Genomic DNA, 140976 nt, shown 5'->3' on the forward strand with positions numbered 1-140976 from the left:
TGCTGTTGACAGGTGGAATGGTGACGGAGCCACACGGCGCTGGCGCGTGGTGATGGAGGAAGGGGTGAAGCTCCAGGCAGGGAAACTGCAGAGTCATGCCTCCCAGCCCGCACGCGCCGTGCGTAAAGCCGTGCAGCGCGCTGGGCTCCAGGTGCTGCTCCTTGAGTGGATTGAAGCGAAAGTGTTGCCGCTTGAAGCGCTTCCTCCGTCGCAGGAAACTCCCGTTCTCGAACATGTCGGAGGAGTTGGGATCGAGAGTCCAGTAATTGCCCTTTCCGGGGTTTCCAGGCTCTCTGGGCATCTTCACGAAGCAGTCATTAAGCGAGAGGTTGTGGCGGATCGAGTTCTGCCATGCTGGGAATTTTTCCCTGTAATAAACGAAGCGTTGGCTGATGAAGTCGCAGATCTCACTGAGAGTGAGACGCTTCTTTGGGCTCTGAAGAATCGCCATGGTTATCAGAGCGATGTAAGAGTATGGGGGTTTTACGGACGTGGGTCCTTTGCCCTTTGCGGGAGGATTGCAAGAAGGGCCGATGGAGGTCCCCGTGCTGCGCTCCTGCTCAGTCCGAGACTCATCCAGGGGCAGGAGCTGCTCCTCCCCGCTGTCTTTGACTCCTTCTCCAACCACGTCGATAACAGTATCCTCCATGATGTTATCCTCCAAATCTAATGTCATAGTCTGAATGGGAAGAGTAGATCACCTGGCAACAGGTGGGTGAGTGACAGCTCCTCTTTGAAAACAAACTTCACACGCCGGCCATGACCGTCCGAGGAAAAAAACGCGCAAACCCGCGCCAAGTCCCGTTTCTGAATACGGGACGGCAGCGCAGCCGCGCAGAGGTGCGATCCGAGCGCAAACGAGAGACGTGCGAGCGGCTGCGCGTAGAGCGGAAAAGTGCGCGCGCCCTCGGATATGTCCAGCATCATCTGCGATCACTCTCGTTTTCCTGTGAGTCTGGTGGATGTGATGTCACGAGGGAGAGGATCCCGACCAATGAAAGTGCGTCCCGTGCCAGCCATGCAGCCGGTGCACCCGCACCATTTGGGCACTGTTGAAAAAAACTGAAATTTCAACGAAAACATTCTTAAATGGCAGAAAATTTTACAACATTTTCCAAAACTTCCTTTGGCTTTTGTTATTAGTTCCAGCCAAAACACACACACACACACACAACAACAACTCACTGACTTCTTTTCATTAATTTCATAACATTCCTATAAACATTTTTGCAGGAAGTTTAACAAAAATATTGTTTCACGGAAATACTGATAAAATAACAAGTGAGAAAATAATCCTCGAACACTTTTCTAATTTAAGGCTGGGATTTACGCCGTAATCCTTTTCCAAATCAGCAGCAGCATTCACGCGCACATTCTCGTTTTCAGGCAGCAGCTGAAAGTCTAATGGCTGATTTGGGCCTGCTGTGAAAATAATAATTTGTTGCCCACACGAGGGCTTCACTGAACAAACGGAGTCTGAATGCCTGCGCGCCAGAGAATGATCAAAAATATGATTTGATCTTCGGGATTCGTCCATTCTTTTCTCTGCGTTTCATCCCAAACCCCGACAGATTTTCTTCCTCAATAAGTGCGCATCTGATGTCTGCGATGTAAATTCAGATTTTCTCCCGATTATACATGAAAGAGCAGCGTTGAGATGAGAGCGCTCTCCGGATTGTTAGAGGGCCTGCAGTTGTTTGTGTTTAATGATGGAGCTCTTTGTTGGGGATTCCCACATTTCCTGCCTCTAATAGTGTTGATGTCCCGCGGGGCAGAGGAGGTCTGGGTCCGGGCTGGGTGGGCTGTGCGGTACCAGCGCAAGGCTGCAGATGATTTCCCAAATTCACCACGCACGGCATCAGATTGGAAACAGGCCCGCGCGTGTTGCGTTGTGTGGTTCCAATAAGCCAGAGAGCAGGATCACTGAAAAGAAGACAGAGGTGTTGCGCGCTTACAGCTCCTGGATCCGTTTTTACGCAGCACCTGGATGCGTTTTTACGCACAGATGATGGACAACACCCACTGACCTGTCTCGGGGGGATGATCCATATTCGACTCTTTCATTTCTGAAACTATTTTATGACCTCTAAAAGCACAAAAAACCTAATGGGAGGAGGGGGGGTCTCTTTTCTTCTTTTTGAAATGAGCAAAAATGTGGAAACGTTCATGATCAACAAAGCTTCTTTGTCAGAAAAGACTCTTCTGCGCACATTTAAACAATAAAGTGGGCTATCTTACAAAAACAGCCTTTGTGATGATGTATTTTTTTCTGAATTGCACATCTAAAACCAGCAGCCACCAAGGACTTGGAATCATAACATCATTTGGCAGGAACTCCGGTGGTCTGGGAGATCTCTCTGGATCACAATGGATAAATGAAAGCCGCACGCTTCAGAGACATGGAAGCTGTTAAGAGCTCCTTTTATTGATCACAGACAAAAACCTAACTTCTCAAAAAAAAGAAAAGTAAAAGTAAAGGTCAAAAATGCAATAAACGTCGGGGAATTTTCTGTGGAAAAGTTGAAGTTGTTTTTCTCACAACACCCCATTTTCTCATCTTGATTGCCTCAGAATGTTGGCAGCGTTACTGTAACGCGTAATTTAAGGTGTCACAAATCATAACTGTGCGAAGCAGAGAGGCCACTCGTTACGCCAAGCCCACGTGTGAAACATACTGCAGCATTTAGATGCATGTGTAAATTTCACGAGCTGAACAGCTCATTAACACGATATTTATGTGATGGCAAACAGTCTCGACAGATGAATTTATGCGCAGCTCTCCTTTTGCCTTCTCATCCCAGTGTTTCCCCTCTGCACGGTCACCATGGTGATGTTTGGAGGACTTTGAGGAGGAACGGTGGCTCAATCTGACAGGCTGTCAATCACGGTACATTGCAATCCTGCGATGTGGCGACATCTTGTGGTGGAAAAGGGGATTGCGCGTTTAAGGGATGCGCCAAAAGGTGAACATTATTTTTTACTTGCATTACTTTAATTTTGTTATTTGGATTTGATTTATTCTGTCATAAAATGAAGCGTGGCATTGTTGGCACAATATTAGAGTCTATTTCTTACCTTTTTCTCATTCATTATTTTGTTTTTTGAAAAGTGAATTTAAAAAAAGGTGCAATTCATTCACACACATTTAATTTTGGGCCTACATGTTTTCTTTAGAACAATAAAGTTTGATCCTTACTGAACAACACATTTACTTTTTAGCCTAGCTTACTAGCTGATTGCCCAGATATCCCGTTTGCTTCATAAAACCGAGATTGTAACAGCAAAAGTAAGTTATGAGATATTAGATTTAAATTCTTAAAAAAACCTCCTGAAAATAAAGAAATTAAAGCCACAGGTGGCATTGTGTGGTCCACAGGTGCTAAATGCCCCTCACTCCCCCCTTCTGCCTCTGTCAGCCTGCAGCTGCTTTTAGAAGAAACTGCAAACGTTTATTTTTGGATTCCTGGGCAAAAGAGCTTTGTCATATTTATTTGTTCAGCTTGAGCCAATGAATCATGTATTACATTTTCACAATGTTCCAGTAGGAAAAGTGTGAGCAACAAGGAAACAGCACTTTTGGGAGCCAGCCACGCTAATGCCATTCAAAGATATACAAACGTATTGTTCCAACATTTTTTCCTAAGTAGCTTCCAAATTGTTAAAACTCAAAAGGAGTTAGGAAAAGCTAGAGGAAAATCCCTGGGAAGAGTTTGAATTTGTGAAAGGCAAATTCACAACAATAAAAATTACTTCAGCAGCTTCCTCCTTAGGTCAAAGGTCAACAAAACTTTGGTTGTTTGTCGACGTAACCTCCCCGTTTTGGTTTCCATACTCGATTTTGAAATATTTTTAAGAGCCCCATACGAGATTTTGTAAGAGTTTCCTCGATTGTGATGTCTTTTTTTCTGTGGGGGGCGGGGGGGGGGGGGGGGTATCTTCCCTAAATGTATTGTCCACGGTGAGTTTTTAAGAGGCAGGGGTCAAACTTTTGCTGAAAGGTGCAGTAAGAAAGAAGAATTGTGAAAACAAAGAAAGCCCAAATAAAGAAAGGTTAAAAAAAACAACATAATTTTGATTATTTGATTGTGCAGAACTTGCCTTGTTCTCGTCTTGACTTTCCACCCAGTTAGTTTCTGTACAAAAAGTTAATTTGTTGGATTGTGCAACATTTCTAAAACCTTGTGACTTTCACAAACATCTCAAATTATTGTCAAGTCCTTTGCTTTCGCTTCAATCGGCAATATCATTTTAAGAATTTTTCCAGGCAAAGCAAGTTAACTTTACGCTCCACGCAATAATATGACCTTCCAGTAGAGGGCGCTCGTACTCCAGCACTGCTTTCTTGATTTCAGCAGTAACTTTTTTTTTTCCATTTTGCACCAGTTCTAAAGAAAACGTGAAATCAACAACTACTTTGACATGGACCCTTTTAGGGTCCTGTGAGCGATTTCACATCACTCACATGAGGTGCAATTTCGTCCTGATGCTATCAAGATGGGGAAAAGACTGAAAACCAATGAACTTTTGTCCCTCATGGCAGCGTTTGCCCTCTCTGGGGAGCATTTTTATTCACTGACTCACAGGGCCACAGCGTTAGGCCAAGTTTGGACAGAACACCATACATAAAATCTCCAACGTTGTTTCATTGTGGCAGCAGTGAGTTTTTTCCTCTCTGCAAAGCTGTTTGTCCTCCGCTGCTGAAAGAGGAGGTCTGAGGATGGAAGGAATGCAGATGTTGTGTTTTAAAGCACAGCCTGTACCACACTGACCGACGGTCAGGAGGCAGGGGACTAGCCGGGGTGACTGATTATCTCTGATTTTGCGAGTAAAAGTCAAGGATGTTGGCTGTGTTTCTCCTGCAGTCTGGTTCGCTCACACACAACTGCCCTTAATAAGTCTGGCAACTTTTTTCAAACTTCCTGCTTTATCCCTCCCGCAACTTGTCTTGGCAATGCCAAACTTCCAAAGTATTCACTTTGGCCGTCACTCCTGTGAGAAAATGTCATAGTGTGTCGGACATAAAGAAGAAGAAAAAGAGGTTGTCGGTGCAAAAATTCAGACAAACAAGAAACAAAAGCTGAAAGAAAACACAGAAACACAGAATTACACTTCAGTATACATTTACTTAAGTAAGTAAATACTCTACTTAAGTACCGGTACTAGTTTTGAGTGTTTGTACTATGATTCTTCCGAATATATTTTGCAGCATAATATGAGATTGTTATACTGTGATACAGATATTTTAGGATTTCGGAAATGGTTTTTATGATTAAATTATCAATTTTTTGTGCTTTTTTTTGCTTTTATATTCAATTTTCCATGAATAAACAGCTATTTACTGTTTACAGTTCAGAGATGTGAAATAAATATATATAATGAATTAAAAAAATATTCATAGGAAATATTCTCACATCTTAAGTGCAGTAAAGATGTATTTGTGGAGTAAATATAATCATAAATATCTGTACTTTGAGTCAGGTGACGCAACACTGGAAATATAAAGTAGCTCACCAACTCATGTGCAGCCAGAACTACCTCTCATGAGGATTTCCAACTGTCAACAAACCCAGAGGTCAGCGGACCACCTGGTTCTGGTAACGCCGGAGAAGCATGAGATGGTTTGCTTTGACTGAAACCTGGCACGCCTGAGCTTCTCCATTTACGCTCAGGGCACAATTTGTCCAAACAGCTGCGCGAAATGAGGAATAAGATGTGCATGAAATCTCCTAAATCAGCTCTGGAGACGTTCACACGCCTCCTCATAGCTGTGAGGTCCTTTTTTTTTATTTTTAGCGGCCTTCTCTGAATACAGACATTTGTCAGCGTGGTTGTTGGGACTTGAAAGAACCACAATAAATTGTTGTCTGACATCTGAAGCAAGTGTTTCAATTACATGCACTGACCCCGCTGACCTGACAAGTAAAGAGGACCAACTGGTCCCTGGACAACTTGGGGGTCAGACCCCCAAGGGGTTTGGATGTATATTTAGAGGTCAAACTGCCACTCTGAGGGCACCTCAGACTGGGGCCCCTCATCATCAAACAAACGCACAAATATGTGCACTTATGCATGGAGACACAAAAAGTGAAGAATTTCAGTCATTTACTGCAGGAAAAATGATGCAACAAAGTTTCCTGTCACCTTCAGCTGCCACGGCAACCCATGTCAGGATCCGTTCTCATCGGACGAGCTCGGCCCTGACTGGTGCATTCCTTCCCGTCAGCAGCCCACTCGGTGGGTGTCTTTTTAGCCTCCATATGTCTCCCAGCCCCCTGACCTCCCTGCCATCCCTGGACAGCAACAGCTCAACCGATGTGACACCGGTGGGAATCCCGGAGAGGCTGGTGTTTGTTGGAAATGTGCACGCTCTGTTGGTTCGTTTTTTTTTCAACAGTCGATGTCTTGGGGGTGTATTTTTCATTGGAAGGAAGCTTTTGTCTCTGGGAGTGCGTAGGAGGTGCAGGATGATAGATTACAGGGTTCTATGTGTTAAGCTGATTTCACCTGGATGTGGCTTCGCCGTAAACTCACTCTTCAGGTGGAGCTACCCTCTGAGGCGGAGTCGCTGCTTGGCATCTTTATGACCGTCAAGTTCCTGACTCGCCCGAACTTTTCAGCATAACTCTTTAAATAATGTGAACTTTTACACCAAGTATCCTGAGCACCATCTGCCAGTAAATGACAGGATGTGAGATGATCTGTGAGAAGCACGGACAGTATGCTGACACACCGACTGCAGCTTCCTGTCCTGCTTCCCGAAGAAAGGAGGAATCCACGTCAGCCTCCTCCATGGACCTTAAAGACCCACAGCGATGAAAATTGTGGGTTTTGGTGTCTTTAACGTGTTCTTACGGCACTTTTATGAAGAAGATTAGGCTTTAAATTGCATTTCTGAGTTTGTCTTTTTTTTAAATTGCTGTGAATCAGGAGCAGATGAAAAAATGCTGTCGGAAACAGAGGTTTTTAGTGACGAACCACATGCGACTAGATCCATGTTCGTTTTCAGAAGCGTACATGCTCACATAGGTGCACAAATACAAACACACATTAATGATATTCCCTACTGTTTGAACAGGAGCACAAAAACCAGTAGGTGCATCCATCCGTCTTTCTGGCAGCGTAATCTTGGTGAGTAAGAGTGACAAAAGCCGTGCAGGCCCCGACAAGCACACAGCGTAGGCACGATGACTTTTATTTTTGTGTGTGTGGGAAAAATGCTGCACATGGATACTTTAAAAAGCAAAGACATGTTAGCTATAAAATCCCAAACACTTCCAGCACACAGATGATCCAAGGAAAACAGAAATCGGAGGAACAGTGTTTATCCTTTGGTTCTTAATGGTTTCTTACTTTCCAAACTGTGAAGCAACGGGAAGAAGTATTTTCAAATTCTCTGTTTTGATTAACTTTAGCAGTCAGTTTTCCCCATTGACTGTATGTGAGGCCAAAATCCCATAGACTGTAATAGAGAAATAAACAGCTTTACTCAGCCATTCTGTCTGTCAGAACAACCATTCTTGCTCTGATACCTTTTATTTTTTATGTTCTTGTTAATCTTAATTTATTTTCATGATAACTTTCTGTAGTTGAAGTTATTTAAGTCATAAACTGACCGATCAGATGCCTCAATAATAGTATGTGGTCTCACATCGAACGTTTCAAATGTCTGGTTAACAGATTCTGGTAGGGGTGTTGCCTCCCAAAAAGTTCATGCCTGATTGGTGAGAGTAGTTGCCATCGACATTTTGACAAAGATGGACTCAGACCATCGATAAATACTACTGGATTGGCCGTGATGTGACATAGGATGTGACACACACGCCATTTCTATGCATTGAGTCTTGCCCGTCTTGTCTAGTGAAGTAATGACGAGGTCCAAACAGGAACGCAAAAAATCACAAAAGGGGACGCAGTGTTTTGCAATAAACTGCAAAAAATTATGACAAGCAAATAATCCGATTGAGATAAAAATCAACTTTCACAGGTTAGTCATCACATAATAGGGAGAAATCAGGCTGAGAAGCATGAAGTGGGGGCTAAAGAGGGTGCTAGCCTGTCAGGTTGGTTCATCAATGTATATTTTAATGTTTGATTTTTAATGTAATGTTTTTACCTCAAAATTAGACAAACTTGCTCTTTTCAATACATGTTGGGGTTGTGGTGCAGGAATAAAATTCATTACTTTTACCTAAGGCTTTGTAGTTGACTGTGTATTATAAACATTTGTAGCCAGGCTACTACATTCTAATAACTAAGTAAAACCACTTTGCTGGGAATTTGTACACCAGTATAAAACTTATAAAACAGCAGTTAGTGGACTAGTTATTGGAATGCAGAACAACTTTCTCCAGCTGAACTCAAACAAGACCGAAGTTATTATTTTTGGCCCACAGAAACAAAGAGAAAGTGTCAGCAGCTACCTTCATTCTCTGTCTCATAAACCCTCAAATCAAGTCAGAAATCTAGGGGTAATCATGGACTCTGACCTGAACTTTAACAGCCATATCAAGTCAGTAACATCAGCGGCATTTTACCATCTGAAAAACATTCCCAAAATCAAAAACATAGTGTCAAAGCCAGACCTGGAGATACTTATTCATGCATTTGTCTCCAGTAGGTTAGACTACTGTAACGGCCTGCTCACCGGCCTCTCCAAGCGAGCTGTAAAACAGCTTCAGTACATCCAGAATGCTGCTGCTTGAGTCCTGACCAGAACCAGGAGGTATGATCACATTAGTCCTGTGCTCAGGTCTCTGCACTGGCTCCCTGTACCTCAAAGAATAGACTTCAAAGCAGCTCTGCTTGTGTACAAGTCTCTCCATGGCCACGCACCAAAGTGCATCTCTGACATGTTAGTGCCATATGAACCATCTCGTACTCTGAGGACCTCAGGGGCCGGCCTCCTGTTGATGCCCAGAGTCAGAACTAATCAAGGGGAATCAGCGTTTCAATATTCTGCAGCTAAAATCTGGAACAGCCTCCCTGAAGTCGTAAGACAGGCCTCTTCTGTGTTCATGTTCAAATCTAGACTTAATACATTTATATTGTATATGACTGAAAGGCCCTATCTGCACTTTTCTTACATTTCCTTCCTTTATTTTTAAATCAATTTTCAAAAATTTTCTTTTCTTTTAAAGTAATTTTTACGTAGATTATTTCTATGATGTATTGCGATTTTAATGCATTTTTCTGTTTTGTGAAGCACCTTGAATTACTTTGTGTACGAATTGTGCTATACAAATAAACTTGCCTTGCCTTGCCTTGGAAAATTTGCTAATTTATTTGTTTCCTTTGACTGAAGTGAGACAAATTTACTAATGTTTGTTATTGACAAATCACATAAAAATGTAATTTATAACAATATCCTTCACTCTCAAATGTTCTACAGATTCATTATCACCCAAGCCTACTATGAAAACCCCACAAGATGCAATATTTTCATAAACGTATGGGTTGTCTTTGACAAGTGTGCAATCATTGGAGCAAAAAAAAATGTTTTCAATGCTTATTTGTCTAGCATTTTATGAAGTTTTGCCATAGTTTGTCTTATAAATGTCAGTGTTTATTTTATTTTTATAGGTTGGACCGTAAAGAAATCTTCCAAAGAAGTGTTTTGTGAGACATGTAGAGGATGTCTACTGCTCCATCTCAACAATTTGCAGAGGCCCTCACTCTAGTAAACCTCAAAGATCTCCAGCGATCATCAGATTCAGTAACTGCTATCTTGCTGTCAGCAAAGCGTCACTTATGACGAACATCTTACTGCACATCTGCGCAGATACCTGCTGCAAAAACACAACCAACGCAAACCGAACACCAAGCAAATTATTTTCAGAGGACTATGAAAACGTCTGCTTAAATGTAATTTTTTAACGTAATTGAGAGATATTTGTCATGTTTGTGATACAAAAATAAAAAAAGGCAATGAAAGTTGTCGTTTCCAGTTATTTATTTTTATTATGGTAGATTTTTACAAGGTGTTGCTTACCTAATTTTATAGTTTGTGTGGAAGAGGGAGTTTTTTTTTTTTTTTAGAGTATTTGGAGATGTTTTTAATAGGAAAAGCGCTTTCTGACTTAACTTTTTCAAGTTTATCAGCCAATCATGTGATTGAGATTCCACAATCCCTCTCCTTTCGGGGTTTGGGAGACAAGCATTTACAAGCTCCGTTACATAGAAAAAATCACAGATATTTAAAAGCTGTTAATTTGACAGAAATGCAAAGACTAGGAGTTCTTGCAGTATTCACAGATTTTTCTTTAGACATAGTAAATATTTAAATATTCAACAAGATCAATAGTTTTTCAAACTTTAATTTGTGCTATGAATTGTTGAGAAATGAGGGAGCTAGCCTGATTTTTGTGGCTGATGCCTGCCTGTCCTAAACTGGATGAGCAGGGTTCTGTCGACTCAACTCATTGCAGTGGCGGTTTTACCTTTGGGCAATGTGGGCGCAGGGCGCAATCTCATAGGCAGAAGTGCCAAAAAAAAAAAATAAAAAAATTAAAAGGAAAACATTGCCAGGACACCCCCCCCCCCCCCTCTCCCGGAGTTTTTCTAGAGTAAAACCGCCCATTTCCTTGTAAAGAAAATTACATTTTTCACTGGGGTGCAGAACTCATGGAAGTTTTACTGTAGCATAATTAAAAATAAAAGTCAATACCAGAAATGCTTTTTCATTTTCAAAACAAAGCTGCATTTGTTGACTCATAATTAAAAAAAGAAACGCAATCCGTCAAACCGCTTTTTCTTTTTCTTCTTTAAACCTACTTATTCTGTCACTTCATTAAAATAAAAATGGTATTTGACATTTAATTTTTCAAAAAGTTCTCTGACGTCATCACCCCGCCTCCCCCCTGGAAGTGCTGATTGGAAATGAGTTATGCAACACTTTTCACAAGGTGGATGTGAGGGTGCCGTCCAATGTTTCGCCCAGGGCGTCGAACTAGTCACGACCGCCTCTGACACAATCCATAGGAATGGTGCCTGCGCATACATGTCACTGTTCATAGCAGCAAATTGGCAAAGGCCAATCCAGTAATATATATCAACAACTCAAACTCAACGGTTCCAACTATATCGTGAAAAAATGGTGACTGAATTAACATATTTTGGTTGAAGCCAGTGCGTGACATTACAGTGACTTGGTCCAATTCTCACATACAGTCAATAAACTCCGCTAAAGTCTTGTTCCACCAAGAAGCACATTGTATACTCAAATGATTATAATCTAAAATGAAAGTTCAGATCAGCAGTATTGCGTTCACAAACACCAACATATTCACTGGCTTCAGATAGACAAAAGCGATGCATGTGTCAAATTTTCAGAAGGATCACTCAATACTCCCTGTGGTTTTCCAATCTCTGTGTTTCTTATTTCTGTTTCTTCTCATCTTTAAAGAAATCTCTGCTTTAGTTTCCTTCAAGTCATTTGTTTCCTCCTGCTGATCATTTCTGACACTTTTCCTGTTTGCTGCCAAACGCAACTTTCAGCTCCAACCTCAAAGACCGACCAGAGATAGTCAAGTCTGAAAATGTTGTGACCTCTGGAGTTCTTCATTCCTTTGACACATTCAGATGACTGACATGAAGCCAACAACATGACCCCCCTCCCCCAATTTCTTTTTTTGGGTACAGTTTCACCGCCACATTCACTTCATCTTCTTTATCTTCAATTTAGTTTCTAAACATTTGTCGTGCTTTTTCTTTTAGCAGTTGCTTTCTTTCTTCAAACCTTATCTCACTTGAGACAGATGCACCAAACCATCAAGATGAAGATAAAACATGCAGATGAAAAGGAGCATTTTTACTGTTAATTTAAGTTATTAACAAAACAGTTTGAAGGAAGAAAATTGGAAACAAATGAAAACAAATTCCTTTTCCCTGTAGCTTTTTATTTCAGGTTTTGTAGTTTTTTGATCATTTTCCTTATTTATTTCTGTTTTTCTTTCCAATATCTAAACTCATCTAAAATGTCACAAACTTAGAGGTACTAATACATGTCTGACCAGCAATGCAGATCTTTTCAACCTAGTCAATTGCAGTGGAAGTTTCCATCCATCCTCTCTATCTGCTTCTTCCTAACTGGGGTTGTAGGAGCGTCTGGAATCCGTATCATGGCTGTCTTCCAGTGTAGATACAGAAGGACAGGTTCATGTCAGGGTCACCTGTCTGTCAGGGTCACTGACGGACCCCCAAACCCACTCTGAACCGACTAGAGGGGGCCATTAGAAATCTGCAATCTGGTGGTCTGGCTTGGCCTGGGGGGGTGGTCCCTTGCCTGTGCTGGGGGGGGTTGGCGGGGGGCCCTGCTCGGGGGGGGGGGGCCCAGCGGCGCCGGATGGGCTGCCCATCTGCACCCGGGGCTGGGATCGGCCCTTCCCTGGCTCTGGGACGGGACGGGACAACCCTCTCGGGGCCCCCGGTCGCTCTGGGTGTCACCCGCTTCGGCTGCGGGGTCTGGGGTGGGGTCTTGTGGGGGGCTTGTCGGCCCTGTCCTGTGGGGGGGCGTTCTGGGGGGGAGGGGGGGCCCATTATTGGTACGGGTCGGGGGGGCTAACGGGTCGGGGTCTCCGCTGAGGCAATCAGTGGTTGCCTCGGCCGGTTGGCCTCCTCGGTCCCGTCGAGGCCTGACCAGAGCTCCTCTAGGGCCGGCGTCTGGGGGTGGGGGCCTGGGCTTGCTCCGGGGGGGGGGGGGCGACGCTTTCTGGCTCCTCTCTCTCTGTGTGGGGTGGGTGGTGCCGGGCCTGGGGTGTCGGCGCCTCCGGGGGTGGGGCCCCTGGGCTGGGTGGCCCTGGCCCCTTTGCTGGGGGTGGGCTGGGGGACGGCTGTTTGACCACCGGGGGACAGTCTACCAGCTGTCCCCAACTTACCCCCTTCCTCATATAACCTCATATTAGGGTGAGGGGGTGGGGGGTCTAGCCTGCGATGAGCCTTGGGGGGGGGGGGGGCTACTTGGGAGTGGCCCCCCTCCTATGGTTGCCGTATGGAGTGGGCCCCCCCTCTTTCGGTTTTATTTGCACCTTAGACATGTAGGGTCCTTGGTAGGGGGGTGCTTGGACATCACTGCAAGCAAGCAGCAGATGTCCTCCTGGCACCCTACCCGCCAATTTTAACCGCACCTTAGACATTTAGGGCCCCTTGGTGTGGAGGGTGAGGGGACATCACTGTGAGTAATCAGGAGATGTCCCCTTAGTGCCCTACTCGCCAATTTTAACTGCACCCCCCTTAGCACACACACCCCTCCCCCTTCAATATATACATTCAAACATAAACACACACACATGCACACAAACACCCTCTCAAACACTCATACACGCACACACATTTTACAATGAAGGTGGGACCTGGGTCCATCTGTCCCCTACCCCTTTCCTGGTGGGGAATGCGGGCCCCTTGGCGATGGCGGCTGTGTCCCCTGGGTGCCGGCTCCCTGGGCCCGGCGGTGCTCTCTCCGCACGGTGGGGGGGTTCATATTACACCTGAGCCGGGGGTGTTCGTGTCCCTGGGGGGTGGGTCCTGGTCCTTGCCCCTGGGCGCTGGGCCCCGCCAAACTTCCAACATGGCCGAGCCTGGTCGGGCCATATTTATAACACCCCTTGTGGGCCGCCGTTTTTTTCCCCGGGGTTCCCCCCTCCTGGGCGGGGGCGGCGGGCCCCTGCCTTGTTCCTACCTGGACCAACCGTGGGCCGGGTGGGTGGCTGCCTGGAGTGCGGAGCGGGTCTCCCTTGGGGGGTCCTGGCTCGTACCTGGAGTAGGGGCGGGGGGATGCCCGGAACTCCTGGGTGGTGGTGGGGTGCTCGTCTGGGGCTGTGGGCGTCCTTCTCCGGTGGGGCCCTGCGTTGGGCTCTTCCGGCGCGGCGGGGGGGCTGCTTTCCTGGCTGGGCTGGGGCGGCGCTCTCTTTCCCTCCGCGCCTCCCTGCTCTCTGGCTCTGGGGGCCTCGCAGCGGTCCTGCTGGCCCTGGCCTGGGTGGCGGTCTTGGTCGCCCGGGGGGCGGTTGTTCCCTGCCTGTTCCCGTATGGCGTTGGGGGATTTCCGGCTGCCGCTGCTGCTGCGGCAGGGGTCTGGGTGTGGGGGTGGCTGGGCGCTCCTCCTCCTTCTTTTCACATTCCACCATCCATTTTAGAAGAACATAAACACTCACTTGAGCACAGGTGTTAGCTCACCTTTGCACTAATAGTTTGCATGATTGAATGAATGAAAGATTTCACACTAGTTGGTTTAAAGGCATAGGTATGCGTTCGTGAACACTATCTGTTTTGTGTACATGTTGACATGTGGACATTCTTGCAGCTAGCAGGTGTGTTGATAATATTTGAGTGTGTGTGAACAGGCCCCGCCCTTTTTGTACTACATTTGAACCGTACCGTAATGATAAACAACCAGTAAACCTGTCTGCTCTATGCTGCTTCATGGTCTTACCCCCCTTCCCCTCCTATTATCACCCTCCTACCCCCCCCTCTCTCTTCTTCCCCTCTCTCTTCTTCCCCTCTTTCCTTTTCCGTCCGGTCCAACACCAAAGATTTTCAAACATGATTGAAATTAATAAAGTTTGGCCTCAATTACAAAAGGGGTTTATTCAGACATACCTTTGGTTTGTCTGAAGATGAATAACCCCTCTTGTTAAAATAAAATATGTCCAACACAAGATGCCCTCAGCTCTCATCTGTTTGCCTAGCTGTTGGACAGGACAAGTTAAAAAAAAAAAAAGAAATCTGCAATTAACATCTGAATGATGTTTTTTGGACGATGGGCAGAAACTGGAGATTTCAGAGTTATCATGTGCAGAAGACAGTTGTGATGCTCCATTGTACCATAGTATGCGCACCCTACTAACGACTACAGTGTGGCGTAAGGGCACTGTACAACCATGGCCGGCCCTCCCTATACGCGAATTACGCAGCCGCGTAGGGCCCCCGTCACCACCAGGGCCCCGAAGTGGCGACAAAAATAATATAAAAAAGACCCAAATCTGGCAACCCATTTCATAGAACCTCCGTACCAACGTGCGCTCTGAATGTTGTGCAAAAGAAAGTTGCCTGCACTTTGATGATCCCCCCTGTCAGCACACCTGAACCAATCTGGCAACCCAAATAATGACGTTACACCACTCTTAGCAACGATTGGTCAACATATTTGCATCTGAGCCTGGCACAGTGTGCATGTACGAGAGGAGTTTGTATCAATAAAGTTGGGGAAAAGAAAAAAAACAAGCACATTTTGTCACGCTGATCAAAGCGACAACAAGAGAACTTCATGCCACAGAAAAAGACGAAGAACTTCAACACCAATCAAAAGGTAAGTTTGGAAGATGTTGGGGCCGTATTTTTTACATTATCCAGTCTTTCTGTGCAGCTGCGCAATTTTTACGTAAGATACTAATTGATCCGAGGTGAAGTTTCCACACATATATTAACGACCCCGTTTGTCGTAATTTCCAATGGAAAACTCGAAACTAATTCTGATTCAGTTTCTTCTTCTGCTCTCAAAAAGTATCAAAAATATTGGAGGTTGTGCAGCGTCCACATCCCAAGATGATCCTGACTTCACTGAAGATGTCATCTCAGGTAATTTTAAAAGCATGTAAAGTAATTAAAAAAATCAGTGTCTGCATAACCCCTTTTTCATAAACAGCAGCTCAAAAGTATGGTGCCCAAACTGTTCATAATTAAATTAATAAATATGATCTCATGCAAATACACAACCAATAAATCTCTTATTAATATATAAAAAGATCATGAAATTGTGAAAAACCTGTACACAGATTTTAAATGAGCCACTAAACTATTATTAGTATTCTGCTATAGATATTTTATTAACTTTATCATTGATAATTGTATAATAATAATTCTTGTTTTTTAGCTGCAGAAGAAACTGCTGTCACCACTTCTACTGTTGAAAGGGAAACATTTGACTGTTTTACTTTTCACTGTTTGCTTTTATTGAAGTTCTGTATCTTATGTTCCAGAGGCTCCAAGAGAGGCGTGTATGGAAGAGGAGCAGACTGGATCCAAAATTCCACCTACCGGTACCTCGAATCCAGTTGGTCCAGATGAATGACCAACCACAGTCTCTGATCCAGTAAGAATGGATTTGGTGCAGAGAGGTCCTTTTCAGACTGATAAAGACTCTGACTTTCCAAAATCCCCTCATTGAGCTGTTGTGTTCTTTATGTTGGATTGTTTTATCGTTATTTGATTTTCTATTAAGTTGCTGTTTTTAATAATTTGGAGTTTTGTGAATGTCATTTGTTGAGGACCTAATGTTACATTAAAAATATATATCTATTTATATATACATTTGTCATTCCTTTTTTTCTTTGCATTTAAAATTTGTTTGGCACCACTTAATGTGCATCCAACATGCAGCTAATATACTGTATTCAATTCTTCGGCAGCAAAAATAATTCAAAAATGTATTAATAGACAGATCTCATTTATATTACAACAACAGTTGCGTTTTTTTGGTGCTGCTGACCAGTTAGAGGGCCCACAAATTAAATTTCGCTTAGGGCCCCCAGAAGACCAGGGCCGGCCCTGTGTACAACATCAACACACGTAAATCACAAATGCGTTTGACTTACAATATGGTTACATATACTTCACGCTGGACTTACCACACACACAGCCATGGTACATTTCATTTCATGACATTTCTCGTGGTGTCCATAGAAGCCTCAAGGGGGCAAGAGACACCTGTGCTACCCTAAAGATGGGGTTGCACCTGTCTACAACCCCCCACCATTCCAGACAACCCAAAAACCTGCAGCAATTGGGTAGGGGTTGACCCGTATGGGTGCATGTGACCAAGGCATCAGTGTGACCTCAAATATTAAACTGTTTTTAGATGCTGCCATGTGTTTTAGCAACAATCAAGTTATAAATACAAAAGGGTTTGAGACTTGACTTCCGCTTTGGGTCAATGGGTCTTTAACAGAGATAGCACAGTTAAAGCGCGGTGACTTATATCAATTAAAAAACCTCAAAGTGAGACAAAATCTGAAGCCCAGCAGGGCAATTTCCCACATGTTGACTATGGCTCGTTTTTACAGTCATTGTGCCATTATAATAACAGCGACGTCTATTTTGCTGTCAGCCGCCTCACATTCACAGAAAAGGATCGAAACAATATAAGATTTAAAACAAGCTGACAATAAAGTATAATAACTGAAACAAATATATTATTATCAGTATCACATCAGCACATCTTTCTTAAGTACAAAACAAGACTTTTACTGAAATACTTCCATTAGTCACCCTAGAGTACCCAGTACACAAAGTACTACTCATAAATAGAAAACAAAGGGAAGTTTTTGTATACAAAATATTACAGATGGACATGTTTTTATAATATGGTGTTTACTTGAATACTTTTGAATAAAACTGCAAAAGAATCTAAAAAGAGAATTGAGAATGTGTCTAATATTCCACTAAAGCTTTTTTTCTGCTTTTCATGGTAACCTACATTTTTTTTAGATTTCTCTATGCAGTTGCAAAAGTTTTCAGATTGATGTTGATTTTCAGAAATTAAGTATCAAACATTTCAAACAAACGTGCATTCCTTGTGTTAATTTTAGACCAGATCATTTCTGATTGGTGGTTTGATGAATCAGAAACATTCTGATTGGCTCTGATGACGGTGAAGGTTGGAAAAAAAAATTATTGAGCAACAACACAAATATTATCAACCAGCCTCAAAAAATGAATGGATTTTTCCTTCATATTTAATCATGGCGGCATAGCGGAGTTAATCCTGGACTGGTTGCCGGTCTGTCTTAGGTTCTTTTTTAAGCCATAATTAATTGATGTTCAAACAGTTCATATCTAAAACTAACTTATAGCAAACATAATTCATTAAAAATGTCTCATTTTGATTCTGTCTATGTCTTAGCTTTAAATAAAGTAAAAGAAAAAGGTCTAATTTCCCTTTTTTACACCCTCATATCTCTAGCATAGGTTCCCAACACAATGAAGATAGTGTTTACTGTGAAGCACCATGAGCCTCCTGTGTTTTTTCTAAGATTCCCTGTAGGTAAATAAAGAAAATATGATACAAAGGTTAACAATGAGCTCAGGTCAGGACTGTAAGTTTCCCTTTAGGGTTTGTTTTTTTGAACTAATCAGCTTAAAAATGTAACTGGAAAATCACTAAAAGCACAAGCAACACTGTTCTGAATAAATCCTCACTTTGATTGCTGGTAGTTTTTCTCTATGAGGTGGCCATACGTATCTTACCAGGCTTTAGCCTCCTGGCCTTCCTGCTTTGGGCAGCCTGAGCCTGAGCTCAGTCACATGACCCCAAAATCCTTCATGCATTGCACCAGCTACACCAGATTTAAACCATTCCTGCTGAATTCCTTCTTTTGTTCCCTTGTCTAAAAGGAAAGGTCTGTTTTTAATCTGTCGAACCGCCTGACTTGAAGAAAAACGTAAAAAAATGGCAAAAACGACGGTTTTAAAAAAAGCTGTTTGAAGTTTTAATGACTACAAATTCCCTCTGTTCGTGCAGGTGTTCTTGACCTTCAGTAAATCATTGTAGTTTCAACATGTTAGCTTGTTAATTGATGGAGTTTCCTTCATGTCAAATCCTTTTGTTGTGTTTCAGGTTTTGTTTTGTCACATTTATTATAAATCTTTCTGTTTTTTAACCCTTGGGCTATCTTAGATGACCCCACCCTTGCATTGACGTGTTCTCCCTCCCTACCATAACACTGTCTAGTGGGTCTAGATAACCCAACTCCCAATGGTAAAGTGCATAGGATAGCACAAGGGTTAAAAGTCTTGTTAGAGTTCTTACTTTTATTCATAAAATTTTAGTCACAAAGTGTTCAGGTTCTGAGATGTTGGTTTCTTCCAGACTGTTTCTGGACTAAGGGACCCATAATAAGAGAAAGGCCAAACAACGCCAACAGGCCCAGGTCACCTTCTGCAGTTTGAAGGGCACCCCCTTGATGATACTGTTCCTGCTTAGCAGGTCTGAGGTGGTATGCATCGCAAACTCTGATCCCTAAGATTGTGGCTGAATCCAAAATAATTTCCTACCTCTATGGCTTCTCCCCTTTTACCCCTTTAAGCAGAGAGTTGCTGAAAAATTCAAATTTGGATGTTACTGCCACTTGATCTATAGCCGCCGGCCATCTACGTTAGTGCATTGCTGCCAGAGCTCATAAATTCATAAAATTGGTTTTATAAATTTACAAACTCCTGCCAAAACAAAAAGTCATTACTCACATTTAAATGTAAACTTCTGTGCTATAGAGCACACCCACGTGAAGAAATGAGCTTCTCCTACACGCCACAGAGCAACTTGGATCACCCTATAGGCGACAGGCCTAGTTGCAACGGCTTCCCCTTAAAAAACCAAGTCTGGACACCACTATAGCTCCAAATGCCCCTGCAATTGGAGCGACGGGGGGAGCCAGAGGGGCAGGGGATCAGTTTGGATTCGGCCTTCGTTTTGTTGATTTTAGTTAAGCTTTTCATATTGTGTATCATTGTTAATGTTTACTCTGTTAATTTGTTCGTTTTCATTACTAAATCTTTTATCTTTCACATCTTTTAATTACTCAATTTCTTTAAAAATGTGCACTTTTATAACTTTATCAGTTATTTCAAGCAAAATTTTGGCTAATTTATTCAACAGGGTTTCATTATAGTATTCCTATAACTCAGAACTAACAATTAACTAACAACTAACTAGCAATAACTCACAATGCAACAGATAACCTTTGAATTTTTTTTCTTTTTTGCACTTTCTTTTCTTCACATATTTTTACCTGAACTGCCTGTAAACAGCTTTTTAAATTATACAACCTTATTTTTTATATTTATGTTACATTTTTTGTTATTTATATTATTAGTATTCTTTTTTTCCCTCTTATTTTTACAATGCTGTCATTTACTACGGTAACGAACAAATCAATAAAGTAATTCTGATTCTGATTCTGAATCTATGTACGCGACTGGAAGGACCTGGTTCTCACGCACCGTTTTCAATGGTTTCTCAAAGCTTTAATGGCTTTTTTGACTCAGAATGAAGAAACACATTTAAATTGAAGAATGGTTTGGTTATCACCTCCTACGCTCTTCTCATCATAGGTTAAAATATCAAAGGTTGCCTGTTATTTTTCTAAAACACGTCTCTGTTCAAAGTGATTCAGATCACTGCTTTCAGTCAGTCCAAACATACAGTGCAAAGGCATTTTTAAATCATTATATGCATTAATTGTATGTAAAGAATAAAATAATTCCTCTTAAAATGCACTTTATAGTTATTGATTTGTTGAGTTTAAAATCAGATTGTTTAATTTTTTTATAATTTATAATCTATTTGTTACTAATGGTTTAAAGTCCCACTCTGATCATGTTTAGCTTTATTTTAAAAGTGTTTCCAGTGGTCTTTTAAGTATAATTATTCAGTTTTAAGTCAATATAAAAAAACTAGGACATCATTTTTGCTGAGTGCCAGGAGTTTATCAGAAATCCTTTTAGAGTTGTGGGCTACAGCGTAGGTGCGGAGTAAGCCCACCCCCACTTCTCATTATCCCTTTGTTTACACTCTCTCGCTATCTTACATCATTCCCGGTGCAACAAAAATGGCGAGCAACATTGGAGCTATCCATCAGGTCAGTTTTGGGCCAGATGCCAGCTCAGACAAGGAAAACACAAACGTACACGGATCAAGTCGTCTACAAGTTAACTTTCTTTAAATATGTCCGTCGTTATCCGAAAAATGTTAAAAACACCAAAAACACAATTTTCATCTGAGTGGGTCTTTAACCTCTCAACAGGTAGTTGCACGGCTCCAGTTAAGCAGAATTAGCTACTGTTGTAAAATAAACCAAAATAGCCACGCGTGTGGCTACCAAGCCCTAAGACATTTAAAAAGTCTGTAGTCAAATGGAGAAAATGTGAGGATTTTGCTCTATGATTCAGATGTTTGCCTAATCTGTGGTTCCATTCACTCTGCTTCTTGTTCTGTTCTCTCAGGTTTTTGTTAATTTGTTGAAACATCTGCTTTCAGTTGGTTCGATGCTCTTTCAAAGAGTCGAATTCTCACTTTTCTTTCAGGTTGTCAAATTTAAATTTTGTCTCTTCCATCCATCCATCATCAGAACCCGCTAGATCCTTCTTAAGGTCATGGGTTGCTGGAACCTATCCAAACTACTGTTGATTGAAGGCAGTCACCAGTCCATCATATGGGTTAGTACTTCTAGATAACCTGCTTTATTTTATTCATAAATACTGTAAATTACAATTGAAAATATTTTTTTTATCATTGCGAGGGATTACCTTGTTTCATCTTCCCTTTGACATTTCTGTCGACCTCTATTTAAGTCTAAGAGACAGATTTGAACACAAATTATTTAGATTTTTTACAGAATTTTTTTTGTTTGCAAATAAATAACTGAGTTTTCACTACGTATTTATCAATGACTGAATTATTTTAGATGTTTCTTCAAATATGAAATGGGGTTTCATGAATGAACAAACTCTACATTTATAGAGCGGTTGAAAGACTAAGCTTTAAGTTTTCCAAATTCCACTAAAGAACCAAAATATCCAACAGGTTTGGTCTACCGAGGAGTGCAACCAGCACAGCTGCAGCTTCAAAAAGCCAATTTTAAAGAAGATCAAAAAACAAGATGAACAAGTTATTAAAAGATTTTTGTGATCAGAAAAGGGACTCGTGGTGAGATTTCAGGGTCTACTCAGACCAGTTGGACTGTCCCGTCCCAACAGCACCAGAGGGGGCCTCACTGCTCACTGCCCTTGGTTCCTTTCACAATCTATTCCGACCATTGGTGCCCAGACCCACTGACATGCACACACCAGTACAGTCAGGAAGGCCTTTTTCTTCTTCAACGTGACCCACTATATGTCACGGTTTGACCTAATCACACCACCATCCTGTTTTTGGCTCTAGTGGTGCTGTGCCACACCATTATCCAGAAACGGCACCAAAGCAATCAAAGCTTCCTACTTGGAGGCCAGGTGGACGTTGGCATAGGTCAACTGGTGTGGTGGGCCCCTGTATTCGATTCTTGCCGATTGCCCAGCACACAACACATTCACTAGATGGCAAAATATGTAACAAAAACTGTGTTGTTTTTTTTAGAAGCACTGAAGCACAATCCGCTCAGCACCAACATTAAGACCCGATCCTCCAATAGCTCCTCTTTAGTTGGAGAGGCATTTTTGGATTTCCATACATCTCGCGTAAGTTTGTTTAGGTTTTCCTGCGTTCCCTGGGTATTTGCGTCATCTCAAGTCCTTGTACAAGCTTTTTTTATCCACATGTGTGAGTGAGGAGACTGTGATTAGAGGTTGACAGGCTCTCCAGGCTTTCTCACCCTGTTATTTCTCCCCCTGTGCTTCCCAAATGCAGGGTGGGTCCGTGACCTCCCTCCTACTCACAGCCACGAGTGAAGGAGGCACCCAAATAACACAACCTCCCTCTTAACTTCCCATAGAGAGGCAGTTGAACACACAGGCCTCCTTGGGGCTCCTGTAATACAAGGCAGGATGCCACATTTTTCCTAAAGTACATTTCACAGACTCCACAGACCTTCAGGCTGATCCTCCAGTTCCTGTCGGTGTCCTCCATCTGGACTCTCATGGAAACAATCAGCAGTTGGAGGCTTTAAAAGGTTGACTTTGGCGTTCAAAGCTGAAGCAGAAGAACAACAGAGGCAAAGGGGCCAAGGGGGACATAAGGGTGACATAAGCAGCATCCTTTCTAATTCTTACCCTCATTTTTTAAACATTCTGAGCTTTTCCAGGCTCTTTCTTCTAACACCCCCTTCTATGTCCCACTTCATCCAGAAGGATGCAGGACAAGTCTATTTAGTAAAATAAACAGCGTTAGTTCAAATGTTCAATTATGGCAGAGACTCCTCTTCATAGACCCACTGTGATGAAAATAGTATTGCTGGGGTTTTTAACATCTTCTTGTTGCATTTTTCTGATGATGGAGGATATATTTAATAAAAATTAATCCTATAATTGTATTTCAGAGTATTTCCTTATTCAAATTATTGTGAATCAGGAGCAGATGAAAAAATGCTGTTTGAGAAAGAGCATGTTTGTTATGAGGTAAAAATGCCTGCTCCACTCCATTCTGATGCATCCCCTTATAGACAAATAGATCCCTGAACGTCTTTGCTTTTCTTATCTGAGATGAAAAATTGTTCAAAACTGTACGTCAGGAGAGCTCCAATATTGCTCGCCGTTTTTGTTGCACCGCTAATGTTAGGTTGGGGTTGTTAGGGGCTGCAATCTAGCGGGAGATAGTGTCAACAGAGAGCTCTCAGCTGGGGGTTGGGGTTGGGGGAGGGGGTATGCCAACTGTACCGCCCACAGCTAGGAGGCGAATATCTGATGATCTCCTGGCGCTTTGCAGAAACAGTTTTTTTTTATTTGGGCTAAAAATTGCATCAGTCATAATTAAAAGACCACTGGGAATGCTTTGAAAATAGATCAAAAGATGATCGCAATGGGACTTTAAAGCAACTTACCAAAAATATCCATACTTGGAGACATGCTGTTGTTTTGACATTTGGATGTTATCGAGTTGGAGGAATTTGACAGTCAAGCACAATGACTGGCACTCATCTAAGGTCTGCTGTCTGCGCTTCTGTGTGGTTCCTCCCTACCCCATGTTAGGACATTTACATTCAAGAAGGTTTTGGAGGAATTTTTGTTTGAGTTGACTCAGTTTCAATCGATTTTTTTCTCTCACAACAATCTGCATTGGAAAAAAGTAAGCAACAACTATTCATATCTTCGTGGGAACCAGCCCAAACTTCAAACACTCAACCTTTAGTTGATTATTTACCCGAGGGGAGCTGACTCAACCCCCCACAGGCAACTCACCCCTCCTGCAGGTAGAGAACATTGTCATAGCAAACACTTGGGGTTTGACCTTCAGGCACAATGGCATCACATCAAGAAACCAACTCTACATGCTAACGGGTTTACTTCTGCTCATCGCATATTTACTCCTTTGTGGTTATGTGCAAATGCTGAATGGAAACTTTTCATGGCCCACAGAATCTTTAGCTCAACCCTGCAAACCATTATTTCACAGGCTCAAGTGAATTTATCTCCTTTCCTTTGTCTCAAATGCCTCAAAAGTAGTGTTTTTTTTTAACTTCATGAGTTGGGGGAGAGCAATTTAGAAATCGACTGAGTGACTCCTCCCCCTCGCGTTACAAACAGGAAGTACCTGCTGGCTCAAAGAAGCCAAAATCCCATTGTATTTGTCAGAATAACCATGCTTGCTCTTTTTTTAACATCTCCCTGCTAATCGTAATGTTTTTCATGATCTTTTTTCTTTAATGCAAGTTATTCAATTTATAAACTGGCCAATCAGATGCCTGAATAAAAGTAGGGGGTTTCTTCTGCCCCCACGTCCAAGATTCAAAAGATAGATAGATAGATTTCGTGTGGCCTGCTTTCAAGTGGTAGGGTTGCCTTCCAACAAGCTCACTCCTGACTGCCAAAAGGAGTTGCCATAGAAACGATAACTCAGATCGACTTGGACCAATCACTACTTAATGAAGTCCTCCAAAATGCCAGCATCTGTATTGGAAGAAATGGTGAGTAAATTGTTTATTTTGTTATTGGAGCAAGCCATTATATGGATGACATCATACTCACGGTCCCGTTCTCTTGTCATATTATTTTGGAAATATAGAGGAGTGTCATATTATTTTGAAAATTTAAAAATTTTGAAATTTCAAAAATTATTTGAATGACAGGTCCGGGACGGTCAGAGAGGTCTGCAACTGTCCATCATTTAGAGAAGAGTGTGAAACCAAATGAGACAATGAATCTAAATTTAGTGTGTGTGAAGAAAATTTTCAAAACACTTTTGGAAACAATTAATTAATCAATCTTTATTTATATAGCACTTTTCATACAAAAGATAACACAAATTGCTGAATGCCAATGAGATGGAGACACTTGCTGACATCAACCATCAGGAGAGGATTCAAGTTTTCTCCTGTATCATTTTAGGCAACACTATGATCAAATAAGCACTATGTATGTGCAATGTTCAATTTAAGAATGCAAAGTGTAAAATTGAAGTATTTCCTATTTGTGTTTTTATTTTTGAGCTCTTCTTTTTCATTCTGTAAAGCCTTTTGTGTCACTTTGGTATAAAAGTGCTTTATAAATAAAGGTTGGTTTGATTTGAAAGTGAAGCAAACTGAATAAAGGTGTGAAATGTTCAGACCATCCCTGCCCTGCAGAGCTGAGTCTGGTGGTTCCTGTTCTGAAAGCTTCCCCACAGTTTCCGCTCATGACGCCAAACATATTTGATATCAGTCTGACTGGACAACATTCATGTATTTTAACTTCAGACTGACGCAAAAAAATAGTTTTCTAAGTGTCCTGCAAACTCATTTTTCCAAATATCACTGAATAAAAAGGTCTTATGTAAAAAACACGATTTTATGTGCCACTAAAGCAAATATTTACCACAAATTTGCATCAGGAATGGCAATGGTCACACAGTCAGGCTTGCCTTGGACAGAGCTGTGTTCATATACTGGATGCTTTACACGTCTTACGAGTGCTGTCCAGCTAATTACAGTGAAGAGCAAGATGCCATCAGCTGATAAAGGACACCAGTCAGATGTCAATTTGTCTCAGAACTACAATCTATTCTTAAGATTCTGTTTATCATGGCCATCTCTCAAGAAATCACCCTTCTGCCTTCCCATCTGCCTTTCTGTCCGTGCAAAAGCTAGAAAGTACAGGAAGTCATCTGTCATGAGGAAGCTTTTATTGCATCTACAGTAAAATGAGTTTAAGTTTTGCTTGTGCATGCTCTCATTTGTTCTACATCTTCTTCCTTTCAGTTGTCAGCTTGTATCTGCTTGATGTCTGTTTTGCAGCCTCCTGCAGGACTGATTCTTTGACATGCCCCCCAGACAGCGAGGCAGAGCAGACGCACACATCAAACCCAGCAGCAGGCGATTGTATCAGACAGCTGTGGAGACTCTCACTGTGTTGAAACGCTAAAACGGCCCAATGATAATGTGACGGTGAAAATGTAAGATCTAACAAGTGATCAGTGCTTTGACTGTCGTTGCTGTGCTGCAGGTCCACTGTGAGGATGCTCAGCTGTGCTGATCAACAGACTACGAAAAACTGTTTTTTCATCAGCCCTAATATACATTTTAGATAGATCATGAAAAAGGAAGCCTTTTAGGTCAAATAAAGACCAGTTTCTGCCCCCCCAACTGGGCACTTTTGGCTCCCTACATAATGCCTTTAGATGAAGCGATGGAGAAATTCTCAGAGATGACGACTGCCAAGTAAAATTTCCTCTCAGGTTATTGACTTTGCCTGTTAAACAAAGCTGAACCCACAAAGTCATTAAAAAAAAACCTTATCTGATGTTTTTCCGCCTGATTGAAAAAAAATCAGAGGGTTCAAAGGCATCTCTGGTTACGTTGAAACTCACATCCGACGGTCAGGTCAAGCATTCCTGCCACAGCAGTTCCCAGACTTTCAGGCCCGACAAAGTTGTGAAACACGAGAGGACACACAGATGAATCTTATAAAAAAAAAACACCAAAAAGGAAATGCAAACGATTAAAAACGTTCAACTATCTCCTGCTCTAAAACAGTTCCACATATTTTTATTCCTTCTAGAGGTCAAACAATAAAAAAACTCAGTTTTGTGACTTGCAAACAATTGCAGCCCCCCCCCCCAGTGAACACAAAGTGAAACAGGAGAATCGAAACAGTGATGCTTTAGTGTGTAAATCTCGCCACTTTCAAGCGAAAACCACAGCGCAAGCTGGCAGGCCGTGCGCCTGCTTATACTGCGGCTAAAAGACGAGACGTCGATCTGTGTCAAACCCCACCTCGTGCAGCATGAGCCCCCACAGTTTCTGGAAACCTGCTCAGAAAAGAAAGCTGTTGTTGTTAACCTCAGCTTTATGGAGAAGACTGCAAATGGATGAGCTGCCACAAGCTCTGGAGGCCTGCCCACCCCCACCTCACTGACAGTTCTTACTAAGCTTTAAAGGTCTAATGTCATCAGGCTCCCCCCCACACGCAGCTCCCCACCACCTGCTGTCAAAACAACATCCTGGCAGCAATTCTGTTGTTTGGACAGAATCAGCAAGTTTTTTTGGTGCAAACATCAGAGATGATGCAGGAAGACAAAGATCTCGAGTCTGAGTCCACATAGACTAGCTGGCTATGTTGTTCAGGTGGCTGTCCACAGCTCAATTTCTGACTTTGTAAATCTTTTTTTCAACTATTTCTCAGGTTTAGTCATCTGGAAAACAGTCACCTTATGTGAACCACGATAGAAGGCAAAAGACGTGAAAGCTCACTGAGTTATCACATCGCCAATCCCAAATTCTGAGGACTATCCCCGGGTAGGATCCCTTTGAGCTCTCCATAATGACTTAATACAATCTAATACACATTAACTTGTCTCAAATAGCCAACATGCAAGTGGGATACACTTTTTATTTTTTTTGTCAAATAATTTCATTTTTTAAGTCATATTTATATTGTGAATTTATTTCCGATGACTTACTTCAAAACCATGGACCGTTGAGGATGAAGAAGAATTTATTAAAGGATGTCTGCTATAGAAATAAATCAACAAGTGGTTTACAATGTACAAAAAAAATGCAATAAAAATCAGTAAACCCAGTGCTAAACATCTGAAAAAACAGTGTTTGATTTTTGTAACATGTGAACGTTTGGCACTCTTTTGTTCTTGTGGTAATTTTTTCGTGACAATGAAAGAGGAACAGAAATAATACACTTTATTCTTTATTTCTCTTTTTCTTAAAGGGCCTATATCATGCCTTTCAGAGTAAATTACATCTGTATAAATAATAAAATATAACCTTTGGATGAAAATGTATTTATTTTTGTCTGTATTTTACCCACGAAAACAAACAACCTCCAAACTTTTGCAAAGATGGATGAGCATATTGTGGAGCCTTCCAAAAGCATTTGTGGGCGATCACTGCTAGCTCTGTGGAGACGGTTTGTGTGTGTGTTAGCCTGGGGTCGGTGCTGCCAGCGCAGACTCTTCCTGGCTGTTTTTCACTTTGTGATGTCACAATGTGAGAATCCCCCCTTTTTTGTGAATGGAGCATTTTGAATTGTCATAGTTGACTTAAAAGGTAAAAAAAAAGTTGATTTTGCATGACATAGGCCTTTCAATGATATGAAAATAAAGATTAAATTAATTAGTAAAGCCTTTGGTGCACTTTTGTTTCCCTCTCTTAAAACAATAAACAAACAAAAATACTGCAATCTACAACGATTTCTCAATTTAAACACATGCTGTGAAGTAACTATTGCTAGACTATAACTGGACAAAATAACCAACATTTCTTATTGTTCATATTTTTGGAATATTACATTTGTAACTGGGATCTTTCTGTGTGGAGGTTGCGTGTTCTAAGAAGGGTAGGGATGCACAATTTGGCTTAGTCTGTTTAATTTTAGCAATCAGCTATTGTATTTTATAAAATATGTTATATTTTGTACACTTACCTGTGCAAAGCCCGTTGAGATAACTGTGTTGTAAGGTTGAGCTATTTAAATAAAATAGAATAAAATTGAATAGAATTCTCTATGTGTCTTATTGGGTTTTTGTCCGGGCACTCTAGTTTTCTCCCACAGTCCAGTTAGTTGTCGATTCTAGCAAAGTGGTGACCTGTCCAGGTTGTACGCTGCCTTCACCTAACAGTAGCTTGGTTGGCTCCAACAGCCCTGTGAAGGGAACTGAGTGGCTTCTGAAAATGGATGGATTTTAAGTAGAAAAACGTTTTTTTCTCCTTCCTAGTTCAGTTCATCCCCTTCTTCAATGTTTATTTTTTCTTACACCCTTTATCATGATCAATTCTGCTTGGTGATAATTTCTGTCTTAATGACTGGTTGAAAAAGGAGAACATTTTTTAGGCAAAGCAACTTCCTGCGTTACAAAAGCATCGATATCAGCATTTAATGCAAAGTGTGACTGGTGTGCAACACGTTTGTGCCCAAGTAGTTGTCTGGCGGCACGAAACGTCTCGATTGTTCTTGTGTGCTAAACAGATCCAGCACTGGTGGTTTGGCAGAGTTTGCAGGGCACAATGAGGGAACGTCTGTTTTCGTGTGAGAAATAAAACCGATACCGGTGGGTATGTGAGCAATGTCTGTGCCAACAAGAGCAGAGAGGGTTAGTAATCATGCCTTACGGGCTGTCTGAGGACGAAGTTAGGTAAAAGGTGGCATGCACAAAATTCTAATATTGTAGACAGCCTGTAGAAAGAAATTGTTCATGGACATTTTTCTTTGGGCCTTGTTGCGAGAGACAGGTCATTTGTTTCACTCATGTATCACCTGTTCACCCTGTGGGTGCAGCATTGGGCCAGTGTATACACCTCACTAATGACTAGAGTGTGCCATAAGGGCACCGTACTTCTCAATACACATACCACACGCAGGTGAGGTGGGTGTAGGAGTCAAAAGGGAAATGTAAGACACAGCTGTGCTCCCTTGAAGATGCGGCCAAACTTGTCTATGACCCTTTATAGAGCCGGACAACCCAAAAATTTCCAGCACCCATCAGCCACTGTATAATGCATGTGACTAAGGCATAAAGAGTTACTGAGAAAAACCACACTTCTCCGACTTGTCAGACATCACACAAGGTCATAGCTGATTAAGTAGAAGACATCAGAGAAATGAAAGACTGCTCCCTTTTAGGGACATGGAAGGCTGCTTTGGCCTCAGTGAGCATTGTTTGTGGCCCACTGCCTCATGGCCCCCGCTTTATTAGAGGGAGGAGGGGAGCTGGAGGGCTGGATTGAGTTTATATCTACAGCACGGAGGTCAGCTTTCCTCTGGGACAATGTGAGGATATGAGTTCTTGATGACAAGTAATGATAAGGGACTGAGGGTGTGTTGGTGCGCGTGAGAAGCCAAGGGTAACGGGTACAAGGGCAACCCACTTCTCCTTACTTTTCTTCTTTGTTACGGAGTTTTGAGACAAAAATAAAAAAATAAATGTTATGATAATCAGCTGACAAAGTGTTGAGGTAATGCTACTGTTTTAGCTCACGCTGAACTAATATCCTGTGGAAAGTTTTTATTTTCTTTCGGATCAAAATCAAGTGTCTGTTGACGATTAAATTACACTTTAAATATTTCTTCCTGGTTGTTGACTTCAGGCTCCAGACACTCTGAATCTGTTTACACCATGTGACCTCAGCACTTGCCAAAACTTTGTGTCTTACTGCCTCGTTTTCCTGACAAATGCGCGGAAATGTGGAGGGCTCATCAACGGTCGGAGAATCCATGTGTTTCCTGAGCTGCTTTCAATAATGAGCAACCACACATCCTTCTGCAGGCATGTTATCTGCTCCCAGAGCACGCATCGAGACCTTGGACTGCCCCGTAAACAATGGGCTCAAGAATCCCTCTCTGTCCTCTGCAAGAAATCAAGTGCTAATTTAGATAAGCATATCTCTCTGTGTGGACACAAAAGGCAGGCCAGCGCTATCTTTGGGTGAGACAATGAAGGGCTGAATCTTGTTCAGGTGACAAAGCAGCCAACGCTGAGCAGGGATCAGGAATGTCAACTTTGTGCCAGTCGTCTTCACACAAGGCAAAATTATTCAGAACGATGCTTTCCATCCCAAAGGGGGATTTTTTCAGGATCAATCATATCAGCGCTGACATCGCCCACGTCATGAGACACCCACGCTTTTCCAGCCTCTCTCAAAAAAAAATACAACAAGTAAATAATGACTTCCTGTGATAACAAACCGCAAGATGTATCACTTCCTTGCAATTTTCCCCCCTCATCTGTCTTTCGGAAATTTAAAGAGAGAAATAAGGCTGAAATCCCAAATCAATCAGAGTTTCCGTTTGAAGCTTCAAACTGTGTCGAAGAGAAAAGAGAGGAGAGGAAGAGGGAAGGGTGTAATTTTTACACGCACTAGACCCTTTCGTGGTTGACCAGCCATTACTGTCTGAAGCTCTGGTAAAAATGGTGGCAGGGTAATAAATGTCTGGCCTTTTAGTAATGATGCACATCCAAGTTGAACAAAGGGGCACTAAAAAACATTTTCTTAGCAAGTTTGACATCAAATGTTTGGTTTATAAATATGCAAAGAGATCAATGTGAAATTAAACAAACACGAAAATATGAAAACCCCAGTTGTATATTCAACGTAAAGAAAAAGAGACGTCTGAAGCAAAGAGGAAGTTATTTATTATCTGTGTGATCAAACCAACGTGAGCTTTATTTTGTTTGCCATTGAGATTCTGACGCAGTAAAAAAAGCTCGGTTCATTTTCAGCCTGAGTGTGGGGTCAAACGTCCGGTAGGGATGTTACTTGTTGCTCAGGCTGAAAACACAATAACAGCGTGAAGAGAACACTGATGTAATGGGAAACTGAAACACACCCACCTGTAGAGCGAAAGTCGCAACGCCACGAGCCAGGAAAAAAACTCAATCCAGGAATTCTGCTGGATAACAGACACGAAGGCTCCTGCTAAAAAAAAAAAAAAGAGTTTGGACAAAGGAAAAAAAAAATTCTATCATTAGATTTATGAGAACAAGGACCATATTTTCATGCAAACCAGTATTCTGATCTTATCTCAAACTCATGAGAAGGGATTGTCATGTAACTGTGCTTGTTTGATTGTCTACAGCAGAAAAACAACAAGGTTTCAGAATGACACAGTGGGTGGGAGTATTTGAAACTTAAATAGATGCATGTAAACAATATATTTACATGCAAATCTTTTTGTTGTATGGCCATACATCAGCTGACAATTTGTTCAAAAAAACATCTCGCTCAGACATCTGGTTTTAGTCTAAATTTTGTGTCCTCCATTATCAGTTCGGCGATCTCCAGTAATTTAAGAGACCACACTCCCTTTGTGCAAGAAGTGATGCTACTTATAAGAAAAAATCACAGAAATTACAGAAAATTTGTAAATGTATGTCTTAGTACAATTGAAAGATATGTTAGCTTTAGCTATATTGATTAAAACATTGTTACAGTATGTTAACCTTTTGGTCCCTTGCTAAGCTGACAAAAAATACTTTTGTGTTTTAACTGGCATCAAACAGGAAGCCAAACTGTTTGTTGCTGCTGAGTCCAGTTTGTGGTCCATCTTGCTACCACAACATTTTATGCCACTTCACATATTTAAGAAAATAATACACTTTATGTGGTTGCTAATAATTTGAAACTATATTTGACAGCCAGAGTCTACTTTGAACCTAATTCCAGCTTTCAGGACTTAGATTTTACTTAGAAAGAGTTAGAAAAACAGAATTCATGGGCTTTTCTCTAAACTTACTGGAAACATATGGTTGCAACTGCACATTAAAATCATGTTTTTTCTGCTGTGGCTTGACATATGAAAGCAAAGCTACTCCCACTTTTTAAGATGTTTGAACAGAAGTTTGAAAGCATAGGAACATCCAGCATTATCAAATGTGAAGTCAGCGGCAAAGGTGATTCAGCAATAGACCTGTTATCGTGCAATCAAGACCGCGACCGTGATATAAATGACTCAGTGGAGCAGAGATCTTGAAGCTGTCTCCACAAATACTCCCATAACATGAAGAGCCAGAGGGACTACGCGGCTTTTATTTTGGTGATTAAAACAGCAACATGAGAATCTGTGACAAAGATTGTTGTACGAAATTTAGAAATACAACATGTGTTCAAAATAAAAATGTTTTTCAGGAGGCTTCCACACATAAAGGCTCATATTAGAACAGTAAGAACCACTGACTGTACATGAGAACTGGACTGAGTGACTCCTCCCCCCCAGCATTCCAAACAGGAAGTACCTGCTGGTTTCAAAAGCCAAAATCCCATAGACATCTATAGAGAAATAAACAGCTATTACTCTGTCGTTATATCAGTCAGAATAATCATTCTTGCTCTGCTTCCTTTAAGTTTAACATGTTCTTGCTAATCCTATTTTTTTCATGATATATTTTTTCTGTACGGCAAGTTAATCAAGTTATAAACTGGCCAATCAGATGCTTCAATAAACGTTCGTGGTCTTACATCAAGCGTTTGAGTAACGTCTGCAGCACGGGCAGCAAGACCCTACTACTGCCGTATTTCTCTCATTTCGAGAAATTCAGAGGAAGTGGGACACGTGTCTTCAACCACCTCTCCAACCTAGAAACCTCTTTTTAAATTTGAGGTAATAGTTTAAGATAGTTTAAGTAAGTTTTGTTGACTGTTTTTTGTGCAATACTTATGAAGACTTTGAAATTCCACTCTTTGCTGTCCTAGACAGGGCATCTTAATCCTCAAAATTAGTTTATAAAATGAACATTCAAATAAAATTAAGTAAATGAATAACGAATAAAAGTGGAAAATATGAATAAAAAATAGTTAAATGGGGTTACACAGTGGGACGGTGGTTAGGCGTCTTTGCCTCACAGTGATAAGGCCCTGGTTCAAATCTCAGCTGGGACCTTTCTGTGTGGAGTTTGCATGTTCTCACCGATTTTGTCTGGAGACTCCGGCTTCATACAGTTTTTTTTCTTCTTTCTTGTTTTTTCATGTATTTTATTTTTCAAGTTGGAAAAATGTATAAAGTAAAATGTTTTGTTAAAAAAAACATTGTTGCATAATGAGGAAATAAAACACTTGTCCTTAATTTGTTGTTTATTTATTTATTTATTCGTCCTCAAAAAGTATCGATAAGAGTATCGTTAAAATACCAGTTCAGTAAGCAGTATCAATAAGAGTAGTGGTACCGTTAAAACCTTAACGATACCCATCCCTAGTCCAGTGTGAACTCCTAATGCTGAAAGCGCGTCTGTAACCCTTGTGCTATCCTAGGCACTTTAACATTGGGAGTTGGGTCATCTAGACCCACTAGACAGTGCGCTGAACCTTTTTTCCTCAATGATTTGTGATCTTCACTGGTGTCCATGGATTATATGAAATCTTTCCAGCTTTAACCACCTTTGTCATGGTAGGGAGAACACGTCAAAGTAAGGGTGGGGTCATCTAAGATAGCACAAGGGTTAACCTGAAACACATGCCCAGTGTGTACGTGGTATTAAAGTCACAGTTCCATTCACCCATGCACACTTTCACAAACTGATGGGGGCTCCAGTGCCTAACACCTATGCCAACCTATAACCTCCAGGAACTGCTCAAGGACAGTTTGACACATGGGTGGGCAGGGAGAGAATGGAACTTGTCATCTTCTGATCAGAGGTTGATCGCTCTACCTCTGTACCACAGTCACCCCGTGTATATAAACCTAAAACAATCTTGAGTTGTTTGAGCCGTTAGCAGTAAAACTGAACCAAAACACAAAACGTCACACAACACAATATGCCATGCTTATCTTATCTTATCTCTTCAAAAACCCAAATACCGGACAGGGTAGCTTAAGGCCGTGCTGAACTATAGGCTTTGTCAAGGAGGAAGATTTTAGGTCTCAAAGAGGTCTCTGAAGGAGAAGAGGAACAAAAGGTATGTGCAAAGAGGAGTTCATAGATCCAACAGGTAAATCCAAAATCCTTAGTAGCAACTTGAGAAACTACAAAGCATAAAATATCTAATGACCCTGATCAGACTCAATAAAATCCAGGCGCTTCAAATGTCAACAAAACTGGGTATCAAAAGAAAACAATTTCGCATTACTTCCAAAGTTAGAGTCCAAATTTATCAATTTAAAAAGTTTATGGCATTTTAGTTGTACCATTTTTATAAATATTATCTAGCTTGAATTTTTATTTTTGCATTGACTGGCAGGTGGTGACCAATAGATGGAACTTAATACATGAATGCATTCAGACCAGCAAGTTGGATTTTTTCCTGAAAGTCCACTTGAATCAGAGTAGTAAACAGAAAGGAAAAGACCACAACTCAAGACAGAAGTGGAAATCTCTATGCAGTTGGAAAAAAGGGTAAACATTGTAAAAATGAGGATGTGTTACTGCGTGACAGTCAAAGGATTATCAGGATCAGAGGGTTTTCCTTTTTGCCCGTCTTGGTGATGCAACAACCCCTCCAAAGGAGCGGCGTTGTGTAATTTTTTTTTTCCAGGCAGACAAGTCTACAGCACGAAGTGCTGTGTGAAAAACGAGAGCAGAAGAATGTGTAAAATATGTTAGTGTTCTCCACCCATCTGACTACAAAGGTGACCGATGTCAATGTTGTCATCCAATCCCCAAATTTTAAACAGCAGAGGCCAGGAAGAAACCCTGCCAACATGGCTGAACCACTCCAGTCTCCCATGGATAATGTCGGAGATCATTGTTACAATTATTTTGTGTTTGGTGCTGACCAATTAATCCCAGCAAAAGATCTTTAAAGTTCCACTCTGATCATCTTTTGATAATTATTGTTTAAAGTGACAATATCAAGCTATAAGCCTGTCAGAGTAAACTATATCCACATACAGTATATGATAATATGTTATATTAGGCACACTATAGATAGATTTTTTAATTAAATAAGAGCTTTTTTGCTAGTTCATTTTCCTACCCGGAAGTAAGACGACTCGATCGCTGAGGCACCGCCTCTCACTCCTTCTGGGTGCCGCCCATTTTATGACATCAACTTAGAGCCACCCTCAGCAGCATGTGAACGTTTGCAAAGATGGATGAACATGTTGTGCATTTAAAAGGAAAACATTTTGCCCATCACCGCTAGCTCTGAGGAGAAAGTTTGTGTGCGTGTGTCAGCCAGGGGGATGGTGCTGGAAGCACAGACTCTCTTCCTGGAAGGGGCTGTTCCTCACTTTGTAACGTCACAATATGAGGACCCACTCATTTTCGTGGATTAGGATGGGCTGGTGCTCAGAGAGCAGGTTTTTAGAGGGCTGCTCACACATGCGTGAATGGATCAAAATACCACTTTGCGTTGTTTTTTTTTTTTATAAGGAATTACCATTGTAATACACTTAAAAGCTAAAAAAAAAAAACGTTGTGACATTAGTGAAATGTCCGTTCATCCATCACAGACTGAAGTCAGGTTACGCCCTTGACAAGTCACCCATCTACCACTGCAACAACTCCATTTACTCTTAAGGGACAATTTATAGTTATTTAGTAAAATATTTCATGACATATTAGCTAAAAATCACCTGATAAATCATTTAAATGATTGCAGCAAATCTTTTCATGAAGAATTATACCATTTTCTACCCCTCTAAAGAACAGCATTCCTTATTATCTATGCTTTTGGATAGTTTGCAGTTCAAGCTGTTCTTTCTCGTGCATCTCTGCATCACATATCCTTATGTTTAGACATTTTCTCAAAAGACTGCAAAGCTTTTCTTCCAAACAATGACTGTCCTGTCATACACAAATACTCAATCTTCTTAAAAAATCAAGAGAAAGCTAAAACTAACAAGGTTTCTTTGGCTCTTCATCAATTCAGATGGCAAAAATAAGCTACAAGCCAAAAGAAATGAAAAAAAGAAGCTGCTGTTTTAGCACTAACAATCTCAAATTGTAAATATGCTTTGTTTAGACTCATAAAAGCAACATCGGTTTCTGGATTGCTGTTATTTAGCCAATCAAGTTTATTTTCTGATGTCTGCAGCAAATGCAGCACAGCCCAAACATGGTGGGCATGAAGGAAACGCATGAAAACTGGAGAAAACAACAGGAAGCCTTGGCCTGATAGCGCTGCATGTTTGCTGACCTCTGTTCACGTGGATTCACAGCTCAGCAAAGAAGAGAGCTCTCAGGTTGTGGTCATTCTGACAAACTTTAGCCTTTGTATTTGCACTTCAACACATTGGACTCTTTGGAGGAAATTGCAATTGCCTAATTTCCCGCAACTTCTCTCATTTGTCTTTGCGACAAATGAGATGTCACGATTTTATCATTATGTGTATTGGTTAGGAGTGTGATCTCCTTTTTGCACTCAAACCCCAACACCTACTCCACCCAGAAGCATGCAGGACTTTGCTATCATGACTTCTAAACCACTGGTCTCCGCTGCACAACTTCCGAAATGTTCTGAGTGAAGGCTTGCTGCAGTTGGCTTTCTGTCTTCTTTAATATTAAATACAAAGCTGGCAGCAAAAGCCTTAAGCTGTGTGACAGTATTTTTTGATCCATCAGATAGTCCTGATTTATGGTTGAAGAAGTGGTCCAACCTGCATCTCAGCTGGGTACTCCAACTGCTCTTTGGCTTCATCAAGCAAGATTAAGAAGATTAGAAATTAAAGGGAAAGCAGCACACAAAGCCACAGTTCAGGTGTGCTCGGCATGCAAACGTTGCAATGTAAAATCTTCAGTCTTTATAAAACCCACTTCCTTTGCGTAATGGCTAGTGGTGGGAATCTTACTTTGAAAAGGTAATTATTTGTAGATACCAGTACTGTCAATGGGACATGAAAAACATAGGTCTGAAAAACCCATCATATTTTTGTCAAGTCAGTAAACTGGTTTTTCCTCACCTTTTCATGTCGCAGGTGTGCCCGCCTTCACACTTTTCACTGTGTACACATCCACTTATGACTCAGAGAATAGTAACTCAGTCTTTGTTCTTTTAAATAAATGAAACACTTTTTTTAACAAGTGAAACATTAGTTAGGCTGCAAGTGTGGGAAAGTCATCAACTCTTCACGGAGTGACTCAGACACTTTCTATTTTTTTAAGAACTACTGTGTGAGAAGCAAAACATGAGCAATATGCATCTTTTTGGCTTTGTGGATGGAGTCAATTCAGATTCAATCCCTTAGTCAAGTGTCTTTTTGGGAGGGGAATCTGTGTGTTTTACACTGAAGGTGTTTTGTTTGTTTGTTTGTTTGTTTGTAAAGGTCTTTGTTTTACTTTTATTTACTTTTCTCTGTGAACTAATTGTGCTCTAAAAATTGCTTTGTGACAAAAGTTTGATTTTATTTGATCAAGAAGAGAAATGCATTAGAATAGTGTTTTTGTTATTCTGGGGAGCCATAGACTAGACTCAAGCATGGTCAGAGGCAGAAACAGGATCAGTTGCAGAGACTTAAGTTAAGAAATGATGAATGATTTAATAATCTTTTTAGTTTAGCATTTTAAATTATGTATTAAAAACAAACATAAAAAGTTACAAAAGTCAATAATTATTTGATGAACTCTTTTTAAAATTTACCAAACTTGCAGCCATTTAGTTTTGTTTAAAAGATAACTAAATTGATGACAATTGCATTTGTCAAAGTATTAAGATCAACTTGCCTAAAACAATTTAAGCTAAAGTATAGTTTACAATAAACTGTTTTCATAAGTTTAAAACAAAGACAAAGGCACTGAAGGTCATTTGAAAAATATGAGTGAGTTTAACGGGTATGATCTTGAAGGAAATGGTCTCACCAGTTAGTCCGACATTTTTAGTATTATGAACTAACTCTTCCATACTACAATAGAAAATCTGTGCTTTGCATTTTACTTTGTGTGTTTCATTTCCTAATAATTCAATGTGGATGGACTCAAACTTAAATGTAAACTTGGTGAGAAAATCTTGGTTTATTTGGCCTAACAGTGTCGGTTAACAGCTCTGAGGTTCATCTAATGGCTGCAACTTACTAATGTGCAAAAACCTGTGACGCACAAGAGGTGACTCATTCTGTCAATCACAAAGCTGTTGCAGGTAGGAATTTGGACACAACCCACAATGCGTTGCGTTTAAACACATTGTCACTTGAAAAAGATGTATGTAATTTAGAAATCATCCAAGTTTTCATCATCAGAACACAGTGGATTCATAATAACCTTCGTAAAAAGCAGAGCCCCTAGCTGGGGCTGGGGAAGGAGAGAGGGAATTTGGACAGAGTCTAGCTTCTGACTAACAAAGTTTAGCAGGAGCCGGGCCTTCTGCCTTTGCTGGAGCATTCAGTGTGATCAAGGTACTCTCTGAGAAACTCACATTCATTCACCCCACCTGCTTATTCACTTTGGCACAAATAAGGGCATGGGTAATGTTTTTACACCCCTCTCCAAGAATTGTGGTTTTGCAAATCTTGTGTGTACCTGTCTGTGTGCAGAAATCAATGTGAGATCAATCTTTCATCATTAATGTATGAATATACCTAAAACCTGTACATAGCTGTGTGCAGACCAACTGTTGTTGTGTGTAGGTGAGAACTTTTATGACACTCTTATGTTATAACACTGTGTTATTTATCCCCCCCATCTCCTTCATCTCTAACATCCCACTCTCTCCCTCTCTTTTCTTTTTTCTGTGTGGTCCAACAAGGAATGCACATAAATATAATTATTATAAAAAAAACTTTAGCCTCAAAGACAAATGGAGTTTAATACAAATATACACTTTGTTGGTCTGAAGATCCATAGACCCCTATTGTGACAGTAAAATCTGTTCAACACAAGAGGCCTTCAGCTCTGATCTGCTAGTTCAGCTGTTTGGCAGGACAAGTAAAAAAAAAAGCTGGTCTGGGCTATCAACTTTTAAATGTGAAATGGGGATAATATAAATACACTTTGTCTTTTTAAATCACTAGTTTAATAGCTTTTTTGTCTTGCCACAGATTGCAATGTTAATTGCGAAGCAGCTCATTTCCTACCACGCAAACAGAAATTATGAGACGAAATTTTACAGTTTTCAAACAAGTGAAATGCGTGGTTAACAGTGTAATAGCTGGCTTGGGAATAAAACATGTGTGGGAGAATCCAGACAAAGGACCTGTATACTTGGATTTTCTGTCATGCTCAGTGTCCTGCCTTTTCCTCCCCCCCAAAAAAGAAACTCCATGTGCCATCCAGATATGCTTCTTTGTGATGTGGTGCAGAACATATAGATTCTAACAAAAACACACGGCAGCAGGGGCTCCAATGGACCAAAACCCACTGGAGACAGGATTGTTTCCAAAAACCACTGGTATTCTAACAGAACTGCAGCCCAGCTCATCATCGCTTTTCCTGCTTTGCTTCATCACTTCCCACAAAACTCCTCCAGAAAAGGCTTGAATTTAGACAAACAAGTCCTATTTGATCTCAAGGCATCATGGAACATTGTGGATCTGTTTATGGCGTTTATGAGCAGCATCTGCCCACAAACCGGTTAGAAAATCCAACAAAACGTGACTCACAGAACAGACGATGGGAAAGGGGAAAGGGGGATACTTGAATTGGAACAAGATGAGGATTTATTTGAAAAGAAAATCCCTAAACAAGAAGAATAATTCAGCCAAAAGTAACAGAAATAATGTTCTTAATTAAAGAGCCCTTCCTTGAACTGATACCATTCTCACTGGGCAGCATATTACATCATCAAACTGCCCAAATGATGGCAGCTTTGGACCATTTTGTCTCGGTGAAGGTTGGAAATGTCCCACGGGACACACATTTGTTGTGTCCCAGCCGACGTTTACAGTGACATACCTTGCATAACTTCACAGCTCAAGCCAGCATAGTCTTGGTGGGGGGCTCTTGTTTGCCATGTGCTGGCCCCCGTCACTGTTAAACTGCCCAGAGCCACAAAGCAATCCATGACTGAAAGCAGCTGGGGCCTCCCAAATGTTTTATATTTCTCCTGAAACCAAACATCAGCTGGGAGAGACGGCTCTAAAATCTGGGGGCTATTATCCGATTTTGAAGGTGAAAAGTAAAGAAGATATAGTTAGAGCTGTAGGAACTTAGTTACGGAGATTCTGAAATGTTTAGGCAAAACAGTGAAAAGCTGTTAGGAGGTGGTAAATCTGTCACTGCTCTGTAAATCTTTTGCTGCTAAGAAATGGAAGAAGAAGCTTTGCCTCAACCCCAACAAGGCCTGGTTTCCCCTTGTGTGCAGATGCATTGTGACTGTGTGGGTGTGCGACATGGTCCTGTGCAGATAAAAGTGATGCTTTATGCAGATAAAGTACCAGTCTGGTGGGGCGTCTGCAGATGACCTCAAAAGCACAAGCTTTCACTGTTTCCGGGTTTCGTTATGAGTGTTGCTGCAGGGGCGACTGTGTGAATACCCCAGGATTGAGAGCATGAGGAGCCGTGTGAGCCGGGCTGAGCTGCTTTAATAGCTTCCAGAGGCTGGATGCTTGTTAGCCAGGAATAACATATCAGCTTACAAAGTGCTGAGGAGTTCAGTTCCTGTGTCAGTGAGGTTATCGGTGCTGTGAGCGTGGACCCGTTGAGCTGGTTGGGCTGCAACAATACGTATCCACATATTTCACCCTCAGAAGGGGAGAGTCTAAGACACAGCAACAAAAAACAGACTCTGATCCGAAAAGAGACTAATGCTTCAAAAACCACCATCTTTTATACCAGAAGTGGATTAAAGAAATCCTTTAATCTATCCAATGTGCCTCCTGGCGGATCCGCTTTTCCCTTTTCTTATTTTATGTCACAACATCAGAGGGAATAACAATACTTTTGGTTTTAGTTAAGTACAGGATGAGTGAAGCATCCCAGCCTGGCCTCTGTGATGGTCTGAGTGAGCCCAACAGCCCGCCGGTCCCCCCCACCCCTCACCCCTGCATGGGCCCTCACCACATTTACCAAGCTGGATGGTAATAAAAGGTTTCAGCTCTGCTTTTTCTGGAACAGGAAAGCACAGATTATATTTACAAAGGGGGGGGGGGTGCACAGAGATGCAGACAGAGAGAGGAAGAACGGTTCTATATGGTATTCTCTGAATAACTGGCGTATAGAAATAGGAGTAATGTAAAAGGAATTAATGATAATTATGTCCCACCAGCAACAATGCAGAAGATTTAAAGCAATAATTTATCATGGATGGATATATTTGTTTGTTTTTATCACTCTAAATTATCTGCTTCCATGGATATTGGATTTCACTTTCTTACTACAAAACATAGTTTTCAGCTGAAACTCTTATTTAAAACAAAAACTTTGCATGCACACTGCAAAAACTGAATCTGAAGAGAGTAAAAAGAGAAAAAGAAGAGAACATTTTTCAATAGCAAAAAAATATTAAAACATGTCTTATTGACTAGAATTGTTTTCCTAAAGTATAAATTTTGGCATTCGCAGCTTTATTTCCTCATTTCAATAAAATCTGCCATTAGGGTTAGAATTATTGATTTATTTCTAATTTGTCTGTTTTTGCAGTGCAGATTTTAGTTTAAAATCAGCCAACTTCGGTGAATTTATCAACTTCCTTTTATTTTCTTTGCAGGAAATTCTTTTACAAAGGAAGTTTGCAGCTTTCTTTTCATTTGAAGTGAAGCTAGATGAAAACACTAAAAAAATGTGTGCCAGTGTAGGCAAAGAGTCCACAACAGGACACAATGGAGTGGTGTAATGAGGTATTTTCAGCCCTTGTGCTAAGTACTTTACAGCCACTTCTACATCAGTTACTGATCCAGTGAGTCTGCATTTATGCAGCCTGGCTTAACTCTGTGACAGCTAAAGATTAGATTGTCTTTTGCGTCATCTCTTCTTGTCAAGTTTTGTTTATCTGCAGATTTGCAGTTCTCAGAGCACCCCAGAGGAAATGTTTCAGAGCATTTTATTTGGAAAAGCATCAAATTTAAGTCGATTGAGGGTGATAGAATCCCAAGTTTCTCTTCTAAACCATAAAAGGTTGGATTTTCCCCACTACCCAGTTCCCTACTGAGAAGACAAAAGTAGTTTTACATGCCCACGCGGCCTCTGAGTGGAAGTGAGGCGAGCTCTTCTGAGAATCCGTGTGTGCCGGTTCAGCTCCTGACCACTTTCTGAACGAGTTAATTCTCATGACTCACCCTAACCACGCAGCTGGTCATCCCGCCCACTTACTCCTTTCTCCCCTCTGCCTCGATGTGGGAACGCTCTTTCTTCCACAATGTCCGCCAAGATGAACTCATCCCAAACCTTTGCTGCATGAACAGAAGAGGCTTTCATGAAAGTTCTCTCTAATGTGGAACAAAAATACATGAAACATGAGCGAGCCTGTCTGTGACCTTTAGACGGACTTCAGGGTTCGAGAAAAGGTTTGTAGTTTTATTGTTTTTGAACGTTTGATGCAGCTTTTAACACGTAGAATCTGGAGATGGAGTAACATCTTCATGCGGCAGCATGACAGTAGAGAAAAAAGTTAAAAATTAATAAGTTTACTCTTCTCCAAAAGAGAACAATGCCACTTCATCAAAAAATGACCCAGTAAATTCTTGAGTTTTATCAGAGAACGCAGGAGAGCAAGCGGGTGTAAAGGGTGAAAGGTTAAATGTCAATATGTCGGAATGTAGAAAGACAGAGGAAGAAAAGTCTGGAAAAAAAGGAACACTAAGTGAAACAAAGACACTTTGGTTTAGACAGAACAGAAAACAACAAATATATTAGGTTTTTTTTTTTAAAAACAGAAAAAACAGAGCAAATCCTTGTAGGATTGAACTGATTTGAGGCCAGTTAGTTCTTCTGTCTTAAAGTTGTCATGAATTAGCCAGAAAGTTGCTAGTACTGACCACAGATGTTCACAAGTCCCCTACTGCAAGTCCAAGTCAAAGGTCTTTGAATTTAACCACAAGTCAATCAAGTCTTAAAACACATTGGTGAAATGAATATCTTATTGTCATAAATTGTCAATAAACTAGGACAGGCAGTAGGTATTTTTACACTTTCAATGTAAAAGCTTTGTGAAGATTTTATTTTTAAACCGAACAGTCATAATAAAATATGAGAACAAATAAACGAACATTATTCCCAGGTCCTAAACCTTAATTATTAGGTCTCCTTATGTGAGACAATCCTTGAAGTCACAACTGCCCTAATGGGCGGATACAGGCTGTCTGCAGGTAAAAAAATGTTCCAACTTGTACAGGTGGCCTGCACAAACTATCAAGGTCATAGACTGCACACTCCAAATGTAAATGTGCATATACATTGTTTTGTTTAATTCAATTTTATTTGCATAGCCCAAAATCACAACAATGGTCGTCTCGATGGGCTTCGAAGTAAAACATGAACTCAAAAGGATCATGAATACAAAGAGTTCAATAGAAAAATACTAAAATGAACTAACAAACTGACTAAGCTATACTGGCATCCCTGACCTTAGACCCTCCTTCGCGGTAAGGAAAAGCTCCTAAAAAACCGGATTCCGGAAAAAACGAAGAAACCTCAGGGGTGTCCACATGAAGGAGGGATCCTCCCCCAGGACGGACAGGCGATTTACCAGAACTCTTAGAGAAAAATTAACTTATTTAACGCTACAACTACATATTTAAAGTTCAGCAGACGAGCTTCATCCAGCCGTGGTTGGGGGGACAGTCGGGGGCGCGAGTCGAGCCGGAGACATGAACCACAGCCAGGTGTAGGAGCAGGTAAAGGCGAACTGCGAGCGACAGGTTGTAAAAACATATAAAACACACAAGGGTAAAGTGGGGTTGAAGTTGAGATGCAACGATCGCACGGATTTTTCATTTATCTGACCCCCGAAATCCTACGCAAGAGGCATGTAAGTGGTGTTCACGTTATAAGTGTTGTTCTTTCCTGCAGCCTGACCGATAAAAATAAGGAAATTAGACAATAAGAGCGTAGTTTTTTTGGGATCCTGTGGGTGGTTTTCAATGAAATCCCTTGAAATGGCCCTAAAAGCCACAAGGGAAATGCAAGACACACCTGCGCTCCAGTTAACCTCTGAGACCCAGTATTTGAGTTAACTCTCAACACACATAGTCACAGGGTTCCATTTAGGCAGAATTACTGTAACTACTGTGGTAATGTAACCCAAAATGTGATGTCCACGCATGTGGACGCCAGATCTTAAGAGGTTCAGATGCAGCTGCTTTTTAATCTACAACCCTCCACAATCATAAACAGATCAACTCCCATATGGTGCATGTGACTAAGGATTTAAATTTGTCTCAAGTGCCAAGTCCCCATCTCTGGAAGAGCCACAAAAAAGTGTGATAGTGTTGTAATGCTAGGATAATCTTGCAGACTTGGGTTAGTTGAATGAGTAATGTAAACATCTTCGTTTAGTTTAATCAACTTTTATTTTTCACCAAATCAATCAGGTTGTTTGTTGGCCAAAATAATCATGGACCAAAAAAAAAACGTACAAAAAAAATAACTAGTCCTCCAGTACGTATGTACAGTACACACATTGCACAGCATTTACATTACTTATTTTCCTTGATCCATTGCAGCTCTTTGCAGGGCTAAATTATTTTTTGTCGTCACACAACAGATGAATGAGAGCAGACTTTATTCACAAGGGAATGGAGACTCTCATTTTCTGACACACCAAGGTTTGCTTATCTGGTCCAGGTGAGATTAGCACCTGCCAAAAAATCTGACAAACTCTGGTGCAGACGTTTCAAAAAATGGTTGGGATTTCTGTTTCCTGGCTGAAAAATGGGATTATGAGCTCACTTTTTGGAGTGTTCAACAAATGAAGAGTTGAGCTGTAGACATGTGTTTACCCGAGATCAATCATCTCTGACGTGACATGTTGGATTCTGCTCGTCAAATATGAGGACTAAAACTGGGAGGGACCAAAGTCTGATCTGCCCAACTTGACAGGTTCCAGAAAACATTGTACACTGTACAACTGACTTAGTGGCCTTGTCTAAGTGTCCACCCTGAGACTGGAAAGTTCAAATCCACAATCGAGACATAGCAAAGACTCTAAAAATGGGACCCAATACCTCCTTGATTGATTAACCAGTTGGATTGGAGGGTTAAACCACAAAATGGTTTCTGCGCAGCTGTTTCTGAAGCTCCCCCAGTGGAGAGAAGAAATTTCACTTACCCAGATGCGTGACAACTAATGAGACTTTAAGTTTAACTTAACTGCGGCAATACAATGAAGTTTGAAGCTCTGTTGGGTCCATCTATGGATCCACCAACCTGCCAATCAAAAATAAACCCACGCCGCCTATAAGTGTGCAAATTTGAGAGCTAACTAAAGTAAAACAGGTGACCCCCCCCCCCCTCCCCTAAATTCACAGAGATCCTGATAGTGCTTAAGAATTTAAAAGAATGTGAAAAAAGTGGGCCATGGACGTAGACCTGAGCCTCTCCTTTCCGGTGATTTCTTGCCCAGACATGACACACTGCAGAGAAACAGCCACATCTCCCAAGTCATAACATCCGATGAGCTTAATCCCACTTTCAAGGTCCGTCACAGATATAATCTGTGTCCTGTGGAGAAATTAGACAACTGATTTTGGTGCACTGTCATGAGCTCTGAATGGTTTTGTGTCATATCAATTTGAGAGCATTTCTTAAAAATTACATTACCATCAGAAAGAACTTTTTTTTTTACTCATCATTTCATGCAAGCAAATAAAAAAATGTTGTTGTTTTCTTTGCTTTATAGGCAAAAAAAATTATCAATTTCCCATCTTTTAACTTTTGTATGTAGTTAGGCTAACTCTCACTAGTTCCAGTTTCAGAAAGGGTGTAACAGGAGTGTAGCTGGTGTTTCACAGACCAAACAGTGGTACTAGAAATATAAGAATGAGTATTTAGTCACAGAAAGTTGGCATTGGGCAAATCAGCTGAGTGACAGCCACCTTTATGTGTGAAAATGCTCCTGATCTGTCATGCCTGATTGGAAAATAATTGTTGCAAAAAAAATAAAGCAAAGTGGAAAAGGAAACTTCAGAAATGCAACAGAAAACCCTTTGAATGAAGAAAATAAAACTAAGACATAGTTATCATTGACTAAATATGCACTTACCCTTGTGGCAAACAGAGACAAATGCTCATGCATTGAAGACTCACACTGGTCCTCTTTTTTCTATTTTTAAAAGCAAAGTGGTCTTTTTTATTATGATTATGCCGTTTTCAGGCAAAATAAAATAAAAAAAAGTTTGTTTTGTTGTACTTAATCAGAAATTCACCTCTGAGTTATGGGCGAGACCGTTGGCACAGAGCAACCCCACCCCCCTTTCCCCTCCCCATTGCTAATAGCTCGGAGCAGGGAGCTTAAGCCCGCCCAGAGTATTTTCTACGTCACAAACAAGCTCTTATTCATTTGCTCCTTCTTCACAACGATAATAAATAAATACTCAGAAATGCAATTGAATCGGTGAATTCAATGAGGGCCCAAGTCCAAGAAGTTTGTTTTTCCAGGAAATGATTTTAATTTCATAGCTTAAAGGGAGGCTACACCAAATGATCAATACTTTACCCAGATTTAGCACCAGTTCATAGCTTACAAATGCTATAACATGAAGCACCTCACGTTTGTAATTTCAGAGGACTAGCAAAGTAAAGTCTCTGGACTTGGGCCCTTCTTGAATTAAATAGGGGCGCTGCCATATTGGATAACTAGTGCTGCCATCTATGGGATAAAGCAAAACCCATGCAAGAGAGGCCCAAGTCCAGGAATTTGTCCCTACTTGCACTTATTGCATTTTAAATGCCATGCAATACATTACAACGGACTTGGGACTTTTTTACATATAATCATATAGCTTTTCCCTTGAAGACTACAAAAAATCTTCTTTTATTTTCAACAAAGACAGTCCAGCCGTTGCCAATATGCGCTCCTTAAGAAAACACAAACATTCTCCATATTTGGGCTAAACTTATTTAACTTTACATAAAAACATAGTGAGTTTAGAATGTAGCAAATATCTAAATGACAACGTCATTTTTTAACATTAAAGAATTGTGGGAATGCGTATTATCCAGAACCTCAACAAATACTTTAATGACACTGGATCCATGGGCCTCAAGAAGAAACTGGTCCTTGTTTGAATCAAAACAGCCCCCTCTGTCTTGGAAGGCTTTCCATGTTTTTCTGTGGGAATTTGTGCTCTTTCTGTGGAGCATTTATGAGGTCAGCCATCAGTGTTGCACGAGAAGGCTTTGCTCACAAAAATGTCTGCTGGGACCGAGGTCATGGCTCCGTGTCAAGTTCTTCCACACTGAGCTCGGCCACTTTTGAATTTGAATGTTGCTTTGTGCACTGCATGCTGGACTACAATAAGGCTATGGTTAAATTGTCTCTGTGAAGTTTCAAGTCCATCATTGTGGAGTCTTTGCTCAACTTTGAGTTTGCAGGAGAGAGCATCCCAGACGTTTAAGCTGCTGCCAAAGATGTTAGGAAAGGAGAAAATATAAAATTCTGATTCCTAACCAGCCAAAATGAGAAAAAATGATTGATGCAACCCAAAAAAGGGCCCGAGTGTACAACTTTTTTAAATCTTCAGTGTCTGCAAATCTCTGCAGAGCTAATGTTGTTAAATATTCCAGACATAAGTGAGGATTTCAATAAACACAGCTGCAAGTGAACTGAGACAATGTCATGAATCGGCACAAAAAGACTAAACAATCATTTATCTGCTAAATGGAAATTCTTCTGAGCTCAAATGGGCTAAAATACTGGCTTTAGGGTGGAAGTGGGTGCTTTAGATAGGAAATGAGGATGTTTATGTTCCTCCACAGACACAACTTTAAGTAAATATACTGTGTCTAATGAAAATGGTCACAAATGTACCTCTCTTCCTGGGTTCATTTGTGCCTGGAAATCCCAAATGATTGTAATTTTATCCATCAGTGCTTTTAGGCCTCTTACTCTGTAGATAAAGTGAAAGATGCATTTAATTTTACAAAATTCTTTAATGAATACCTGACTAAAACTGGTTCAGTAGAAATTATGTGTTCCCATCAGCCCAATCCATTCAAAAGCAACAAATTTGTAGAAAAGTGCTTCCACAAATTTTCAAACATTTATCTAAAAAAAAAAGTGTATTTGATAGAGTACCGGTAGTTGAATTTTTGAGTTGCAGATTTGAAAACAAAAAAAAGAATAGTTCAAGAACCTTTTCGGCAGGTTTATGGTATTTTTGAGTCGCCAAAACATTCTTCGGGATAAAGTTAAATTTTAAAAAATCGGCTCAGTTGAAAACAAAAATCCCGCTGCTAACATGAGCATTCAACATTGCACAACATGCTGTCAAAATTGACAATATTTTCATTGTGTGGATACTTGATCTACTATTTAGTTTTGCAAGTCAAAAATGTTTGGCCAAATCCCAAATACAGTGGTGGACAGAATTGTTGGTATCCCTCAGTTAGGGAAAGAAAGTCCACAATGCTCACTCAAATGACTTAAAACGTTCAAAAGTAACAATACATTAAAATTTATTGAAAAATAAATGATCAAAATCAGCCATTACTTTTGAGTTGTTGATTAACAGAATTATTTTTAAAAAAAACTAATGAAATAGGGCTGGACAAAAATAATGGTACCTCCATAAAAGACTGAGAACTAATTGCCCATGGGGTCATGATGAACTCAGGTATGTCCTTTAATTGACATCACAGCTGTTTTCAAACCCATAATCAGTCAGTCTGACTATTTAAAGGGAGACAAATAGTCACGTTGCTGTTTGGTGAAAAGGTGTGTACCACACTGAACATGGACAACAGAAAGCCAAGAAGAAAATTGTCCCAGGACATTGTAATCAAAATGATAGACAAACATCGTAAAGGCTATAAAACCATCTCCAAGCAGCTTGAAGTTCCTGTGACCACAGTGGCACATATTATTCAGAAGTTTAAGACCCACGGGACTGTAGCCAACCTCCCTGGACGTGGAAGGAAGAGGAACATTGATGATACATTAAGGAGACGGATAGTTGGAACTGTGTCCAAAGTGCCCAGAACAACCTCCAAAGACATTAAAGGTGAACTCCTAGATCAAGGTACATCAGTGTCAGATCCCACCATTCGTCGTTGTTTGAGCCAGAGTGGACTTCATGGGAGACGACCAAGGAGGACACCACTGTTGAAAGGAAATCATAAAAAAGCCAGACTGGAATTTGCAAAAATGCATGTTGACAAGCCACAAAGCTTCTGGGAAAATGTCCTTTGGACAGATGAGACCAAACTGGAGCTTTTTGGTAAAGAACATCAGCTCTATGTTCATAGACTCAAAAATGAAGCATCCAACCGAAAGAACACTGTCCCTACTGTGAAACATGGAGGAGGCTCAGTTCTGTTTTGGGGCTGCTTTGCTGCATCTGCCACAGGGTGTCTTGAAGTTGTGCAAGGTAAAATGAAATCTCCAGATTATCAAGGCATTTTGGATAGAAATGTGCTGCCTTGTGTCAGAAAGCTTGGTCTCAGTCGCAGGTCATGGGTCTTCCAACAGGACAACAATCCAAAACACACAGCCAAAAAACCCCAAGAATGGCTCAGAGAAAAGCGTTGGACTATTCTGAAGTGGCCTTCTCTGAGCCCAGATCTGAATCCCATTGAACATCAGTGGAAAGAGCTGAAACATGCCATTTGGAGAAGACACCCGTCAAACCTGAGACAACTGGAGTGGTTTGCTCATGAGGAGGGGGGGCAAAATACCTGTGGACCGGTGCAGAAGGCTCATTGACAAATACAGAAACCGTTAAATTGCAGTGATTACCTCAAAAGGTTGTGCAACAAAATATTAAGTTATGGGACCATCATTTTTGTCCAGCCCTATTTCATTAGTTGTTTTTTTTAATAATTATGTTAATCAACAACTCAAAAGTAAAGGCTGATTTTGATTATTTAATTTTCAATAAATTGTAATTTATTGTTACTTTTGAATGTTTCGAGTCATTTCAGTGAGCGTTGTGGACTTTCTTTCTATAAACTGAGGGCTACAAACAATTTTGTCCACCACTGTAAATGTTAAAAGTTCGATAAATCTGTTTAATCTACTTTGCTAGAAAAATTAAAATAAGTGGAAACCCATGACGGGAAGTCAGAATGTCAGCTGGATTCTTGCTGACTCACTGTCATCTCATGCAAAGGAGAAGTCCATTCATTTCTAATGGACACCTCAAAGGGCATTGTCCCACTTGTATAAGAAATAAACATTAAATCAATTATTGATACTTTGATCTTGTAGTTTTTGACGTTTAAATTGTTTTTCACCAGAAATGGACTATTTGATAAGCGGCGTGGTGTATTGTCATGGCAACGCCTGTCCCACAGCCAGAAGGGACAGGCGGGACAGGCTCCAGCAACCTCGGGACCCCCAAAGGGATAAAGCAGGTTAAGAAGATGGATGGATAGATGGATGGATGGATGGATGGAAAGTGGTATAAATGCTAAACCTCATGTTAAGTAATACAAAGCATCATTTCAGAGGTAAAGTTCACCTCTGACTTTACCTCTGAAACAATTATGTCTTGTCTTTGTCCAGTTGTTGAAGCAAAGTTTTGTTTTAGAGAAACAGTAGTTTCCTAGATCACTTTTATTGCAAGAAATATCCACCAATAACTCTGATCTTGACATGTTTATTCACAAACAAACAATTTATTTAATTAATTAATAATAAAAAAAAGATTTATAAACTTGCGTCCAAGTTTCTGTAGTTGCGGTCACCGAGTAGCATTTGGTCAGCATAATAATATTTGAATTGAACTCCCTTTTTAGGCGTCCATTGTCACTTTTTAATGGACACCCTGCAGCCAATCAGAATCGAGTATTCACCAGGACCATGGTATAAAATTTGTCAAAGGAATCAAATACTGTGTCATTTTTTGAGACATGGTTTCTGTAGAGCAGCAGGAGTTCATTAGACCTCTGACTTGTGGATGGGATTGTTGGCACAGGGCAACTCCACCCTCTCCTTCCCAATCTGTTTACACGCTCTCCCACTAGCTTACAGCCCCTCACACCCACAACCAAACATTCCAGGTGCCACTAAAATACAATACTGGATATATGTATCTGTACTGTTTTGATTCCAGCTCAGACGAGGAAAAAAAAGACGTACATGGATCTATTTGTCTGCAAATGGATTTATCAGAATGAAGCGGAGCGGGGAGCTGGGGGGCCACCCAGCGTATCTTCTACATCATAAATATACAATCAATTTTAAAAGGAATTCTTTTGTCAATGCCACAACGATTTGAATAAAGAAACACTCAGAAATGCAATTTTAAGTTTAGCTTTTTTACATATGTCCTCCATCATCAGTAAAATGCCAAATAAACATGTAAAAAGCACAACTTTCATTGGAGTGGGTCTTTTGAATGATCAGTAAAGGTCAGTATGCTGCCTTGCTCTGGCGAAATAAATGACACGTTTTACAAACCACACTGTGTGTAAATAACAGATGGAACAATGGGGCAGCAAATTTGAAGGATTGCCTGATACGGGGAAAAAACAGAAAAAGGAAATGGCTAATTTTCTCTTTCAGGCTTTGACCGAGGCATTTACAGCAGAAGTGCTGGTTTGAGGCCACTGCCCATCACAGCTGCACATAAAACTGTGAAATATGGCAATTGTTGCTATTTCGAGAATTCCCAGAATCCATGGCTGTATGGAAAGGGAAGGACAGTACACTGGACTTCATCTAGTTTCCATGTTTTCCTCAGTTTCCCGGACTTCTGCAAATCCCACTGAAACTGACCCACAGGGAGATAAGCATGACTCAGCATTTAGTGCTCAGACAGACGTGCACGTCCAGCAATTGAAACCGCTCCATTTCTCTGAAGCTGAGAATTTTAAAATAGGAATGAAACAGAAACTTTGTCACTCTTTTTCCATTGTGTTCATGGATGACGGTTCAGCTTGTGTGCTGTTTTACATGAGGTGAGACTTTATTTTAGAGGTGTGATTCTGCAGCGTATTCTTTGAGCTACCAAAGCCACACCACAGCAGAGGAGGGTGTCATGTAATATGCTCTCAAAAGACTCGAGAACCGAAAGTTAGCGAGGAAACGTGAAGATTTTATGTGTGCAACCTGTGAAGAGTGAATATGACCCAAATAATTTACTCTTTCTCAAAACATCTCATTAGTCATGGATGACAAACAAACAAGGAGGACATGACAGAAAACAGGCTTGACGGATTTCCTTCCTGAAAGCGTCACAGGAAAACTCTTCCTGAGCCAGGCACGCCAGACAGAACATGCAGAAAAAACAGAGAACAGGGTGGGTCACTCCCCACTGAAAGCTTGACTGCAGCCTGAGGGAGCAGCTCCCTGCTGGCAGGTGACAGAGCAGGGAGTCCTGCTGTCTGGGCTTTGTGTGGTAACTCCTCAGAGGAGGCCCACCGGGAGCTCGTCACAAGGCCACTGTGGGGGGTTAACCCCCACCCCGCAGGTTTCATTGGAACTTCTTCTAAACTGTAATCAGATGTGAGTTGGTGGAGGGGCCAGGAACTCAGAAAATTGGTCTCCCCAGTTGGGGAAGAAAGGAGATTGAAGTGACTTTGAACGTGACATGGTTGTTGGTGCCAGACGATCTGGTCTGACTATTTCAGAAACTGCTGATCTACTGGGATTTTCACCCACAACCATCTAGGGTCAACAGAGAATGGTCCAAAAGGTAGAATATATCCAGTGAGCGGCAGTTCTGATGATGCCTTGATGATAGAAGATTAGAAAAACATTGTCTGGTCTGATGAGTCTCCAGTGCTGCTTTATCCCTTTTGCTATCCTAGGCACTTTAACATATGGAGTTGGGTCATCTAGACCCCCCTAGACAGTGCTCTGAACCTTTTTTCTTCAATGATTTGTGATCTTCACTGGTGTCCATGGATTAAATGAAATCTTTCCACCTTTATCCACCTTTGTCATGGTAGGGAGAACACGTGAATGTATTCGCAAAGGACATTCGGTTATTCGGATGGTAGGATCAGAATTTGGTGTCAACAACATTAAAAGCATGGATCTATCCTGGCTTTTATCAACGGTTCCGGCTACCGGTGGAGGTGTGGGGGATATTTTCTTGGCACACTTTGACCTCCTTCTTCATCTTCTGATGGTTAATTCCAGCAGGATAAGGCACCATGTCATAAAGCGGGACCACTGATTGCTAAATACAGACAACCAATATTCAAATCTTTGTTTTCCTTCATTGGAAGTGCAATATCAACACTGGTACGACATGACTAACTGTTCTCCCTCTTCATTTTAACTGCCACAATACAGCGTCAGTATTTGCAGTTTTGTAGTTTTGGTTTTTTTTGTACAATTTCTATTTCAAGTGCCCTGTGTTTTATTATTTTTGTGTGCATTTGTATTTCTGAGGGGAGGAACCTTTGTTTTGCTGCATTCTGCTGTGTTACATAAAGTTTTTGTTAAAATGCTAAAAAGAAAGAAAGAAAGAAAAAATAAGAAAACTAACAATACTAAAGCTGTATCAAAGAATGTTCTTGCCCTCTTTTTTAGATGGATGCCGGCACCGAGTGATACACGTTTTCTTCTTCTTCATGTCATTTTTCTCACATCCATGTGTTTGGGTTGTGTTTTTATTTTTTTGTGTGTTGCTTTGCAGTCCAGTTTTTTCACCCAAGAGAGGGATACTTTTCACTGTCAGGAACTGGAGGTGTAGGACCCAAAATGCAGCATCCAAGGTGGTCAGGTCATACTTTACCACCTTTTTTTCTCTCTGTGGTTTTTGTCATGTTTCTGTTTTTTAATAAATGTTTCTGTTTCTGCCACCATGTCTGGTGTTTGGGTCTAATACCCCCATGTCCTGACAGTCTTTGTCAACTCTCAAACAGAATCAGCTATAATCTTTATATTGGTTAATGCCATGGCTTCCGTTAAAATTATTACAGAAAAAAATGGCTTCAATGTCAAAAAAGTAAAAAGATGGACCTCAGTTTGGATGAGTAATGATCCTGGCTTATTATTATAAATCTGTTTGTGGAGTAATCTTAGGAGTAAAATCTTTACAAAAGGTAACTTAAGTAAATGTAACTAAGTAAATCTTATTTCATTACAACGAATCTCTTCTAACTAAACCATATTTCCCTTCGAGACATTGATCAGCTTTTTATGATTTACACTTCTTCAAAAGTTTAAACTTTGAGTTGTTGTTTTTCTCCTTTATTCAAAAATCATTATTTTCACAATCCATCCATTTTTTTAAAACCCATTGAATCCCTTTGGGGTACGAGGTTGCTGGAGCCTGTCCCAGCTACTGTTGGGCAAAGGCGGGGTACACCCTGAACAGGTCGCCAGTCCATCTCAGGGCCACACAACCACACACACTCACATTAGGGATCATTTATAATCAATTACCCATGAAGCATGTTTTTGGAATATGTGGGGGGAATCAGAGTGTCTGCAGAAAACCCACACATGTACAAGGAAACCACACAAATGTCACACAGAAAGGTGGGATCTTGGGATGTTCTCACTGTGAGGTGAAAGTGCCAAGACTACACCACTGCCAGAACCAGGCTTTCATTCACACGAGGAAAATCCTGTTGACTCATTTTCAGTGGACAAATATTTTGATAAATAATTTACCTTCTACTTATTAAAACTATCTTGGATGCTCTTTCCAGCAAAACTAAAGACTGAAGTGGACCAAACCGACAAGGAAAATCAAGACGCTCCCATTTACTCCTCAATTCAGAACTGGAAAGAAGCTCTGTCCAGAAACACGAAGAAGAGAGGAGTCCACTGCTGCTGGTCTTCTAAACATCATCATGTTTCTCACAACAAAGTATTTTCTAATAAAGGCATTTCTTAACTTTGTTGTGATTTGCTCTTCCTCTGTGATCTGTTTTTTCCTCTACTTCCACTTTGGATCATCTGTCTGCATTCACATTGTAGTAAACCGCACCAGAGCTCACTTGTGAGTGAACCTTTGTTGTCAAGCAGACCATGGTTTGGTTGGTTGCCAAACAAAGCTGACTTTGCAGGGAATCAATTTTTGGTTTGCATCAAAACAGAACCAAATTTGTGTGAATGCTCTCTTTCAGTTCCTCTTCAACCTTTGCTGGTCATATTTTCAGCATTTATATCATAATTCATGTCACCAAGATGTACTAACAAACTAAGACCTGAACCACATTAGTTTGGACTCATAGTCACACATGCCAAACAAAGCAGAAGTGATCGAAGACACAAACTGGTGTGGACCAAACAGCCGTGAAAGCAAACTTCCACACACAGTTGTGGTGTACGACGGAGTATTAGGGCCACCAAAAAAAAAAAAAAATTTAGAGCCACCAAAAAAAAAAAAGTAAAATTACGAGATTTTATCTCGTAAATTTAGGAGATAAAAACTCGCAAATTTAGGAGAAAAAAACTCGTAATTTTAGGAGATTACAGTGGAAGTGAGCATGCAGAGCAGCAGGTGAACGCCGTGCAGCAGCAGAGAAGACCGAGTAAACTTTGTTGAACAGGTGAGCTGAATGTTTATTGATAAGGTTCCAAATGTCTGGAAGGTCATTTGTTTGATTTACGATTCATTAAAGTTTTATTTATTGATGGTTGGTTTGCAGGATCTCTGCAGCCCGATGAAGCCATCGGGTGTCCCTGCAGCTGTTCGCTTGAATCCTTTCTTCCTCCACCAAAGACCAGATCTCTACGTCTGTGTGACGCTTCCGTCACACAAAAGGAGGAGCACTTTTTTTTTGGCATTTTCAACGTTCCAAAGCTAATATAAAACACTATTTTCATTCCTCTTTATTGTTTTATGCTGAAACGGGACATTTCATCTGCAGGAGGGGGCGTTTGTAACACTGTTTACTTCCGCATTGGTGTTGGGATGACAGATTCATGACGTAATGAGACAAATGAACTTCAGGATATGTGAATGAAAAGGAGAATAAAGGCTGCAGCAATTGTCTACATCCAAACGTGTCTCTGAGCTCCTTATTTTACATATTAAACTCCGCTTTACTGACACTGAACCCCGGAAAGACGGCTACACGGAAAATAATCTGATTTTGAGTCGCCAAAAGGTTCAGAATCTCTTTGTTTTAAACCTATAATAATCCGGAAATGAAGCTTCACAAAAGGCTCCACATACTTCATCTTCAAGCTAGGCTCCAATAAACGGACAACTTCGGTGTTTTTTCCCTAATCTACGACTTTTTTCTCGTAAATTTATGAGATTTTAAGTCGTAAATTTATGAGATAAAAAGTCGTAAATTTACGAGTTTTTATCTCCTAAATTTACGAGATAAAATCTCGTAATTTTACTTTTTTTGGTGGCTCTAATTCTTTTTTTTTGGTGGCCCTAATACTCCGTCGTAGTGGTGGGGGGGAGCTGCTCCATATATATTTCTCTTTCAGCTTTTCCCATCAGGGGTTGCCACAGTGAACATGGTAAACTTGGTAATGTTTTACGCCGGATGCCCTTCCTGACGCAACCCTCTCAAAGCAACCGGGCTTGGGACCGGCACAGAAGTAGAGAAGGGAACAGGGAGCAGCCCAGATTTGAACCTGGGTTTCACGGACGGAAGGCGCCGCAAACCAGCACGAGCTAAACCGGCTCCCACAGGGGAGCTGCTCCATATATGATAAGAGGAAATGCTAAAAAAAAAAAAAAAAAAAACTACCAGGAGACAGTAAAAATGTAACTGCGGGTCCTTAGACTTTTGTGACAAATAGATGAAACCTATTTGTCATTAAAATTCACGGCAATGAGTAAGCTGCAGAACTATGTGTGCTGGCTCATTCTACAGTAAAGAATGACCTCATCTGTGTTTTTCTCAAGGATATCCCTCTCCTTTCGAGGTACAATGAACCTGCTTCCTGTTTAGAGAAGGCCAAGTCCTGTCCTGCGCCCAGCCGGCCCTCGCTTTACGCAATTTCCCTGCTTTGCTGCAGACGTCATGTTTATTTGTGAGTTGCCTGATGAAAAGAAAATTCATAAATCATTGTGGTTTATTGGAATTAGATTAGTAGAAATAGTCTGTAATGTGAGTGTTCTTTTGTCAAATGCCATGCAAAGGGGAAAACTGTCCAAAAAATCAAGTTAAAATATAAAACAGTCTTGTTTTTAATATCAAAAGCTTCTTTTTCACTTACATCAACAAAAGAATAGAGGAAACCCAAACTTATTAGCATGACCATAAAATTCATATAGAAACTGCAGAAAAGAAGCAGCCAGTTTAGTGAGAGGATGAAATACTTTCGTTTGAGCATCTTTTTTAAACACATATGAAAAACAGACACTTTTAGTCTATTGTAATGAAAAAATGAAGAAGTAGAAAACCAGGAAAGGAGAATTCTGTCAAAAAACATGTTTGGTGGTTTTTTCTGAATTTAGAGACATTAACATTCTGAGAACACAACAAAGCAACTTTCAAGTGGTAATTTTAGGAAGGGATAAACAAAAAAAAAGTTTTACTGACTCCACAGTAGAACATTTTTGGATGTTTTTTGTACTTTGAACGCTTAATTTTTTTCCTCCATATCTGTAAAAATAAGCCCTGTGCAATAATTACAGATCAAGTCCAATCTGATCCAGATGCTTGCTGTGACAGCAGAGCCTACTTTCTGCTTTCAAACGAAGTCTTGTTTGACACTGTTCACTTTCTCTCAGTACTCTGTGATTTTTTTTACTACCCATAAATAAGTGAGAGAGTTTTTATGATGGATGAGGTGCACAAAAAGTTGCTTTTTTTATTTTAGTGCAGCAGCAGCCTGACTCCAGATCAAATTCGGACATGAAAACATGTAACTTTCTACGTCTTCCATGAAAATGACGAACAGAAACATCTGCCAAGAACCGATTAAGTCAGAGGGATAAACACAACAACAGTGGGCTGGAGTGAGGGGGGAGGAGAAGGCACCAACAGCGCAGAACAGCCCCCTGCATGTTCAGCCCTGCCCATCCCGAGCTCACCTCACACTTGCGTGCAGCCGCGGTGCGCGCTGATCGCTCCTCTCCTCTTCAGTGTGGATCCCTGCACTTCTGTGGATTCTTTCCCGTGGATTTTCACTCAGGTATGTACAAACCTCGTATCTGTATTTTTTTTAACTTAACTTTAACGTCTTTAGTTTAAGTTTGATCTGCGTGGCGTGAATGTTTTGCGCTAAGGCAGGGAGGTTATTCTCATGTTTCTCTGCCAGAAGCATTGAACCACAGCGGCATTAAAAAAAAAAAACTAATAAAACATCAATGTAAAAACTTAAACACATTTTAAAATCAAATTTAGCCGGGGCCCTAATTATACTCTGATTGTGAAGGAAGTTTTGGTCACAAATCGTTTTGCGCAATTACGCACAGACGTCTGAGCTTTTGACACAACTTTCACAATTTTGATATATAAGACTGTCTTTAGATTTTACAATAAACAATAAAAATTAAAAAAGATTGTTCGCATTATCGATCTTCTCTTTATTTATTACACCCAATTTTCTAAAAATAAAATAAAATATCAATATAAATACATTTCTGTTTTTCTTAATTTTTTTGGACACAAAATGTTTTTGTTGTATCACAATGACTGTGGCTTGTATTTGCTAATAAGTATTAACCTCCTTCTCTTTTGTTTCTTGCAGCCTGTCCTTCACCTCCTCCTAGTGTCTGTACTAGGCAATAAAAATACAAAGATCTAGACAGGAAAATTCTGAAACCGCAGGAAATCCTTTCTGATTGAATCAAAAGGAAAGTGTTTTTCCTTCGGCTTCTGTGCCAGTCGAGACAGAGGAATGCCCAACCACAAGACTTTTTAAGCCTTCTGCCTGATTAACTGTGAACGTCAGGTGAAGGTGCCGACAGGAGTCTTCTTCGTGCTGCTCACCCTTCTTCAGCTCCATCTGCTGTGCCTCAATCTGCAGGAATGGTTTCCAGATTCAGCCAGTATCTCAGAAACGCCGTCATCAGCGAGCACTACAACTACACCGGCAAACTAAAGGAGGACAAGTACAAGGAGGGACTCAAACCTGAAGCCATCGCTTTCCTGCTGGTCTGCCTGCTCATTGTGGTAGAAAATGCCATCGTGCTTGTGGCCCTCTGGAAGAACAAGAAGTTCCATGTGCCCATGTACTACTTGCTGGGCAATTTGACTCTCTCTGACATGCTGGCAGGCCTGACCTACATGGCGAACATTATGACGTCTGGACACATCACCTTAAAAATGACCCCCATTCTATATTTCCTTCGAGAGGGTGGTGTGTTCATCACGTTGGCTGCGTCTGTGATCAGCCTGCTGGCCATCGCCATAGAGCGCCATGTCACCATGGTGAGGATGAAGCCGTACCAGGGGGACAAACAGGGCCGGATGTGCGCCCTCATTGTTGGCAGCTGGATGCTTTCTGTGTTCCTGGGCATCCTGCCTGTTCTGGGGTGGAACTGCATCGGGCGGCTGGAGCAGTGCTCCACCGTTCTTCCACTCTACGCCAAAAGCTACATCCTCTTTTGCATCACTGTCTTCAGCGCCATCCTCATGTCCATCATTGTGCTCTATGTTCGTATCTTCCGCATCGTCAAGTCTAACACCCAGCGCCTGGCCTCTGTCCCGCAGCGGAAAGGATTCTACAGGAGGTCGCAGAAGTATATGGCACTGCTGAAAACAGTCACCATCGTCCTGGGAGTCTTCATCGCCTGCTGGCTGCCCTTATTCATCCTCTTCCTGTTGGACTTTTCCTGTGCAGTTAAACTCTGCAAAATCCTCTTCAAGGCAGAATACTTCCTGGGAATCGCGTTGATCAACTCCCTGCTCAACCCCATCATCTACACTCTGACCAGCAAGGACATGAGGAAGGCCATCATCAGGCTACTCTGCCAGCCCTGCCTCATCACCGAAAACGGGCAGGTCCGAAAGATCGGGGTGCATTTCCTCGACTGCAGCACCACAAAGATGGAGGGCACCTCACACAGACTGGAAGGACTGGAGACCACAGTGTCCTCGGGTAACTTCACACACTCAGTCATCAAACCTATTTACCCCCAAATTTGCAGGACGTGACAAGCTGGGTCACCTTTGGACTACAAATATGCACTCCAGCTGAGAAACTGAACGTCATGGGACATGAGCAAAAGTTTGGTTTTGCACTTTGAAACAATCCAGATGATCGTCCTTCAAAGACAAATCAGTGTTTGGGACTGGTTGGGAGAAAATCTCATGAAGCATTCATTTGTTTAAACTGTCTTTTGGGAAAAATATCATTTTTAGAGTCTCAGACAAGACCAGTATTATGAAGAGAAAGAATGGTATTTTCCTTCTATAAAGAGGATTGAATGAAGACGTTAGTTTACATGTGCATGTGGGGATAACCCAGGCATTACATGGCCGACTGCTTCTGTAGCATAAACAGTATAATGACACGTTACAAAGAAGACAGATCCACGCCCAGATGTAATGTCTACCATGTGAGTTTCTGGACATCAGAGACCCACTGAAGGTGTCAGATCCTCTGCAGCTTTGGAGGTCCCACATGCAGCTTAGAATGATGAGCGCAGGCTTAAGTTTAGCTGAAAAGGGACCATCGTTAGCAACACTTTATAGAGCCGGGTCGCCTTTTATCCTGTGAAATAAAGTGTTTTCTTGTGAAAAAGCACAGAAGTGTCTCACAAAAAACACGAATGTGCCAGACATCACAGACCATCTCATTCATGTCGATGGTGTGGCCGCCTTTTATATATATATGTAATGTAAAAAAAAAATTAAATATTTTTACTTTGTTTCTTCTGTAAAGTTTTTACATAAGTTATAAAATTTTAAATGAGCACTGAATAAACATATCTGAATGTTTTTTACATTTGTCTCCCCTTTTTCTTGTCGAAACAGCTTCCTGTCTACAAGTTTTTCTTTGGTTTAAAGGTTTTTAGTTCAAAATAACTCAACGGTGTAGACAAAGACTTCGTTAGGAAAATGAAGTCTCTTCATCGGGCATTTGCAGCGTTGTTTGATCTAGCTGCAGCAAGACGATCAAAGGGAAGTTGAGTTAGAAGCAAGTGGCAAAATGCAAAACCACCTGCGAAAACCATTTGTGGGGAAGAAATCAACGAAGCAGCGGAACAGTTTTTCTGCTGACAGTAAGTCAGCCACAGAGATCCCCTGCTCGTGCCCGTTCTAAGCCTCACTGCAGCAGGAAGTCTGCTCTGAGTGACTTCTTTCCATATAGGTGTGTAGATTACTATTTTATATTCAGTAAATTGACAAATGCTCTTCAGGAAGCCGAACATTTTTGATAGTGGAATCAACTTTTACAGTTCCAATTTGTTGCCAAGTCAAAGGCCTGTTTGCTATTTTAAAGATCCCATGACATCTAGATTATTATAAATGACTCTGTTGTGACCCGGAGCCTCCATTACTGCACTGTATGCAGCAAGTTTGCTGAGAGAATGAGATCATCGTCCTCCCTTTCCACTTTACAGCCTGTTCAGTCAGGAACAATAAAAACAGATTGAAAGGATCCACTTCCTGTTTTTTGATCCAGCTACATTTAATTGTTTCTATTGACCCATTGTGATAGGATACTGTATATAAAATGATTGTTCTTTTATTATTTTAAGTCCTTCAGTTTAACTTGATATCTGAGTTTTAATTTACTTATATTTAACATCTTAACCATGTTGATGGACTTTTATTTTGGTAATTATTTGATATCTGCAGCTTGTAAAGAATGCGTTGAAAGTAAGTGGTCTCTGAATATATCCCTTTTTTGTAGAACACCGTTCATCCCTCCATGAACACAAGGTGCTTGGCATTAAAGACTTATGTAAATATAAATTGAAACTATGAGTGATAAAACAAAAAAAAGACGACTATAACATGGTAAGAAACGCTCTGGTTAAAAGGCTGAGAAAGCACTGATAATGAATGCACAAATCATAAACCATAAAAGCCATAAAATATACTGGTATTCAAGAAGCAGAATAATTTATCGAAATGTATTATTTAAAGGCTAAATTCCTTAACTTAAATGCTCAGATATTTTATTGTTAATGTCATGGTCCAGGAACTCCACTAATGATCAGAAACTGAAGAATTTTCAAAGTGAAGCAGCTTTTATTCTGAAATCATAATTTACGTGAATACAAAAAGATTGACCTAAATTTAAAAAACGCACAAAGCCTAAATAAAAGACTGGTTTTTGAAGTAGAAATAAAAACCTCTAATAAAAATTATAAACCTTTTCACTAATGTTCAAATATCAAACAATAACATTGTAGAAAATCAGGACATTTCAGGTTATTGTCTGTCAATCTGAGGGACTTTCCAACAATAATCGGTCATAACTCAGTTTTTAACATGAGTTGAATTATATGAATCTGTTCTCATTTAAAAACACTGAAGGTAAACAGCTTCAGTAACTGTTTTAAACATTTTATCAAGACTTGAAAATTTAAAAAAAAAAAAAACTTTCCAAAGAATGACTTCGATGGTCAAAGTGAAAATATGTTTTTATATCAGGGTTGGTTTAAGAGGTTTTAGGCTAAATGTTTTAAAATACATTAAAATGTTTGAGTCTAAATGCAATATTTCCATGAATGAAAGATTATATTCATACTGACAAAAACAAACAAAATGACTACATAATTGTTAAAAATGATGTAAGCCAACTTATGAACTCTGCCTTTGGTTACACTGGTTTGGAAAATAAACATTCAAATCAGCATTTAGTGAACAATAGTATGGCCTTTGTAAAGCTACAAAGGCTTTAGTAGCTTCAGTTACCCAAGAATTAAAAGATAAAAAGCTCCACAGTGACACCTAATGTCCACTTTGACAATTAAAGGGGGCTTCCATCAAATGAATGGGACAAAAAACATCTTCATGTTAAAATGTGTTCAAACTAATGTGACCAGTGCAGCCACCAAAAAATAAATAAATAAAACATAAACGTATAAATAATTCTTAATTCTTTATTCAACAGTTTAACATTTCCATAGTTGCCATCTTTACTCTGACCGTTTTTAAAAAAATAATACAGAGTTGCCCACACAGCAATGCTACTGAGCCCGTGTCCTGACATTAAGATATAAAAATATATCTTGTTCCCACAGATTAATATCTCATAATTATTGCGTTCGCACGAGTTAATCGTTTCGAGGGAACGGAATTGTATTTCATGCGAACGACATAATAACCTGTGGGAACAAGATATTAATCTGTGGGAACAAGATATATTTTTATATCTTAATGTCAGGACACGGGCTCAGTACAATGCAACTATGGACTAAGAACAAATTCAATGTGTGAAAAAAAGAAAAAGTTGGTAAAGAACACGCAGTGTCTCATAACATCTGCAGACCTGTCCCAGGCAGACCTGTCCCAGGCAGACCTGTCCCAGGCAGACCTGTCCCAGGCAGACCTGCCAGTTACACTAAGCATTGAAGTGTATAGATTTGATTATACAAACAGCTACATAGTTTCTGGGATGAATTAGAATGAATGACGGTAAAAATAAACCTGGAGTTTCTGCCATGTTTATACATCCACCCAAAGCATTTAATTTAAATTTAAAGCTCAAAATAAAAAGAACTCATCCTTAACTTCAGATATAACCTTTTTTACAACAATTACAAAGTAAAAGAGATACTTTTTTGTTGATGATTATTACAGAAAAATAAAAGTTTGATGCTTTATTGTGAACCTAATTATAACTACAAGTGAACCCGGTTTGCTTTGCCCAATTATAGTTCAAGTTATTTCTCAGAGAACGCTCCACTACAGTCATATCCAATTGGATTTAATTAACATAACTTTGACTCGTGCATTTTTTATAGATCAATTTTAAAATACATTACATTCTATCACTATAAAATCCTCTCAGGAAATAAAATTCAAGAAGTCAAAGTAAAATACGTTTTATTGTTAAAACAAATACGAACAAGAAGCTCATCCACAAACAATTAGAAACAAACGAGGTCGTTCTTCTGCTACCACTGCGAACTGACGAAGCCCCACAGCTGGTCACTGATGTCGATGCGCGAGCGCGTGGAGGTGTCGATGTGAATGGGCGTGGCCAGCTCGGCACCATAATGAACTGTGACAGAGAACCCACAGACGTCAGAATCAAAAGAATAAAGATATTTGAGAGATTTCAACAGCAGTGAGTAAACATTCCCAACTGACTGCAGCAAAGAGAGAACAACCTGTGGCTTAATGCCATTATTACCTAATATATATAGGTGAATTGTATGTTTTAAGATAAATCCTGGTGTTTATGGTCATTTTGATGCCTGTAATGCTGGTGGTAATAGGCGTACCTCCTTTTAAAATGTTGGGCTGAGTGTCGTACTCCCACTTGATCTTGGTTACCAGGTAGTACAGCTGAGCCACGTGTCTGGAAAACAGGAACATTAGAAACAGCTTTTATGTAAGGAATTCCCTGCTCCATGAACAAATACAGTTGTGAAAAATTAGCATTAGAATCAGGTCAAAGACAACAGAATAGAAAACTTTTTTAAACTGAGACACAAAAGATGTTCCTTCAGGTTATGTAGAAGCCCCAATGGTGAGAATTTCAATGCGTTCTTAATTTTTTGTTATTTTAAATCACCTTCTGTCTCTATTTTTATTTTCTTCGTACTTCTTTTTTGGTTTGCATAGCAGCTGCACCTCCATGGCTCTAAATATTACATGTTTGTTCCTATAAATGCATATTCAGTTTTTCCACAGTTGTGTTTTGGGGTCTAAAAGACAAACAGACAGACGCACAACAAAGCCCGTTAAATGCAGACTGGCTGTGTGACACTCACACTGCAGACGGGATGACCTCGGTCGTGTCTTCATCCACTTCATTCTGGAGAGTTTCCAGCTCGTTCTCGCTGCTTTTCAGACGCTCCAGCTCATTCTGCAGAAACCTGGAGGAACGTTAGGGGTTCTAATAGACGGGTGGATGTACAGCAGGAATTTAAAATAATCCTAACTTATCAGTGACGTAAAAAAATGAATGATTGAAGGATACTGTATTTCTGAATCGCTCGTCTGGCTCTTAGCCGTGAGCTGGCTCAGCTGCTCCTCCAGGCTCCTCAGCTCCTGGTCCCTGAGATGCTTCTCCTCCTCCATGTCCAGCAGCCTCTGACCGGCATCCTCCTCTATCTGAACAACATCTGGAGACAGGAGGAAGAAAAGTGACACGCTGCCATCTGAGAACACCAAACATCTGCATCATCCTTACCCTTCAAAATCTGCGTCACGATCCTTCTTGTTTCTGTGTGACGATCGAACAGAGCTTGGTGTTCCGCTTTCACCTGCCGCAGAGTCTCGGGCTGGCTGCTGTTGATGAAGGCGACCAGAGCCTCACCAGTCTCCTCCAGGTCCTGGAATTTGTGACCTTGTGCCATCCCAGGAAGCTACGAATCACACCGAGGATGAATGCTGTTCTGTGCAGCTTCTACAGCAGAGGAATAAGCTCAGCCTCTCCGGGAGGTTAAATAACTACCGAATTCCGCAAAAACAAGATGAAAAGAAGTTTCCCGTTTCTAAGCTGTTAAAAAAAAACATTTAACGAGGATGCTTCGTTTAAATTGACACAGTTAATGTTTACTTTACTCAACTTTTAGCTGTAGTAAACACACTTGACTTACTAGACTTAGACGTTAACTTTCTTTGTTTATCTCGAGCTAAAAAGAAAAGTTATTATTCCAATCGGTTATATTTATAAAAACAAAACTCACTAAGGATATTAACACTTCTGGTCAACCAAAATTCGGTGCTGATGATAAAAAAAACTGTGTATTTCTTAAATGAAAAACTGTAAAAACAAACCGCTTGTTTTTCTTCCGCGATTCAAATTCAGACCCCCAGTGCCGCGCGCCCGTTCTTCTCTTCTTCTATGGTGGTTTCATCAAAGCAGCGCCTACACCGCCCCCTGCCGTTCTAGAGGGAAATTGCAATGCAGGGCGCGCGCTGCAACAACTTAAGAGTAAAATTCGTACTACAAAAATAATAGCAAAAGTCACAGTTTTGAAATTGTCAGAGTTGAAAATGAAATTGGGAAAAGTTTGCCAACAAAATCTCAATGGGGCTTTGGGAAATTTTTATTTCAAAACTGTTCTCTGATCTCATTTAGTACCATGAATAATACTAAACAGTGTCTAAAATTGCAACTAAAAGTAAGGCAATGTGTCCTTGATGTATCTTTTTTGTTCTTGTTGCAACAATCCCTCCTGACTTACACTTTAAACCTGTTTATCATTGTTCCACATTTAGAATAACGTGGGTTTGTGGTGGACAGTGTGGGTAGCACATTCCCCAAACCTTCAGACACTCAGCTTCACTACTTCTCCACAATTGTATTTTTGAATTTGCTCGTTTCCGCCATTTAAGGTGGAAACAAAAAATCTTTTCAAAAGTACAACTATTACAGAGAAATATAGGAACAAAAAAATATTTTACTTTTCATGAAATTTAAATGTGGAAACATGGAAAACCTCAAGCGTAAATCAACCATACATGTGGCTTCATTTCCCCCAAATGTAGGTCAAAGCCGTCTGCCTATAGGGAAAGTTTGACCTGTTTGCTAAACTGTAGTGAAGACGGTAGACGTGTGAGGCCACACAGGGTCACAGATTCACACAAACACTGTTTTGATGTGGTTTCCTTTTTATATTCTTGAAAAACGTGGAAAAAAATAAAAATAAAATCACCCACATAAGGCAGGCGGGGGTTATTTTTAGCTGCATAGTGGTGTCAGAAAGTTTCCCGTGTTTCCAGAGGTAAAGACTAAATCGTTGTGGTTTGAACTCTGCAGATGTTTGCGTTTCCACAACAGGAAGAAGTGAAGGAAACAAACGTTTTTCTTGTTCCGTTTTATCAGAGGTATATGATCATTTTGTCTTTATGACACAACAGTTTCATTGAGTTAAAACTCCAAAGGGAAAAAACAGCAAAACAAAAACATGAAGCGGATGTTTCTAAAAGCTGGATGTGCGCAGACGTCTGAGTTCACTCTTTGTGTTTCTGCTTCAGTTTCTTCTCCTGGGTTTTCCGTCTCTGCCGGCCCAGCTGTCTGAAGTACAGTCTTTTGGGGTTCAGGCCGTAAGCCTTCAGCCGCTGCCGACTGAACTCCCGCCCGCCGATCCTCACCCCCACGCCTGCAGACAGGAGGCGGCGGCCTGAGCGCTTCTGCTTCTTCCCGGACCATTTTGGCCTGTCAGTTCTGTTTCTCGCTTGGGTCGGTTGATCCGCCTCCTCTTGTGCTTCCGTCTTTATCTTTTTCTTAGGTATGAGGATCTCCTCCTCCTCCTCCTCTGCGCCGTCCTCTTCCTGCTGAAGGCTCTCCAACGCCTCCTTAGCAGAGTCGTCTTCTGCATTTCCGTGTTCTGCGTTCATCAGGCGATCTCTTCGCTTCTTCCCCACCTTCGTCTTGGCGTCCTCCGCATCTTCATCTTGTCTAAAAATGGATTTGATACAAAAATAGAATAAATACAACAAGTGGGAAGGATTTTCACAAAAGTATAGCAAATTTGACTCACTCTGTATAAACTGAACTCAGGATTTCCTTCTTCTTTCTTTCATTTCCTGCTTTGATTTTATAATTTTTCAAGTCGCTCAATTCCTCCTTTTCCGACCTGAAGAAGAAAAGAAACTGTGGAAAAAGTTTTCGGACCAACAGAGTCAACAACTGAGATCCGCACCTGAACATGCAGGTCTTCTTCAGGGAGCACCAGCGGTTCAGCTCTTTGTCGTTTGCGCTTAAAATCTGCAAAAAGAAGAAGAAGCAGCAGCACTTTATTATTCATCAAAGTCCACTTCAAACCTGCAGCGGCTGCAGAACGGCTGCAGCTCAGAGAGAAGATTAAAGGGAGATCATTCCCTGGTCAGAGCTCTCCCCGGAGGGAAGCAATACCAGATCAGCCCTCACAGCTCATCATGGCAGCGACGTTGGACAAAAAACCCAAACCTTTATGGACAATTTCAGCACAGCTGGAACATCAGTGGTCCATGTTTTTTTTTTTTTTTAGAAACTACCTAATGGGATGCAGCTTTTCTTGATATGATAGGATGTCAGTAAACTAACTGTTTTTCAAAAATTGGTAAATAAGCAGAAAAAGTCTGGATTATATTGTCGGGTATGAATCTAGACACAAAGGGGGGCATAACAGACCCTTCCCTGTAAATGAAAATATCCATTTGTGTTGAATTTTGTCGAGTGAAATATAAAATAAGACAGAACTTTCCTCCAGCAAAGTTTCAATCACATTAAAGTCTTCTGGTGTTTCAACCACCGACTGTCTAAGAGAACCGGAGTGATGGCGTCCATAGAAATTGAAGTTCAGTCGCCATTTTTTTGTGATATAGACGCCGCCATGTGGGAGTCAGACAACATCAGTAAGCAGTGATTGGTCTGAGTCATTCCTTGTTTCTACGGCAACCACTCAGGAGTGAGCTTCTTGGAAATCCACACCACTACCACTTGAAAGCGGGCTCAGGAGAATCTGTCAATCACACGTTCGATGCACGATCACATGCTCTTCCTGAGCCATCTGATTGGCCAGTTTAGAACCTAAAAAACTTGCAAAAAAGAAATAAAATTAAAAAAAAGGGATTATTAAGAACGAGTTAAAAAAAATTGGATTTTGGCTTCAGCAGGTACTTCGTGTTTGGAATGGGGAGTTTCTTAAGTCAGTTTTCATATTCAGTCAATGATATTAGCCCTCTAGTGGTTGTTTGGTGAACTGACTTGGTTGACGTTTGGTGTGAATGTCGAGACGGACCAACATCGCGGTGCCAGAGAATCCTCTGTTATCACACATCAACAATAATCCTTTCAAAATAAAACTTAACGTTTTTTAACAGGAAGAACAGAAAATATATCAGAGAAATAAAAGCTGAAAAAAGGATTTTTCTAATTTTACCGAGTGATGTTTAGAGAAATGAGCCAATGATTTAGATTAAAAACTAAATCAAGCTACTGCTGCGTAATGTCAGTGACACAAATGTACGCTGCTAGCTGCTTTTTATGCTACTACAATTAAAATAATGAATTCTAAGATGTCACACCATCCTTTCATAGACTGTGCAGGACCAGAACCTCAGCAGAACCCTTCACGTGGAGCAGATGGAGCTGCGGTTCTCACCTCCTCTGTGGTCAGACCAAAGTCGTTGGGGACCACCTGTCTGTAGCGAAACCTGCAGGGAAGATCGTCGATGATGTCCTCGTAGTCCAGTTTGTAGTACTCATCCAGGTACTGCTCAAAGGTCTTCTCCTCTGCAGAAACACAAAGGTCAAAGCAGGAAGGACACGACGGCAGACTCCAGCAGGAGCCGTACTCACTGGGATCAAACACCGGCTTCTTCTGAGTCACCACATCTGCAAAGTGGGACTTCTTCCTCTTTTTGCCCATCAATGGCAGATCCTCCTTCTTCATCTTCTTCTTCCTCTCCTTCTTCTTAATCTTCTTGGATGCAGAGTGTTGGCTGGGGTCATAGTCTGCATCCATCTAGAGAGGTTTAGCACCACATCATGAACATGAAACACCACTGCCAACCCATCTCTGCATTCATGAGAACCGCTGACTCACAATGAAGTCTTCGTCATCACAGTGAGGTCCAGACGCCTCCCCGTTGTAGTCTTCCTCTGCATAGTCCTCTTCTTGGTCTTCTCCAGTCCAAGTGTCCCAATTCCAGCGATCTGAGGTAAAAACAAAACATGAATCCGATTTAGAATTGTTTTTTTTTTTTACGTGAGAAACAAAGATTTTCTTTAATCTGAATCACAAACTACAATAAATCAGACACAATTGACTGTAAAACAGCAGTAAAACTATGGAAAGACACACACAAGCACAGCAGGAACCTCTAATTCCAGCATGCTGATCTTGTATTGGTTTACCTTCCATTTCATCATCATCCTCAAACTGCGGCTTCTCTTCTTCCTCCTCGCCGTAGTATTCATCGCCAAAGAATTTCTGCAAATAGACTCTACAGTAACTGAAAGGCTAACAGAGGGATTGGGGTTCCAATCGACTCATCCGCTCACCTGCATGAGCCGATCGTGATGCTTCGGATCAAAGTCTCCCTCCAGGTCCTCCTGGCTGAAAGCCAGCTGCTCGTTTCCCGTCAGCTCCTGCAGCTGCTTCAGCTTCTCCATGATCTCGTTCCTCTTCAGGTTCTTCAGCTGCTTCAGCTGCTCGCGCTTCTGCTCCTTCTCCTGCAACCATCACCATCAGCCAGGAGGTTTGGTTTCAACTCTGGAAAAGACTCCCATCGACTCACTTCCAAACCTTTTGCTTCCTCTCTTTCACTTCCTCTCTCTTGCGCTTCCTGGAGTCGTCCTTGGAGCGCACGGACGTGGCGATGTTCCGAGGATAGGTCTTCACGCGTTCCGAGTCGGGCTCTTCGAAGCGGAAGTTGTAGCTTCTCTCAAAGTCTTCCTGGCGTTCCAGAAAAGACTCGCCCTCCTCCTCAGAGTCGTCCACGTCCTCCTGAACCACCTCATCGTAGGTCGGGATCCTGAAAGCATCCAAATTACATCATTTAAAAAAAAAGGTTCGGACATTTCTCCCAACAAAAACGAAACAGAGGAGCTCTTCTGTGGAACACACCGCTCTTCATCATCATCCTCTTCGTTCAGGTAGCCCTTGTTAAGCACATAGTCTCTGAGGAAGCGCTCCTTCTCCTCCAGCTGCGGGTTGTTCCAGTAGTCTCTTAAGTACTTCTGTCTCCACAGAAAAAGCACAAACATGAGCTGGATAGTCAGAGTCCTCCACGCGTTTCTTCATCCTGATCAAACTCACCATGTCCTTCACCTCCTCTCCCCCCTCCAGCTCTGCCTGGCCTTTCAGCCAATCCACAAAGTCCGCCTCCTCTTCATCCTGAAACAAACGCAGCTCGGTTTTGTTTCAGCCACAGGGAGACGTTCACAGACGGGGCTTCCCATCCGACCTTCTCCTCCTGCGTCTTCATCCTCCTTGTCAGCAGCGTCGACGTTCCTCCTTCCTCATCGTCATCCTCATCGTCGCTGTCCTCAACAAACTTGCGGAAGCTGCGTTCAGAGGTGGACTTCTGTCAATAAAGAGTGAGCAGGAGCGCTGGACGCCTGTAGAAGCTTTCAGCTCACCTGGCTTTCAGCTCCCGCTGCTCCTGGATGTAGCTGGGAGAAGCCGCTCTCTGCGAAGGAGGCGCAGAGAAATATTTATTTACCTCTTTACTCTCTTTAACTCCTGAATCCAAACACTTCAAGTCAAACCTGTCTTCTCTCTGCAGCTTCCTCTTCATCGCTGTCATCATCATCTTCGTATTTCCTGCCAAATGAAAACATTTTTTCTGAATGACCTGTATTCAATGCAAAACCTCACTTTTTTTCTTTAAAATCCTGCAGATAGAGATCCACAAACAGTCTGAAGCAAAGTTCTGGTTCTCAATCTTCTTCATCAAAGAAAAAAGGCAAATCAAGATGGATGTCTGATGTCACAGGAGCTGGCTGAAAACCCCCGCCGTGGCAGACTTTAACATCTGACGGATAAACCCACCTGGTTCATCATTCTCAGAACTGTGAACATAGTGAACATCACTGAAACTCTGTTAAGACGTTGCAGCAGCAGCTGTATCTGCCTCCTCCAGCTCTCACCACATACAGACAAGCATCCTAACCAGCTCTATGTGTGATGGTGAGGTGTGTGGTGGAGGAAATCATCTCCATCCATAACACCACTCCTCAAAGGTGTGCATTCAGAGCAGAACGCCATCAGGGATTCTTCACACCTCATCACAAAGCGCTAAACACACCGGCCAGTGGACCTCAGAGAGACTGCAGCAAATAATACAAAAACATGACCTTTCAGAAATTAAATAAAAAACAATTAAAACATTTGCAGTCTTTTCCAGAAACCAAAACCAACTAACAAAAAAAGAAATGAAATATTGATTTTGGTTTATGAAATGATGAAAAATTAATGCTTTTGTGTTGAGTGATTGGTTGATGTGATTTACACTTCAGGGCCACCGTAGAATTTGGACCCAACTATTGTCTTAGTGGTGGCTCAAAAGACTAAACTGATTTTTGCATCATTTTGTTGATTAACACACAAATCCCAAAACTAAATTCTTGGGATTTGTGATGCAGTGGTAGGGCGGAAGATTGCAGGTTCAATTCCCACCTTGCCTGTCCTTGGGCAAAACACTGAACCCCACCTTGCCTCTGGTGGAAGGTTGGCGCCAGTGTTCGCCAGCGGAGCCGCCACCAGTGTGTGAATGTGTGTGTGACTGTAAAGCGCTTTAGGCCTTCGAGGAAGGTAGAAAAGCGCTGTACAAGTATACGACATGTACCATTTACATTTAATATTGTGTATAGAAACATTATTTACGTTTCACTATTAAAATCCCAACACTGCAGAGTTGTGCGCAGTACTTCCTGTTTACAATCAGACTAAAGGTTTCTGTAGTGTTATTTTGATGAAAAGATGCTGTTTCTTGAACAGGACCTCACCCCTCCTTCTCCAGGATGACTGCCCGCTCATAGTCCTTGAGGAACATGGGTTTCACTGCAGCTTTCTTCGAGGTTGAAGGCTTCTCATCGCTGTGAGAAGTGTCTGAATAAAGAGGAACAAACGTTTCACGAAGGGGCAGAAAAGCCACGAGAAGCTAGCTGCTGCAAACATGTAAACAACCACCTTCAGAGTAGAACTTGGCGTCTTTCTCGTAGATCTTCGGGTCTTTTTTTTTCAGCAGCGACAGGATCCTGTAGAAGTCCCTCTCGACGGTGGGATCCAGCTCCTGCGGGACACAACTTTAGCTCAGTCAGTGCGTTTTAACTCAGCTAGTCTAGAAGACCTCATGTGCTAACCACTTCACTGTTGTCTGAGCTGGACCCCGAAGAGTCCGAGTCTCTCCCGTCGTTTTTGTCCCCAAATCTGTCCTTAACTGTAAAATACAAAACAAAAAGATGTCTTTCTTAAGCGGCAGCAGCCTGAAAAACAACTTTAAAGCTACTTTTCATCACTGGGTCGTTAGCATGTTAGCTAGCTCGTGGTAGACGCTTACGTTTCTGCAGCTCTTCTTTCTGTCGGTATTTGTCATATTTCTGAGCAAACTTTGTGTTAATTTTTAGTTCCCGTTTGCCTGACATTTTAAAAATGGAAAAAGGATAATTATTGAGAAAAATAAACAGACATTAGCGAATAGAAACCATGCCAGCTGCCAAAGGAAGCATGTGTGGGACCCTAATCACGTGGTTTCCGCTAAAGGAAGCAATTGCAGTAAATGTCCTACAGAGGGCGCACGAATCACAGAATTATTTTTATTTGACAGAGAAAAGCTCTTTTTATGATATTAATACCTTTAATTATTTCAATTAGTAGTTTTGTCTGATTTCATTTTTGATAGACTTAAAAAAATATTATAACCCAAGAAATTAATGTTAGATTCCCTGATGCAAAAATCACCACTTAAAGATGTGGGAAAAAAAATTAAAAATGGATAAAGTGTAGATTTACTTTTAATATGTTATGATTAATGTCTGTCAATAAAATGCGTTTATTTATAAGACAATAAAAACAAGCATGTTTACAATAAAAACAATAACTATTTTAAACTAAATGTTCAGTGGTTTCTTTAAAAAAAACAGTCAGTGTTGTGGTCGGTTTGTTGGAATTCACTGATCAAATGTCATTGATTCTCTACTTGGTCTGTGAGTAAAAATGTCAACAGCGTTCCATAAACTCGAACAAACACAGGTATCTGGTCAGTGCTGCATTTCTGCTGCATGTGGGAGGACCTGAGTGGGAGGGACTGTGCCAAATGTGAGACCACATGACGTCATAGCAGTTCAGGCTAAGTGTGGGCTGTTCTGGGATGTTTTTGGAAGTTTCTTCTGGCTCGGTTTCATTATGGACTGACAACAATAAATAATCTGTTGGAATCAAGCCCTTTTTACAATTATCAGCATCTCTTTCTGAGAGCAGAAAAACTCCCAGGACTTATCCAAAGCGCTCCTTTGTTTCTTATTCACAAGCAGCTGTTTAGAAATCAATACTTAAATGATATTTCTGTAGCTTCAAGAGAAAAAGATTACACCGATGTTTCAAGAAGTAGAAAAAATTAGTTGTTCTGTTAGACACTTTATACTTATGAAATTGAAAACATAGTGTTACGCCCCCTAGGGGTACCTAGGGGGGCATAACACAAAAAGTTAAGATTTGGCTGATAATTTAACATGAACTAAAACACCAAACAAATGTCAATATACAAAAATGACAAATTTATTTACAAATAAACAACCACCAACAACTACAAGTAAAGCAAAAAAGCTTCAGGGTGAACCAAGGCCAAAATAACAAACAAAACCCCACTTAACTGAAACATGTAATCTTACCTGTAAATGAAAGAAAAAGGGAACTCAATGACAAACACTAACCTCCCTAGACTAACAAAAACAGGAGAAAACATGTACTAAAGAAAATGGCAGTTCACCCCTACAGCTTCACTTCAACAAAATTATAAAGCAAAGGACTAAACAGAGTGGGCACAACACCATAAACTACACAGAAGAAATAATACAAAACACTAAAGTGCAACACACAACTAAACAGGTGGTGAAATCAAAACCAAACTGGAGAAGAGGGCCAAGCTGCAGTGGAGACTGTTGCAGCAAGGCTCCCTTCTCACAGGCTGGAGGTCCACATGGTGCTTTGAAGGCTGCCTCCACCAGCTCTGGTCCAATGGGAGGCCACGCCCTTTCCAGCACACCTGAAAATAATCAGACATACAAACCCAAAAAAATCCACAAAACCCACAGAATTCCCACTCTGGTTGAATTTAAATACACAAACCACAGTACAAAGAGAACCAAACAACACCAAATACAGCCACAGCCGTAACACAGTTATTAGTAATAACTGCTGCTCAGTGACAGTTGTTGCACAATCCCATCCTTCAGATCCTTTACCAGTTTAAACTAAATGGTAATGAACTCTCCCAGTAAGGAATACAAAGTGATTTCTCAATTTTTTTAATCTAAAATCTAGTACTAATAATTACATAGTTAACAGTTGGTCTATAATTTTTCTTTTTTCAACAAACAGCAGGTTTCCTTATTACTTTAGCAGTGATGAAAGTCAGGCAAGGAAAAAATCCCTGAACTTTTCTTTGAGCGATATGGCGGGCACAGAGCGAAATTTTGGAAAAATACGTGGTCTTAGATGCATTCTGGCAACTAGTTATTCACTTCTTTATCAAGAAACTAAGACTAATTGGAGCATCATGATTTGTCATTCAAACCCCTAGTTTGACTCTCCATTAAGGACTTGCTGGTCCTAAAAAAGAATTTGGAAAATTGCTCAAAGTAACACAATCCTACAATCTACGCTTTTCCTTAAAGCTGCAAAACATACAATTGCTAAAATATAGTAACATCAAAGCCCCAAATGGCAAAAAGAACACCAGTAACTATGATATTCTATGAAAATACCTCAGTTATTTATACATTATTTCTGCTTTAGAAATGACTGATGTACAACATCCACTTGCACTGTTTTCTCAAACTATAATTACATCAAAATATGGGATCTGCTTTAAACTATAATTCTATAACATAATACATCAATTCTTTAACACCAATACTAAGTAATCTGGGAAATATCAAAACAAACATACAAACTAAACTAAACATTGTAAACATTATTTTTTAAGGGAGTGCGGGTCCAAACCATCAAATACTTATAATTAATGTCAACTATACTGAACTAAATCATGGTAATTAGGAAATACAAATAAATTAGATAGAGAAATGTATTCAAAATAAAAACTGAAACTCAAAACTAAAATTGAAATTATTTCAAAATGTGGTTTTGAGATTATTTTACACAAAAAAGTATTTGACCTACACTACCTTAAAAATCTTTTTTTTCCAGCCAAGACCACTTCAATTTGTTTTTTATCGTCTTCTCACAACTGAGGTCGTGACCACGCTCAATAATGACGATGCCTGCCATTATTTTAACACAAATTTGATCGCAAACTCTTCAGATGTGTTTGTGAAAATTTAGCGTGGGTCCGCCAGTTTTGGTCTCTAGGGAAGCGAGTCACGCTGACCACGTGGTGCAGACAGAGCCAATCAGACCCGTCGACGCATCCGAAAGCAACTAAAACGTCCCGTCATTGGTCAATTAGGCCGGGAAGACGAGAGATGGCCACGACCATAGAGGAAGCGATCTGCGGAGAAATATAGAAAATAAAGCTAAAATTAGCTGATTTCAGACCATTTTTTAATCCGGAAAGCGATTTGTCCGTAGAGATCAGGTCTTTATTTCCCGGAAAGTACGTTCGGTTTGCTCAAAAACCCGGATTTCCGGGAATTCCCGGAAGACTTTCATCACTGTTTAACTTGATGTTCCAAATTCCATATTTTGTTTTAGTGACAAAACAAAAGATTTTTTTTAAACTGTAGAAATAAAGAGAATATAGCTCTTCCCTAAACAGACCATAGTATTGTAACTTGCACGTCTCTTCCCACTCGTGTTTTTCTGTGTTTTGTTACAAACTAATTAAAATACATGTACTTCTTTTTCAGCTTGAAAACTCTGGTGAGCAAACTGTTCCTCCCAAATTAGGCCGGTCTCCAACAAAAGGTTATATGAAGCTGGCTGTTTGTTTGCTGAGGATGGGGTGAGCAGTGATGTTTTATGGTTGTCTCTATAAGGCATCTGTATTCATATCAGGTCATGTCATGGTGAGCCAGAGGACGCATTACAGGAAAATCTGCATCCACTGAACAAACCACATCAGCGATGCTGCTTCAAAAGTACAAAGCAGTGACCACTACAGTAAAGGATGAGTGTTCTGGTCAGTTGAAAGCAAAGCCTAGAATAAAATAAAAGTTAACAATGAATCTAGAAAGGACATTAAATAAACTGGAGGAAAGACAACCTCATGATGACACGTATCTTCAGCTGCCCCACAAGTCAGGAAAATGGATGGAAAAGTATTTAATAGTCCGTCATGTCACTGTGTCCAACTGCATCGATCAAAAAAGTCCTTAGCAATTACATTAACAATTCTAAACGGATCAAAACTGTCGTAGCAGGGTGAGACATAGGTGACATGGGTAAGACACTTCTTGTTGTGGAAGATGGTCTGTTTCCATACTTGTACATGGGTCTAAATAATCATTTTTCTTCAAAATCCACCACGTTTAACATACTTTCGCATCTGTCATCCTTGCCAGCAAAGTATGAAAAAAATGACATCTGGATTTTTGTCTTTCAGAAATGAACCATTCACTGAATGTGTAGGCTCCCCAGGAGGACGAAGGCCCCCAGCAAGAGCGGCCACCACGCGGAGATTCGGGGGCCCTCGAGAGCAAGAGTGACCTTCACCATCCAGTAAGTAGACTTCACGCCTGACTTTCTTCTCATTGAATTTGGTTAACAAGATGATCTGGATTTTTAACGGTTGCTGTTAAATGTCATACTGTATTGTAATACTTAAGGGTTAATGGCCGACGAAGTGTGCGGTTATTACTTATTAACGCACGCCGTGGAAGCCTGAACCGTCCGACACAAAGCGGAATCCAACCGTCTCCCCCTCTTTGTGCTGTCATTAGCTGTAATCAGCCACACACCCGAGTAACCAGAAGTTACCTGCAGGAAGTGTTGGCCGCCATATTTGTAATCCTCAAATACATTATTTACCACATAAATGTAGTGCAAAACCAAATACAAAAAAAATCAAACTATTATAATGTGCTCACCTGGAAACATAATACTGGACCATTAATATTGGTGTCTAATTTGGAAGCATTTACTGTATGTCAACATTCAAATGTCAATCCTATTTTTGTGTGGCAATGCTGCATTATATTAAAAAAAGTAATGTTTATCATCTTTTTTAAAGTAATGTTATTTTAACTTTATTTGCCTTCTTTACTTATTGTTTTCTATAATCTTTACAAATATAATACATAACTATTTTGTATTAACTGATAACTTCATTGTCTACTTTGTTTAGACTGACTTACACAACGTTCAGACAGGAACCGCCAAACGTAAGGGTCTAGCAGTAGTCAGTCCTCTTCTGCTATTAAAATTGATGCCCGATTGCTTTTTTTTGTCTCTAGAATCCCATCCGTCCGGCTACAACAGCCACGGGGGTCAGAGGGCTGGTGATAACTTGTTTGGCGGGGGCTGCCATAGCATCAGCATTCATGTTTATCAAATGGTACCGGCAGGGGCCATAAAAATTGGTTGTAATGATTACTTTATTTTTTTTAAATTTCATTAAAAACGTTCATAAAATCTTGATACTGGACTTTTCACATTTCTCCGCTCTGATTTACCTTTTGATCCTTCCCGGGAAGGGAAGAACACCGGCCGAGAGCCGAGAGAGAGCCGGCAGATTTAAGGGTCTAGCAGTGGTCAGTCATCTTCTGTTATTAAAATTGATGCCTGATTCCTTTTATTTTGTCTCTAGGTTGGGATCCGCCCACCGAGGCTGGAAGATGTGATCTGTTGTCTTCTGCTTGGGGCGACATACGTAATTTTATGGCATTTTCTGCGCCACTCTTAAGCAATTTGTTTTTATTTATTTAATTTTTTGATGTTTCCATGTTTACATTTTTTTAATTTCTAACTTTTTATCAGCAATAAAATTCGTTCTCTTATTCATTGATACATTCTTCGTATCCGTTTTGTCCCTTTCGGGGTTACGGGCTGCCGGAGCCTATCCAACCACTTGTAGGCAAAGGCTAGGGACACCCTGGACGCTAGTCTGTCACAGAGCCACAATTACACAATCACACACATTAAATAACTATTTTGTATTAACTGATAACTTCATTGGCTTCTTTATTTAGAATAACCTATGAACGATTTCAAACCCCCGGGAGCCCAAGGACCCGCAGAAGACGGAAGACTTGCTCTGGCCTCTTTTGTTTGGGGCGGCTTACCTGCTATGGTGGCATTTGCTGCCCCCGTCTCATTAACGTTTACTGTTTAAATGCACTTGTTTTTTTATAGTTGATCACATGTTTATGCACTTTCGCAGCTTAATATTAATATGTATTTATTTTATACGAGTGTCATTTTTAATTATTTTAATGATTTTAATAATAGTTTTGATAATAATTTTATGAGTTTTCAGCAAGTTTCCCGTTTCTAAGCTGTTAAAAAAAAACATTTAACGAGGATGCTTCGTTTAAATTGACACAGTTAATGTTTACTTTACTCAACTTTTAGCTGTAGTAAACACACTTGACTTACTAGACTTAGACGTTAACTTTCTTTGTTTATCTCGAGCTAAAAAGAAAAGTTATTATTCCAATCGGTTATATTTATAAAAACAAAACTCACTAAGGATATTAACACTTCTGGTCAACCAAAATTCGGTGCTGATGATAAAAAAAACTGTGTATTTCTTAAATGAAAAACTGTAAAAACAAACCGCTTGTTTTTCTTCCGCGATTCAAATTCAGACCCCCAGTGCCGCGCGCCCGTTCTTCTCTTCTTCTATGGTGGTTTCATCAAAGCAGCGCCTACACCGCCCCCTGCCGTTCTAGAGGGAAATTGCAATGCAGGGCGCGCGCTGCAACAACTTAAGAGTAAAATTCGTACTACAAAAATAATAGCAAAAGTCACAGTTTTGAAATTGTCAGAGTTGAAAATGAAATTGGGAAAAGTTTGCCAACAAAATCTCAATGGGGCTTTGGGAAATTTTTATTTCAAAACTGTTCTCTGATCTCATTTAGTACCATGAATAATACTAAACAGTGTCTAAAATTGCAACTAAAAGTAAGGCAATGTGTCCTTGATGTATCTTTTTTGTTCTTGTTGCAACAATCCCTCCTGACTTACACTTTAAACCTGTTTATCATTGTTCCACATTTAGAATAACGTGGGTTTGTGGTGGACAGTGTGGGTAGCACATTCCCCAAACCTTCAGACACTCAGCTTCACTACTTCTCCACAATTGTATTTTTGAATTTGCTCGTTTCCGCCATTTAAGGTGGAAACAAAAAATCTTTTCAAAAGTACAACTATTACAGAGAAATATAGGAACAAAAAAATATTTTACTTTTCATGAAATTTAAATGTGGAAACATGGAAAACCTCAAGCGTAAATCAACCATACATGTGGCTTCATTTCCCCCAAATGTAGGTCAAAGCCGTCTGCCTATAGGGAAAGTTTGACCTGTTTGCTAAACTGTAGTGAAGACGGTAGACGTGTGAGGCCACACAGGGTCACAGATTCACACAAACACTGTTTTGATGTGGTTTCCTTTTTATATTCTTGAAAAACGTGGAAAAAAATAAAAATAAAATCACCCACATAAGGCAGGCGGGGGTTATTTTTAGCTGCATAGTGGTGTCAGAAAGTTTCCCGTGTTTCCAGAGGTAAAGACTAAATCGTTGTGGTTTGAACTCTGCAGATGTTTGCGTTTCCACAACAGGAAGAAGTGAAGGAAACAAACGTTTTTCTTGTTCCGTTTTATCAGAGGTATATGATCATTTTGTCTTTATGACACAACAGTTTCATTGAGTTAAAACTCCAAAGGGAAAAAACAGCAAAACAAAAACATGAAGCGGATGTTTCTAAAAGCTGGATGTGCGCAGACGTCTGAGTTCACTCTTTGTGTTTCTGCTTCAGTTTCTTCTCCTGGGTTTTCCGTCTCTGCCGGCCCAGCTGTCTGAAGTACAGTCTTTTGGGGTTCAGGCCGTAAGCCTTCAGCCGCTGCCGACTGAACTCCCGCCCGCCGATCCTCACCCCCACGCCTGCAGACAGGAGGCGGCGGCCTGAGCGCTTCTGCTTCTTCCCGGACCATTTTGGCCTGTCAGTTCTGTTTCTCGCTTGGGTCGGTTGATCCGCCTCCTCTTGTGCTTCCGTCTTTATCTTTTTCTTAGGTATGAGGATCTCCTCCTCCTCCTCCTCTGCGCCGTCCTCTTCCTGCTGAAGGCTCTCCAACGCCTCCTTAGCAGAGTCGTCTTCTGCATTTCCGTGTTCTGCGTTCATCAGGCGATCTCTTCGCTTCTTCCCCACCTTCGTCTTGGCGTCCTCCGCATCTTCATCTTGTCTAAAAATGGATTTGATACAAAAATAGAATAAATACAACAAGTGGGAAGGATTTTCACAAAAGTATAGCAAATTTGACTCACTCTGTATAAACTGAACTCAGGATTTCCTTCTTCTTTCTTTCATTTCCTGCTTTGATTTTATAATTTTTCAAGTCGCTCAATTCCTCCTTTTCCGACCTGAAGAAGAAAAGAAACTGTGGAAAAAGTTTTCGGACCAACAGAGTCAACAACTGAGATCCGCACCTGAACATGCAGGTCTTCTTCAGGGAGCACCAGCGGTTCAGCTCTTTGTCGTTTGCGCTTAAAATCTGCAAAAAGAAGAAGAAGCAGCAGCACTTTATTATTCATCAAAGTCCACTTCAAACCTGCAGCGGCTGCAGAACGGCTGCAGCTCAGAGAGAAGATTAAAGGGAGATCATTCCCTGGTCAGAGCTCTCCCCGGAGGGAAGCAATACCAGATCAGCCCTCACAGCTCATCATGGCAGCGACGTTGGACAAAAAACCCAAACCTTTATGGACAATTTCAGCACAGCTGGAACATCAGTGGTCCATGTTTTTTTTTTTTTTTAGAAACTACCTAATGGGATGCAGCTTTTCTTGATATGATAGGATGTCAGTAAACTAACTGTTTTTCAAAAATTGGTAAATAAGCAGAAAAAGTCTGGATTATATTGTCGGGTATGAATCTAGACACAAAGGGGGGCATAACAGACCCTTCCCTGTAAATGAAAATATCCATTTGTGTTGAATTTTGTCGAGTGAAATATAAAATAAGACAGAACTTTCCTCCAGCAAAGTTTCAATCACATTAAAGTCTTCTGGTGTTTCAACCACCGACTGTCTAAGAGAACCGGAGTGATGGCGTCCATAGAAATTGAAGTTCAGTCGCCATTTTTTTGTGATATAGACGCCGCCATGTGGGAGTCAGACAACATCAGTAAGCAGTGATTGGTCTGAGTCATTCCTTGTTTCTACGGCAACCACTCAGGAGTGAGCTTCTTGGAAATCCACACCACTACCACTTGAAAGCGGGCTCAGGAGAATCTGTCAATCACACGTTCGATGCACGATCACATGCTCTTCCTGAGCCATCTGATTGGCCAGTTTAGAACCTAAAAAACTTGCAAAAAAGAAATAAAATTAAAAAAAAGGGATTATTAAGAACGAGTTAAAAAAAATTGGATTTTGGCTTCAGCAGGTACTTCGTGTTTGGAATGGGGAGTTTCTTAAGTCAGTTTTCATATTCAGTCAATGATATTAGCCCTCTAGTGGTTGTTTGGTGAACTGACTTGGTTGACGTTTGGTGTGAATGTCGAGACGGACCAACATCGCGGTGCCAGAGAATCCTCTGTTATCACACATCAACAATAATCCTTTCAAAATAAAACTTAACGTTTTTTAACAGGAAGAACAGAAAATATATCAGAGAAATAAAAGCTGAAAAAAGGATTTTTCTAATTTTACCGAGTGATGTTTAGAGAAATGAGCCAATGATTTAGATTAAAAACTAAATCAAGCTACTGCTGCGTAATGTCAGTGACACAAATGTACGCTGCTAGCTGCTTTTTATGCTACTACAATTAAAATAATGAATTCTAAGATGTCACACCATCCTTTCATAGACTGTGCAGGACCAGAACCTCAGCAGAACCCTTCACGTGGAGCAGATGGAGCTGCGGTTCTCACCTCCTCTGTGGTCAGACCAAAGTCGTTGGGGACCACCTGTCTGTAGCGAAACCTGCAGGGAAGATCGTCGATGATGTCCTCGTAGTCCAGTTTGTAGTACTCATCCAGGTACTGCTCAAAGGTCTTCTCCTCTGCAGAAACACAAAGGTCAAAGCAGGAAGGACACGACGGCAGACTCCAGCAGGAGCCGTACTCACTGGGATCAAACACCGGCTTCTTCTGAGTCACCACATCTGCAAAGTGGGACTTCTTCCTCTTTTTGCCCATCAATGGCAGATCCTCCTTCTTCATCTTCTTCTTCCTCTCCTTCTTCTTAATCTTCTTGGATGCAGAGTGTTGGCTGGGGTCATAGTCTGCATCCATCTAGAGAGGTTTAGCACCACATCATGAACATGAAACACCACTGCCAACCCATCTCTGCATTCATGAGAACCGCTGACTCACAATGAAGTCTTCGTCATCACAGTGAGGTCCAGACGCCTCCCCGTTGTAGTCTTCCTCTGCATAGTCCTCTTCTTGGTCTTCTCCAGTCCAAGTGTCCCAATTCCAGCGATCTGAGGTAAAAACAAAACATGAATCCGATTTAGAATTGTTTTTTTTTTTTACGTGAGAAACAAAGATTTTCTTTAATCTGAATCACAAACTAGAATAAATCAGACACATTTGACTGTAAAACAGCAGTAAAACTATGGAAAGACACACAAGCACAGCAGGAACCTCTAATTCCAGCATGCTGATCTTGCATTGGTTTACCTTCCATTTCATCATCATCCTCAAACTGTGGCTTCTCTTCCTCCTCGCCGTAGTATTCATCGCCAAAGAATTTCTGCAAATAGACTCTACAGTAACTGAAAGGCTAACAGAGGGATTGGGGTTCCAATCGACTCATCCGCTCACCTGCATGAGCCGATCGTGATGCTTCGGATCAAAGTCTCCCTCCAGGTCCTCCTGGCTGAAAGCCAGCTGCTCGTTTCCCGTCAGCTCCTGCAGCTGCTTCAGCTTCTCCATGATCTCGTTCCTCTTCAGCTGCTTCAGCTGCTCGCGCTTCTGCTCCTTCTCTTGCAACCAACACCATCAGCCAGGAGGTTTGGTTTCAACTCTGGAAAAGACTCCCATCGACTCGCTTCCAAACCTTTTGCTTCCTCTCTTTCACTTCCTCTCTCTTGCGCTTCCTGGAGTCGTCCTTGGAGCGCACGGACGTGGCGATGTTCCGAGGATAGGTCTTCACGCGTTCCGAGTCGGGCTCTTCGAAGCGGAAGTTGTAGCTTCTCTCAAAGTCTTCCTGGCGTTCCAGAAAAGACTCGCCCTCCTCCTCAGAGTCGTCCACGTCCTCCTGAACCACCTCATCGTAGGTCGGGATCCTGAAAGCATCCAGATTACATCATTTAAAAAAAAGGAAAAATCCAAAAGTTCGGACATTTCTCCAACTAAAACGAAACAGAGGAGCTCTTCTGTGGAACACACCGCTCTTCATCATCATCCTCTTCGTTCAGGTAGCCCTTGTTAAGCACATAGTCTCGGAGGAAGCGCTCCTTCTCCTCCAGCTGCGGGTTGTTCCAGTAGTCTCTTAAGTACTTCTGTCTCCACAGAAAAAGCACAAACATGAGCTGGATTGTCAGAGTCCTCCACGCGTTTCTTCATCCTGATCAAACTCACCATGTCCTTCACCTCCTCTCCCCCCTCCAGCTCCGTCTAACCTGTCAGCCACTCCACAAAGTCCGCCTCCTCTTCATCCTGAAACAAACGCAGCTCGGTTTTGTTTCAGCCACAGGGAGACGTTCACAGACGGGGCTTCCCATCCGACCTTCTCCTCCTGCGTCTTCATCCTCCTTGTCAGCAGCGTCGACGTTCCTCCTTCCTCATCGTCATCCTCATCATCGCTGTCCTCAACAAACTTGCGGAAGCTGCGTTCAGAGGTGGACTTCTGTCAATAAAGAGTGAGCAGGAGCGCTGGACGCCTGTAGAAGCTTTCAGCTCACCTGGCCTTTGGCTCCCGCTGCTCCTGGATGTAGCTTGGAGAAGCCGCTCTCTGCGAAAGAGGGGCAGAGAAATATTTATTTACCTCTTTACTCTCCAACTCCTGAATCCAAACACTTCAAGTCAAACCTGTCTTGTCTTTGCAGCTTCCTCTTCATCGCTGTCGTCGTCATCTTCGTATTTCCTGCAAAATGAAAACATTTTTACTGAATAACCCGTTTCAAATGAAACACCGAGCTGACACGGTAAACCCCAGACGTCTGCGGAATGTGCGGGCGGGTCAGCGTCGCTCAAGTAACTTTCGGTTTTTTGACCATGGCGCCATAGTAATCATATGCATGTTAAGAGAGTCTTTGCTGCTTGTCATATTTCAGTTCTCCTTATAGAGTCTAACAGGAAGTCAGAACCGAAGGCGCAGCAGACTTTGAATGACCATAAGCAACTACTTTGAAAAACTACAGGACACCTGGCCATACAGGTAATATTACAAAAAACTGTTCACATCATTTTTAATATATGTAATAAAAAATAAATAAATATCAATCTACATCCATGAGTTAATAAGGAGTTGAAAAACAACCTTTGTTTTTCAAGAGCATGGCACATTCTGACTGCTAATCTGGACCCCCACCCCCAGCTGACAACGTAAGACCAAATGATTAGGTTCAATTTGTCACAAGATTTGGTTGGGTGGTCGTTTGGTTTTATTTTAAATTTTTAATTGGTATGTTTCAGGTGCCACAACATGAGATGGATGTGGAGAAGTGAAGATGATCAAAGAGTATGAGGTATCTTATGATCATCATCACCATATTTCAATGATTGACTAGCCTTGTAATATGGTTTTTACTTGTGATATTTTATTGAAGGTAAAATATTCTTTACACATGATTTTTTTAAAAGAGAAAATAGGTGCATATTTTTTCTATTAGGTTTTTAACTGATTTCTTATATGCATTTTATTCTCTTACCCTTTTTAAATTATCTTTAGCTGTTGATGAATTATTACTGTTATTTTAGGAGCATAATTTTATTTCAGTTATACCTTTTTTCCCCTGATTTGATCCCTCAGTTTTTTTTTTTTTTGGCTCCAGTGTTTTTCCTCCCATCGGGACCTTTCACACTGGGAATAGTTCTGGTTTACCATCACAGTTGCTGTCCCATTGACAGCTCCAGCCTGGTGACTGGAGGGCTCTGCACCACTATGTGCCCAGGCCATGGTTGTGGGTGTTGACTCTTGGCGTGCATGGCCCCCAAACATGTCTTTGTCTCAGGGTCAGCCCCTGTGAACAATGTTGTGTGACACTAAATAAAAAAAAAAACATTGTCACCTGAATATTGTTTAAATGAAACTAAATTAAGTATACTTTTAACATTTTTTACTCTCTTGGCCGTTTGTTTTTCTTGAAATCTATTCTTTATTATTTCTAATTACAGTTTTTTTCTTCTCAGGATGTCAGCCGAGAAGCAGTGAAAGAGGACTGAACTAATCGCTTCAAGATTATCTTGGTCCTTCCCAATGAAACACAGGACAACCAAGACCCTGTGTATGGGTCAGTCATCAGCAATAATATCCCACACCTGTTCACGTCGTCTGCGGCTGTAAGTTACTGAAACTCACCCCCACCCCCGCTTGCTTTCCTTCAGGGTTTTTCTACAGAGAGCGTAATTATATCCTCACTATGCAGCACCCGAGCGCACAGTGGCGTATTCGTTTAAAGAAACCAGCGAGAAGAGAGGGGGGGGGGGGGCGCAGATTGTGCCCCGTCAACCGCCCTACTGCTATAAGAGACCTGCCTTTACATTTGCGGTGATAAAGTATCACTATAGTGTCAAAAACGCGGCATCTAGCTCTGCTCTACGGACTAGTCTGAAAAACAAGCTAGCTAAAGCTTAGCTATAGTCAAGCATGACGCAAAATGACTAATTAGCTGGCTAAAAACAAAACCACGAGGCATTGTTAAGGCAAGTGACTTTCTGGACCAATGTCAAACAATTTTAAAAGATTAAAGTCAAGTAAAAAGACAAAAACAATTGAAAACGTTACTTACCAAACCCAGGCAACTTCGATCAACCCGCTCCCTCTTCTGTCTGCAGTGAAAGTGAAGCACGCGCTTCTGACCTTAAAATGGCGGGCGCATGGTGTGCGCATGCGCAACTTAGATGACGTCATTGCTGGTTGGATGAACATAATTTTTTTTAAGTTATATTTACCAATTTAATAACGTTGTTTCAAAAAGAAATATGTTTGACTTACTTAAATTAATTAGGTGTAACCAAAAAATGTGATTAAAATAATTAAAATAAACTAAAAAGATATTTGAAGCATTTACTGGAGGCCAGAATCACTTTTTTTAAGTGTATAGTTCAGTTTCACCACATCAGTCAGGAAAACGGATGGAAAAGTATTTATTTACCATTCCGTCATGTCACTGTGTCCAACTGCATCGATCAAAAAGTCCTTAATGTAGCCCATGTAATATTTGTTGTGTTAATTTTGTGGTACCTATTAGGTTAATATCACGGGAAAAATCACTCCATTTGCCTATGAATGTTTTCTGTCTTTAATCCTCCATCCACTATTCAGTTATTGATTGTTTATGCATAGAATGACCACTAGGGGGCGAACGCGGCTTGTTTCACTCTTTCGAGTAAATGCTTTCAATGGGGAAACAGCTCGTCTCGTTTTCCTTCTTTCTCTTTTCAGGTAATTATTAATTTGTTTAGAATATGTCTTGAATATAAACTTATTCATTGATACATTCTTCATATCCGTTTTGTCCCTTTCTGGGTTAATTATTTTATTAAATATAATATTTTAATAATTCTTTTTTTCAATCATTTATTAAAATTCTTTTGTTCAAGTTGTTGCTGTTTTTCATTTGTTTTTGTTCATGAACGGTTATTTGTTTTGATGTGTACTTTATTACTAACTTATCTTTTTGTATTTAAAAAAAAAGTACGTTTTTTTATAGTTGATCACATGTTTGCAGTTGATCACATGTTTTTGCACTTTTGCAGCTTAATATTAATATTTATTTGATACGAGTGTCATTTTTAATTATTTTAATGATTTGATAATAATTTTAATAATAGTTTTAATAATAATTTTATGAGTTTTCAGCAGCTCAGTTTGCAGTGTTTGCAAAGGATTATGATTTCCGCCATGTGGCCTTGAGTCCCCACTACCCTCAAAGCAACGCGGAAGCAGAAAGGGCTGTGAGGACCATCAAAGCCTTCCTGAAGAAGTGGGAAGATCCACACAATAAGATATTTGTTTTATTGGGTCTACTTGGATAATTAAATTAGAGGAAAAGTTTTTAGGAACGAATCTATAATAGAATGCCTTTATTATCACTGTATAGGTGTGTGACCGAATGCCCTCTTACATTTGCACCCCAATGGAGACTGGATTTGATAGTGGTTAAAAATATACAATTTATTAAAAACTTGACACAAGTTCCATAAAAGAGAGAGTTAAAATAAACGCGGACAGTTGGACCGCACTACAGCACTGCATAAGGGCGGCTGCCTCCAGGATCACCTCAGCCCCACTGCACCGGTGGGTAGCCAATCAGACGATGCCAAGGGAGATGTCCAACCCTGAGGAGTACCTGCTCAGGGCCCCAATACACACAAAAACACAACACAAACAGTGATTAAAAGAAAAATACAAAACAGAAGAGGTGAACCTGAGCAGGACACAACTAATTTATGGGCCGAAAACAGGGGTCCCCCTTACACAATACTACATATGGCACCCACCAGCTACCGTAAGGATAAAGAGAGGAGGCAGCCACCTCCAGCCAGGTCCATGAGCACAAAATAGTTTAAAAATGGATAAAAGCAAGGGGGTTAAGCTTGATTAATACATTAAAAACAACGACTAAAAAGACTAAGCAAAACAGCAGTGGCAACTCTGCCGGAAAAAGAAAAATAAGAAAAATGTTTACAAACCGTTATGTTACCTCTAATGCCCCCACCTGTTAATAATAATAATAATGGATTGGATTTATCTGTGCTTTTCAAGACACTCAAAGCGCTTACATTGTGTCCATTCACTCCTCATTCATACTTGGTGATGGTAGCTACTGATGTAGCCACAGCTGCCCTGGGGCAGACTGACAGAGGCGTGGCTGCCATTTCGCGCCTATGGCCCCTCTGACCATCACCAGGATCATTCGCACACATGCACACACCAGTGGAGCCACACTGGAGCCAAGGAGGGTGAAGTGTTTTGCCCAAGGACACAACAACATTTTGGCTGTTGGGAGCGGGGATTGAACCGCCAACCCTTCGATCATTGGACGACTCGCTCAACCACCTGAGCCACTGTCGCCCGTATAATATAAATAGTATTTAAAATGTTGCAAACTTAAATTCTTAAAAACTTTAGTAAAAGGTAGGGATGGCCCGTTTGACACGTTGCTTCGGCGTGCGTTTCACCTTCACGAAACAGAGTGTTTCGGCACAATGTTTCGGGGCGTGTGTCAACTAGTGCAGATCACATGGTTGATGACGTATGATGCGCCAAATGCTTCGTTTGGTCAAACCACGCTTCTATGGAAGCGATTGTGTAGCATAAATAAAAAGAAAAGTCAAAACCAAAAATGCTTTTTCATTTTCAAAATGAAGCTGCATTTTCTGACTCATTGTAATTGTCAAATTAGACATTTCTAAATGAATTATGCTACACATTTATCAGAGAACATTTTGAAAATGAAACGTCAAATACCATTTTCATTTTATTTTTAATAAAGTGACAGAATAAGCAGTGTTGAGGAAGGAAATGAAAAAGCATTTTGGTGGATTGCTTTTTCGTTTTAATTTTGAGTCAGAAAATGCAGCTTCATTTTGAAAATGAAAAAGCATTTCTGGTTTTGCTTTTCTTTTTATTAATGCTACACATTTGCTTCCATACCCTTCAGATCTCACTATTGTTTTGAATAGTTGGGCGCGCTATTCTCTAGAAATGCAAAATGAATCCTGAACGTTTCCCGGCCAGTTCCATCGTTTCCCCTGTATTGGAATCAGCTTCAGTTCATTGCACTTTACCATGGCTCCTATTAAAAACGTTCTGTGGCTCAGGATCATTTCAACTCGGCCTTTCCTAATAAAACACTACATCATGAACGTTGTTTATAAAAAAGGCATCTCATTTTCTTGTGATTAGAGATAGCTTAGTGGAATACTTAATGGCATTTATATCAAAAGGTTCTAGGTTTGAGTCTGGCACTGTACAAATCCTTTTTGCATGCATTTTTTTCTTCAAGTGATATGTATTTTGCTGTGTCAAGCACTTCTCACAGAAAGCGTCACACTTTGTGTTGTTTTACATGTTTTTTATCATCATTAACAAAATTGTTCTGTTTTACATTTTTTCATCATTATTTCCACATTGAAGTGTTACAAGGAGCTTTGTTGAAACATATGTCGATATACATCCAGTCCGCCACCAGATGCCGCTGTTCTGTGTGGTTTCAAAGCCCTGAATGGGTGGTTCATTTTTCTTACACAATTAGATGAACCCCAGTGAGTAGGGATGGCCCGTTTGACATTGGGCTTCGGCGCGCGGTTCACCGTCATGAAACAGAGTGTTTCGGCACAATGTTTCGAAGCGTGTGTCAACCAGCGCAGATCAAGTGATTGATGACGTATGACGCGCCAAATGCATCATTCACCTGAACCAGGTTTCAGATCTCAGGTGTGTTTGATCAGAAGGGCGCGCTGTTGTCTATAAATACAGATGAATCCCAAACAACGTTTCCCGACCAGTTCTGTTGTTTCCCGTGTATCGTAAGAATCAACATCATGGCACCCGGTAAAAAACGTTCTGTGGCTTGGGATCATTTCAACTTGATTTCTCCAAATAAGGTAATACACTATTAACGTTATTTTATTAGTAGCCATTGCTGATTATGTCAGTTTTATAGGTATGTCTGTCAGTTGAAAGGAATCATTTTTATTCTTTCCATTTCTTTTTTAGGTGCAATGTTTGATTTGCAAACATGAATTTGCATTTAATGACAGTACATCCTCCATGATGCGACATCTCCGCTCCGTTCCTCATGTTGAAACTCCGCAGTCTGCAAATCAAGCCTTCAATCCACCTCATATTGGTAATAAGAATATATCCAACTAATGGCACTCTAAATAAGAACTAAAACGGACAGCTCAGTGGAAAGATCAGTGACATGTGAATGCTGAGGTTGTGGGTTTGAGGCTCAGCTTCTACAAGTAATTCTTTTTTTTTATCTTCATATGTATATTTTGCAGTGTCAAGAAAGCAAGAACTTGATTCTGCATTGGTGGATATGATTGTAATGGATGCACAACCATTTTCAATTGTTGAAGACAAAGGCTTCAAGGTAAGGTGGCTAATATTATATAGCATTTACATTATTTATGTTTTTGTGTACATAATAAGCTGTATTTTTTTGTCACTATTAGGCTTTTGTCAACCTTTTGGACCCATCCTACAAAAACAATGGTGGAGGAGAAGTACAAAGCCAAAAAGGAGAAGGCCTTAGATGTGGTTAGCAGGGCCTCTGCTGTCAGCCTTACAGCAGACATGTGGACATCCATTAACATGGACGCTTACTTGGCTGTAACATGTCATTTTATCACCGAGGAGGTAGGTATCCCCTGCTTTGTGCAATGCTTTGGTTTATGTATCTCAGTTTGATTTTGTTCATTCTAGGTGGAGCTGGCCTCTGTGGTATTGGGGGTTCTGAAGTTTCCCCAAACCCACACTGCAGCTCACTTGGCTGAGGCCAAAAATCTTCTCATGGAAGAATGGGGAATTAAAGGGAAGGTGCGAGCCAGATCAATAAAGTACAAGATCATTCATCAATATGGCCTCCCACTACCTAATATACATGATTTGTGAACATGTAATCTTTCTTCCAGGTGACAGGCCTGGTTACAGACTGTGCTCCCAACATGGTTGCATGTGCTAATATATTACTGCTTCGGCACATAATGTGTTTTGCACATATGCTTAATTTGGTGGTGAAAAAGTCCCTCGCCCAAACCCCTGAACTAGAGGATATCCGAAGTAAGGGGCGTAGGATTGTCTGTCTTTTTAAATCCAGCACCACAGCGAAGGAGAAGCTGTCAGAGATGCAGCGACAGCTGGCCAGGCCAGAGCACAAATTAATACAAGAGGTGAAACATTTTCTTTTTTTTTTTTATCTAAGATTTTACATGTTTTTGCAGTTGTTTATTGTGTTACTTTCTTCTCTCCTTTAAAACGTGCTTGCTGTCTTATCTTAGGTGGAAACGAGATGGAACAGCACATTTAATATGTTGGAAAGGCTGTTTAAGGAGAGAGAGCCACTGGGGGCAGCTCTGGCCACCCTCCATACAGACCTTCCTCCACTCACCTCAGAGGACTACCAGGCCATACACCACTGCTTGAGCGTTCTTTCACCGTTTCAAGAGGCCACAGTTGAGCTTTCGACAGAAAAACGAGTGTCAGCATCCAAAGTCATTCCCATGGTCAAAATGCTGAAACATTACATCTCAAGCAGGTGTGGTCAGATCACACACCCACTTGGTGAAAAACTGGCCACTAACTTGAAGAACAATCTCCATGAGAGGTTTTCAGCTCTGGAGAAGGTCACTGCTCTGTCAATGGCAACCTTGTTGGACCCAAGGTTTAAAGAGCTGGGGTTCTGCAGCCAAGGCTCTGCCCACACGGCCATAGAGCGACTCACTAAAGAGTGTGCTGCAACAATGCAGGTGCTACTTCCAGAGGCACAGCCACAGTCGCCACCTAGAGAAGGTCCTTCAAGTCAGCAGGAAGATGGTCTCTGGGCCCTGCTGGACAGGCATGTGGGGGTTCAACAGCAGGTGACCAGCACAACTGCCAGTGCAACAGTGGAGGTTCAGAGGTACAGTAAAGATTAGAATCCTCATCATAACTTCTGCTCATTTTAGACTGGTGCATGACAATAGGCTATTAATGTCCTTCTAGGTACTTAAAGGAACCTCACATCCCAAGGACTCAGGACCCACTGAGATACTGGGTTACCCACAAGGTTTTATACCCACATCTCTACAAGCTGGCAATGAAGATTTTATGCACACCAGCTTCATCTGTGCCTTGTGAGAGGATGTTCTCCAAGGCTGGCGAAATCGTCAGCCAAAGACGAAACAGGCTGAAGCCCAGCACAGTGGAGAAAATTCTGTTTTTAAATAAAAATCTATAACATGTATCCCACCCATTCATGTTAGACCCTGGTTCACAATCACTCATTCTCACTTTATACATAGCATTCACAATGTAACACAAGCACTTCACAAATCTTCAAACATTGTCTTTGTTTTATTTCCACACTGAAGTGTTACAAGGGCAAGGAACTTAGTGGAGTAGATGATATACGTCCTGTCTGCCACCAGTTGCCGCTGTTCTGTGTGGTTTCGAAGCCCCAAATGCTTCATTCATTTTTCTGGCACATTTACACGAAGCCCCATGAGAGCTTCATGGGGCTTCTATTCCCATCCCTAGTAAAAGGACTCAAATGATTAAAAGCTTTAGTATAAAGGTCCACATGTCAAGCTCACCCACCAAGGCCAAACCAGGAAACCAGAATCCAGATGGAACTCCCACAGCTGCTATTTATCAGCCTTGTGAGCCAATCACAGCTCAACAGACAGGTGCTGGCCATGAATATTAACCTATGGAACACCATGAGGGACAAACTACCACCCACAGCTCTGTCTGCCACATGAGGATGTCATCAAGAAGGGACAACAGTAGGGAAAGGGACTGAACCAAGTGAACAGCTTCCTCTCTTCAGCAGACACATGTTCCGAGTACAAGTGTGTCAAAAGCTGGTAAATACTTATAGATGATGCATCTTTTTGTTTAGTTTTTTTGCTCATTTAATCCATTTTGATCCTTGCATTTAGCACAGACATTCTCACCGTTCAGGCCGTTGATTGGAACAAGCGGAAGCCAGAAAAGTTGGACCAGACATTACCAAAATGATACTCCCAGGTAAAGAAATGAGCAGCATTGTAGATAAAGGGATCTGTTCCCACAAGGATCAATCATAATGACCTTGAAGGACATTGAAGGACTTTATCTGAGCCTCAGGAAAACAAGTACCAGCTGTTTCATCAACATACGTGTGATGAATTGCAGATTTTGGTGCCATGATAAAAAAAAAGGCTTTATGTCATGCTGCTGACCATACTGTGATTGGTGAAGTCCAGCAGTGCTGGGGGTCCTTGAAATGTTGTTTGAGAGCATCTCCTCCCTGCTTCTGGAAGGTATAGCCCAGCAAAGCCAGGAAGTTTTCTCTTTGTAATTTGCATGGATGTCCAGGGCTTGTAGCACTTATGTGTTTTCCTCTTTAATTCTTAGGCAGCACAGAGGCATTAATGGAGTGAGGACGTGAGGGACTAACTGTCTGCTGAGGAGGAGATCATGTACAGTGCCAGCAAAAGTATTTGGCCCCCTTGAACTTTGCAACCTTTTGCCACATTTCAGGCTTCAAACACAAAAATATAAAGCTGACATTTTTTGTGAAGAATCAACATCAAGTGGGACACAATTATGAAGTGTAATAAAATTTATTGGATATTTAAAACTTGTTTAACAAATAAAAAAATTAAATATTGGGCAAAATAATTTAGCTCCTTTTACATTCAGTGCAGCAAAGTCTCTCCAGGTGTTCAGTGAGGATCTCTGAATGATCCAATGTTTGACCTAAATGACCAATGAGGATAAATAGAATCCACCTATTCAAGTCTCCATATCAATGCACCTGCTCTGTGATAGTCTCAGAGGTCCATTTAAAGCACAGAGAGCATCATGAAGAAGTACAAACACACCATTGAGACCTCCCTTCTCGATCTTAGCCGGATTTCCCCAATCAGTCCAGTAAAGAAAGCTGTGAAATGTTGAAAAATGGCAGTAAAACCAAAAGTTTGAACCATGAGAAACACATGTAAATGAAACCATCATCTCACTTGCTATGGGGGTCGACCACTATCGCCCGAGGCTTCGACAAGCCTTGGTGGAAGAGAGTTTTGCGATGGCTGCCATCAGCGGTTGCCACAGAGATAGTGCTACGAATACTGTCAGTCCAATAGAGGTTTTTATGGACCCAGTCGTAGGCGATTCCTTCAGGGGCATCAACGTCGCTGTCGATGATGGTTTGGTGCTGAGTCGAGTCGTCAGCTGAGTCTATGTTTGTTCTGCGTGAAACATCCAAAATGGTGTCAAACGTCAGGGAATGAAACCAACATCCTTTCCGTTCTGGTTTTAGTCAGACTCACCTGTAGATTTTCTTCAGAGAAATGTCTGACCAGTAGATCTCTTTAGTGGCTACGTCAATGTCCAGCGCCACCACATTCTTTAGGCGGGGAATTACTCGAGTGTACTCGCTTTTGTCAAGAGTCATCTTTCTCACTTCATGACGATTGGTGAAGAAGAGGTAGGCTATTGTACCTGCAAAATCACAGAACAGAGGTGGGACGGTTTCACAAATAGCATCAATTAGAATATTTCTGGAAAAAAGTATCAAAGTAATCATATGAAATCAAAAAGGGTTGGTGAGTTTAGCTTTGGTCAACACAACTGACAAAGTATAAAACAGCTAAGACTTGTGTCTTAAAACTTGCAACTAGACAGTAAACTGGGTGGAAATTTGTAAACTACAGTTCCTTGTGGAATAACTGGTGCTGGAAATTGTGGCTTTGGGCTTTTTAACCGTTTAACACCTGAGCTTATACAAAACTGTAGACGTTCTTTTAATTGAACGTTACTATGCAAACAGTAGTTCTACTGTTTGCATAGTAACGTAATTCCAGCGCAGAAAAGCATCTCTGCACTGATATGTGGAGCATTAGTGAAGAGTTTACGCAATCAACGTTAATCAGCTGAAAATAGCACAGAGAGAAGCATGCCTCGCTTCTCTCTGTGCTGAACAGAATCTGTTAGAATTACATTAATTGCGTAAACGGTTGAAGAGCCACGATAGGTCAAAGAGCGTGTGTTTATTTTCCTGTCGCCTGTGACAGCTCTGGTATTAAAGGGTAAGAACCAGATTTGACCCTCAATTTTGAGCACAGAGAACCTGGTTGTGTGCAAAAAGTAATCTCCACATGAAGCAGTCCATTTCAGACTCAAAACCCATATTTTCTGTAACAATCAGCAGACATCACAGGAGTGCATCAGGTCCTTAGGATTGGATGGTTTTGTGCTATCATACCTCCATGTTTCTGGTTCAAAGATATGCAAAAAAACTGTATTACAACAATCATAAGACTGGGTTTGGATCATTGACTCTATATGAGAACTGGACTAGGTGACCCCTCCCCCCGGTGTTCCAAACAGGAAGTACTTCTATAGAGAAATAAACAGCTGTCACTCAGTCATTCTATTGGTCAGAATAACCCTTCTTGCTCTGCTACCTTTTTTAACATGTTCTTGATCACCCTATGTTCTTTTTTCATGCTATTTTTTCCGTATTGCAAGTTATTCAAGTAATAAACTAAACTAAAAGTAAAAAAACATTAAATGGCTCAATAAAAATATGTGGTGCCTGCTAGCCTCCATGCCCAAAATTCAACACATTTGATAGAGAGAGTTTGTGTAGCCCTTTTCAAACGGTAGGGTTGTGGACGTCCAAAAAGTTCACTATTTTTTTATTTTTTTTTTAAACTTGTCCTGTCCAACAGCTGGGCAGACAGATGAGAGCTGAAGGCCTCTTGTGTTGGACATATTTTACTTTTACAACAGGGGTTATGAATCATCTGATAAACCAGAGGTATGTCTTTTGTAAATACCTTTTGTAATCGAGGCCAGACTTTATTCATTTTAACTATTTTTGACATTCTTTTGTGTTGGACCGGAAAAGGAAAGAAGGGAAGAAGAGTGAGGGATGTTAGAAAGAGGGGGATAGGAGGGTGATCATAGGAGGGGGGAGGGGGGTAAAACCATGAGACATCATAAAGTAACAAGCTACTGGAGGTTTATCATTACAGTAAGGTACAGAGAATACAAATCTCAAAGGGGCGGGGCCTCACACTCAAATGTTATAAACACACCTGTTAACTGCAAAAATGGGGGGGGTTCACTCCGGGGTTCACTGGTGATCATGCAGCAGATGCATGTCAGTCTCAATTTTGGAATGGAGTCCAACAGTTTTTTGACCTCGCTAAGTTCTTCTCGTTAATTTGCATATTTTCTTTATATTTATTCAGTTTTTCCCTTAAGTTCACTGTGGATTATTGTTCATTTTTCAACCTGAAGAAAAGGAATTAAAGATTTTTCTCTTTTACTTTTGAACTGTGGATTTTTATTGGATCGTTGGATAACGAGGAGAGCTGCAGGAGCGTCAAAACTGAGGACTTAACACTGGAACCATACACATATCATAAATAAATAGTGACTGAATTGACTTCACTTCGTTAAAGCATATTCTTTGGGGGACGTCACACTCGCTCGCTCCAGTTCTCATTTACAGATAGGAGTTTTGATACAAATACAGTACAAATTACCAAGTACAAGAGTCATTTTGATATGAACTTTGACCTTTGACAATAACTAAAGAGAAACATTCCAAAGGGCTCAAATCTTGGACATTAGAGGGATGAAGTTACTCAAACTCTGAATTTGATATTTTTGTTGCTACCTAAAATGTTGAAAATGTGAATAACACATCTGTTGTAGCGGACTATGCTAACTAACTTCAAGGGGTTTAGTAAAAAAAAAAAAAAAAACATTAAAATATAAGATGTTGATCCTCATCTGTAGTGATCATTGACATAATATCGAACCAAAAAAGGGACTAATTCACCTGCTACGGTCAATAAGTAACTTTCAGTGGAGCAAACAGTGTTTATTGATATTGACTACAAATCAATCAAATGGATCCTTTTGTATCAAACGGACTTGCTGTGTTTGTCGACCAGGGCCAAAATTGAACTTTAAAAGTGCCAAAAGTAGATTAGATCAGGCACAAACGTGTGAATTATAACACATTTTTCTCACGCTAATAACATCCCTGACTCTTTCTCCATTTCTGTGTAAAAGCAATTTACTTGATATTTTTCTGTTAAAGTTGGCAGAATAAGAGGGCAGAGTCCGGATGCTTACCAATAGATTTGCATGCTTTGGTTACTGGGTCAACCTGGTATCCCTCCTCACATTCACATTTGTAGCTGCCCATCGTGTTAATGCAGGTCTGGCTGCAGGTGTCTGGACTGGCGCACTCATCAATATCTGATGAAGGGAGACATTTTTAAAAATGTATTTCTTGTCACTTCAGCTCAGTTGTGAGTTAACTGTTAATGAGAAAGAACACTGAGGGATTGACGGTTAACAGCAGAGTAACTAAAGATTTGTACATTATTTCAAAAATGAGTAAAGTTCATTTTAAAATGACGACATAAAGCAGACGCCAGGGCATGGGCTCACCTTCGCACCGTCTTTTGTCTCTGAGGCTATATCCAGTGGGACACAAGCACTCATGGCCGATTTTCAGGTCATTGCAAATGTGAGAGCAGCCGCCATTGTTGTAAAGACATTCGTTGGAGCCTGCAAAGCAAAAGAAGAGACCTTTTTATGAGGACATAATTACAACTCTAAGGACACGCAGGACCCGAGGTAAATGCATAAACTAGTAATTAACCAGAAAGTTGTGAAAAGCTGCACCCACCACATTCCCGAAGAGGCTCATCTGACCAATCCCTGCAGTCCCGTTTGCTGTCACACACTCTCTCCATGGTTATGCACTCCCCACTGCGGCACTTGAACTTGTCCGGGCCCTCACAGCGGGTCACTGTGCAAGCCAAATGAAATGATGAGTGAAAAAGGTACAGCTTTTCAGTGGGACTATGGAGCGTGGGAGGGTCCTCTTACCGTTGACACAGCCGGATTCGTCAGTCGTGTCTCTGCAGTCGTACTGCTGGTTGCACTGGCGACTGCCGTGGATGCAGGTTCCGTCGCCACATTCAAACTCATCTGGACAGCAGGTGGAGCGAGCTAAGGGCAAAGCGACTGTAGTAAGTAAAGGGGCAGTGAAGAAATGCAGGACATGACGTTTGGAACCACAAACTCACTGCAGCCAGCTTCATCAGATCCATCCAAGCAGTCAGCATCTCCATCACACTTCCAGCTGCCGTGGATGCACTCTCCGCTGCCACAGTGGAACTCCATCGAGTGGCACTGATGAGAGGCGAGCGTCACGGGGGATTCGGCGTGGCAGCTCTGGGGCCACTCGTCTGAGCCATCAAGGCAGTCGTAACCGTCACAGGCCCACTGGCGAGGGATGCAGATGCTGTTGTTGCACTGGAAGGATGCAGAGCTGCAGGTGATGAGAGGGCAGGAGGCCTCATCACTCCCATCATCGCAATCTGACAGATAAACCCACCCGGTTCATCATTCTCAGAACTGTGCATTGACCTCTGTTCACCTTGAAGAATAACAACCGCCTCCTTCATCACAGAACTGGGACAAGCTGCATGAGCGACGACGACCATCCGGTCGACTGAGAAAAACTGGACTGACTGACAGACACTTTTAGAAACTCATCGTTTTACTCAGCTTTTAAACTCCAGTGAGCGGATTTAGGGCGCCAGCTTCTTAATTTTATTATTCTTATTACTGTTGTTTCTTTATTGTATCATATTGTTTCTGATTTTATGTTAAGTCCTTTGGTTGCCTCTGCTTTTATAAGTGCTATACAAATAATAAATTGATTGTTGTAAAGACACCATTTAGTATTTAGGCATTAAGGAGCTGGGAAAACAACCCTGCTCCTCTTTACATCCACAAGGCTGCTGAGGAGCTTCACGGAGGGAGTGAACATCACTGAAACTCTGTTAAGACGTTGCAGCAGCAGCTGTATCTGCCTCCTCCAGCTCTCACCACATACAGACAAGCATCCTAACCAGCTCTATGTGTGATGGTGAGGTGTGTGGTGGAGGAAATCATCTCCATCCATAACACCACTCCTCAAAGGTGTGCATTCAGAGCAGAACGCCATCAGGGATTCTTCACACCTCATCACAAAGCGCTAAACACACCGGCCAGTGGACCTCAGAGAGACTGCAGCAAATAATACAAAAACATGACCTTTCAGAAATTAAAACAAACAAACAATTAAAACATTTGCAGTCTTTTCCAGAAACCCAAACCAACTAACAAAAAATGAAATGAAATATTGACATCATTGATTGGATGATGACTTTTGAAAAAGAGGGAAAGCTTTACTAATCACTGAACTTTTGCAGTGACCGTGGCCCGAAGCTGTAAAATGTACCTTCTGACAAAAGATATTGCCATGCCAGATAACTTCCTGTTGAAAGGTGTGCAAACGTCATCATCCAATCTGTGATAGTGCTCATCTTTTTGGGTTTCTTAATTAAACATTTTATTTATGAATTCTGGAAACTACTTTTTTTTGTCTGAAACATTTTCTTCTCAATATGTTTTATTGTTTCTGCCTGGAATTGTGTTTTTTTTTTTTTTTACATTTTGGTTTCTGAAACTTTTGTGTTGATTTCTACAATGTTTATTTTGTTTTTCTTTTTTTAAATGAATGCTTTTGTGTTGAGTGATTGGTTGATGTGATTTGCACTTCAGGGCCACCGTAAGCTAGCCTAGTGTGCATCACGATGGATGACATTGAGGCGAAGTAGTCGCTTTTTCTGTTCTCCCTGGATGATCCGACTGGATTATTTCAACGCACTCAATGTTTTGCAAAAGAAACAACAGGCCTGCAACGTTTTTTCTTTTTTTGATTTTGGGGTTCCGTACCGTGAGTAAACTAAACTGTGTGTGTGTATGTGTGTGTGAGCGTGCGCGCGTGCACGAGATCTAAGGTTCCTAACGGTTCAAACTGTTAATGTTCTACAGTTGTTACTTGTGTGCAGTGACTTTGTTAACTAAGGAGTATTTTTTTTATTGTTGAAGCAAAAATTCAATAAACAATCACGGCGTGTCTTTCAATGACAACAACAAAATGATAAGATAAAGGTAGACACGAAAACAAATATACAAAAAAAATAATAAATAAAAAAATATAAGTAAAAATAAGTGGCTATTAATACACAAGCTTAAATAGAGCAAATAAATTGCACAATGTTTGGCCATTCTTATGATTCATGTTATGTATAGATTTAAAGAATAATTTGAGACGGTCCAATAATGCATTAATGTGATGTTTCACCTTTAAGAATGTACAAGTATGTATAAAATGTTTAGAAATCATAATGAGTACATTAACCAGAAAATCCACATTTTTCTCAATAAATTGTTATCGAATTTTAATTGTAATCCAATTTAAAGGGTTAATGATGATTTTTTATTTTTATTTGAGTCAATTATCAAAGGAAGACCAAAAGGTTTTTTTCATGCAAACATTCAAAGAAAATATGTTCCACAGTTTCTACATTAATTCCACAAAAGACACAAAGATCTCTATACCAGTTAAAGCGGGTATGTAGAAAATGATTGGAAGGGTAAATATCATTCAATATTTTAAAGGTCACTTCTTTAGCTTTGTGAGGGATAGGATATGACAGAATGTTCGTATCCTTCTAGCTTCTGTGGTGCTGTAATTCTGCAAAATACATTTTCTTTTTAACGGGGAAGGATAATATGAATTATTTAAAATTTCTCAAATAAATTTGTTAGTTAGGGTCAGCGTCGCTCAAGTAACTTTCGGTTTTTTGACCATGGCGCCATAGTAATCATATGCATGTTAAGAGAGTCTTTGCCGCTTGTCATATTTCTGTTCTCCTTTTAGAGTCTAACAGGAAGTCAGAACCGAAGGCGCATCAGACTTTGAATGCCCATAAGCAACTACTTTGTACAACTACAGGACACCTGGCCATACAGGTAATATTACAAAAAACTGTTCACATCATTTGTAATATATGTAATAAAAAATAAATAAATATCAATCTACATCCATGAGTTAATAAGGAGTTGAAAAACAACCTTTGTTTTTCAAGAGCATGGCACATTCTGACTGCTAATCTGGACCCCCACCCCCAGCTGACAACGTAAGACCAAATGATTAGGTTCAATTTGTCACAAGATTTGGTTGGGTGGTCGTTTGGTTTCATTTTTAATTTTTAATTGGTATGTTTCAGGTGCCACAACATGAGATGGATGTGGAGAAGTGAAGATGATCAAAGAGTATGAGGTATCTTATGATCATCATCACCATATTTCAATGATTGACTAGCCTTGTAATATGGTTTTTACTTGTGATATTTTATTGAAGGTAAAATATTCTTTACACGTGATTTTTTTAAAGAGAAAATAGGTGCATATTTTTTCTATTAAGTTTTTAACTGATTTCTTATGCATTTTATTCTCTTACCCTTTTTAATTTATCTTTAGCTGTTGATGAATTATTACTGTTATTTTAGGAGCATAATTCTATTTCAGTTATACCTTTTTTACCCCCTGATTTGATCCCTCAGTTTTTTTTTTCGTTTTTTTTTTTTGGCTCCAGTGTTTTTCCTTTCACACTGGGAATAGTTCTGGTTTACCATCACAGTTGCTGTCCCATTGACAGCTCCAGCCTGGTGACTGGAGGGCTCTGCACCACTATGTGCCCAGGCCACGGTTGTGGGTGTTGACTCTTGGCGTGCATGGCCCCCAAACAAGTTTTTGTCTCAGGGTCAGCCCCTGTGAACAATGTTGTGTGACATGAAAAAAAAAAACATTGTCATATGAATATTGTTTAAATGAAACTAAATTAAGTATACTTTTAACATTTTTTACTCTCTTGGCCGTTTGTTTTTCTTGGAATCTATTCTTAATTATTTCTAATTACAGTTTTTTTCTTCTCAGGATGTCAGCCGAGAAGCAGTGAAAGAGGACTGAAGTAATCGCTTCAAGATTGTCTTGGTCCTTCCCAATGAAACACAGGACAACCAAGACCCAGCGTTTTTCTACAGAGAGCGTAATTATATCAGGGGAGGGGGGGGGCAGATTGTGCCCCGGTCAACCGCCCTACTGCTATAAGAGACCTGCCTTTACATTTGCGGTGATAAAGTATCACTATAGTGTCAAAAACGCGGCATCTAGCTCTGCTCTACGGATTAGTCTGAAAAACAAGCTAGCTTAGCTATACTCAAGCATGATGCAAAATGACTAATTTGCTGGCTAAAACAAAACCACGAGGCATTGTTAAGGCAAGTAACTTTGTGGACCAATGTCAAACAATTTTAAAAGATTGAAGTCAAGTAAAAAGACAAAAAAAAAAGGGTTGAAAACGTTACCTACCAAACCCAGGCAACTTCGATCAACCCGCTCCCTCTTCTGTCTGCAGTGATACTAAGGCACGCGCTTCTGATCTTAAAATGGCGGGTGCATGGTGTGCGCATGCGCAACTTAGATGACGTCATTGAAAGTTGGATGAACATAATTTTTTTAAGTTATATTTACCAATTTAATAAACGTTGTTTCTGTCATGTAATGAATGATGCAGCTCAGAATTGCTTGTTCACGACACTGTGCGACAGTGCGATTTACGACAGTGCGATCTAGGGGAGTCGAGTTGGATGTGCGTGCCTGGAGAGTGTTAATAAAAAGTGTCTGCTGCTAACCACCGAACTATTGCCACTCGTCATTCCACAGTTTCAAAAATAAAAAATATGTTTGACTTACTTAAAATAATTAGGCATAACCAAAAAATGTGATTAAAATAATTAAAATGAACTAAAAAGATATTTGAAGCATTTACTAGAGGCCAGAATCACTTTTTTTTAGTGTACAGTTCAGCTTCACCACAACAGTCAGGAAAAAAATGGATAAGTATTTATTTAACATTCCGTCATGTCACTGTGTCCAACTGCATCGATCAAAAAGTCCTTAGTGTAGGCCATGTGATGTTTGTTGTGTTGATTTCACCAAAATTGCTTTTTTATCTTTAATTTGTTATTTGCATGCGAATGTTTTAAGCGGAGACTTTTATTTTGATGGTTCGCTTACTTCCTGTTCTTTCGAGGCATTCTCCTCAGTCCCCCATGAGAACTTCAGAGAGTAGGTAAGCCGTAGACGTTACTCGCACTAGTTTGACTGAAAAGAGAGTTTAAAGTTTAAAACATAGAAAAACAATGTTCATAACTTAAAACTCTTCTCACGCCTTTTTTGTTTTTGCCAATTGTGTGAAAAATGTTGTTAAGGGTAAATGCAGCATTCAGAAGTGTGTTAGTGTTAGCAAGACTTAAGCTAACTTGCAGCATGGTCTCATGTGTGTCTGTGGGTGTTTTTTTTTTTGCCTTCCCTACAAGATACACACACTTCCTGTTGTGGAAGATGGTCTGTTATTAACTGCTGCTCAGTGACAGTTGTTGCACAATCCCATCCTTCAGATCCTTTATTTACCAGTTTACACTAAATGGTAATGAACTCTCCCAATAAAGAATACATTTACAAAGTGATGCAGGGGTAGGGCGGAAGATTGCAGGTTCAATTCCCACCTTGCCTGTCCTTGGGCAAAACACTGAACCCCACCTTGCCTCTGGTGGAAGGTTGGCGCCAGTGTTCGCCAGCGGAGCCGCCACCAGTGTGTGAATGTGTGTGTGACTGTAAAGCGCTTTAGGCCTTCGAGGAAGGTAGAAAAGCGCTGTACAAGTATACGACATTTACCATTTACATTTAATTTTGTGTATAGAAACATTATTTACGTTTCACTATTAAAATCCCAACACTGCAGAGTTGTGTGCAGTACTTCATGTTTACAATCAGACTAAAGGTTTCTGTAGTGTTATTTTAATGAAAAGATGCTGTTTCTTGAACAGGACCTCACCCCTCCTTCTCCAGGATGACTGCCCGCTCATAGTCCTTGAGGAACATGGGTTTCACTGCAGCTTTCTTCGAGGTTGAAGGCTTCTCATCGCTGTGAGAAGTGTCTGAATAAAGAGGAACAAACGTTTCACGAAGGGGCAGAAAAGCCACGAGAAGCTAGCTGCTGCAAACATGTAAACAACCACTTTCAGAGTAGAACTTGGCGTCTTTCTCGTAGATCTTCGGGTCTTTTTTCTTCAGCAGCGACAGGATCCTGTAGAAGTCCCTCTCGACGGTGGGATCCAGCTCCTGCGGGACACAACTTTAGCTCAGTCAGTGCGTTTTAACTCAGCTAGTCTAGAAGACCTCATGTGCTAACCACTTCACTGTCGTCTGAGCTGGACCCCGAAGAGTCCGAGTCTCTCCCGTTGTTTCTGTCCCAAAATCGGGCCTTAACTGTAAAATACAAAACAAAAAGATGTCTCTTAAGCGGCAGCAGCCTGAAAAACAACTTAAAGCTACTTCTCATCGCTGGGTCGTTAGCATGTTAGCTAGCTGGTAGACACTTACGTTTCTGCAGCTCTTCTTTCTGTCGGTATTTGTCATATTTCTGAGCAAACTTTGTGTTAATTTTTAGTTCCCGTTTGCCTGACATTTTAAAAATGGAAAAAGGATAATTATTGAGAAAAATAAACAGACATTAGCGAGTAGAAACCATGCCAGCTGCCAAAGGAAGCATGTGTGGGACCCTAATCACGTGGTTTCCGCTAAAGGAAGCAATTGCAGTAAATGTCCTGCAGAGGGCGCACGAATCACAGAATTATTTTTATTTGATTGACAGAGAAAAGTTCTTCTGATATTAATACCTTTAATTTTTTCAATTAGTTGTTTTGTCTGATTTCATTTTTGATAGATTTAACATATTAGAACTTAAGAAATTAATAAATGTTAGATTCCCTGATGCAAAAATCACAATTTAAAGATGTTAAAAAAAATGGATAAAGTGTAGATTTAGTTTGAATATGTTATTTATGATTAATGTCTGTCAAAATGTGTTTTTTTATTAGACAATAAAAACAAGCATATTTACAATAAAAACAATAACTATTTTAAACTAAATGTTCAGTGGTTTCTTTAAAAAAAAAACAGTCAGTGTTGTGGTCGGTTTGTTGGAATTCACTGATCAAATGTCATTGATTCTCTACTTGGTCTGTGAGTAAAAATGTCAACAGCGTTCCATAAACTCAAACAAACACAGTATCTGGTCAGTGCTGCATTTCTGCTGCATGTGGGAAGACCTGAGTGGGTGGGACTGTGCCAAATGTGAGACCACATGACGTCATGGCAGTTCAGGCTAAGTGTGGGCTGTTCTGGCAAGTTTCTTCTGGCTCGGTTTCATTATGGACTGACAACAATAAATAATCTGTTGGAATCAAGCCCTTTTTACAATTATCTCTGAGAGCAGAAAAACTCCCAGGAGTTATCCAAAGCGCTCCTTTGTTTCTCAGTCACAGGCAGCTGTTTATAAATCAATACTTCAATGATATTTCTGTAGCTTCAAGAGAAAAAGGTTACACCGATGTTTCAAGAAGTAGAAAAAATTAGTTTATGTTCTGTTAGACACTTTATTCTTATTATGAAATTGAAAACATAGTGTTACGCCCCCTAGGGGGGCATAACACAAAAAGTTCAGATTTGGCTGATAATTTAACTAAAACACCAGACGAATGTCAATATACAAAAATGACACAAATTTATTTACAAATAAACAACCACCAACAACTACAAGTAAAGCAAAAAGGCTTCAGGGTGAACCAAGGCCAAAATAACAAACAAAACCCCACTTAACTGAAACATGTAATCTTACCTGTAAATGAAAGAAAAAGGGAACTCAATGACAAACACTAACCTCCCTAGACTAACAAAAACAGGAGAAAACATGTACTAAAGAAAATGGCAGTTCACCCCTACAGCTTCACTTCAACAAAATTATAAAGCAAAGGACTAAACAGAGTGGGCACAACACCATAAACTACACAGAAGAAATAATACAAAACACTAAAGTGCAACACAACTAAACAGGTGGTGAGATCAAAAACAAAATGGAGAAGAGGGCCAAGCTGCAGTGGAGACTGTTGCAGCAAGGCTCCCTTCTCACAGGCTGGAGGTCCAAATGGTGCTTTTAAGGCTGCCTCCACCAGCTCTGGTCCAATGGGAGGCCACGCCCTTTCCAGCACACCTGAAAATAATCAGACATACAAACCCAAAAAACCCACAGAAGTCCCACTCTGAATTTAAATACACAAACCACAGAACAAAGAGAACAAACTACACCAAATACAGCCACAGCCGTAACACAGTTATTAGTAATAACTGCTGCTCAGTGACAGTTGTTGCACAATCCCATCCTTCAGATCCATTATTTACCAGTTTACACTAAATGGTAATGAACTCTCCCAGTAAAGAATACTTTTACAAAGTGATTTCTCAATTTTTTTTAATCTAAAATCTAGTACTAATAATTACATAGTTAACAGTTGGTCTATAAATTTTTTCTCAACAAACAGCAGTTTTCCTTATTACTTTAACTTGATGTTCCAAATTCCATATTTTGTTTTAGTGACAAACAAAATAAGATTTTTTTTTTTGAAACTGTAGAAATAAAGAGAATATAGCTCTTATCTAAACAGACCATAGTATTGTAACTTGCCCATGTCTCTTCCCACTCGTGTTTTTCTGTGTTTTGTTACAAACTAATTAAAATACATGTACTTCTTTTTCAGCTTGAAAACTCTGGTGAGCAAACTGTTCCTCCCAAATTAGGCCGGTCCCCAATAAAAGTCAACCTGAGCAAAGGTCATATGAAGCTGGCTTTTTGTTTGCTGAGGATGGGGTGAGCAGTGATGTTTTATGGTTGTCTCTATAAGGCATCTGTATTCATATCAGGTGATGTTGTCATGGTGAGCTAGAGGACGCATTACAGGAAAATCTGCATCCACTGAACAAACCACATCAGCGATGCTGTTTCAAAAGTACAAAGCAGTGACCACTACAGTAAAGGATGAGTGTTCTGGTCAGTTGAAAGCAAAGCCTAGAATAAAATAAAAGTTAACAATGAATCTAGAAAGGACATTAAATAAACTGGAGGAAAGACAACCTCATGATGACACGTATCTTCAGCTGCCCCACAACAGTCAGGAAAACGGATGGAAAAGTATTTAATAGTCCGTCATGTCACTGTGTCCAACTGCATCGATCAAAAAAGTCCTTAGCAATTACATTAACAATTCTAAACGGATCAAAACTGTCGTAGCTGGGTGAGACACAGGTGACATGGGTAAGACACTTCTTGTTGTGGAAGATGATGGTCTGTTTCTGATTGGACGATAGAATGGGTACCTTAAAAAAACAATAAGAAAAAAGTGCCTGAATTTGGCCTGGGGGGTATTCCAGAAAGCAGGTTATGCTAGTTCCCATGGTAACATATTGTAGTATCCCCGTGTTCTGTTGCTTTGTTGATGTTCTATTAGATGCTAAATTGCTCTGTTGATTACGGTGAACAGTGGGCGTGGCAGGAGCCGGGAGGAAAAGCCGCGAGACTAGGGCTGCATTTACACTGCAGGTCTTGATGCCCAAATTCGATTTTCTGACAATATCCAATTTTTTTGACGACCCGCTTACATTATCTTTTAAAAGTGACCCGTATCCGATTTTTGCATTTATACTTTACAATGCTGAAACTATCAAACATAGACGTTCTGAGGACTACGTAACGTAGCAGCATTTCCGCCTTCCGCGGACCTGAGCACTGACCGCGCGGATTAAAAAAATTATGAGCGAGCAGGCCCTTAATAATAATCATAACAGTAATAAAAGCACATTTAGAAGATGCGTGTTGGTCCAAACGGCAAACGTTTAGCATGGCGAAACCCTCCCCTTTTTGTTGTGTTTCTATTTTGTGAATCAATGCGGTTGTCATGGAGGCAACACAGTGATGGAAGGAGGCGTTGCCTTGGGTGCTTGGTTGCTCCAGGATGAGGCAGGAGAGGGGATGCGCAGGAGAGGAAAAAGGGGGGCTGCTCTGCCAGCTTATGTGCTCTCTCTGAGTTTTGAACGAGGAAATGTTTGCAGACATTGTGCTTTACTAACAGTTTGATCCAAGCAAAGAAATAAACGGCTTCTAGCCTGTTCCAGAGCAACGGTGTCCCGCTTCATTAGTTACCGTTTGCGTCCTGACCGGGACCGGACCGGAAATAACAGCGGTTTGAAGCCTGAAGCTGAAAGGTAACACGCTGATGGGGCTGTTCTGCAGTTATGTGAGGGTTGTAGGGACACTTAACCCTCTTAGGTGGGGGCAGTGTAGCGACCAGGGGGTTATCCCCGCCTCCAGCGCCTAAGGCTCATGGGAAGTGAAGAGTTTTGGGGTGAAACCTTGAGTTTAGAAGGCTGGAAGTTGAACTAACCTCCATGCTGTTTTGGCTGTTTGAGAAACTTAATAAATAAACTAAATAAGCTTTTTGCTCTAAAGGAGATATTGTCTCTCTTTCTGATCAATCCTGCCTGAGACTGACCGGGATTGTGCAGTGTATGGGGCACAATTAGCTCTCCAAAGAAGGCTCTTCATGAGCAGCTCAGCTGTTGCTTCCCCGCTCAAGTGTTGGTTAGGCCGGATTGTTATAATACTTTTGCATCCACCATCCTTGCCAGAGTATGAAAAAATGACATCTAGATTTTTGTCTTTCAGAATCAAACACAGGCAGCTGTGGGGACTCCTCACTAACATCAAGCCCCCCATCAAGCCTGGCCTCCCAGTCATCAGACTCCAGGCGCCCGGAGGAGCCACAAGTGGCTCCACAAACATCAAACTCCAGGCGCCTGGAGGAGCCACAAGTGGCTCCACAAACATCAAATCCCAGGCGCCTGGAGGAGCCACAAGTGGCTCCACAAACATCAAATCCCAGGCGCCTGGAGGAGCCACAAGTGGCTCCACAAACATCAAATCCCAGGCGCCTGGAGGAGCCACAAGTGGCTCGACAAACATTAAATCCCAGGCGCCTGGAGGAGCCACAAGTGGCTCCACAAACATCAAATCCCAGGCGCCTGGAGGAGCCACAAGTGGCTCGACAAACATCAAATCCCAGGCGCCTGGAGGAGCCACAAGTGGCTCCACAAACATCAAATCCCAGGCGCCTGGAGGAGCCACAAGTGGCTCCACAAACATCAAATCCCAGGCGCCTGGAGGAGCCACAAGTGGCGTCCCAGCTCTCTGTTCAGTAAGTAGACTGCCTGAAAATTAAAAAGCATTTCTAATAATCCATTTTAATTGTCAAATTAAACATTTCTAAATGAATTATGCTACACATTTAGTAGAGAACATTTTGCGGGAGGTGCTTTTGCTTGTGCTGGATTGTTATAATACTTTCGCATCCACCATCCTTGCCAGAGTATGAAAAAATGACATCTAGATTTTTGTCTTTCAGAATCAAACACAGGCAGCTGCTCCTCACTAACATCAAGCCCCCCATCAAGCGCCTCCCAGTCATCAGACTCCAGGCGCCTGGAGGAGCCACAAGTGGCTTCACAACCATCAACCTCCAGGCGCCTGGAAGAGCCACAAGTGGCTTCACAGCTCTCTCTTCAGTAAGTAGACTGCCTGAAAATTAAAAAACATTTCTAATAATCCATTTTAATTGTCAAATTAGACATTTCTAAATGAATTATGCTACACATTTAGCAGAGAACATTTTGCGGGAGGTGCTTTTGCTTGTGCTGGTTTGCGGCACCTTCCATACGTGAAACCAGGGTTCGAATCCGGGCCGCTCCCTGTTCCCTTCTCTACGTCTGTGCCGGTCCCAAGCCCAGTTGCTTTGAGAAGGTTGCGTCAGGAAGGGCATCCGGCGTAAAACATTGCCAAGTTTACCATGTTCACTGTGGCGACCCCTGATGGGAAAAGCCATCAGGGATTTTTTTTTATAGTTGATCACATGTTTGCAGTTGATCACATGTTTTTGCAATTTGGCAGCTTAATATTAATATGTATTTATTTAATACGAGTGTCATTTTTAATAATTATTTTAATGATTTTAATAATAGTTTTAATAATAATTTTAAGTTTTCAGAAGCTGAGTTTGCAGTGTTTGCAAAGGATTATGATTTCAGCCATGTGACCTTGAGTGCCCACTACCCTCAAAGCAACGGGGAAGCAGAAAGGGCTGTGAGGACCATCAAAGCCCCTCCTGAAGAAGGGGGAAGATCCACACAAAGCTGGCAGATCCTCCATCTTCATCTTCCTCTCCTTCTTCTTAATCTTCTTGGATGCAGAGTGTTGGCTGGGGTGCATGAAACACCACTGCCAGCCCAGCTCTGCATTGATGAGAAAGGCTGACTCACAATGAAGTCTTCGTCATCACAGTGAGGTCCAGACGCCTCCCCGTTGTAGTCTTCCTCTGCATAGTCCTCCTCTTGGTCTTCTCCAGTCCAAGTGTCCCAATTCCAGCGATCTGAGGTAAAAACAAAACATGAATCCGATTTAGAATTGATTTTTGTTTTGTTTTACGTGAGAAACATCGATTTTCTTTAATCTGAATCACAAACTACAATAAATCAGACACATTTGAATGTAAAACAGCAGTAAAACTATGGAAAGACACACACAAGCACAGCAGGAACCTCTAATTCCAGCATGCTGATCTTGTATTGGTTTACCTTCCATTTCATCATCATCCTCAAACTGCGGCTTCTCTTCTTCCTCCTCGCCGTAGTATTCATCGCCAAAGAATTTCTGCAAATAGACTCTACAGTAACTGAAAGGCTAACAGAGGGATTGGGGTTCCAATCGACTCATCCGCTCACCTGCATGAGCCGATCGTGATGCTTCGGATCAAAGTCTCCCTCCAGGTCCTCCTGGCTGAAAGCCAGCTGCTCGTTTCCCGTCAGCTCCTGCAGCTGCTTCAGCTTCTCCATGATCTCGTTCCTCTTCAGCTGCTTCAGCTGCTCGCGCTTCTGCTCCTTCTCCTGCAACCATCACCATCAGCCAGGAGGTTTGGTTTCAACTCTGGAAAAGACTCCCATCGACTCGCTTCCGAACCTTTTGCTTCCTCTCTTTCACTTCCTCTCTCTTGCGCTTCCTGGAGTCGTCCTTGGAGTGCACGGCCGTGGCGATGTTCCGAGGATAGGTCTTCACGCGTTCCGAGTTGGGCTCTTCGAAGCGGAAGTTGTAGCTTCTCTCAAAGTCTTCCTGGCGTTCCAGAAAAGACTCGCCCTCCTCCTCAGAGTCATCCACGTCCTCCTGAACCACCTCATCGTAGGTCGGGATCCTGAAGGCATCCAGATTACATCATTTAAAAAAAAGGAATAAATCCAAAAGTTCTGACATTTCTCCAACTAAAACGAAACAGAGGAGCTCTTCTGTGGAACACACCGCTCTTCATCATCATCCTCTTCGTTCAGGTAGCCCTTGTTAAGCACATAGTCTCTGAGGAAGCGCTCCTTCTCCTCCAGCTGCGGGTTGTTCCAGTAGTCTCTTAAGTACTTCTGTCTCCACAGAAAAAGCACAAACATGAGCTGGATAGTCAGAGTCCTCCACACGTTTCTTCATCCTGATCAAACTCACCATGTCCTTCACCTCCTCTCCCCCCTCCAGCTCCGCCTGGCCTTTAAGCCAATCCACAAAGTCCGCCTCCTCTTCATCCTGAAACAAACGCAGCTTGGTTTTGTTTCAGCCACAGGGAGACGTTCACAGACGGGGCTTCCCATCCGACCTTCTCCTCCTGCGTCTTCATCCTCCTTGTCAGCAGCGTCGACTTCTGTCAATAAAGAGTGAGCAGGAGCGCTGGACGCCTGTAGAAGCTTTCAGCTCACCTGGCCTTCAGCTCCCGCTGCTCCTGGATGTAGCTGGGAGAAGCCGCTCTCTGCGAAGGAGGCTCAGAGAAATATTTATTTACCTCTTTACTCTCTTTAACTCCTGAATCCAAACACTTCAAGTCAAACCTGTCTTCTCTTTGCAGCTTCCTCTTCATCGCTGTCATCTTCGTATTTCCTGCAAAATGAAAACATTTTTACTGAATAACCCGTTTCAAATGCAACACCGAGCTGACACGGTAAACCCCAGACGTCTGCGGACTGTGCGGGCGGGTCAGCGTCGCTCAAGTAACTTTCGGTTTTTTGACCATGGCGCCATAGTAATCATATGCATGTTAAGAGTCTTTGCCGCTTGTAATATTTCTGTTCTCCTTTTAGAGTCTAACAGGAAGTCAGAACCGAAGGAGCATCAGACTTTGAATGCCCATAAGCAACTACTTTGGACAACTACAGGACACCTGGCCATACAGGTAATATTACAAAAAACTGTTCACATCATTTGTAATATATGTAATAAAAAATAAATAAATATCAATCTACATCCATGAGTTAATAAGGAGTTGAAAAACAACCTTTATGTTTTTTCAAGAGCATGGCACATTCTGACTGCTAATCTGGACCCCCACCCCCAGCTGACAACGTAAGACCAAATGATTAGGTTCAATTTGTCACAAGATTTGGTTGGGTGGTCGTTTGGTTTCATTTTTAATTTTTAATTGGTATGTTTCAGGTGCCACAACATGAGATGGATGTGGAGAAGTGAAGATGATCAAAGAGTATGACGTATCTTATGATCATCATGACCATATTTCAATGATTGACTAGCCTTGTAATATGGTTTTTACTTGTGATATTTTATTGAAGGTAAAATATTCTTTACACGTGATTTTTTTAAAGAGAAAATAGGTGCATATTTTTTCTATTAGGTTTTTAACTGATTTCTTATGCATTTTATTCTCTTACCCTTTTTAATTTATCTTTAGCTGTTGATGAATTATTACTGTTATTTTAGGAGCATAATTTTATTTCAGTTATACCTTTTTTCCCCTGATTTGATCCCTCAGTTTTTTTTTTTTTTTGGCTCCAGTGTTTTTCCTCCCATCGGGACCTTTCACACTGGGAATAGTTCTGGTTTACCATCACAGTTGCTGTCCCATTGACAGCTCCAGCCTGGTGACTGGAGGGCTCTGCACCACTATGTGCCCAGGCCATGGTTGTGGGTGTTGACTCTTGGCGTGCATGGCCCCCAAACATGTCTTTGTCTCAGGGTCAGCCCTGTGAACAATGTTGTGTGACACTAAATAAATAAAAAACATTGTCACCTGAATATTGTTTAAATGAAACTAAATTAAGTATTCTTTTAACATTTTTTACTCTCTTGGCCGTTTGTTTTTCTTGGAATCTTATCTTAATTATTTCTAACAACAGTTTTTTTCTTCTCAGGATGTCAGCCGAGAAGCAGTGAAAGAGGACTGAACTAATCGCTTCAAGATTGTCTTGGTCCTTCCCAATGAAACACAGGACAACCAAGACCCTGTGTATGGGTCAGTCATCAACAACAATAATATCCCACACCTGTTCACGTCGTCTGCGGCTGTAAGTTACTGAAACTCACCCCCACCCCCGCTTGCTTTCCTTCAGGGTTTTTCTACAGAGAGCGTAATTATATCCTCACTATGCAGCACCCGAGCGCACAGTGGCGTATTCGTTTAAAGAAACCAGCGAGAAGAGGGGGGGGGCGCAGATTGTGCCCCGTCAACCGCCCTACTGCTATAAGAGACCTGCCTTTACATTTGCGGTGATAAAGTATCACTATAGTGTCAAAAACGAGGCCTCTGGCTCTGCTCTACGGACTAGTCTGAAAAACAAGCTAGCTTAGCTAATCAAGCATGATGCAAAATGACTAATTAGCTGGCTAAAAACAAAACCACGAGGCATTGTTAAGGCAAGTGACTTTCTGGACCAATGTCAAACAATTTTAAAAGATTAAAGTCAAGTAAAAAGACAAAAACAATTGAAAACGTTACTTACCAAACCCAGGCAACTTCGATCAACCCGCTCCCTCTTCTGTCTGCAGTGAAAGTGAAGCACGCGCTTCTGACCTTAAAATGGCGGGCGCATGGTGTGCGCATGCGCATATTAGATGACGTCATTGCTGGTTGGATGAACATAATTTTTTTTAAGTTATATTTACCAATTTAATAACGTTGTTTCAAAAAGAAATATGTTTGATATACTTAAATTAATTAGGTATAACCAAAAAATGTGATTAAAATAATTAATATGAACTAAAAAGATATTTGAAGCATTTACTGGAGGCCAGAATCAATTTTTTTAAGTGTATAGTTCAGTTTCACCACATCAGTCAGGAAAACGGATGGAAAAGTATTTATTTACCATTCCGTCATGTCACTGTGTCCAACTGCATCGATCAAAAAGTCCTTAATGTAGCCCATGTAATATTTGTTGTGTTAATTTTGTGGTACCTATTAGGTTAATATCACGGGAAAAATCACTCCATTTGCCTATGAATGTTTTCTGTCTTTAATCCTCCATCCACTATTCAGTTATTGATTGTTTATGCATAGAATGACCACTAGGGGGCGAACGCGGCTTGTTTCACTCTTTCGAGTAAATGCTTTCAATGGGGAAACAGCTCGTCTCGTTTTCCTTCTTTCTCTTTTCAGGTAATTATTAATTTGTTTAGAATATGTCTTGAATATAAACTGTCAGTTTGTTCTTCAAAGCGTCACAGAAATGCTTTTTAGGTTAGTTCATGTTTGAGTGGAGAAAGATACGTTTGCTTGCTCAGTTTTCAAGCACGCGGCTGAATAGCGTGCACCTGTCATTTTGAATGCAGCGACACAGAAGTTAAAATGTTTAGCCATGTTCACCTGTTAGCTATGTTTAATATTTTAAAGTGCTTGAAAATATGACTCATTCGAGTAAATGCTCTCAATGAAGAAACAGCTCGTCTCGTTTTCCTTCTTTCTCCTTTCAGGAGATTATCAATTTCACCAAAATTGCTTTTTTATCTTTAATTAGTTATTTGCATGCGAATGTTTTAAGCGGAGACTTTTATTTTGATGGTTCGCTACTTCCTGTTCTTTCGCGGCATTCTCCTCAGTCCCCCATGAGGACTTCTAAGAGTGGGTAAGCCGTAGACGTCACTCGCACTAGTTTGACTGAAAAGAGAGTTTAAAGTTTAAAACATAGAAAAACAATTTTCATAACTTAAAACTCTTCTCACACCATTTTTGTTCTTGCCAATCGTTTGAAAAATGTTGTTTTGGGTAAATGCAGCATTCAGAAGTGTGTTAGTGTTAGCAAGACTCAAGCTAACTTTCAGCATGGTCTCATGTGTGTCTGTGTTTTTTTTTTTTTTGCCTTCCCTCAGGTGTGTGTTGGAGTGAGACCATAGCTCAAAAAGATAACATAGGTGACATGGGTAAGCAAGATACACACACTTCCTGTTGTGGAAGATGGTCTGTTTCCGTACTTGTATGTGGGTCTAAATAATCATTTTTCTTCAAAATCCACCACGTTTAACATACTTTCGCATCCGCCAGCCGAGTATGAAAAAAAAAAGATTTTTGTCTTACAGAAATGAACAGCAGGGGAGGCAATGTATGCGAGCGGCCACAGGAGAGGCCCGGCTCTCGGGTGAGAGTCCAGTAAGTAGATTTCACGCCCGACTTTCTTCTCATTGAACTCTGTTAACAAGATGATCTGGATTTTTAATGGTTGCTGTTAAGTGTCATACTGTATTTGTAATACTCAGCATTAAATGAGAGTATTTACAAAATTAATCATTTGTTCTACTTTCTTTCTCAAATGTGTGTGTTTGTCCGCGGTCAGAAGGACAACAGTTTCTTTCCAGATTAGTTGAGTCTGATATCGTAACACTTTCCAAGAATAGGGAAGACCTTTTGAAGAGTGGAGGGAAATTCCGGAATATCCGTCAAATTGTATCCAGAGAAACATCCATCGTTTTTTTTAATCCATTCCTCCTAGACAGTGATTGCGTCACACAGAAAGTTTGTTTCTGTCCTCCCTACTTGTTTAGACTCCAATATGAGTCACCTGTCGTTCCGGGAAGGGAAGAACACCGGCCGAGAGAGAGCCGGCAGACGTAAGGGTCTAGCAGTGGTCAGTCCTCTTCTGCTATTAAAATTGATGCCCGATTGCTTTTTTTTGTCTCTAGAATCCCATCCGTCCGGCTAGACCAGCCACGGGGACCAGGGGATTGTTATTCTCCTGTCTGGCGGGGGCCGCCGTCATGGCAACATTTCTTTTTATCAGATGGTACCGGCAGGTGCCATAAAAAATGCACATAGTTATTTATTTATTTTTTCAAATTTTATTAAAAACTTTCAAAAAATCTTGATACTGGACTTTCCACATTTCTCCGCTCTGATTTACCTTTTGATCGTTCCGGGAAGGGAAGAACACCGGCCGAGAGCCGAGAGAGAGCCGGCAGACGTAAGGGTCTAGCAGTAGTCAGTCATCTTCTGCTATTAAAAATGATGCCTGATTGCTTTTATTTTGTCTCTAGGTTGGGATCCGCCCACCGAGGCCGGAAGATGATCTGGCCTCTTCTGCGTGGGGCAACATACGTAATTTTATGGCATTTTCTGCGCCACTCTTAAGCAATTTGTTTTTATTTATTTATTTTATTTTTGATGTTTCCATGTTTACATTTTTTTAATTTCTAACTTTTTGTCAGCAATAAAATTCGTTCTCTTATTCATTGATACATTCTTCATATCCGTTTTATCTCTTTCGGGGTTACGGGCTGCCGGAGCCTATCCAACCACTTGTGGGCAAAGGCTAAGGACACCCTGGACGCTAGTCTGTCACAGAGCCACAATTACACAATCACACACATTAAATAACTATTTTGTATTAACTGATAACTTCATTGGCTTCTTTTTTTAGAATAACCTATGAACGATTTCAAAACCCCGGGAGCCACATGGCCCGCAGAAGACGGAAGACTTGCTCTGGCCTCTCTTGTTTGGGACGGCCTACCTGATTCGGTGGCATTTCCTGCGCCCTTCCTAATGGCCGTATTTATTTTTCAAATTTATTTATTTAATTTTTTGATGTTTACATTTTTTTAATTTCTAAATTATTATCAATAATTAAATTTGTTCTCTTATTCATTGATACATTCTTCATATCCGTTTTGTCCCTTTCGGGGTTAATTATTTTATTAAATATAATATTTTAATAATTCTTTTTTTCAATCATTTATTAAAATTCTTTTGTTCAAGTTGTTGCTGTTTTTCATTTGTTTTTGTTCATGAACGGTTATTTGTTTTGATGTGTACTTTATTACTAACTTATCTTTTTGTATTTAAAAAAAAGTACGTTTTTTTATAGTTGATCACATGTTTGCAGTTGATCACATGTTTTTGCACTTTTGCAGCTTAATATTAATATTTATTTGATACGGGTGTCATTTTTAATTATTTTAATGATTTGATAATAATTTTAATAATAGTTTTAATAATAATTTTATGAGTTTTCAGCAGCTCAGTTTGCAGTGTTTGCAAAGGATTATGATTTCCGCCATGTGGCCTTGAGTCCCCACTACCCTCAAAGCAACGCGGAAGCAGAAAGGGCTGTGAGGACCATCAAAGCCCTCCTGAAGAAGGGGGAAGATCCACACAATAAGATATTTGTTTTATTGGGTCTACTTGGATAACTAAATTAGAGGAAAAGTTTTTAGGAACGAATCTATAATAGAATGCCTTTATTATCACTGTATAGGTGTGTGACCGAATGCCCTCTTACATTTGCACCCCAATGGAGACTGGATTTGATAGTGGTTAAAAATATACAATTTATTAAAAACTTGACACAAGTTCCATAAAAGAGAGAGTTAAAATAAACGCGGACAGTTGGACCGCACTACAGCACTGCATAAGGGCGGCTGCCTCCAGGATCACCTCAGCCCCACTGCACCGGTGGGTAGCCAATCAGACGATGCCAAGGGAGATGTCCAACCCTGAGGAGTACCTGCTCAGGGCCCCAATACACACAAAAACACACCACAACACAAACAGTGATTAAAAGAAAAATACAAAACAGAAGAGGTGAACCTGAGCAGGACACAACTAATTTATGGGCCGAAAACAGGGGTCCCCCTTACACAATACTACATATGGCGCCCACCAGCTACCGTAAGGATAAAGAGAGGAGGCAGCCACCTCCAGCCAGGTCCATGAGCACAAAATAGTTTAAAAATGGATAAAAGCAAGGGGGTTAAGCTTGATTAATACATTAAAAACAACGACTAAAAAGACTAAGCAAAACAGCAGTGGCAACTCTGCCGGAAAAAGAAAAATAAGAAAAATGTTTACAAACCGTTATGTTACCTCTAATGCCCCCACCTGTTAATAATAATAATAATGGATTGGATTTATCTGTGCTTTTCAAGACACTCAAAGCGCTTACATTGTGTCCATTCACTCCTCATTCATACTTGGTGATGGTAGCTACTGATGTAGCCACAGCTGCCCTGGGGCAGACTGACAGAGGCGTGGCTGCCATTTCGCGCCTATGGCCCCTCTGACCATCACCAGGATCATTCACGCACATACACACGCCAGTGGAGCCACACTGGAGGCAAGGAGGGTGAAGTGTTTTGCCCAAGGACACAACAACATTTTGGCTGTTGGGAGCGGGGATTGAACCGCCAACCCTTCGATCATTGGACGACTCGCTCAACCACCTGAGCCACTGTCGCCCGTATAATATAAATAGTATTTAAAATGTTGCAAACTTAAATTCTTAAAAACTTTAGTAAAAGGTAGGGATGGCCCGTTTGACACGGTGCTTCAGCGCGTTTCACCTTCACGAAACAGAGTGTTTCGGCACAATGTTTCGGGGCGTGTGTCAACTAGTGCAGATCACATGGTTGATGACGTATGATGCGCCAAATGCTTCGTTTGGTCAAACCACGCTTCTATGGAAGCGATTGTGTAGCATAAATAAAAAGAAAAGTCAAAACCAAAAATGCTTTTTCATTTTCAAAATGAAGCTGCATTTTCTGACTCATTGTAATTGTCAAATTAGACATTTCTAAATGAATTATGCTACACATTTATCAGAGAACATTTTGAAAATGAAACGTCAAATACCATTTTCATTTTATTTTTAATAAAGTGACAGAATAAGCAGTGTTGAGGAAGGAAATGAAAAAGCATTTTGGTGGATTGCTTTTTCGTTTTAATTTTGAGTCAGAAAATGCAGCTTCATTTTGAAAATGAAAAAGCATTTCTGGTTTTGACTTTTCTTTTTATTAATGCTACACATTTGCTTCCATACCCTTCAGATCTCACTATTGTTTTGAATAGTTGGGCGCGCTATTCTCTAGAAATGCAAAATGAATCCTGAACGTTTCCCGGCCAGTTCCATCGTTTCCCCTGTATTGGAATCAGCTTCAGTTCATTGCACTTTACCATGGCTCCTATTAAAAACGTTCTGTGGCTCAGGATCATTTCAACTCGGCCTTTCCTAATAAAACACTACATCATGAACGTTGTTTATAAAAAAGGCATCTCATTTTCTTGTGATTAGAGATAGCTTAGTGGAATACTTAATGGCATTTATATCAAAAGGTTCTAGGTTTGAGTCTGGCACTGTACAAATCCTTTTTGCATGCATTTTTTTCTTCAAGTGATATGTATTTTGCTGTGTCAAGCACTTCTCACACAAAGCGTCACACTTTGTGTTGTTTTACATGTTTTTTATCATCATTAACAAAATTGTTCTGTTTTACATTTTTTCATCATTATTTCCACATTGAAGTGTTACAAGGAGCTTTGTTGAAACATATGTCGATATACATCCAGTCCGCCACCAGATGCCGCTGTTCTGTGTGGTTTCAAAGCCCTGAATGGGTGGTTCATTTTTCTTACACAATTAGATGAACCCCAGTGAGTAGGGATGGCCCGTTTGACATTGGGCTTCGGCGCGCGGTTCACCGTCATGAAACAGAGTGTTTCGGCACAATGTTTCGAAGCGTGTGTCAACCAGCGCAGATCAAGTGATTGATGACGTATGACGCGCCAAATGCATCATTCACCTGAACCAGGTTTCAGATCTCAGGTGTGTTTGATCAGAAGGGCGCGCTGTTGTCTATAAATACAGATGAATCCCAAACAACGTTTCCCGACCAGTTCTGTTGTTTCCCGTGTATCGTAAGAATCAACATCATGGCACCCGGTAAAAAACGTTCTGTGGCTTGGGATCATTTCAACTTGATTTCTCCAAATAAGGTAATACACTATTAACGTTATTTTATTAGTAGCCATTGCTGATTATGTCAGTTTTATAGGTATGTCTGTCAGTTGAAAGGAATCATTTTTATTCTTTCCATTTCTTTTTTAGGTGCAATGTTTGATTTGCAAACATGAATTTGCATTTAATGACAGTACATCCTCCATGATGCGACATCTCCGCTCCGTTCCTCATGTTGAAACTCCGCAGTCTGCAAATCAAGCCTTCAATCCACCTCATATTGGTAATAAGAATATATCCAACTAATGGCACTCTAAATAAGAACTAAAACGGACAGCTCAGTGGAAAGATCAGTGACATGTGAATGCTGAGGTTGTGGGTTTGAGGCTCAGCTTCTACAAGTAATTCTTTTTTTTTTAATCTTCATATGTATATTTTGCAGTGTCAAGAAAGCAAGAACTTGATTCTGCATTGGTGGATATGATTGTAATGGATGCACAACCATTTTCAATTGTTGAAGAGAAAGGCTTCAAGGTAAGGTGGCTAATATTATATAGCATTTACATTATTTATGTTTTTGTGTACATAATAAGCTGTATTTTTTTGTCACTATTAGGCTTTTGTCAACCTTTTGGACCCATCCTACATAAAACAATGGTGGAGGAGAAGTACAAAGCCAAAAAGGAGAAGGCCTTAGATGTGGTTAGCAGGGCCTCTGCTGTCAGCCTTACAGCAGACATGTGGACATCCATTAACATGGACGCTTACTTGGCTGTAACATGCCATTTTATCACCGAGGAGGTAGGTATCCCCTGCTTTGTGCAATGCTTTGGTTTATGTATCTCAGTTTGACTTTGTTCATTCTAGGTGGAGCTGGCCTCTGTGGTATTGGGGGTTCTGAAGTTTCCCCAAACCCACACTGCAGCTCACTTGGCTGAGGCCAAAAATCTTCTCATGGAAGAATGGGGAATTAAAGGGAAGGTGCGAGCCAGATCAATAAAGTACAAGATCATTCATCAATATGGCCTCCCACTACCTAATATACATGATTTGTGAACATGTAATCTTTCTTCCAGGTGACAGGCCTGGTTACAGACTGTGCTCCCAACATGGTTGCATGTGCTAATATATTACTGCTTCGGCACATAATGTGTTTTGCACATATGCTTAATTTGGTGGTGAAAAAGTCCCTTGCCCAAACCCCTGAACTAGAGGATATCCGAAGTAAGGGGCGTAGGATTGTCGGTCTTTTTAAATCCAGCACCACAGCGAAGGAGAAGCTGTCAGAGATGCAGCGACAGCTGGCCAGGCCAGAGCACAAATTAATACAAGAGGTGAAACATTTTCTTTTTTTTTTTATCTAAGATTTTACATGTTTTTGCAGTTGTTTATTGTGTTACTTTCTTCTCTCCTTTAAAACGTGCTTGCTGTCTTATCTTAGGTGGAAACGAGATGGAACAGCACATTTAATATGTTGGAAAGGCTGTTTAAGGAGAGAGAACCACTGGGGGCAGCTCTGGCCACCCTCCATACAGACCTTCCTCCACTCACCTCAGAGGACTACCAGGCCATACACCACTGCTTGAGCATTCTTTCACCGTTTCAAGAGCTTTCGACAGAAAAACGAGTGTCAGCATCCAAAGTCATTCCCATGGTCAAAATGCTGAAACATTACATCTCAAGCAGGTGTGGTCAGATCACACACCCACTTGGTGAAAAACTGGCCACTAACTTGAAGAACAATCTCCATGAGAGGTTTTCAGCTCTGGAGAAGGTCACTGCTCTGTCAATGGCAACCTTGTTGGACCCAAGGTTTAAAGAGCTGGGGTTCTGCAGCCAAGGCTCTGCCCACACGGCCATAGAGCGACTCACTAAAGAGTGTGCTGCAACAATGCAGGTGCTACTTCCAGAGGCACAGCCACAGTCGCCACCTAGAGAAGGTCCTTCAAGTCAGCAGGAAGATGGTCTCTGGGCCCTGCTGGACAGGCATGTGGGGGTTCAACAGCAGGTGACCAGCACAACTGCCAGTGCAACAGTGGAGGTTCAGAGGTACAGTAAAGATTAGAATCCTCATCATAACTTCTGCTCATTTTAGACTGGTGCATGACAATAGGCTATTAATGTCCTTCTAGGTACTTAAAGGAACCTCACATCCCAAGGACTCAGGACCCACTGAGATACTGGGTTACCCACAAGGTTTTATACCCACATCTCTACAAGCTGGCAATGAAGATTTTATGCACACCAGCTTCATCTGTGCCTTGTGAGAGGATGTTCTCCAAGGCTGGCGAAATCGTCAGCCAAAGACGAAACAGGCTGAAGCCCAGCACAGTGGAGAAAATTCTGTTTTTAAATAAAAATCTATAACATGTATCCCACCCAGTCATGTTAGACCCTGGTTCACAATCACTCATTCTCACTTTATACATAGCATTCACAATGTAACACAAGCACTTCTCACAAATCTTCAAACATTGTCTTTGTTTTATTTCCACACTGAAGTGTTACAAGGGCAAGGAACTTAGTGGAGTAGATGATATACGTCCTGTCTGCCACCAGTTGCCGCTGTTCTGTGTGGTTTCGAAGCCCCAAATGCTTCATTCATTTTTCTGGCACATTTACACGAAGCCCCATGAAGCTCTCATGGGGCTTCGATTCCCATCCCTACCAGTGAGGCTTCATGGGGCTTCTATTCCCATCCCTAGTAAAAGGACTCAAATGATTAAAAGCTTTAGTAAAAAGGTCCACATGTCAAGCTCACCCACCAAGGCCAAACCAGGAAACCAGCATCCAGATGGAACTCCCACAGCTGCTATTTATCAGCCTTGTGAGCCAATCACAGCTCAACAGACAGGTGCTGGCCATGAATATTAACCTATGGAACACCATGAGGGACAAACTACCACCCACAGCCCTGTCTGCCACATGAGGATGTTATCAAGAAGGGACAACAGTAGGGAAAGGGACTGAACCAAGTGAACAGCTTCCTCTCTTCAGCAGACACATGTTCCGAGTACAAGTGTGTCAAAAGCTGGTAAATACTTATAGATGATGCATCTTTTTGTTTAGTTTTTTTGCTCATTTAATCCATTTTGATCCTTGCATTTAGCACAGACATTCTCACCGTTCAGGCCGTTGATTGGAACAAGCGGAAGCCAGAAAAGTTGGACCAGACATTACCAAAATGATACTCCCAGGTAAAGAAATGAGCAGCATTGTAGATAAAGGGATCTGTTCCCACAAGGATCAATCATAATGACCTTGAAGGACATTGAAGGACTTTATCTGAGCCTCAGGAAAACAAGTACCAGCTGTTTCATCAACATACGTGTGATGAATTGCAGATTTTGGTGCCATAATAAAAAAAAAGGCTTTATGATGTCATGCTGCTGACCATACTGTGATCGGTGAAGTCCAGCAGTGCTGGGGGTCCTTGAAGTGTTGTTTGAGAGCATCTCCTCCCTGCTTCTGGAAGGTATAGCCCAGCAAAGCCAGGAAGTTTTCTCTTTGTAATTTGTATGGATGTCCAGGGCTTGTAGCACTTATGTGTTTTCCTCTTTAATTCTTAGGCAGCACAGAGGCATTAATGGAGTGAGGACGTGAGGGACTAACTGTCTGCTGAGGAGGAGATCATGTACAGTGCCAGCAAAAGTATTTGGCCCCCTTGAACTTTGCAACCTTTTGCCACATTTCAGGCTTCAAACACAAAAATATAAAGCTGACATTTTTTGTGAAGAATCAACATCAAGTGGGACCAAACATGAAGTGTAATAAAATTTATTGGATATTTCAAACTTGTTTAACAAATAAAAAAATGAAATATTGGGCAAAATAATTTAGCTCCTTTTACATTCAGTGCAGCAAAGTCTCTCCAGGTGTTCAGTGAGGATCTCTGAATGATCCAATGTTTGACCTAAATGACCAATGAGGATAAATAGAATCCACCTATTCAAGTCTCCATATCAATGCACCTGCTCTGTGATAGTCTCAGAGGTCCATTTAAAGCACAGAGAGCATCATGAAGAAGTACAAACACACCATTGAGACCTCCCTTCTCGATCTTAGCCGGATTTCCCCAATCAGTCCAGTAAAGAAAGCTGTGAAATGTTGAAAAATGGCAGTAAAACCAAAAGTTTGAACCATGAGAAACACATGTAAATGAAACCATCATCTCACTTGCTATGGGGGTCGACCACTATCGCCCGAGGCTTCGACAAGCCTTGGTGGAAGAGAGTTTTGCGATGGCTGCCATCAGCGGTTGCCACAGAGATAGTGCTACGAATACTGTCGGTCCAATAGAGGTTTTTATGGACCCAGTCGTAGGCGATTCCTTCAGGGGCATCAACGTCGCTGTCGATGACTGTTTGGTGCTGAGTCGAGTCGTCAGCTGAGTCTATGTTTGTTCTTCGTGAAACATCCAAAATGGTGTCAAACGTCAGGGAATGAAACCAACATCCTTTCCGTTCTGGTTTTAGTCAGACTCACCTGTAGATTTTCTTCAGAGAAATGTCTGACCAGTAGATCTCTTTAGTGGCTACGTCAATGTCCAGCGCCACCACATTCTTTAGGCGGGGAATTACTCGAGTGTACTCGCTTTTGTCAAGAGTCATCTTTCTCACTTCATGACGATTGGTGAAGAAGAGGTAGGCTATTGTACCTGCAAAATCACAGAACAGAGGTGGGACGGTTTCACAAATAGCATCAATTAGAATATTTCTGGAAAAAAGTATCAAAGTAATCATATGAAATCAAAAAGGGTTGGTGAGTTTAGCTTTGGTCAACACAACTGACAAAGTATAAAACAGCTAAGACTTGTGTCTTAAAACTTGCAACTAGACAGTAAACTGGGTGGAAATTTGTAAACTACAGTTCCTTGTGGAATAACTGGTGCTGGAAATTGTGGCTTTGGGCTTTTTAACCGTTTAACACCTGAGCTTATACAAAACTGTGGACGTTCTTTTAATTGAACGTTACTATGCAAACAGTAGTTCTACTGTTTGCATAGTAACGTAATTCCAGCGCAGAAAAGCATCTCTGCACTGATATGTGGAGCATTAGTGAACAGTTTACGCAATCAACGTAAATCAGCTGAAAATAGCACAGAGAGAGGCACGCCTCTCTTCTCTCTGTGCTGAACAGAATCTGTTAGAAGTACATTAATTGCGTAAATGGTTGAAGAGCCACGATAGGTCAAAGAGCGTGGGTTTATTTTCCTGTCGCCTGTGACAGCTCTGGCTTTAAAGGGTAAGAACCAGATTTGACCCTCAATTTTGAGCACAGAGAACCTGGTTGTGTGCAAAAAGTAATCTCCACATGAAGCAGTCCATTTCAGACTCAAAACCCATATTTTTCTGTAACAATCAGCAGACATCACAGGAGTGCATCAGGTCCTTAGGATTGGATGGTTTTGTGCTATCATACCTCCATGTTTCTGGTTCAAAGATATGCAAAAAAACTGTATTACAACAATCATAAGACTGGGTTTGGATCATTGACTCTATATGAGAACTGGACTAGGTGACCCCTCCCCCCGGTGTTCCAAACAGGAAGTACTTCTATAGAGAAATAAACAGCTGTCACTCAGTCATTCCATTGGTCAGAATAACCCTTCTTGCTCTGCTACCTTTTTTAACATGTTCTTGATCACCCTATGTTCTTTTTTCATGCTATTTTTTCCGTATTGCAAGTTATTCAAGTAATAAACTAAACTAAAAGTAAAAAAACATTAAATGGCTCAATAAAAATATGTGGTGCCTGCTAGCCTCCATGCCCCAAATTCAACACATTTGATAGAGAGAGTTTGTGTAGCCCTTTTCAAACGGTAGGGGTGTGGACTTCCAAAAAGCTCACTATTTTTTTTTTCTTTAAACTCGTCCTGTCCAACAGCTGGGCAGACAGATGAGAGCTGAAGGCCTCTTGTGTTGGACATATTTTACTTTTACAACAGGGGTTATGAATCATCTGATAAACCAGAGGTATGTCTGAATAAATACCTTTTGTAATCGAGGCCAGACTTTATTCATTTTAATTATTTTTGACATTCTTTTGTGTTGGACCGGAAAAGGAAAGAAGGGAAGAAGAGTGAGGGATGTTAGAAAGAGGGGGATAGGAGGGGGATCATAGGAGGGGGGAGGGGGGTAAAACCATGAGAAATCATAAAGCAACAAGCTACTGGAGGTTTATCATTACGGTAAGGTACAGAAAATACAAATCTCAAAGGGGCGGGGCCTCACACTCAAATGTTATAAACACACCTGTTAGCTGCAAAAATGGGGGGGGTTCACTCCGGGGTTCACTGGTGATCATGCAGCAGATGCATGTCAGTCTCAATTTTGGAATGGAGTCCAACAGTTTTTTGACCTCGCTAAGTTCTTCTCGTTAATTTGCATATTTTCTTTATATTTATTCAGTTTTTCCCTTAAGTTCACTGTGGATTATTGTTCATTTTTCAACCTGAAGAAAAGGAATTAAAGATTTTTCTCTTTTACTTTTGAACTGTGGATTTTTATTGGATCGTTGGATAACGAGGAGAGCTGCAGGAGCGTCAAAACTGAGGACTTAACACTGGAACCATACACATATCATAAATAAATAGTGACTGAATTGACTTCACTTCGTTAAAGCACATTCTTTGGGGGACGTCACACTCGCTCGCTCCAGTTCTCATTTACAGTTAAGAGTTTTGATGACCGACTCGTGATTTGATTTATTACAAATTACCAAGTACAAGAGTCATTTTGATATGAACTTTGACCTTTGACAATAACTAAAGAGAAACATTCCAAAGGGCTCAAATCTTGGACATTAGAGGGATGAAGTTACTCAAACTCTGAATTTGATATTTTTGTTGCTACCTAAAATGTTGAAAATGTGAATAACACATCTGTTGTAGCAGACTATGCTATCTAACTTCAAGGGGTTTAGTAAAAAAAAACAAAAAAAAAACAAAACATTAAAATATAAGATGTTGATCCTCATCTGTAGTGATCATTGACATAATATCGAACCAAAAAAGGGACTAATTCACCTGCTACGGTCAATAAGTAACTTTCAGTGGAGCAAACAGTGTTTATTGATATTGACTACAAATCAATCAAATGGATCCTTTTGTATCAAACGGACTTGCTGTGTTTGTCGACCAGGGCCAAAATTGAACTTTAAAAGTGCCAAAAGTAGATTAGATCAGGCACAAACGTGTGAATTATAACACATTTTTCTCACGCTAATAACATCCCTGACTCTTTCTCCATTTCTGTGTAAAAGCAATTTACTTGATATGTTTCTGTTAAAGTTAGCAGAATAAAAGGGCAGAGTCCGGATGCTTACCAATAGATTTGCATGCTTTGGTTACTGGGTCAACCTGGTAACCCTCCTCACATTCACATTTGTAGCTGCCCATCGTGTTAATGCAGGTCTGGCTGCAGGTGTCTGGACTGGCGCACTCATCAATATCTGATGAAGGGAGACATTTTTAAAAATGTATTTCTTGTCACTTCAGCTCAGTTGTGAGTTAACTGTTAATGAGAAAGAACACTGAGGGATTGACGGTTAACAGCAGAGTAACTAAAGATTTGTACATTATTTCAAAAATGAGTAAAGTTCATTTTAAAATGACGACATAAAGCAGACGTCAGGGCATGGGCTCACCTTCGCACCGTCTTTTGTCTCTGAGGCTATATCCAGTGGGACACAAGCACTCATGGCCGATTTTCAGGTCATTGCAAATGTGAGAGCAGCCGCCATTGTTGTAAAGACATTCGTTGGAGCCTGCAAAGCAAAAGAAGAGACCTTTTTATGAGGACATAATTACAACTCTAAGGACACGCAGGACCCGAGGTAAATGCATAAACTAGTAATTAACCAGAAAGTTGTGAAAAGCTGCACCCACCACATTCCCGAAGAGGCTCATCTGACCAATCCCTGCAGTCCCGTTTGCTGTCACACACTCTCTCCATGGTTATGCACTCCCCACTGCGGCACTTGAACTTGTCCGGGCCCTCACAGCGGGTCACTGTGCAAGCCAAATGAAATGATGAGTGAGCAAGGTACAGCTTTTCAGTGGGACTATGGAGCGTGGGAGGGTCCTCTTACCGTCAACACAGCCGGATTCGTCAGTCGTGTCTCTGCAGTCGTACTGCTGGTTGCACTGGCGACTGCCGTGGATACAGGTTCCATCGCCACATTCAAACTCATCTGGACGGCAGGTGGAGCGAGCTAAGGGCAAAGCGACTGTAGTAAGTAAAGGGGCAGTGAAGAAATGCAGGACATGACGTTTGGAACCACAAACTTACTGCAGCCAGCTTCATCAGATCCATCCAAGCAGTCAGCATCTCCATCACACTTCCAGCTGCCGTGGATGTACTCTCCGCTGCCACAGTGGAACTCCATCGAGTGGCACTGATGAGAGGCGAGCGTCACGGGGGATTCGGCGTGGCAGCTCTGGGGCCACTCGTCTGAGCCATCAAGGCAGTCGTTGTAACCGTCGCAGGCAGACTGGCGAGGGATGCAGATGCTGTTGTTGCACTGGAAGGATGCAGAGCTGCAGGTGATGAGAGGGCAGGAGGCCTCATCACTCCCATCATCGCAATCTGACAGATAAACCCACCCGGTTCATCATTCTCAGAACTGTGCATTGACCTCTGTTCACCTTGAAGAATAACAACCGCCTCCTTCATCACAGAACTGGGACAAGCTGCATGAGCGACGACGACCATCCGGTCGACTGAGAAAAACTGGACTGACTGACAGACACTTTTAGAAACTCATCGTTTTACTCAGCCTTTAAACTCCAGTGAGCGGATTTAGGGCGCCAGCTTCTTAATTTTATTATTCTTATTACTGTTGTTTCTTTATTGTATCATATTGTTTCTGATTTTATGTTAAGTCCTTTGGTTGCCTCTGCTTTTATAAGTGCTATACAAATAATAAATTGATTGTTGTAAAGACACCATTTAGTATTTAGGCATTAAGGAGCTGGGAAAACAACCCTGCTCCTCTTTACATCCACAAGGCTGCTGAGGAGCTTCACGGAGGGAGTGAACATCACTGAAACTCTGTTAAGACGTTGCAGCAGCAGCTGTATCTGCCTCCTCCAGCTCTCACCACATACAGACAAGCATCCTAACCAGCTCTATGTGTGATGGTGAGGTGTGTGGTGGAGGAAATCATCTCCATCCATAACACCACTCCTCAAAGGTGTGCATTCAGAGCAGAACGCCATCAGGGATTCTTCACACCTCATCACAAAGCGCTAAACACACCGGCCAGTGGACCTCAGAGAGACAGCAGCAAATAATACAAATACATGACCTTTCAGAAATTAAAACAAAAAACAATTAAAACATTTGCAGTCTTTTCCAGAAACCAAAACCAACTAACAAAAAATGAAATGAAATATTGACATCATTGATTGGATGATGACTTTTGAAAAAGAGGGAAAGCTTTACTAATCAGTGAACTTTTGCAGTGGCCGTGGCCCGAAGCTGTAAAATGTACCTTCTGACAAAAGATATTGCCATGCCAGATAACTTCCTGTTGAAAGGTGTGCAAACGTCATCATCCAATCTGTGATAGTCCTCATCTTTTTGGGTTTCTTAATTAAACATTTTATTTATGATTTCTGGAAACTACTTTTTTTTGTCTGAAACATTTTCTTCTCAATATGTTTTATTGTTTCTGCCTGGAATTGTGTTTTTTTTTTTTTACATTTTGGTTTCTGAAACTTTTGTGTTGATTTCTACAATGTTTATTTTGTTTTTCTTTTTTTAAATGAATGCTTTTGTGTTGAGTGATTGGTTGATGTGATTTGCACTTCAGGGCCACCGTAAGCTAGCCTAGTGTGCATCACGATGGATGACATTGAGGCGAAGTAGTCGCTTTTTCTGTTCTCCCTGGATGATCCGACTGGATTATTTCAACGCACTCAATGTTTTGCAAGAGAAACAACAGGCCTGCAACGTTTTTTCTTTTTTTGATTTTGGGGTTCCGGTACCGTGAGTAAACTAAACTGTGTGTGTGTATGTGCGTGTGAGCGTGCGCGCGTGCACGAGATCTAAGGTTCCTAACGGTTCAAACTGTTAATGTTCTACAGTTGTTACTTGTGTGCAGTGACTTTGTTAACTAAGGAGTATTTTTTTTATTGTTGAAGCAAAAATTCAATAAACAATCACGGCGTGTCTTTCAATGACAACAACAAAATGATAAGATAAAGGTAGACACGAAAACAAATATACAAAAAAAATAATAAATAAAAAAATATAAGTAAAAATAAGTGGCTATTATTACACAAGCTTAAATAGATCAAATAAATTGCACAATGTATAGATTTAAAGAATAATTTGAGACGGTCCAATAATGCATTAATGTGATGTTTCACCTTTAAGAATGTACAAGTATGTATAAAATGTTTAGAAATCATAATGAGTACATTAACCAGAAAATCCACATTTTTCTCAATAAATTGTTATCGAATTTTAATTGTAATCCAATTTAAAGGGTTAATGATGATTTTTTATTTTTATTTGAGTCAATTATCAAAGGAAGACCAAAAGGTTTTTTTCATGCAAACATTCAAAGAAAATATGTTCCACAGTTTCTAGATTAATTCCACAAAAGACACAAAGATCTCTATAACAGTTAAAGCGGGTATGTAGAAAATGATTGGAAGGGTAAATATCATTCAATATTTTAAAGGTCACTTCTCTAGCTTTGTGAGGGATAGGATATGACAGAATGTTCGTATCCTTCTAGCTTCTGTGGTGCTGTAATTCTGCAAAATACATTTTCTTTTTAACGGGGAAGGATAATATGAATTATTTAAAATTTCTCAAATAAATTTGTTAGTTAGGGTCAGCGTCGCTCAAGTAACTTTTGGTTTTTTGACCATGGCGCCATAGTAATATGCATGTTAAGAGAGTCTTTGCCGCTTGTCATATTTCTGTTCTCCTTTTAGAGTCTAACAGGAAGTCAGAACCGAAGGAGCATCAGACTTTGAATGCCCATAAGCAACTACTTTGTACAACTACAGGACACCTGGCCATACAGGTAATATTACAAAAAACTGTTCAAATCATTTGTAATATATGTAATAAAAAATAAATAAATATCAATCTACATCCATGAGTTAATAAGGAGTTGAAAAACAACCTTTTTGTTTTTTCAAGAGCATGGCACATTCTGACTGCTAATCTGGACCCCCACCCCCAGCTGACAACGTAAGACCAAATGATTAGGTTCAATTTGTCACAAGATTTGGTTGGGTGGTCGTTTGGTTTCATTTTTAATTTTTAATTGGTATGTTTCAGGTGCCACAACATGAGATGGATGTGGAGAAGTGAAGATGATCAAAGAGTATGACGTATCTTATGATCATCATGACCATATTTCAATGATTGACTAGCCTTGTAATATGGTTTTTACTTGTGATATTTTATTGAAGGTAAAATATTCTTTACACGTGATTTTTTTAAAGAGAAAATAGGTGCATATTTTTTCTATTAGGTTTTTAACTGATTTCTTATGCATTTTATTCTCTTACCCTTTTTAATTTATCTTTAGCTGTTGATGAATTATTACTGTTATTTTAGGAGCATAATTTTATTTCAGTTATACCTTTTTTCCCCTGATTTGATCCCTCAGTTTTGTTTTTTTTTGGCTCCAGCGTTTTTCCTCCCATCGGGACCTTTCACACTGGGAATAGTTCTGGTTTACCATCACAGTTGCTGTCCCATTGACAGCTCCAGCCTGGTGACTGGAGGGCTCTGCACCACTATGTGCCCAGGCCACGGTTGTGGGTGTTGACTCTTGGCGTGCATGGCCCCCAAACATGTCTTTGTCTCAGGGTCAGCCCTGTGAACAATGTTGTGTGACACTAAATAAAAAAAAACATTGTCATATGAATATTGTTTAAATGAAACTAAATTAAGTATACTTTTAACATTTTTTACTCTCTTGGCCGTTTGTTTTTCTTGGAATCTATTCTTAATTATTTCTAATTACAGTTTTTTTCTTCTCAGGATGTCAGCCGAGAAGCAGTGAAAGAGGACTGAACTAATCGCTTCAAGATTGTCTTGGTCCTTCCCAATGAAACACAGGACAACCAAGACCCAGCGTTTTTCTACACAGAGAGCGTAATTATATCGGGGGAGGGGGGGGGGGCAGATTGTGCCCCGGTCAACCGCCCTACTGCTATAAGAGACCTGCCTTTACATTTGCGGTGATAAAGTATCACTATAGTGTCAAAAACGCGGCATCTAGCTCTGCTCTACGGATTAGTCTGAAAAACAAGCTAGCTTAGCTTTACTCAAGCATGATGCAAAATGACTAATTTGCTGGCTAAAACAAAACCACGAGGCATTGTTAAGGCAAGTGACTTTCTGGACCAATGTCCAACAATTTTAAAAGATTGAAGTCAAGTAAAAAGACAAAAAAAAAAGGTTTGAAAACGTTACTTACCAAACCCAGGCAACTTCGATCAACCCGCTCCCTCTTCTGTCTGCAGTGATACTAAGGCACGCGCTTCTGATCTTAAAATGGCGGGTGCATGGTGTGCGCATGCGCAAATTAGATGACGTCATTGCAGGTTGGAGGAACATAATTTTTAAAGTTATATTTACAATTTAATAAACGTTGTTTCTGTCATGTTATGAATGATGCAGCTCAGAATTGCTTGTTCACGACACTGTGCGACAGTGCAATTTACGACAGTGCGATCTAGGGGAGTCGAGTTGGATGTGCGTGCCTGGAGAGTGTTAATAAAAAGTGTCTGCTGCTAACCACCGAACTATTGCCACTCGTCATTCCACATGGTGTCAGAAGTGACCTGGACAGAACCAACGTCGAATACGGAGTAAGAAGACAAAGAACTGAGCGAAATGGCTAAATTTAATCCGCCCGCCAACTTTCCCTTTGATAAGCCGACTGAATGGCCGGACTGGAGACAGCGCTTCGAGCGATACAGAATCGCCACGAAACTCAACAAGGATGAGGGGACGGTGCAGGTGAGCTGCCTCATCTATGCAATGGGCGCTGAAGCGGAGAATATTTTTAAGTCGTTTACATTTAACGAGGAGGGCGACAGAGACAAAATCGAGGTCGTCCTAGCAAAGTTCGACGACTATTTTTTCCCGCGGCGGAATGTGATTCACGAAAGAGCGTGTTTTCACCAGCACGTGCAGCGGACAGGGGAGAAAGCAGAGAGCTTTATCCGAGCACTCTATGAACTGTCAGAGCACTGTGACTTCGGAGCGGCCAGAGAGGAGCACACCCGTGACCGGATCGTGGTGGGGATCCAGGATAAAGAGCTCTCACGCAGGCTACAGTTAATGTCGGATTTAACTTTGGCGCTCACAGTTCAGACTGTACGGCAAGCAGAAGAGGTCGCAGCACAAGTGAGTCTGCAAGGGGACACGGCGGCGGTTCAAGAGGTGCGGCACAGAAATAAAAACCCAAACTGGAGACAACAGCATAAACCAGGCAAGTCAAATGCACACAGTAAATGGGGGGAACCTGTGAAGAAATGCGGAAGATGTGGAAAGCTGCCACACAGAGGGGAGGAGAAATGTCCAGCTTCAAAAGCTAAATGCCATAACTGCCACAAGATGGGGCATTGGGCCAGAGCATGTCGCAGCAGCAGGTCAGTGAATGAGGTAACTGAAATACAGGAAGGGGAGCAGACCTCCTACTTTCTCGGCTCCATATGCGATGCAAAAGAAAAAAAGTCTGAAGCATGGACAGTGTTGCTCCAAGTTGAATCTGTTCCTGTCCAATTTAAGATTGACACAGGGGCTGATGTCAATATTATAAATGAGGACACATTTCAAGCCCTCGACACAGGTAAGGTGTTGCATCCACCTGACCTCCCACTAGACAGTCCCGGAGGAGAACTGTCCTGCCTTGGTTGCTTTGATGCTGCAGTAAGCTACAAAAACAAGAACTACACCTCAAAAATATATGTAGTGCATGGGCATAGAGTCAACAATCTGCTCAGCCGCTCTCTGTCTGTAGAAATGAACCTTGTGAGAAGAGTAGATGATATCGCAAACTATACAAATGAACAAACGACCGGCAGTCAGCCCTTTGGGGAGCACGGCATTTTAAAAACGGCTCCAGTAAAAATTGAATTAAAAGAAGGTGCTGTGCCACACGCAGTTCACACAGCAAGGCGTGTACCATTCCCCATGCTACAGAAAGTGAAAGAGGAGCTGGTAAGGATGGAGCAAAATGACATTATTAAACGTGTAATAAAACCGACAGAATGGTGCGCTCCAATGGTACCAGTCTTAAAGAAACATACAGGCAAAGCCAGGATCTGTGTTGATCTAACAAAACTCAATAAGTCGGTAAAAAGAGAGCGGTACATCCTTCCAACATCAGATGAAATAACGTCTAAGTTGAGTGGTGCCACGGTGTTTCATCTCTAGATGCTGCAAGCGGGTTCTGGCAGATTCCCCTGCACCCAGAGAGCTGCGAGTTGACAACCTTTATAACACCATTTGGCAGGTACTGCTTCAAAAGACTGCCATTTGGCATCACCAGTGCGCCAGAAATTTTCCAACGTAAAATGCTGGAAACTCTGGAAGGTTTGGAGGGTGTCGAAGTCTTCATGGACGACATCTTGGTGCATGGAGCCACCATGGAAGAACATGACGCGCGTTTGGAAAGGGTCCTTCGTCGAATCGATTCAGCAGGCCTTAAACTCAACAAAGAGAAATGCTCCTTGAGGCAGAGCCAGTTAAGATTTCTGGGTCACCTGATCGATAAGTCAGGAGTAAGGCCAGACCCTGAGAAAGTGGAGGCGATTAACCAGCTAACCCCACCTCAAAACGTTCAGGAACTGAAACGGGTGCTAGGCATGGTGAACTACTTGGGCAAGTACATCCCTTCGCTAGCAACGGTCGGACAACCCCTTTTCGATCTCCTGAGAACGAAAAATGCATGGACCTGGGGTCCTTCGCAACAGTCAGCGTTCGATAACATCAAGGTTATGTTAACAACAGCCCCGGTTCTCACCTTCTATGATGTTACGAAGCAGACGGCGGTTTCCGCAGACGCCAGCAGCTATGGGCTAGGCGCTGTACTACTCCAGCTTCATGGAGAAGAGTGGAGGCCAGTTGCCTACTGCTCCCGTCGCCTATCAGAGGCTGAGACTAGATATGCTCAAATCGAGAAGGAATGTCTAGCCAGCGTGTGGGCCTGTGAAAAGTTTGATAAATACTTGCGAGGTTTGGATCGATTCAGGCTAGAGACCGATCACAGACCCTTAGTGCCCCTGGTGAACAGCCGTAGCTTAGATGACGTCACTCTGAACTGTGAACGCCTTCTTATGCGGCTCATGAGGTATAACCCAGAGGCTGTCTATGTACCAGGCAAGACCCTCGTTGTTGCAGACACCCTGTCACGTTGTCCTCAGGCTCGTACCAGAGAGCCCACAGATATGCACAGCGAGGTTGAATGTTATGTCGCCACGGTAGTTCAAAGCATTCCTGCCTCTCAGAGTCGTATAGATGGCATCAGAGGAGCCACAGCCAAAGACAGTGAACTTCAAACCGTCATCGAGCTGGTAAGAAAAGGCTGGCCAGAATACAAAGACAAGGTTCCTATAAATGTCCGAGCTTACATGAAAGTTAGAAACGAGCTGGCAGAGACCAACGGCCTTCTCATCCGTGGCTGTAGAATTGTCATCCCTAAGTCTGAAAGGGGGGAGATCCTGAAGAAAATTCATGCAGGACACCAAGGGCTCACAAAATGCAGAGAGAGCTAAATCATCTGTTTGGTGGCCTGGTCTGTCAGCAGAGTTAAAGAACACAGTGATGCAATGTCAGACCTGTCAAGAACAGAAGCGTTCTCAACAGAAAGAACCACTCATCTCTACCCCTCTACCAGATCGTCCCTGGAAAAGAATTGGACTGGATCTCTGCGAATACAACAAGAATAATTATCTCATAGTATCAGACTACTACTCCCGTTTCTTGGAAATATTACATCTGCCATCCACCACAAGCTTCCAAGTCATTCAGAGACTAAAAGCCACATTTGCTAGATTTGGGATTCCAGACGAAGTTGTGAGTGACAATGGACCTCAGTTTTCCTGTGCAGAATTCAGAGAATTTGCTAAAGACATGGATTTCCAACACCTTACATCAAGTCCTCACCACCCTCAAGGAAACGGACATGCAGAGAGAGCAGTGCAAACCGCTAAGAAGATTCTCAGGCAGGAGGATCCACTCATTGCTCTCATGTGCTACAGGTCAACTCCCTGCTCCAGTACAGGAGTCAGCCCAGCAGAGCTCCTCATGGGGAGAAAGATCCGCACAACACTTCTCACCCTGGAGAAGAATCTCCAACCAAAATGGCCTGACAGAAAGGCTGTTTTCCAACGAGACGCTGCGGAAAAGACTAAACAAGCTTTCTACTACAACCGTCGTCATGGCGCCAGACCTCTTCCTGTTTTACGTCCAGGGGACACTGTTCTTACCAAGCTGGATCAGGAAAAGAACTGGTCAACTCCAGCAGTCGTCTCGAAGGAGTGTATAACTCCCAGATCATACCTCTTGGAAACTCCACAGGGGGTGATGTTTTGACGTAACCGTCGTCATCTTCACAGCAACACCCCACAGCAGGTTGTCCCTGCTGCCCTTCCTACTTCAGCTGAGCCGTCTGAGGTGGAGCCTGTTCCTTCAGCCACTGCTCCTGCCTCAGAGACTGCACTTCAACCTCAGGTCTTTACAGCTGCAAGTTCTCCAGCAGCTGCTTTAAAGACTGTGTACACACGTTCTGGACGGATGAGCAAACCTGTCAAGAGACTGGACTTATAGTCTCTATGCTGTGCACTGTGCACAATATGGCCTTTGGGGGGGTGTTACGAAAAAAAAGGGGGAGAAGACACCGCAGAAGACAAGACAGAAGATAAAGATGGACTAAATTTAAGTTTTATAAACGTTGAAAAGTGAATTTTGAATGTAGTTCATTGAGGATGGTTAATTGCTCTTTGCAACTGATTCGTTCGAGCATTATAACCTACAGTTTTACAGCGTGCTAAGTTTGCAGAAAGATAAACATTATTCTCAGAGAAAATGTTGGGTTAGAAAATCTAATTTAATTTAAGTTTAATGCAGAAAGGGTTACAATGTAGAGACACGTTGAATTATGTTTTCTACTAATTATTTTACTTTGAAAAAAGGGGAGATTTCATGTAATGAATGATGCAGCTCAGAATTGCTTGTTCACGACACTGTGCGACAGTGCGATCTAGGGGAGTCGAGTTGGATGTGCGTGCCTGGAGAGTGTTAATAAAAAGTGTCTGCTGCTAACCACCGAACTATTGCCACTCGTCATTCCACAGTTTCAAAAATAAAAAATATGTTTGACTTACTTAAAATAATTAGGCATAACCAAAAAATGTGATTAAAATAATTAAAATGAACTAAAAAGATATTTGAAGCATTTACTAGAGGCCAGAATCACTTTTTTTAGTGGACAGTTCAGCTTCACCACAACAGTCAGGAAAAAAATGGATAAGTATTTATTTAACATTCCGTCATGTCACTGTGTCCAACTGCATCGATCAAAAAGTCCTTAGTGTAGCCCATGTGATGTTTGTTGTGTTGATTTCACCAAAATTGCTTTTTTATCTTTAATTTGTTATTTGCATGCGAATGTTTTAAGCGGAGACTTTTATTTTGATGGTTCGCTTACTTCCTGTTCTTTCGCGGCATTCTCCTCAGTCCCCCATGAGAACTTCAGAGAGTAGGTAAGCCGTAGACGTTACTCGCACTAGTTTGACTGAAAAGAGAGTTTAAAGTTTAAAACATAGAAAAACAATGTTCATAACTTAAAACTCTTCTCACGCCTTTTTTGTTTTTGCCAATTGTGTGAAAAATGTTGTTAAGGGTAAATGCAGCATTCAGAAGTGTGTTAGTGTTAGCAAGACTTGCTAACTTGCAGCATGGTCTCATGTGTGTCTGTGGGTTTTTTTTTTTTTTGCCTTCCCTCCCTTTTTGCATTAACACAGTAAAATCCCTCATTCTGGATGGCAATGATGACTTATTCATCTGAAAACACAACGCAGAAGACTTTAGTCGGCGCTGCACGCACCCCACAGCAAAAGTGTGCCCAGCTACATTAGCAACCGCCGCTGTGCTTTTACATTAACAATTCTAAATGGATAAAAACTGTCGTAGCATGGTGAGGGTCGACACATAGCCTGTTGGATCGCTCATAGCTCAACAAGATAACATAGGTGACATGGGTAAGCAAGATACACACACTTCCTGTTGTGGAAGATGGTCTGTTATTAACTGCTGCTCAGTGACAGTTGTTGCACAATCCCATCCTTTAGATCCTTTATTTACCAGTTTACACTAAATGGTAATGAACTCTCCCAGTAAAGAATACATTTACAAAGTGATGCAGGGGTAGGGCGGAAGATTGCAGGTTCAATTCCCACCTTGCCTGTCCTTGGGCAAAACACTGAACCCCACCTTGCCTCTGGTGGAAGGTTGGCGCCAGTGTTCGCCAGCGGAGCCGCCACCAGTGTGTGAATGTGTGTGTGACTGTAAAGCGCAGTCACACACACAATCAGACTAAAGGTTTCTGTTGTGTTATTTTAATGAATAGATGCTGTTTCTTGAACAGGACCTCACCCCTCCTTCTCCAGGATGACTGCCCGCTCATAGTCCTTGAGGAACATGGGTTTCACTGCAGCTTTCTTCGAGGTTGAAGGCTTCTCATCGCTGTGAGAAGTGTCTGAATAAAGAGGAACAAACGTTTCACGAAGGGGCAGAAAAGCCACGAGAAGCTAGCTGCTGCAAACATGTAAACAACCACCTTCAGAGTAGAACTTGGCGTCTTTCTCGTAGATCTTCGGGTCTTTTTTCTTCAGCAGCGACAGGATCCTGTAGAAGTCCCTCTCGACGGTGGGATCCAGCTCCTGCGGGACACAACTTTAGCTCAGTCAGTGCGTTTTAACTCAGCTAGTCTAGAAGACCTCATGTGCTAACCACTTCACTGTCGTCTGAGCTGGACCCCGAAGAGTCCGAGTCTCTCCCGTCGTTTCTGTCCCCAAATCGGTCCTTAACTGTAAAATACAAAACAAAAAGATGTCTTTCTTAAGCGGCAGCAGCCTGAAAAACAACTTAAAGCTACTTTTCATCGCTGGGTTGTTAGCATGTAAACTAGCTCGTAGACACGTTTCTGCAGCTCTTCTGTCGGTATTTGTCATATTTCTGAGCAAACTTTGTGTTAATTTTTAGTTCCTGTTTGCCTGACATTTTAAAAATGGAAAAAGGATAATTATTTATAAAAATAAACAGACATTAGTGAATAGAAACCATGCCAGCTGCCAAAGGAAGCATGTGTGGGACCCTAATCACGTGGTTTCCACTAAAGGAAGCAATTGGTGTAAATGTCCTGCAGAGGGCGCACGAATCACAGAATTATTTTTATTTGACAGAGAAAAGTTCTTTTTATGATATTAATACCTTTAATTATTTCAATTAGTAGTTTAATCTGATTTCATTTTTGATAGATTTAACATATTAGAACTTAAGAAATTAATAAATGTTAGATTCCCTGATGCAAAAATCACCACTTAAAGATGTAAAAAAAAAATGGATAAAGTGTAGATTTAGTTTGAATATGTTATTTATGATTAATGTCTGTCAATAAAATGCGTTTATTTATAAGACAATAAAAACAAGCATGGTTACAGTAAAAACAGTAATTATTTTAAACTAAATGTTCAGTGGTTTCTTTAAAAAAAACAGTGTTGTGGAATGTTTGTTGGAATTCACTGATCAAATGTCATTGATTCTCTACTTGGTCTGTGAGTAAAAATGTCAACAGCATCCCATTAACTCAAACAAACACAGGTGAGTATCTGGTCAGTGCTG

The 140976-nt window shown here is 41.0% G+C and overlaps 9 protein-coding genes, 5 long non-coding RNA genes, 2 other non-coding genes and 1 pseudogene across 26 annotated transcripts in view; 8 read left to right on the forward strand and 9 right to left on the reverse strand.

Annotated features, from left to right (window-relative positions):
* LOC100301608 (forkhead box D4) overlaps positions 1-676 on the reverse strand; it is a 954-nt gene extending 278 nt beyond the window's left edge. Inside the window, exon 1 of the mRNA NM_001160454.1 lies at positions 1-676. This exon is cut by the window's left edge and continues 278 nt beyond it. Within this exon, the coding sequence (NP_001153926.1) occupies positions 1-676 (676 nt within the window).
* A 14300-nt stretch (positions 677-14976) lies between these two features.
* Positions 14977-16263, forward strand: LOC111947713. The gene is made up of 3 exons (XR_002873607.1): positions 14977-15298; positions 15494-15567; positions 15969-16263. It is a non-coding gene; the product is annotated as an uncharacterized LOC111947713 (long non-coding RNA).
* A 42190-nt stretch (positions 16264-58453) lies between these two features.
* On the forward strand, positions 58454-61344 carry LOC101162295 (sphingosine 1-phosphate receptor 1). Its single transcript, XM_004071825.3, has 2 exons — positions 58454-58586; positions 59145-61344. The coding sequence occupies exon 2, from the start codon at positions 59426-59428 to the stop codon at positions 60551-60553; it is 1128 nt and encodes a 375-aa protein (XP_004071873.1). The 5' UTR covers positions 58454-58586; positions 59145-59425; the 3' UTR covers positions 60554-61344.
* Positions 61345-64385: 3041 nt separating this feature from the next.
* Positions 64386-66393, reverse strand: spc24 (SPC24, NDC80 kinetochore complex component). 2 transcript variants are annotated; one of them, XM_004071828.4, is made up of 6 exons: positions 66308-66393; positions 65718-65933; positions 65505-65649; positions 65296-65400; positions 64804-64880; positions 64386-64580 (listed from the first exon to the last, which is right to left on the reverse strand). In XM_004071828.4, exons 2-6 carry the CDS (start codon positions 65881-65883, stop codon positions 64474-64476), a joined length of 600 nt encoding a protein of 199 aa, XP_004071876.1. In that variant the 5' UTR covers positions 65884-65933; positions 66308-66393; the 3' UTR covers positions 64386-64473. The 2 variants fall into 2 exon arrangements, with proteins under 2 accessions (XP_004071876.1, XP_023813811.1); XM_023958043.1 differs by lacking the exon at positions 66308-66393 and having other exon boundaries at positions 65718-65984.
* Positions 66394-67126: 733 nt separating this feature from the next.
* LOC101165948 (protein KRI1 homolog) lies at positions 67127-73726 on the reverse strand. The gene is made up of 18 exons (XM_023958006.1): positions 73526-73726; positions 73329-73405; positions 73156-73258; positions 72972-73074; positions 71733-71787; positions 71604-71653; positions 71429-71528; positions 71281-71358; positions 71089-71201; positions 70768-70996; positions 70524-70694; positions 70377-70452; positions 70066-70175; positions 69819-69984; positions 69622-69752; positions 68179-68243; positions 68017-68112; positions 67127-67934 (listed from the first exon to the last, which is right to left on the reverse strand). Exons 1-18 carry the CDS (start codon positions 73608-73610, stop codon positions 67487-67489), a joined length of 2256 nt encoding a protein of 751 aa, XP_023813774.1. The 5' UTR covers positions 73611-73726; the 3' UTR covers positions 67127-67486.
* LOC111947842 lies at positions 68324-68420 on the reverse strand. The gene has a single exon (XR_002873792.1). It is a non-coding gene; the product is annotated as a Z30 small nucleolar RNA (small nucleolar RNA).
* Positions 73727-80737: 7011 nt separating the features above from the next.
* Positions 80738-105748, reverse strand: LOC111947814 (annotated as a pseudogene). The gene is made up of 18 exons (XR_002873746.1): positions 105548-105748; positions 105357-105433; positions 105181-105286; positions 105000-105102; positions 85339-85393; positions 85212-85261; positions 85037-85136; positions 84889-84966; positions 84697-84809; positions 84364-84593; positions 84130-84290; positions 83986-84058; positions 83677-83786; positions 83430-83595; positions 83233-83363; positions 81790-81854; positions 81628-81723; positions 80738-81545 (listed from the first exon to the last, which is right to left on the reverse strand). The product of XR_002873746.1 is annotated as a protein KRI1 homolog (transcript).
* On the reverse strand, positions 81935-82031 carry LOC111947843. Its single transcript, XR_002873793.1, has one exon. It is a non-coding gene; the product is annotated as a Z30 small nucleolar RNA (small nucleolar RNA).
* LOC110014623 lies at positions 85400-87251 on the forward strand. Of its 2 annotated transcripts, none has more exons than XR_002873766.1 (4): positions 85400-85687; positions 85804-85854; positions 85945-85997; positions 86662-87251. It is a non-coding gene; the product is annotated as an uncharacterized LOC110014623 (long non-coding RNA). The 2 variants fall into 2 exon arrangements; XR_002873767.1 differs by lacking the exon at positions 86662-87251 and adding an exon at positions 86304-86401.
* LOC111947819 (zinc finger BED domain-containing protein 4-like) lies at positions 90836-93428 on the forward strand. Its single transcript, XM_023958035.1, has 6 exons — positions 90836-91328; positions 91486-91577; positions 91660-92023; positions 92119-92376; positions 92485-93104; positions 93188-93428. Exons 3-6 carry the CDS (start codon positions 91997-91999, stop codon positions 93420-93422), a joined length of 1140 nt encoding a protein of 379 aa, XP_023813803.1. The 5' UTR covers positions 90836-91328; positions 91486-91577; positions 91660-91996; the 3' UTR covers positions 93423-93428.
* On the reverse strand, positions 94776-100688 carry LOC111947820 (low-density lipoprotein receptor-like). The gene is made up of 8 exons (XM_023958036.1): positions 99289-100688; positions 99089-99211; positions 98886-99008; positions 98645-98764; positions 98324-98449; positions 95500-95671; positions 95191-95418; positions 94776-95111 (listed from the first exon to the last, which is right to left on the reverse strand). The coding sequence occupies exons 1-8, from the start codon at positions 99383-99385 to the stop codon at positions 94964-94966; spliced, it is 1137 nt and encodes a 378-aa protein (XP_023813804.1). The 5' UTR covers positions 99386-100688; the 3' UTR covers positions 94776-94963.
* On the forward strand, positions 100768-103142 carry LOC110015517. Its single transcript, XR_002873765.1, has 5 exons — positions 100768-100988; positions 101979-102070; positions 102187-102237; positions 102328-102380; positions 103037-103142. It is a non-coding gene; the product is annotated as an uncharacterized LOC110015517 (long non-coding RNA).
* Positions 105749-111904: 6156 nt separating the features above from the next.
* Positions 111905-114948, reverse strand: LOC105354640 (protein KRI1 homolog). The gene is made up of 7 exons (XM_023958044.1): positions 114869-114948; positions 113975-114112; positions 112967-113015; positions 112738-112887; positions 112590-112667; positions 112398-112510; positions 111905-112293 (listed from the first exon to the last, which is right to left on the reverse strand). The coding sequence occupies exons 4-7, from the start codon at positions 112756-112758 to the stop codon at positions 112026-112028; spliced, it is 480 nt and encodes a 159-aa protein (XP_023813812.1). The 5' UTR covers positions 112759-112887; positions 112967-113015; positions 113975-114112; positions 114869-114948; the 3' UTR covers positions 111905-112025.
* Positions 113009-118062, forward strand: LOC111947828. Its single transcript, XR_002873770.1, has 9 exons — positions 113009-113125; positions 113216-113307; positions 113427-113477; positions 113568-113613; positions 114281-114433; positions 116235-116285; positions 116442-116511; positions 117042-117319; positions 117393-118062. It is a non-coding gene; the product is annotated as an uncharacterized LOC111947828 (long non-coding RNA).
* A 2548-nt stretch (positions 118063-120610) lies between these two features.
* Positions 120611-124821, forward strand: LOC105356614 (zinc finger BED domain-containing protein 4-like). Of its 3 annotated transcripts, XR_002873752.1 has the most exons (6): positions 120611-121370; positions 121530-121888; positions 121955-122068; positions 122164-123136; positions 123220-124121; positions 124197-124821. XR_002873752.1 is itself a non-coding variant. In XM_023958042.1 (3 exons), the coding sequence occupies exons 2-3, from the start codon at positions 122559-122561 to the stop codon at positions 123452-123454; spliced, it is 813 nt and encodes a 270-aa protein (XP_023813810.1). In that variant the 5' UTR covers positions 121718-122068; positions 122164-122558; the 3' UTR covers positions 123455-123828. The 3 variants fall into 3 exon arrangements, 1 of the variants encoding a protein (XP_023813810.1); XR_002873751.1 differs by having other exon boundaries at positions 121530-122068; positions 124202-124821; XM_023958042.1 differs by lacking the exons at positions 120611-121370; positions 124197-124821 and having other exon boundaries at positions 121718-122068; positions 123220-123828.
* A 27-nt stretch (positions 124822-124848) lies between these two features.
* Positions 124849-139906, reverse strand: LOC101170487 (low-density lipoprotein receptor-like). 5 transcript variants are annotated; one of them, XM_023958015.1, is made up of 10 exons: positions 139729-139906; positions 138782-138868; positions 129379-129626; positions 129179-129301; positions 128976-129098; positions 128735-128854; positions 128414-128539; positions 125573-125744; positions 125264-125491; positions 124849-125184 (listed from the first exon to the last, which is right to left on the reverse strand). In XM_023958015.1, the coding sequence occupies exons 2-10, from the start codon at positions 138799-138801 to the stop codon at positions 125037-125039; spliced, it is 1308 nt and encodes a 435-aa protein (XP_023813783.1). In that variant the 5' UTR covers positions 138802-138868; positions 139729-139906; the 3' UTR covers positions 124849-125036. The 5 variants fall into 5 exon arrangements, with proteins under 5 accessions (XP_023813783.1, XP_023813781.1, XP_023813784.1 ...); XM_023958013.1 differs by lacking the exons at positions 138782-138868; positions 139729-139906 and adding exons at positions 132797-132934; positions 133541-133636 and having other exon boundaries at positions 129379-129610; XM_023958016.1 differs by lacking the exon at positions 138782-138868 and having other exon boundaries at positions 129379-129610.
* The window catches only part of LOC111947824, a 14510-nt gene continuing 4391 nt past the window's right edge, over positions 130858-140976 (forward strand). The window contains exons 1-5 of one of the 2 annotated variants that reach the window (XR_002873762.1): positions 130858-131949; positions 132039-132130; positions 132250-132300; positions 132391-132443; positions 133102-133215. This is a non-coding gene — a long non-coding RNA (uncharacterized LOC111947824). The other variant, XR_002873763.1, reaches the window with a different exon arrangement.

This window comes from Oryzias latipes, chromosome 8, assembly GCF_002234675.1.
Source record: "Oryzias latipes chromosome 8, ASM223467v1".
NCBI lineage: Eukaryota > Metazoa > Chordata > Actinopteri > Beloniformes > Adrianichthyidae > Oryzias > Oryzias latipes.

Bases quoted from the DNA above. Each gene is read 5' to 3' on its own strand.
- LOC101162295 (XM_004071825.3), top strand. From the start codon at position 59,426: ATGGTTTCCAGATTCAGCCAGTATCTCAGAAACGCCGTCATCAGCGAG.
- spc24 (XM_004071828.4), bottom strand. From the start codon at position 65,883: ATGGCACAAGGTCACAAATTCCAGGACCTGGAGGAGACTGGTGAGGCT. The intron at 64,881-65,295 runs GTGAGTGTCACA...CCTGTTTTCCAG, and splicing joins GAGGTCATCCCGTCTGCAGT to ACACGTGGCTCAGCTGTACT. The intron at 64,581-64,803 runs GTACGCCTATTA...TCTCTGTCACAG, and splicing joins GCCCAACATTTTAAAAGGAG to TTCATTATGGTGCCGAGCTG.
- LOC101165948 (XM_023958006.1), bottom strand. From the start codon at position 73,610: ATGTCAGGCAAACGGGAACTAAAAATTAACACAAAGTTTGCTCAGAAA. The intron at 70,176-70,376 runs GTAAACCAATAC...TTTTTACCTCAG, and splicing joins GGATGATGATGAAATGGAAG to ATCGCTGGAATTGGGACACT. The intron at 69,985-70,065 runs GTGAGTCAGCGG...AAACCTCTCTAG, and splicing joins GTGATGACGAAGACTTCATT to ATGGATGCAGACTATGACCC.
- LOC111947819 (XM_023958035.1), top strand. From the start codon at position 91,997: ATGGAAGAATGGGGAATTAAAGGGAAG. The intron at 92,377-92,484 runs GTGAAACATTTT...GTCTTATCTTAG, and splicing joins AGCACAAATTAATACAAGAG to GTGGAAACGAGATGGAACAG. The intron at 93,105-93,187 runs GTACAGTAAAGA...ATGTCCTTCTAG, and splicing joins GCAACAGTGGAGGTTCAGAG to GTACTTAAAGGAACCTCACA.
- LOC111947820 (XM_023958036.1), bottom strand. From the start codon at position 99,385: ATGGAGTTCCACTGTGGCAGCGGAGAGTGCATCCACGGCAGCTGGAAG. The intron at 99,009-99,088 runs GTAAGAGGACCC...TGGCTTGCACAG, and splicing joins CGAATCCGGCTGTGTCAACG to TGACCCGCTGTGAGGGCCCG. The intron at 98,450-98,644 runs GTGAGCCCATGC...TCCCTTCATCAG, and splicing joins AGACAAAAGACGGTGCGAAG to ATATTGATGAGTGCGCCAGT.
- LOC105354640 (XM_023958044.1), bottom strand. From the start codon at position 112,758: ATGAAGACGCAGGAGGAGAAG. The intron at 112,668-112,737 runs GTCGGATGGGAA...CGTTTGTTTCAG, and splicing joins TGAAGACGCAGGAGGAGAAG to GATGAAGAGGAGGCGGACTT. The intron at 112,294-112,397 runs GTGTGTTCCACA...GGATGCCTTCAG, and splicing joins GAGGATGATGATGAAGAGCG to GATCCCGACCTACGATGAGG.
- LOC105356614 (XM_023958042.1), top strand. From the start codon at position 122,559: ATGTTGGAAAGGCTGTTTAAGGAGAGAGAACCACTGGGGGCAGCTCTG. The intron at 123,137-123,219 runs GTACAGTAAAGA...ATGTCCTTCTAG, and splicing joins GCAACAGTGGAGGTTCAGAG to GTACTTAAAGGAACCTCACA.
- LOC101170487 (XM_023958013.1), bottom strand. From the start codon at position 132,913: ATGTTTGGGGGCCATGCACGCCAAGAGTCAACACCCACAACCGTGGCC. The intron at 128,855-128,975 runs GTGGGTGCAGCT...TTTGCTTTGCAG, and splicing joins TGAGCCTCTTCGGGAATGTG to GCTCCAACGAATGTCTTTAC. The intron at 125,185-125,263 runs GTGAGATGATGG...AACATTTCACAG, and splicing joins GTGGTCGACCCCCATAGCAA to CTTTCTTTACTGGACTGATT.